This window comes from Lissotriton vulgaris, chromosome 3_1 (assembly GCF_964263255.1).
Source record: "Lissotriton vulgaris chromosome 3_1, aLisVul1.2, whole genome shotgun sequence".
NCBI lineage: Eukaryota > Metazoa > Chordata > Amphibia > Caudata > Salamandridae > Lissotriton > Lissotriton vulgaris.
Genome location: NC_141689.1, coordinates 1,457,081,198 through 1,457,225,376, shown reverse-complemented (window position 1 = coordinate 1,457,225,376; position 144,179 = coordinate 1,457,081,198).

The window sequence follows — 144,179 nt, the reverse complement described above, 5'->3', positions numbered from 1 at the left end:
GACGAAAGAACTGAAAACTAAAGTGTTGTTGCAACAAGCGTATCCGCCGCGTTCTAATCAGAACGCGCCCCAACAGAATAGATCACAGCCACAATCGAACAGATCCCAAACCCGTAATGATTCCTCCTTCCAAAGATCCTCGTTAGGGTACAATCAATGTGCTTATTGTAGACAGGAAGGACACATTAAATTCAATTGTCCTGCTTTAAATGAACGTAATAGCGGTAACTCGTCTAAAGGAGGTCGTGGGGGTTCACAGCAGGCATCACGTGGTAGAGGTCGTGGTGCTCAGAACGATCGTTTAGACAACTCATCTAATCCTAATAACTGTTTCGATCAACGTGGATCATCGCAAGGACGATCTGCGCAGTATAATGTAGACGATTATTACGTCGATCAGGGAACTGACGACAGTAATTACTAGGACAGCCATAGACAAGGAGAGGGAGTGGTATCAGTTCCGGTTGATCAGAGAGGGCCTTACGTCGCAGTTGCTACATCGGGCGTCGTTGAGCCTTTTCTGTTGGACACTGGTGCAGCGAAAAGTTCTATCATGCATTCGAAACTCCCTGGCGCACCTTTGTCTGGCTTAACAAATGTTTCCGTTGGATTCTCTGGCGCCCCTGTTAGCAATCCAGTTTCTCGCCCTTTGCCCCTTCAAATTGGGCCACGTGAGCTCCAAGCTCCGTTGATCTTGACTACTGGTTGTGGTGAGAATCTTTTGGGCCTGGATTTGCTTAAACGCTTGTATGCAACTTTGTACTGTTCTCCTGCGGGTGTAAAGCTTACGTTTGGAGAGAGGGTAGTCTCTCCCATGTATTTGTCCCTCGATAAGCTCCCACCGGAATTGAATTCTCTTCCTGCGTCTTTGTGGGCAACAGGTCCAAATGATGTGGGCCTGCTTGATATCTCCCCTTATGTTGTTCAGTTGAAATTCAATGTGCGATTGCCACGTATTCCCCAATATCGTATCTCCCTTGATGGTGAACGAGCACTGTTAGCGATCATTTATGATCTGATCGAGAAAGATGTTATTGAAGAGACTCGGGGGAACGTGTGCAATAGCCCTGTACTGCCCATTCTTAAACGTACAGATCCTACTAAACCGCCTGTTTATCGTTTTGTTATCGATTTACGGGAGGTAAATAAAATTGTGGTTCCTCAATTTCCTGTTGTGCCTGACATCACGGCGCTACTGACTCTGATTCCAGCTACTGCATCATGGTTTTCGGTGATTGACTTGAAAAATGCGTTTTTCAGCATCCCGATTGCCAAAGAGAGTAGGGACCTTTTCGGTTTCTCTCTCGGTGGACGTAGCTTCCGGTTCAAACGCGCTCCTCAGGGCTACTGTGAAAGTCCATCGATTTACAGTCAAGCCTTGAAGGGTCAACTGGATGCGTTTCGGTTGCCGGTTGGTGCGGCTTTAATCCAATACGTCGACGACTTATTGGTGGCTGCTGATACTCAGGACATTTGTAAAATTGCTACGGTGTCATTGCTGCAACATCTCTGTGAGTTAAATCACAAGGTGTCACCTTCTAAACTCCAATATTGTTGTCAAGAAGTAACCTATCTAGGTCACTTATTGTCAAAGGAGGGAAGGAGATTGACCCCAGAGAGAATTGCAGTGATTGCGCGAATGGCTGTGCCAACAACCCAAAGAGATGTGCGTGCCTTTCTAGGTATCACGTCGTACTGCAGGCAATGGATTCCTAATTTTTCATTGCTAGCGAAACCATTGGTGGCTCTCACGTGCAAGGATGTTTCCACTCCTTTACCATGGACGGAAGAATGTCAGAAAAGTTTTTCTGAACTGCGTGATTCATTGTGCTCGGCTCCCGTGTTAGGTACCCCTGACTACGGTAAGCCGTTCACGTTATATGTTCACGAGAGGGAAGGTTGTGCTTTGAGTGTCTTAACGCAACCTTTTGGTGGTAAGCAACGTCCATGTGCATATTTTTCCTCGACCTTAGACCCAGTAGCTAGAGCATTGCCGAGTTGTTTAAGAGCAACTGCGGCAGCTGCGGTCTCCATCCGACAATCAGCAGGATTGGTCATGGATAATATGCTTACGGTGATGGTTCCGCATGCAGTCGATACTCTTCTGAATCGAACGAAAACTCAGCACTTGACGAGTGCGAGGTTGTCTGGGTACGAATTGACGCTCTTGGCAAGCCATATTCAGATAAAACGTTGTAATGTCCTAAATCCGGCAACTTTGTTACCAATTAGTGCAGAGTCAGATGAAGTAGCAGAACATGACTGCTACTTGAGGACTGAAGAGGAAACGAAAGGTCGAGTGGACCTTAAAAACACCCCATTGGAAGATCCGGATGGCACTCTGTATGTGGATGGGTCATGTTTTAGGTTGCCGAATGGCGATGTGACTACTGCTTATGCTGTTGTAACGTTGAATACTGTTGTTGAAACTGCAAGATTGAATCAGAATTCTGCCCAAGCTGCGGAATTGATTGCTCTCACTAGAGCATGTGTGTTAGCAAAAGGGAAACGTGTGAATGTGTACACCGATAGCCAATACGCTTTTGGTGTAGCGCATAGTTTTGGACGATTGTGGCGAGAGCGTGGTTTCTTGACATCGCACGGTACGAAGATACAGCATGGCCAGCTTGTGAACGACCTTTTGGATGCATTGACCTTGCCTACACAAGTTGCGATTGTTAAGTGTAGTGCGCATCGTAAAGTGACGGATGATGTTGGTCGTGGTAATGCGTTTGCGGATGAGACTGCTAAGGAGACTGCCCGGAACCTTAGCACTCGAATGTATGTGACGAGTTCGGTTAGGTGGCCTACAGAATCGAGTATGTGTGAAGACACTATTGAGAGCGTGAAAACAATTCAGAATGAGGCCACTGAGACTGAAAAGACGAAGTGGAAAGAAAGTACGGGGAAGTTGGATGCGAATGGTTGTTGGATTGATTTGTCGGATCAGAAAAGATGGATGTTGCCTGATGCGTATGTGCTGGCCGTTGTGACAATGGCACATGGGTTAGCACATATTAGCGCGAAAGGTATTTGCAAGTTGTTGGCTGTTGTGTGGAAGAATGATGGCATTACGAAATGTGCTGAACGTCTGGTGAAGAATTGTATGGTGTGTATAATGTACAATCCTGGCAAAGGAACCCCAACTCCCCCTGGCAGTTTTGCTCCTCCTTCGTATCCCTTTGAGGTGATTCAATTGGACTTCATCCATATGGAGCGATGCAATAACCTGAAATACGTTTTAGTAGTGGTTTGCGCATTCTCCCGATGGATTGAGGCCTATCCCCTCAAAGACAATACTGCTTTGTCTACTGCGAAAATCCTACTGAAGGAATATTTTCCTCGGTATGGAATGCCTAGAGTCGTGTGGTCAGATAACGGAAGTGAGTTTGTTGGAAGTGTGATGAAGAGTGTGTGTAAGGGCCTTGGAATAAATCAAAAATTCCACAGCGCCAATCATCCCCAGTCAGCTGGATTAGTTGAGGGGTATAACGGCACCCTTAAACTAAAGTTAGCAAAGATTCAGGCTACGACTGGTCTTTCGTGGCCTGACGCTTTACCCTTAGCATTACTGTCAACTAGGGCGACTGTACACTCCCGAGTAGGGCTTAGTCCCTATGAGATAGTGTTCGGCCGTCCTGCGAATGTGTGGGGGGTTCCTAGGCCAGGAATGTTTTCTGATCTTGAGTATCCAATGTTGATTGACTATTTGCATGACTTGACTGCTAAACTGAGGTTAATTCACCAACAGGTTTACGACGCATTGCCGACGCAGACGGAGGGTCCAGGCCACCAGCTCCAGCCCGGAGACTGGGTGGTAACTCGCAACTTTTCACGCAAGAATAATCTGGACCCAAGATTTACCGGACCTTATCAGGTACTCCTGGCCACGAGGACTGCCGTTCGTCTCGAGGGGCGTAAAAATTGGGTGCATGCTACGCACACCAAGCGAGTCCCTATCCCTTTGCCGGCAGACCCGTGGGTAAGGAAAGGCGTTGCGTCAACAGAAACAGAAACATTGCCGGCGTTTGTGCCTTTCAGTGACGCACAGCCTGTTGGAGAATCCTCAGCGCAGCAGAAAGCCACTGTTGAAAAATTGTCAGCAAAAGACTCAAGACCATCAACTGATCAGCAGGACGCTGTCTCTTCAACGGATCCTTTGTTCGACGAGCAGACACGTCCCGGGAAACACAGATATTCTCTGCGATCTCGCACTAAGGACAAATAAAATTTTTTTCTTGCTTTGCTGAAACTGACAACTGCATTATCCTCGTTTCCCGTGATCAGTTTTGAACATTCGTATCACTGTGAATTGTGTACATATATATACATTGAGTTCCCTTCCTTGCATCTTTTTACTTCCACAGCCGAGAGACTTTGTGCTTGTATATACATATTGTGTATTGAAGGCCGTAGGGCCGCGCGCGTACTTCCTTCTGGACAGTAGGTCTTGACGCTAGGTTAAAGGCCGTCGGTTCCTAGGAACTCCTAGGGATTGACCATTGCTGCACAGAACGAAGTGCGTCAAGAAACGTTGCGGACGGTCGTAGGGAATGGCATTTTCGAAGCTGAATGATTTGGAAGGGGCTCAAGTCTATAGATTCAAGCTGCAGCAACTCAGTCGCACCAGATGCTTCATATTCCAATTGCTTGTGTTGTTTTTGACTGCTTCTGCATTATTGGCGGGTGGGGTGTATTACACGATGTCTTATTTCTTACCTGCTACACCTACCCCCACTCCTTACCCTAATCTTACCTCGACTGTTTCTCCCCATTCCTTTCACATGTTACCGGAACACGAACAGGCTAGACGTGTAGAATTCCGCAACAATTCCTTTATTCAGCTCCTCCATCAGCATCAGTTAGTGGTTAACACCACTAATTGTTGGGTGTGTGGGTTGATGCCACACACTACGGACAAGGGAATTCCATATCTGGTGTTACCGTATAGTTCCCAAGGGTCAGCTCGAGCATTTCAAACAATGTTTCGAAGCGCACTGGGTTTCCACCCCATTCGAGAACCACGTTCCCCCTACTCTGGTCCTACCTCGTATCAGAAGCCTTTGTCGATAGCCATAGAGGACTTAGATAGTGAGATCTATGATCCTTCGCTTATTCCCGAAGAAGAGGTACAGGCCTATAAGGTCCTAAGTAGAGGTGAATATAGTGTGTTCACTAGTGAAAAGCAGCTTAAAAGCTCGCCTCCAGTATGGGTCGTACCCCACACTGGTAATTTCTGTCTTATGGGTCGTGGCCGAAGATCGCAAGCCCGACTTGGAGCAAGTGCTTGCACTGAAAATTACATTCTGCCGATGTTCTCGTCCCCTGTGTTTCTGGCTGCCAAGGGTACATACTTTATCTGTTATGATCGTGCATACACATGGTTGCCCGCTGACTTCATGGGCTCCTGTTTCATTGCAAATCTGTTGCCTCCGACGTTCACTGTAGATGCCGATTATCATAAGATTAGAGTTGTGCGAGGCGTAATTAGTGAAGAGGATACTGCCGGTCAAGAGGCAGGAGACTTTTTCAAGGGTTTCCTCCCGTTTTGGGGACCTATGGTAAATAGTAGGAACCTGAGACAGTTGACTCGAGTGGTAGAATCGACAGCTAATATTACTGCCAGTGCCCTTGGTAATATCACCACAGAACTTCAGGCGGAGAGACTTATGACGTTACAAAACCGTATGGTTTTAGATGTCATTTTAGCAGATCGCGGTGGGGTATGTAAGGTGATCCATTCGAGCTGCTGCATTTTCATTCCAGATAATGCTCCTACTGTCTATCAAGCCATCTCGAGGTTGCATAAGATCTCCGAATCCATACACGTGGATGTAGGGGATTGGACGCTACTTGGATGGTTTTGGGGCCTGATGTCGACTTGGGGTTGGAAAATTCTGATGATCATCGGAGTTGTGGTAGTGTTCCTGTTCACGTGTTGCCTTTGTGTGCAGTGTGGTCCTGCCTTATGTGGCCTCTGTGCTACAACGTGTATGAGACAACCATCTGTTACCAAGGGAACTCGGTTGGACAGAGCTATGCTACAGCAACATCTCGATGGTCTGATGAATATCGAATATGATTCCGACTAGTGCTTGCCTACATGAGGGCAAAAGGAGCGTCTGAGGTTCCGTGACGATTGTAAGTGGTGTTTTCGACTCGCACGAATATGGTCGAGTCTGGTATCTATGAACCGCAAATGACGAGTTTAGTAAGTGTGCGCAGTTTCGCTGTGCTAACTTAAACCGTTCGTTTGTTATGTGGGTTTTTCATCTATACCCACGGGTTCCATCTTAGATACGGCATCCATTTTGTCTCTTGCCCTCAAGTAGCCAGCGAACGGACGCTGTCCGCTTCGCGACCCTGGGACTCCAAAGATATTTGCGGAAGACATATGTTCTTTGTAAGTGTCTTTATGACGAGGGGGATGCTACTGTGAGGCAGATGGCGCCGCTCTAGGCTCATCTTGCCGCACGGACTTATTGTCTCAGCCGTGCATCTCATTAGGCACGTCCCTTTGATGCCTGTATCTCGTGTTTTTCGATACCTCCCCTTTTACACCCTTTCCGATCTCTCCACTGTCTCCGTCTTCCTCTGCACCTGTCTTTGTTCCTATTTCGATCTATTTTACTGCTGATTGGAATTTGCTAATGGTGGGAAGATGGGTTTTTACAGTTGGGAACCGCCAAATGTTTCCGCACTTATGTTCCGGACCTAATGTGTTTCAAAGTGACCAAAGCGACCCCTCTGGGGGATAATTGTGGGAACCGGGTTGTAAACTTTTGTATATCATGTTATCCTATGGGTAAAAACTGTATAAAAGGAGCGATCCACAGAACCAATTTGAAGCAGTCTCCCCAAGTTGCACGCTGTGTACTTGTCGTGATCTCTGTGTTCCCTGCAGCAAATAAACCTTGAATCTTTGACGTCAAAGGAAGTGTCCCGTGTCTCTGTGACTTGTACGCCGGAGCAGGTTACCCACGAAGGTTTCAGGTGTTGTGCCCTGGCACCGCTGGGTCCAAAAGAACCCAGTCCTTCAGTATCTCAAGGCCAGGTGAGAGATTGCATTGTCCAAAGAATTCAACAAGGCACTGGCTGGGCCCAGTGGTCTATATTCCTCCCCTCCTCCCTTTCTGGTCCAACCAGATTATCTTGAAGCCCTTGGAGATGGCCATCGCAATGACCAGATTTGAGGTTTCCGTCAGCCAAGTTTCAGTAATGGAGACCAAGTCGAGAGCCTCTTCATCTAACAAGTCAATGATTTTCTGTGTGTGTTTCCGCATAGACTGTGCATTAATTAAGGCTGCCCTAACCAGGAGATTGCCCTGCTTGCCCCCAGTTGTGTCTGTATGCCTTGAGTGAGCTTAAAGTTACACTCAACACAGCATGAGGACTGTTTCTCAGCAGTATCCCAGTGCTCTTTTACACAGTTGCTAGAAGGGGCAAGCTGCAAGAGCTCCATTCTGCTGTAGTTAAACGTAGCCATTTCCTCTTTAGTAGCTGAACGTGCAGCAAGGCTGGTGCTGGCCGCTTCCGGGACACTGACAGGCACAGACAGGCTTGCCTTAGGCGCGCCACATGTACGTCTGCGCAGCATATATTTTTTTATACATCAGCGCTTCAGATGACTAGAGCACGAACCAGCTGAAAACGACATCTCTAGTCGTCAATCAGGAAGACTTTCCCCACCCCCTACTGCAACTATGCCCACTTCCCTGAACACGGGCCGAATGCAGATCATATTCAAATAACAACAGTTGAGAATCGGGTCAAATAACAGGTAAAGCAGAACTACAACTAACACAGCAGTGGATTGATTACTTGATGACAGATAACTGTCATTATACTCCTTATTGCCCCCCTTCCATCCATATCACATTTGGTTGCACAAAAAGGGCAGGAGTAGTCAAACTCAACTTTTACAAACTTTTTTAAGGTTTACAGATCTGTATCTCCAGAACCCTTCAGTGGATATTGCTAATTTTGGACTGTAAAATTTCATTAAAATATAATCTATTTTTATAAATTGGTGTTGGATTTCTCACATGTAGGGTTGCTTTCTTATTTCAGTGTTTGGTAATGTTAAATGCGGTACGCTACTTCCTTTGTTTAATCCTTGCTACTCGCAGCCAAAGCTAACCAGGATTGAGCTTAAGGTTTTACTAACTAGCCTAACTGGACCCAAGGTAGCTTCTGTGAGTGTATTAGATGGTAAGTCTGCAGACACATACAATATAATACACACAAATCCTCGCAGTTCATGTTGCAACACACCCAATATGGCAAAAACACTTTTTTCAAATTTGTCCCGATGCCAGGAGAGACTATTTTGTTAAAGGTGCTCCTTGAAAAAGAGCAGAATGTGGGTGACTCATAATGATGTTGGCCATTTGCACCATATGCTCCTCTTCTTCAACCCACCACAGCCAAGGGCAATGCTTCACTCCATGTCAGTCACTGTTGGTTTATTGTGTTATTCACAATTTACTTACTCCCAGCACAGACTATATCATTGTTGAAATTGTTGAGCACACCTTAGTCATTGATCTGTTATTGTGCCCTTCAAATGGTAATTGTATTGTTTATAATATAACATACATCAAGGGGCAATGGCTAAATCCACTTCAGCCATGGATCAGTTGTCAAGTCATACACATTTTGCTGCTGCCCCTCACAGGATATCGCAATATGTTGGCCCACCCACCACAGTCTCATAAAAACTGTGGGGCATATGTACAAGCCCATTTGGCACTTTTATGCTACAGTACTTTTTTGCTGCCAGAACATCACTTTTGTGATGCTCCGGAGGTGCAGTGTGCTAGCTCATATTTACAACCCTATGGAAAGCCACCCTGCGTGAAAATATGGAGTACGGCAATGCCTTACTCTGTGAGAAGGGGAGGTCCATTGATGTTGTTCTGGGTGTTCCCATGCAACAACAATGGTTTTTACACTTCCCAAGATTGACACTATAGTGTAAATCTGGGACAGCGCCAAAATTAACACCTTTCCAAAGCAGGCATAATGAGAAGAAATGTTTACTCTTTACATGTGTGTTGCATTCTGCAGCACACTGGAAAGGGGAAAGTGCCTCCTTTGATTGTTTTTGTGCAGGAAGGTGTCCCATCCTGCACAAAAAACAATCATGCCACTAAAAAAGACAACCTTGCACCATGGTGAAGAGTGCCTGCATTGGCACTCTGCTGCAGTTTGTGTGATGGCAGAAAGGACAGGAATTTGCCATATCTTGTAGATATGGTGTATTCCTGCCCATTTCTTTTGATGTAGGGCCATGCAGCTAGAGGAATTGCGGCATTGCCCTATGCCAAAATATTGTAAATATGCCTCTGTGGCCATAGCAAAATGTAAGTGGCTGAATAACTGATCAGTAGCTGAAGTGGGCTCACCCAGTGCCCCGTGATGTATGATGTACTGGGTGAAAATAAAATGTGAATGGCACAATAACTAAACAGTGGCTGAAGTGGACTGACAGTATTGCTCATGAGGGGGCATATAGAAGCCCTGGGCAGCACCAGGTACAATACAAATGGCCAATATATTTTCATTGCCTTATGAGGGGAAATATATCAAACCCCACCAGGAAAGGGATAGATCTCCAAATAATGTTTGTGTGACCTCATGGAGGGGTATAACTGATGCAAAGGTAGGCTAAACCCCCCCCCCCCTCAAATTATGTGCCTAGGAGCACCAAGATCCCAGGCACAAGGACGTTAAAAAGAACATATTTTCCCTTCACAGGGTGGCAATCATGCCAGGCAATCATGCCACCCTGTCGCGCCTAGCCAGCCCTCCACAGACGGTAAAACAGTGAACTGTAATGTATTGATTCCTGGTGGGTCGACTTGTTTACTGGGTGGCCGACCCATCCCAATTCTTGATGTACAGAAGCACCAGAAAACATTTAGGCACATATCAAAAAAATAAATTCTGGCCACGTTTTCCATTACCTTTAAGGGCAAATCCTGCCCTACCTCAGAGAACCAACCAGTCCCCCAGGGAAGGTAAAACATCCAAATATTATTTATTTATGAGGCGTCGACCATGCCAGGGGGGCTGACCCCCTCCACATAAATCAAGACATCCCTGGTGTCTAGTGATATCACTGCTCATGAATCACAGTCCACCCGAGATCCAAAAACTGGGAATTTGTTTCAAAGAGACTTTGTTTCTAAAAATGCCTTTTCAAATGTTATTCTGCTCAGAGATGTATGAAAGGACCCGGCTGCACGAATAAAAGCACAAAAGGGTTACCAAATGTTCCCTTCCCTATGGGGTCCCCCCAGTAGAGGGAAAGTAAAATTAGAAAATATTTGCCCCCAGGCAGTTTGACCATACCAAGGGGCAAATCCCCAACTGCTAAATAAGGGATCACTGGAGTTTAGTGGATGCCTGCTTATGGACACACAGGTCAGGGATGTCTATGAAGACTGGTAGACTGGATAGGAGAGGCTCTCCCATTTCTAAACATGACTCCCTCAAACACTGAAGTGGCATCTGGTGGGCACAATCTCCCCAGACAAGGAGCTTACATTACTTGCTCTTTCTCATGCTGTCTGATGGGATCAATGACATAAGTACAGTGTGAGGTGCTCTGAGAGATGTGGGGGTTAGCGTCTAACAGAGAAGCGATTTATCGTCAGCCCCCATAGATAGTAACATGCGGAGACGCGGAGACGCCTCCAGTGAGAGGACCAGAGTTTACCCCGCAGTCCCCCAGTTACCCCCAAGTTACAACACGTAATGAAACGCGTTGGCTGTGTATGTCCTTTTGGTATAATTACCCAAATAAAGAAAAGAAAATCCAAGACTACAAGTACCTGCGTAATTCCTTTGAGTGCGCCTTCCAATCTGTTTCCACACCCCGCAGTCCCCCATGTTGACATCTTCCACACTGTGGAAGTAGTGCAGAGGACGTTGTAATGCAGTATTATGTGTTGGGCAGTAAGACCAGTGCGGTGGAAGGGACGGAACGAGGGCGGGATAAGGGAAGAGGAGGAGCCACGCCCGGGATAGGCAGTTGTAACCAGGAGGCGAGTAAGAGCAGAGGTGTAATAAAGAGAAGTGAACCTCACTCCTGAGTCCGTGTCCTCTGTGGCCCTCAGGACACTAGAGCTGGCGTCAAGGGTGGCCACGACTCATGCGATGCGTGTGCAACCTGTAAAAACTGACTGGAGCTGCCTCGTTTGCTGTCTGGCGGTTCTGGGAGCTGCCGTGTAAGCCCGTGGAGTGCCGGCGGTGCATTTGCATATAGCAGTTCGGGAGCCTACCCCGGCCACGTTCATATCAGCATATCGTGGTCCAGGTGCCTACCCCAGCCGCGTTCATCTTGCTGATGAGTTCGGGGATTCTGAGAGCCCCCGATGTTGGAGTTCGTGGAGGACCCGCGTTTTGCTGCATGTCTACGCGATCTGGGAGCCCACCCCAGTCGCGTGTTACTGAGACCACTTTACCTGCGGGTGAGTGCTCCGTTCATATTCCCGGCTGCTGGGGAGGTCCCGGTGCTTGAAGAGCTTCGGCAATTGTGAGGAGGGCCAAGTCTTGTGAGGCGCGAGGGTTCGTGGTGGCCATCTTAAAGTCAGGCACCTTCACCAATCTCCTACGTGAAAGTCCCGGCGGCCATTTTATAGTCAGGCGAAGTGCCTGAAATCCATCAGACCTTGGCAAACTCAATTGGAAAAGTATCCAAAGGCGATTTGGAGTCTGTTTCTTGTGCGTTGGATCAATCAAACCTTGGCAAATTCAATTTATTTATGTCCAAAGATGATTTGGAGTGCGCTTCGTCCAGAACAACAGGGTGGTTGCCAACTACTTCATTCATGTCTGGAACAAGTGCATATGTCACTGAGAAGCATGAGCACATCGAGTGGCATCTGGGAGTTGTTCTGTGCTTGGTCCAGCGCCTGTTGCTCTGGAGTGTTACAGTGTGTCGGCTAGTTGTGGGCTGTCGTCTCGGTCAATGGTCTTACTTGGAAGAAGTCTGCTTCGCCACCATGTCTACTACACCACCACCTCAAGCGGGCCCGGCGCAAGCCAATGCCGGTCACATGGGGGTGCTTGGAGTATCGTTCCTGCGTCCACCCAAACCTTTGGTCCTCGAAACTGGAGGAGGTATGGGTCTTCGATGGAAGGAGTGGCTTGAATACTTTGAAGACTTCATGAAGGGTTCGCACGTAACTGGAGCAGGACAACAGCTGATAGCGTTACGTAATTTGATAGGAAAAGACGTTGGCCAAATCATAAACGAATTACCTGCAACAGATGTGTAATCCTACGCTGATGTTTTTGAAGCACTGAATCGGAAATTTCTGTACAAAAGGAACATTGATTATGAGCGATACACGTTTAACCTAGCAGCTCAAGAAAAACAAGAGCCTATGTGCGTTTTCATCACACGCCTTAGACGGTTGGCTCGTTACTGCGAGTTTGACTCTTTCTCGACAGAAGATGCTCTTCGTCTGAGAGTTATTGAAGGTTGTCAGTCCGAATCACTGCGGCGGAAGCTGTTACAGAAAAGCTACTCACTGGACGAAATTGAAGAAATGACACAGGTGCATGATCAGGCTGAAGAACATGCCAAAAAGATGGAAGCAGGGAGAAGTGAAAAGCGTGAACAGGCCTTCAGGCTTCAATCTCGTAACACACACAGATATTCTCCGGTGAAGCCGAGCTCATCCCGGTTCAAAATGCAAAAGCAACATGCAAGCCGACGACATCACAGTTCCAGTCGAAACAACAGACAGCGTGAACGTCATCTTAAATGTTATCGTTGTGGCTATGATTTTCCCCAGACGGATGGGTGCCCCGCTCTGGGTCAAAAATGCAGGAAGTGTTGGGGGGAGAATCACTTCGAGAATGTATGTGGAACTTCCAGGAAAGACAAACAGGGAGATCAGGAAAGACAATCTCGACCGTCGAGCACGCGTCATCACGCCAAAGCGGTACAAGATCACAGAGACTCATCGACGAGATTGTCCCTCTCCAGCTGCCAGTCTCACCAAAGCTACCGATCCCGACGCTCGTCTTCACAAGAATCAAGGTCACTTTCACCCATCTCGCAGGACGGTGATGAATATGTATGTATGGTTGCTGACCCCGACAGACTAAAGAAATATCCTCGGCTCAGCATCCGAATTGGCATGCACTGGCTAAATTTGTGATGGATAGTGGAGCCTCTCTCAACTATATACCAGTGGCGGAATATCAAAGGATGAAGTTGCCACCTCAACTAAGTCCCGCTCATGTGAGAGTCTACACCTGCATGTCCAAAAAGCCACTCCCTTGTCTGGGAAAATTCCCAACTTACCTCACGTACCAAGATCGCACAATACCTGCCTACATCCATGTCATTGAAGGGCCAGACGCTGACTGCCTTCTGAGTCTTCCTACTGCTGAGCAGCTGAGACTAGTGGACCCTTGTACAAGGTTGATGACAAACTTCATGTGGTCCAAAATTTCCGAAGTTATTCGCTGGCCTGGGAAAGATGGCTCATTGTCAGATTCGGCTACACATCAACTAACAAATAACTCCAGTAGCTCAACACCACAGACAAATCCCCTTTCACCTGCAACAGGCAGTAGAACAAGAATTGCATGATCTGCTCAAAGCTGAAAGTCCGTCTGTGTGTTGACATGAGGGCGCCCAACACCGCCATTGAAAGAGAAAGACACCCCGGACCACATATCAGCACATGAATGCATCACTCAACGGAGCAAAGATATTCTCCAAACTGGATCTCAATAAAGGCTACCACCAACTAGAACTACACGAGCAGTCGCGTTACATTACAACTTTCTCAACCCACATCGGTCTCTTTAGGTATAAGAGACTCAGTTTTGGAGTGTCGTCTGCTGCTGAAATCTTTCAAGAAGCCATTAGGAAAACTATTCACCACATCCCTAATGCCCTAAACTACAGTGACGACATCCTGGTCTATGGATCTACGACACAAGAACACGACACCGCCTTAGAACGAGTCTGCAATGCACTAATGAAAGCCAACCTCACGTTAAATAAAGCAAAGTGTGAGTTCCACAAGTCCACATTGAAGTTCTTTGGCCATATGTTCTCCCATGCGGGAATGAGACCAGATCCAGACAAAGTGTCAGCCCTGAATGACACTCCCAGCCCTCGTGACGCTGGAGACGTCCGCTCCTTTTTAGGGATGGCCAGCTATTGTGCCCGGTATATCCAGGACTATGCAACCATCAGTTACCCTCTGAGAAAACTCACAAAACAAGGTCACCCTTTCCAGTGGTCTGTGAGGTGCGAATAAGCATTCAAAGAAATTAAAGCGGCTGTGGAATCAGCAGACAACATGGCTTATTTTGTTCCGAAGAAAAAGACAGAAATCACCGTTGACGCCAGTCCTGTGGGGTTGGGAGCCATTGTAGCTCAATATTACACCAAAAGTGACCAACGATGCATAATTGCATATTCCAGCAGGAGCCTGACTGATACTGAGAAAGCATACCCACAGCCTGAGATAAAAAGCATGGCCGTCGTCTGGGCCTGTGAACATTTCCACAACTTCCTAAACGGAAAACATTTCACACTAATCACCGATCATCAGGCCCGTATCACCATCTTTGGCAATCCTCGAGCTAAAATGCCACAGAGAATAGAACGCTGGGGTCTTCGCCTCCAAGAATACACCTATACAATTGTGCACAAGCCAGGAAAAGCAGCAAACCCTGCTGATTACATGTCAAGGCACCCCAAAGAGACAACCAAGTGCAAATCGTCAGTGGCCTAGGAATACTTTTGCTTTGTGGTAGATCAGGCCAGACCACCGGCAGACCCGCTAGAAGCCATCTGGGATGCCACTCATGAAGATGTTACTCTGCAAGACGTAAAGCGTCACATACAAAGCAATGACTGGAGGCACCTAGATGACAACAATCCAAATAGCCTGACTGACATACCTGAACTTGCCGCTTTCAAGCACATGAAGGAGGAACTGTCAATAGCCACCAATGGCCTACTCTTACGAGAGAATCGAATAGTCATCCCGAAACATTTACGGCAAGGCGTCATCAATCTGGCACATGAAGGCCATCGAGGCATTGTGGCCACCAAAAGAGCACTGAGGGAACAGGTTTGGTTCCCATTGTTGGACCATTGGTAGAGCTAACGCTGAAGGACTGTCCCCAATGTCAACTGGTCAGTCGACCTGATCCTCCTGCACCACTGCAAATGTCCCAGCTGCCGGAGGGTGTCTGACAGCATGTTGCGGTAGACTTCTTTGGGCCATTTAAATCTGACAACATATCCTGGTCATCATGGGCGAGTACTCACGTTTTCCTATCGCACAACTCATTACATTGACGAAAGCGTCCAGCACAATACCTATTTTGGATGAAGTGTTTGCTGCTTGGGGCATTCCTAAAATAGTGAAAACCGATAATGGGCCTCGGTTCAACAGTCAAGACTTCACGGAATTCGCCAAGCATCTCAACTTCAAGCATTGCAAAATTACACTATTATGGCCACAGGCCAACAGAATGGTGCAAAGATTTATGTCTATGTTAAAGAAAGCCATTCAACAAGCTGAACTGTCTCGGATAGACACTCAAATGGCTCTAAATGAAGTCTTGCGAGCTTATATAAACCCGCCCCACTCTACCACTGGCAAGTGCCCCGCGACTCTAATGTTGGGCCGGCCGGTGCGCACCAGAATACCTATGATTGACTGGAATGATGGAGCAGTATCTCAAGATTCTGAACATGATGACATCGCTGCCACTGACCAACTCAAAAAGGAGAAAATAAAGACGTATGCAGATCACCGTCGGAAAGCTGCACCCTCTTTGATTTAGGAAGGCGATTGGGTGCTAGTTAAACAAGAACAGCAAAAGAAAACAGACTGTCGCTATCATGAAACTCCGCTGGTAGTCACCAGACAAAAGGAAACCATGATCACTGCTGAATCGGAAGATAAGAGAATCACCAGGAATGTGGCGCACTTTCAAAAGTGCAGCCCTAAAGTCAAAGAACTGCTAACTGGTCCTGTCAATGGAGAAACGGGACCTGTTGGGACGGAAACCAGTGACCAGCCATCAAGGGTGATCCCCGATGGAAGAGAACCTGACTGCCAAGACGTCCATCTACGTCCCCGCCGAACCATTAAAAGACTGAGTCGTCTGTTTCAAGAACTGTAACTATGTGACACATTTTTTTGTGGTTATATGTTGAAGCTCGTTTTGTTAAGAAAGGGTGAGATGTAATGCAGTATTAAGTGTGGGCAGTAGGACCAGCGCGGTGGAAGGGACAGGACGAGGGCGGGATAAGGGAAGAGGAGGTACCACGCCCTGGGATAGGCAGTTGTAACCAGGAGGCGAGTAAGAGCAGAGGTGTAATAAGGAGAAGTAAACCTCACTCCTGAGTCCGTGTCCTGTGTGGCCCTCAGGACACTACAGACGTCACCGGGTGGACCTCTCCAGGGAAGGGTTCAACACAAGACTTGCTACATGGACTATTTAAGCTGTTGACGTCCAAAGTGTGCACATCTATATGTTTTGGGATATTTACTCAGAAGTGCATTTGTGATATTTATTTAGAAGTATGTCTTTCCTCATTAAACTTTACTCTCAATTTCCCCTCTATTGGTAAAAGAAACTTTATTTATGGTTGCTTTTACAACTTTTTTGCTGTTTCCTTGTCAGTTTCCATGGTGATTACAAAACATCCGTAGTTCAAACACTTGCTCATGCCTCTAATTATTTAGTATTTTGTGCAACATTTGAGTTGAGAAAATGATATGTCAAATGTGTAAAAAATGTGCTAAAGTGTTCCAATGTTTCATGGCAGCAGACAACAAATTACTTAATCGTGTGTATAAATGGGGTGAACGATTCAGAATAAAAAACAACAAGAAAACGTAAAAAAGGAGCTGTTAAAGCATTTTACTGTAAGAGAAATAGAGGACTGCAAGCAGTTGCAGCATCCAGGGAGGCTGGTCCACTAGTTCCGCATAAGAGAAAGCATCTCTTAAAAAGCTGACTGAATTTTATGAACATTAGCTGTGAGCAGGTGATCAGGATGTATTGTTTGGATCAGCAGCACATCTTAGACTTCCTAAAAAATATCACTAGAAAATTCTAACCATACAATCATTGTCACTACAGTTTTGCCATGGGTGAATTTATTTCTGTCCTCCATTTTTGTGCAAGTGAGTCTTTTCATTGATAGTGGCGGTTGCTGCAGGTGTAACTCATCATCATCATCAGCATAATCACTTTATTTCGCCAATACAAAGAAGAATGACGTGAAAATATAATATGAATAATGAGGTAACAAATACCAATCGTAAAATTACATAGACAAATAGCTAAGGATAAAATGGTGGCACTTAAACTTCATAGTAAAGAGACACGTAGAAAAGGTTGAAATAGTGCTCGTAATATCATACATTACGGGTTCTGTTTTCTCCTTTTTAAAGCACACTAAAGAAAAGAAGCCAGATGATAACAAGTAAAGGGATCAGCTATTAGCTTTAAGAAATGTAAGGCTGGGCGACATTGTCTAAATATTGAGACTACGAATTAGCGGGGGAAATAAACATCTTCAGTTACTCCCTGTACAATCTGTAGAAGAATAGAAGATGTACATTGGTAAGAACGGGAGTCACATGGACAAACAGCAAGGGCATCCATGGAATATGTGTTAGAGGGATAACCCAACATAAGGGGAATGTAGTTCAACCAAAACTTTGTTAAAAGTAATCAATGCTGAGCAATCATCACAAAAGTTAAATATGTAGAGTCGGCTGATTTTTTTCTTGGTGCTAAGTGGTATAGTTTAACCATGGGCTTGGCATGATTTGACTCCGATCTTACTCTCCTCTGCTTTGCCAGCAGTAGTTCTTTTAATTCGGTCCTTGAGATGGCCCTACATGTGGTCCGATATCGAATAAATTGGCCTGACCGATAGTATACAGACTATTAAAAAAAAATTAGAGCCACTTTACCTTGGATGAGCGTCAAACTTTAAGGAATCACAAAAAATTTCTTGTGTAAGCTTCAGCTCTTACCTTCTCCACACTGAGGGGCATATTCACAAGAACATGTGATAACTACCGCAAGAGTAGCGTAATGCAACTTTCAACATCGCAGCCTATCGCAGGAAAATAACCCTGTGTCAATGTGGAAATCGCAACAATGTGGAAGCATACAATAGTCATCAGATAACACATCAAAAATCAGCAAGAAAATCAACACCATGCTGCAAAAATGCGAACCACAAACGGAAAAAAAAGGCAATAAGGTCAATCGTGGTACAAAAATCAGAAAAAAACAGTCACAGACCTGCAAATCCCATGCATCTTGCAGGAAAATGAGCTATAAAAGGAAAAAAAAACATTTCAAACTGCGTCGCACCATGAATGCACCCAGGCCAGGTGCAGAGGACAAGCCGAACACCACTAACCCCATGGAGGACCAGCATGGAAATCTGTGTTTGAGGAAGGGCAAGGACAAGAGAAAGAGGAAGACTGGGTTCAGTCCACAGGAAGACTGGATCATCGTCACGGAGGTCATTCGACACTACCAACAACTGTCGGCCACCTCCACTGCAGCACTGGAAACCCAAAGGGAAATATGGCAGGCCATCGTTAACAACGTAAATGCAGTCTCAGTGGCGAGGTCACTGGAGGAGGTCAAAACGTGCTGGCATGAAGTGCACAGCCAAACTAAGGAGAAGCTCTCCGACAATAGGAAGGCAGCGAGGACGACTGGAGTGGGAGTCCTGCGACACAGGAGGTGATTGAAGAGCTGGATAAAATGGTGGCCAGTCAGCAGTGTGGAGACGGTGGCAGGAATTGGGGGCCTGAACACAGCATGATACGACCTGACCCAACAGCAAAAGGGTGAGTATTGACCAGGGACGGGGGGATGGGGGAGATGGGCACAATGGCACACATGCACAATTATGTCTAGCCTCCTGAACACCTACAATGACCCTGGATCATGTCACTAAGAGCCTTGGCACACTGCAGCACACCTGGAAACGCCAAGTAGGCCGCCGTCCACAATGTGCACAAAGGGGCCCCCTTCAGATCACCAATAACACAACCGACCCATGCACATGTGCTGAATCCAGCAAAGCAGTAGCTCTGTGACCCACACTGACTATGCAAGTAACACAACATGCCTGATAGCATGGCAGCAGCCCAAAAACTTGAGATGGCCCACGAATCGACATGGAGGTAGCCCAGTGTGCATCACATCCTTAAAGGAGCATGTCACACACCGACATGTCCACGTGCACACACAACCCATGCCATACAATACACGCAGCAGACAAACAATGCACCAGGCCACCAAATCTGTCAGAGAGCATGTATGACCCAAGTCAAAAATAAATCAGAACCCAAAAGGCACTCAATTCGAAGGCACTCCCCCTCAAAGGGAGAAGGCTACATGACATCAGAGCTGCAGGGGCAACTCTCCCACAATGCAGCACACACAATTACAGAACATCAGCAATGACGGCAATGTGGTACAATGTGCAACACCAGAACCATAGGACACGACTGACAACAGGTCTTTTACATGCGTAGTAACTGTCCACTCAGATCAGGCATTGCCTGACACTGTGTGATGAAAATGCATAGGTACTACCACACATCCGTCATGTAGTCGAAAAACACCCTGACTGCCATCAAATAGTCAGCTACACCTAAACAGTCAAAATGTACATTGGAATGCAGTCTGAACGTAAACATCTGCAAATTTTCAACATACATGTACAACTCTGTTAGCCTGCATCTCCCCTTTCACATTGCAGAGGGACAAACAACACCTCCTGCATAGCAGACCTGACATATCTTCAGTGACAATGAAGAGGATCCCTTGGTTATCTGCACCGACACCCTCCAACGGATTGTTGATGGCCTCAACAGTGAGCCCACTCTTTGCACAGACCACACAGAATGAAACACACATCCCCACGGCTGTCTCCCAGCACGCCCGACCAATTCTTGGAGTTTCAAAAATGTATGTGGCATTGCCAGGTGGAGTTGGCTGACCAGCTGCGGGTGGGCTATGAACTTGTGGGAGCCAAACTCAATGCCATACGTGGGTGTCTGAGTCCCATCAGGGATCACGTTCGTCCCTATTGGACACCCCCTGTATGCACCATGCTCCACCACAGACCTTGGCTGACCTTGCTGGGGCAATGAATCAAATGCAAGAACTGTGTGTTCAGACAGGCACCAACAATCAGAGCACAGAGTTGGCACATATGCGGAGGTCAATGGAGACCATGGAGCAGATGCAGGCTGGAAGTCTGTCTGCCCCGGCTGGATACCAGCGAGTAGTAACTGGGAACCTCAATGCCCTGCAGTAGTTCATCTTGCCATTGCTGCCACTGAGCCGGTCTCAGATGACTGAAGCAAGAACATCGACACACACAGCTCTGAGCCCTGGTATGTCCATGGCACACAGTGATGCTGCACTATCATCTTCACAGTCTGTTGTGTCAATGGCACACAGTGATGCAGCCATCACCCCACCACACACATCGGACACACAGGACACAGAACCTGTATCAGGGGATTAAGAAGGGGATGGTAATTACTTTATGAGGAAGGAGGCAGTAGCATCCATCACCGCCATATGCCTGGTCCCTGCCTGGTTATGACCTATGCATCATGCCCTGGGAAACACCTCATAGTGACCCCCGGAACACTCTGCAACATGCACACGGACCCCAACACAGACTGCTGGCCAATTAATTACACAGCAATCCTGCTGCAGACTGCACTCTCCCACTTCCTAATCACTTCTCAATCCTCAATGGACTGTGTTTGTCTCACCACTGGCATTTCATGTGATGTGGGCTGGCTGGCCATGTACGAGCCCCGTCACTCACCTGAATGTGAATAAAACATTCTAAATCACACATATGTGTCATTACTATGTTTACTCTTGTATGGAAGTATGGCTGGATGTAGGGACAATGATTGTACATGAAGGTACACCAGGGTAACTTACATCTATGCGTATGTGTATCCCTGAGACACATGGCAAAGTGGTTGACTGTGAATCTGAGTACTAGCTGTGTCGCCATTGCACATCAACAATGATCTCATGACCCCCGGACTAGGCAGACATCCATGTGTTGAATAGGACTGTGGGTAGGATTGACCAAATCGGTAGCAGGCCAGGAGTGGTGGCCTACATCACATGTGACAACATAGCAGCACGTCGCATACCCACTTACACACATCTGTGTCCATACTCACATTGCTGAAGTCACGTAAGTTCATATGTCGGCAGGCACCTATGGCAAATCAATGTCTGTCTCACCGAGGTTCAACTTGCAAAAGGGACACACCACCATTGCACATACTTCAGTAAGTCCCTTCCTGTGTAGGGACGATGCTCATTGTGGCACACGAGTGGACAATCAAATCAACACACCACACAGTAAGACACCAGTGGAGTTACATGGACTTTATTGGCATTTGCATGTCAGTACAGCAATGGCCACAAACGGCAAGCAGCATGGGTACATGTTGAGGTTCATACATTGTTGTCACAAAAATGGACGAAAATCATCACGGATGGCAACACTCCCAGCCCACCTTGCCCTGCTGGATGAGTCAGGTGTTGTTTGGCGTCTGCCCATTGCGCTGTGTGAGGGGGCATGACTCACTGCCCATGGGATCTACATAGTGCTCTGCCACCAGAGTGCGCCTATTGCCTGCTTTGCTGGCAGTGCTCATGTGAAAGGGTCCGACAGGTTCACATGTCGTGCCACAGTTCTGTGTGTGTGCTGTACCCCGGCAGTGCTTCCAAATTGGCAACTTTGCCAAACGAAGCTGTGTTGCTACGACCATGGACCTGCCTCACCTTGCACAGTTGTTGTTTCACGCATATGCATCCAGAGTTCGGACGATGGCAGATGTGTCCTCTGTTGTGTTGGGATATGTGAGCAATCCCATGATGCAACATGTTGTTGGGACCTGTGTTGTGGGTAAGAATCGAATGTGGCTACAGGAACAAAGCTACTCGTCCATAAATGCCCGTGCAGCTTCATATGCAAAGTGTTCCAATAGTACGTCGTTGTCGTGTTCAAGAAACACCAGGGTGAGTCAATCCATTAACTGGTGGGAGCAGATGTGCTCAGCCCACGCCGTTTCACCAATCCACAAGACAGCCCAATAGGGTAGCGCCTCTATGTGGTCACTGCAGATGAGGAAGTGTGCAATCTCCCATGCACAACTGCCAATACATATGCAGTATGTCAAGGTATCCCATGCACGGCTGTCTCGTTACACTCCTGTTTGGCAGGAGGCCACAGACACAAGTCATAGTCCAATTCATCTACGGTTGTGTTGGATAAGCAGACATCCATTGGGCACTCGAATGTGCATGTTCGGCAGTGGAACCAGGGCTGGACGCAGGTGACGTAGGCAATGCGGAAGCTGAGCCGGTAACTGACCCGCAGCACTGCCAGTGGCACTGCGCCCATTAAATGCAGCATACATGCACGGTAGTGTTCCACGTGACAGGGGTTGTGCATGGCCCGGTATGGCCAGCCATTGCCTTGGTGCATCTTGTGGAACCGGCACTCTTCTATACTGTGGCAGTTATGTTGAGGATATGCCACAGCTCTGAGCAATGATTCAAATGTGTGTGCAATGTTGGGCTGAATGGGTTGCTGTTTCCGTGACAGTCAAGGCCATCCCATGCAGGGGTACCTCAGGCAAGGGCTTCTGTGTGTGGGGTGTGGAAGTCATCCACATCTGCCATGGCATCTCTCTCAGGGTGTTCCAGGTGCGTTTAGGATCAAGGTCAGAGGTGCAGGTGTCCTCCCGCCTTCTCATCCCTGAGGTTTGTGTGACTACTACTTGCGGCTTCGGAATGTGATGTGGCTTTGTGGCTGAGATTAGGATACTGCCTTGGGCTCATGGTGTACGGATGGCGATATACACACACACATGTTGGCATGTGGTACCAGGTGTCTTGCAAGGCCTTGCGCTGCTTGTGCAATCTCACTCCATCTCTCTCCTTTGCTCTCTCCCTCTCTTCCCTTTGTTGGGGACATGGCATACTTTTTTCTGTTGGATTTTGTCTTCCAGGCTATGTCCTACGGATTGTCCAGTGTGGACCTGCTAGGACTTATCCGAGTGGTTGTTTTGTCTTTTGTTTGTATGTTGTTTTGTGTTGGTGATTGCATTGCTGTATGACAAGTTCTCTATTTTCTGGTGATGCATGTATGTTGATTTTCCTGCCTGTGCGATGTCAGATAACATTTTTGTTTTGAGATTCATGGTGTTGGTGTGCAGTTTCTTGTTCCGGGTTTGGGGGTGGTCCAGGGGGAGGGGTGTTGCGGGCCCGGGTGTGCTGTCAGTGGGTGTTGTGGCCCTCCTGGGTATCCGTGCTGCATGTTCAGTTGCTCCATGGCATCTGTTTGTCTTCAGGTGTGGCTGTGGTCTGTGCTCACTTTTGTGGTGCAGACTGTGGTCAGACTTTACACCAGGGCAGAGCAGGAGTAAATTTCCTGCTGCTAACGTGGCTTATCGCTTGTTTTGTGGTTTTTTTGCGTTTCTGTCTGGTCATTGTGAATGTTGTGGTGAGGTTGGTTGCGGCTTTTGGCACGGGAACCCCTACTCTGCATCTCATTAGCGATATTTGCGGGGGTCCTCTGTTGCGATGTTTTTTGCGGCTGCTATCATGGGTAAACGGGTGCTGGGGTCTGTTAGCACAAGCTTGTGAAAGGGGTGGTAAATTTATCACGACTTTGGCTGCGCAAAAGTGCCTTTAATTTGGCAATAGCTCTTTGTGGATATGCCCCTGAGTGCCACAAAAGGTGAGGAGAGGAATGGATCTGATCCGTTATAAATGGAACATCCAGTTCAAGGTGACAAATATAGGAGGAACAGGTTTTAGGGACACCTACCAAACTCTTCCAAAAGCGATCCTCAATTTGTTATAAAACAGATATACTAGTGGTTCCCCTCACAGCAGCCCCATAAGTAGCAACAGATGTCGTTTTAGCTTCATATGTCTTTTTAACTGTTTCAACTGATTTGGACCCAAGCCTTTTTATGAACCTAAAAAAAGCCCCTATGCTTCTTTCCATCAGTATCCCTCTATTAGCCACGATATTTTGCCATGTGTTTTTGGAAACAAACAAGCATTAGTCTGGAATCTGTATAAGAAAGCATATATAACGGATATTTTTGCCACTAACTCTGAAGCTTTTTCCACAAAAATGAATAGTTTGTGAAAAATGTTAAAATGCAGTCAAAATAATTTTGTTCAAGCCGTTATGTTTGGGTTTCTTTGAAATGACTTCAGTGATTTCATTCTACTTTTGGATTGGAGTAGTGGAAGTAGTGCAGGCAAGACATGGTGGCCTGTCTGTAACTGATGAACTAATATTATTGGCCAACAAAAATATATGGCTAAGGAGTGTGTTTAAACCATAGTATAGTTATGTCACATTTTTTCAGTGAGTCACCATTTTATTAGAAATGGATGCAGTTTCCAATGTCTAGTTTTTTGTGCTCCTTCTTTCCCCCCCCTAATCAGAGACTTTCTCTCCTCACAGTTTCTGCGTACTGCTGCATGTGTGACATCGGATATGCTCTTACATAGAAAGCATGTATTCTGATGTAGACCAGCATAAGACATTATTTTGTTTAGATTGATTCATATTGTATTTCACTTTTCTAGAATAGAGTTGCTGAGGAAGTGAATGAAAGTTTTTCCTATACCTTAAGAAATTGGTTAGTTGTTTCCTCTGATTTGTCCAAAGTGAACTAACAATAGATCATGCCATGCTAAAAGTGCTATTTATTTATGGAATTGTGCAAACAACTGGATTTAAGGAGTATGGGCAACTTTACATTTTCCTTCTGAAACTCTGCCCAATTTGATTTAAATATACCTTACTTAGAATGGGTTAGGACTCTTTATGAGTCTAACACTTAATTTTTAGGTAGATGCTAATGTCTGTATATGGGTTACTATTCTGATAATGATTTTGTATTCTGTATTTTATTCTTTATTATGTTAATCCATTTTATCCTGACTTTTTAAGAACAGTTTCTCATGGTACTCACCTCTCAGATCACTGCGTTCCGCTTCTGCTAAATTGGGTTCAGTACCTAGGTTCAAGCTCTCTACTGGGGGCAGTAGAGGCTTTGTGCTGGGAGCCGCAAAAGCCTGGAATAATCTATCCCTGTATAATAAATTCATGCCAAATTTGCTGGTGTTTAGGAAAGCTTTAAAAACTTCACTCTTTTCGACCTACTAAATAGCTTTTTCTGGATCCCTTTTCTACAGTTTCAGCTTGAGTCAAGATGCCTGATGGCATTCGAGCACCTAATAAGACCAAATAACATAACCTGTATGCGGTGTATATAAAGAAAGATAATAATATATGGGCTAAAATGCCACTGTCATATATAACAAGAATTCTGTAAGTCACCAAGTAGTTTTGTGACTATATCAAAAAATGAGGCTGAAGGTGAACATAATAGTGTAGTTCTTGGTAAGTGGATAAGTGGAATACTTCATATATGTACCCAGAATATAATTGCTGGAAATGGCCCCTTTCTATGCAGGTTTCCACGAATATTTACTTTTGTGCCTCTTGGTTTTCCACTGATCTTTGTGCTAGCCTTAGAACGTTGAGTGATTTTGATACTGTAATTCAGTGCCAAAGGGTTGTGATTGTCATATACATACTGATGAATGCTGTATACATGATTGGTTGATTTGAGCTAGCTTTAAGTCCCTTGTCTAGGGGTAAGAAATATACCTAAGGTGCTGTATAGGGAAGAGGCAGGGCATGTGCGTGGGTGCTCTACAAGCATTGGTAGTGAATGGCACTGGATGGTATATTTGTTAGCGTGGGGCCTGTTTCTCACATAGTGTAGCCAGGGGGGACAAGTGGAAAGGCTATTGAGCAGTATTTCCTCTGTGCAAAAGAGTAGCAGTTTCGTCTTTGATATTGATGAGTTAGTAATGAAAAAACCTCCCTGGTCATGCAAGTGGATTTGAAGTTACTAATGTGGAAATGCCACTTTGTCAAAGTGGGCATTTCTGTGCTCTTGGCTCTGTGTGCCTGTCAACCTGTCTCCAATCAACATATGTGTGGTGGGGGACATCTTCACATGTGCATTTATGATAGAAGGTCTTAAACTAGGAGCTCAAGGGAAACTGCAGACCTGACCTCTGACTCTGAGGGGGCCTTCTTGGGATGGATAGAAGGGGGTGGAATTGGCACATGCATTCCAAGGGGAAGAGTCTTGGCCCCACTAAAGATATTGATCAAGCCTCCCAAGATAGGATGGCAGACAGGATAAAATTTAGAGAGGGCATGTGCATTTCAAAGGTGGCCTTTTGAACTGATCTCAATTTCAAAGGCCATTGTGAGTATACCTTCTGGGGCTCTGCCCTCAGGAGTTAGACTTTGGAGATTGGAACAATACTATGCTGGTTCGACATTGGGACATTGACAAGCGGACCCACTGGGGCAGGAAAGACTGCAACTGGATTATCAACAGACTATCACTTCGTGGATTTGCCTGGATGTTGCTTGCCTGGTTATTGCTGGCCTGCAGGTAATTGCCAACTTTCGTCACTCATCTTCCTAAGAATTCTCCAAGGGAAAGTTAATTGGCAAATACATCCACTCTAAAAGGGAGAGAGGACAACTTCCTACATCAGCCTCTCCAATCTATCACTATCCACACAAAAGAGAGTTAGTATTGGAGGATGTGGTCTAATAATGTAGTGTAAGTGGCATGTGCTCAGTGTAAAAAAACTGCCTTCACTCACAAATTGTGACATGCTTCAGCATAGGGCTTGCTAACTAACACATCGCTGCGGTCTCACCTTGATGAATAAGTGACTCCAGGGAGGCGATTCTACTCCCACGCCACTTCAAGCATACTTTCTGATGAAACTCGATAGAACAGCAATGTATGTTATTACATATCCCCTAAATGGAAGAGGGAAATACTCTTGATTAAAACCTACAAAATTAAGGTAGGACAGGAGGGGTCTGAAGGGGATCTAAAGTGCCTAATGAAAGAGATGCAGACCTTCTATTGAAGGCTAAGGTAACTCAGCAAAAACATGTTGGCACACATGCAGTAAGGATGGGTGAATGGGTACTGATAATCTTCTTTCACCACCATCCTACTTGTTTTTAAACCAACCTGGCTGGGTAATCCAGGAATAAAGCAGAACCACAGATATACAGAGCTAGTTTTAAAAACCACTAACTGCAAATGTAATATTTTATTGATCCCGTTATTATTTCTATGTTTGTATTGTCTTTCCCTCCCCATTGCTCCACGCCAGGGGTTGGTATGCGCTGTCGTGTTAGTTAGCAAGCCCTAGAATGAAGCATGTCACAAATTATTTTTTCACACTAAGCACATGCCACTTGCACTAGATTATTAAGATACATCCTCCATTGCTACCTCTCTTTTGTGTGGAAAGTTGGCAGGCACCCTGTCCATGAGATCCCAGGGACAGAAAGGATTTCCCCATTCCCACAAGATCATAAAGACAATCTCAATCCTGTCTAGTCAGGTTCATTGTTAAGACCTTAGCTCAGTGCCGGTTAGCTGTGGCAGAGGGTAATTAGGCTTTATGAAATGACCAGTGCATTAAGAAGTACCGAAACAGAAAATAAAAAGTAAACACGATGTGATATAAATTCCAACCCAATATATAATAATAGAGTATATCATTACCTTTAAAGAGACACCTAAATGGCTACTCTTGACGTTTATAGTTGTGGTGCGGATGCAAGACATACAGGATGTTAAAGGAGGCTAAAGATGCATGGGATACTGCACTGGTGTATGGTAGATTCCTGCAGCCATTCCTTGTCTTTGGCATGAGGTTTCAATCTGTAATGCTGTACAGGTGAGGTCTAGCATAGGTCCAGTTGCCACTGGCCAACTGGCCTCTGACTACTGAAAATCCACTGGTGTCCTTTAACTGACAATAACTTTCTTGCAGGGTGGCAAGAGGACACTCCGATGGCCTTCACAGGTCCAGCAAATGCAGAGGCACAAAAAAAAAAAGAAAAATGACTCTAAAAAATCAAGATCCTAAAAAAAACTGTTTTACAAAAAGAGCAAATCCAGAAAACCCAAATAAAGGTAATCAAAGGAAAAAACACTGGTTAATAATAAATCAAACTGATCCTTGAGAAAAAAAAGACAACTCCAAAAGCCAATACAATGCATTCATTGACAAAAACCTGTGAAAGAAATTGACAAAACCCACCCACAAAACACATCATTCCCAAACATACACATACATAACAGATAATATAACACACAGTACTTTACATACCATAGTAGTACATTATTAAAACACTGTAAAAAACACAAATGACATACTAGAACCAATTAGTAACAATAGATCTAAATATAACAAAAACCAACAAAAAACATTATTACTAACTTTAAAACTTCCCTCCTAAATCACCGCTACCCTCAAAACCCTTAAAAATAATTACAAATGACTTGCCTGTTCCAATAAACAGCAGCACCTTTCTTTAACCTGGTTCCAGGACAGAAGAATAAAAATAACAAACAAAAGACCACAAAATAGAGGGTATTGGTAATACATTTTGGGCTGCCAATTAGACTATCTTCCCATAAAAATGATTGGAAAATATTGTAAAACATTAGTTAAATATTTAAGAAATTATTAAAAAACTTACTACACATGTAAAACAGACCAAACACTCTTATTCAGAATTAGGAAAACAATTGTAAAGTATAAACTAAATTATAGTAGCAATTAAATACAATTATTACATTATACTAGTAAAACATATGTGACAATAATGTATAAAAAATATATAAGTGTTCAATGTTAAAAAAGTAAAAAAACATTAACCCTACAAACCAGATCAATCAATGAGAAAAAATGATTAAAATAATAGTAAATTAAAAATGTAATCATAGCACATAATATTTACAAATATTTAATATATGCTAATAAAAAGGTGAAACTAATGTTGAAAACAAAGTAGCAGTTGAAAATGTATAACATAAAATGTATATAAATGTGATTTATCTGATTCCTTGTTATTAATTCGGCCACAACACAAACTCCCATTCAGAAAAGGAAGTTTGTGTTCATCCCTGTACCATGTGGCAGGCACCTCCTGATGCTTGCCACGTGGTGCAGGTATGGACAGGGGGGCTTTGGTGCCCCCTTGGCCCCCTCTGGAGGCTGCTGGCTGAAGGAGCCCTGCTAGATGTCCCCAAAGTCACTTTCGGATTGGGTTTCCTCGTCGGAAAGCCGGGCATGAAAACCCTGCCAGATACCAACATCGTAATCCGGATGGCGTAAAGCGCTGTCAGTAAGGTTTATGTGCCAGTTACGACTATCAGGCGAGCTCCTTTGGCCCGTCGGGAGCCAAAGGAGCCCATTCAAAACTGACAGCCTCCATTGTAATGAGACTGTCAGTTTTGAAACGCCGATGAAGCCCGTTGGGTCTTATAATGAGTTTTGATGGTTTGATGGTGCGGGGGAGGGACCACCCTGCTGCCACACCGCCGATGCTGCGTGAGAACCGCACACTGTATAATTACTTTTTTAGTCATTGGCAGGCAATTCCTTTGGCATTCTCACGGTGGTGCCTATAAAACACCAAAAAAATGCTAGCACTGCGTCGATTGAAAAGTACATGCCTTGCTGGAACTTCTGTGCATGCCCAGAGAGGAGCCCATGTTGCACCTCCCTGTGTTTATCCACCAGGCGTAAGGCCTGTAGGGCCACCTTTGTTTCTTCTCCACCAGGCCTGTTTCAGCAAACTGTAGCGAACTGGTAGAAAACGTATTGATTAACGTCAGCCTATTCAGTGACCATCATCCCTTAACAGTCTCATTAAGATTAAAACTGACCCAAAAAGAACAGGGTTAGAGATTGGAAAATGATATTGATACGCAGGGGAATAATGGAGTGTCAATAAAATGGTCAGAAGTAAACCCGGATATATTCATGACAAAACTTAAAGACAAAACACAAGGGGATTTAGAAACCTGTATGGGTCGTTCTGCTTCGAGCCTGGCGAATATAACTGCTTTTAACAAAATTATCATTGAAATTGCCGGCGATCTAAGTAGCAAAAGACAGTACAAGGTGCGTGACTCTTATCCCAGATGGTTTAATCATGGATGCTCTAAGCTGAACGGGGAATTGAAATTGGCTCTAAAGCAAACACTTAGAGATAGCACAAAGATCTGCACTTTGAGGAAATCCTACAAAAATATCCTGAAAGAAAGAAAAAGGGAGATCTGTGAAGTGGCATGGGAGAAACTAATCTAGGCTGCAGAGATAAAAGACTCAGCTCTTTTTTGGAAAACAGTTAGCCACCCCTTTTTTAAAGATAATACAATAGTAAATATTGATACTGTGGTTCCCCCGGAAGACTGGGTTGCTCATTTTAAAGGCATTTTTTACCTGGATGGTGCAAAAATAAGTGAGAATACAAAAGGAAATTTTGTACGGGTTGAACCCGTCAATTCTTTACCAATATCACCAGAAGAGATTAAATTAGCTTTGCAAAAATGTGCAAATGGTAAAGCTGCAGGCCTGGACTGGGTAGCCATAGGTGGTTTTAAGTACATTGTGGATTCTGGATACCTATTTTAATGAATGTTTTTAATGCCACTATTGGGGGCTTTTTACCAGCTACCTGGGTTGAAAGTATCTTTGTACCGATTTTCAAAAAAGGGGATGGAGGAAAGGCCAATTGCTGCTGCCCAATATCTCTTCTCGACTCCACGTCAAAATTGATGGGCCGCATAATGCTGGAAAGACTTGAAAATTGGGCCAACGAGGAAAAATACTGACTGATGTACAGTTTGGTTTTTGAAGAGGTATTGGGATGGTAAGACAATGTTTAATTTAGAATTAATAATAGAGAAGTATACTTTAGCAAAGGAAGGGTCACTACATCTCTGTTTCGTTGACCTAACTAGTGCCTTCAATTTAGTCAACCACAGTAAACTATGGCAAACACTGAAAGGGTTGGGGGCCCCTGTGATATAATTACATACTTATCACAGATCTATACCCATGTAACATCTAGGGTACCCTTTGGAGCCAGGGGGGAATGTACACCTGATTTCAGGGTAAAAAGTGGCATCAGACAGGGTTGTGTATTAGTGCCCCTTCTGTTCTCCCTTTATCTTAACAACGTAGACTCCTTTTTACAAGATCTCAGTGTAGATGCCCCGAATGTTGGGACTTGCTCAACCCCCTGTACTGCCTTATATCAAGGATAGCGAATGGCTTACAAAACCTTGTAGAAAAATTTGCCCTGTACATGACAAATAAAGATTTGAAATTAAATTTAAAGAAAACTTTTGTAATGACATGCGGGGGCAAAAAGCCTAAAAACAAACAATACCCCGTAGGTGGAGTTTTATTCAACAGAGTCTTATCTTTCTCTTATCTGGGGTTGCTTTGTAATAAGAATAGTACATCGAATACACATATCGAAATATGTAATATGAACTTTTTAAGATCAATAGAGAGCATTTTTAGATTTTTGGCGAGAATAGATAATAAACCCATCCGTGAAATGTTTGCACTTTACCGGAGCAAATGTACCTCAGGGGTCTGTTATGGAGAAGCTATTTGGGGTAGGTCTAACATCGCCTCCCTACAGATCTAAGAAAATACATTTTTAAAAAGATTATTGGCAGTCCCCAGTATGACTGCAAGTTATATAATTCACAAAGAACTATCAGCTCTGTATATTAGTGATACAAGAAATGATGCCGATCTCACCTTTTGGAACGGTATTTGGTCGAAGGACAAAACAAAATGTACAAAAGAATTAATTATGGATTGTCTAGCGCTCGATCAGAGTAGGAAGATACTATGGCTAGAGTACATTCACAACATTTTAAAATACTGTGAAGTTGACATTGATTGGAGATACCCCCTTTTCTATACAGGAGCTTAGTAAACAGGAACTCAAGCTTAAATATTTTAAAATAATGAAAAATGAAAGAGAAAGGTCTGTTAGTCAAAAACATACCATCATGTCATACTGTGAACGATCGCTTGTGAGGGGCCTACAGCCGTACCTAACATTGGGGAAAAACGGACAACAGAGATTTTACCTTACAAGGCTAAGGATGGGTACTCTACACTATTTAGTTGCTTTCCCTAGGATGGAAAAATGGTGCCATAAATGTTCGAACTGCCCATGGGATGGAAAATCCATACAATCAACTATGCACTTTATTCTTTTTTGTAGTTTTTATAAGGAGATCCGGAAATCAGTTTTTAAACCCCTCTTTTTATCGAAAAGCTTTTTTAATTATAAATATGCTTTTAACTTTGTATGTAGTCTAGAAAATGTGAAAGTTAAAAGTTTTGTTACTCGTTTTATACAACTTGCTTTTAGGAAATGAAAAGATTACTCACATTTCAATGCATTGATACATGAAAACTTAGATGAATATCCTTAAGTACCGTTTTTTTTACAATGTATTCCTTACCAAGATGTTTTTTTAACAATGTATTCCTTACTAAGATGTTCACTTTGTACTTTAGGTTTTATTATGTACTGTCTGCACCAGCACTTTATACTCCATGAACGAATGTTATATCCCTTGATCAGCCTGTAATGCCCTAGTTCCTTTGGACCTCCAAGATTGATTAATGATGGCTTCATGGATTTTAAAATATTGTATACAATATTCTATAAATGTATTTCATAAATTCTTTTCTTTGTACCTGTATTTAAATGAACTAGAATGTCAATGTAAATATAGGATTGTTTTTTTATTTTCAGTATGCTTTTATGGTGAGATTTGTTGCAGCGAATAAAGCTGATTTTGATTTGAGTTGATTTTGAATACATTTCATATATTTTAACATTTATAAAAAAACTAACTGAAATTAAAAAAATATTTTAAAACAAGTAATTGCACATTTTTAATCAACTATTCTTTTCCCTGTGCAAACATTTCTAAATATTCAACTTATTAAAAAATACATGTATATGATTGTATTTTTAACAATATATATTTTAAATATAGCATACTATTAACATACATCTTAACTACCATCAATTTAAAATATATTAAAATATTACTATGATAAATTATATTTAAAAAGTCTAAATTATTAATTTTCATATCATTAAAATATCCTGCTACTAAGAGAGATTAAAACAACAATTATTTATATAAATTAATGTAACTAAAAATACAAACTTAAACATTTTCATAAAAAATAATACAAAACTAAATAATGAATTTTTAAAGTTAAAATCATACGAACACACTTCAATACATTAAGTACTAATTATCACTTACAAACGAAATTACCTGCAATATTTTCAAAATTGATATTTTTTCAACGATATTAAACACAACACTAAAAATTATATTTTTACGTTCAATATTCCTGTCAACGCTAGTTTTGTTGCCCTCATATTCTGGACACAATATATTTGATACTTTTTTCGATATTCTGCCCAAACACTAATAAGAGGGCAAAAACAAATTTTCCTCTTTATTGTTTGCACAGCAGTGGTAGTTCTGCCCCTTTACGCACACTTTCCATTGGGACTAATTCTAGTATTCAGGTCAGACAATGTTGTGGGATGCATGCAAGCCACACAAACTACTTAACCATGGCTTCATCTGGGTCTTTAGGTTTCAGAATTGTCCTGTCGTATTCCCCCGTGTGCTGGACACATCCAGGTGCTACTACTGTTGCTGTTCCACAAAGAACCTGATAGGGAATTATTTTTTACTTCAGACATATTTTTTATATTTGTAGAGCATGATGTTCATGAAAACATGCAGGGATACTGTTGTGCCCCAGTAGTGTAGGGTTGGAGTCTAGTACTAGTACTCCTCACGATTTTATCAAAAAGACGTGGCCCTAAAGCCTAGCAGTACTTTCCTCTGCCCTGGGGTGTGCAGACTGAAAGAAAATGCAATCTATCACAACTCCAAGGTGGCAGAAGGATAGTGTGAGCAACTGTGGTTGAGTGGAGCAGTCTCATACCAATAAAGGCCGCCACCCAATATCTAGCATAAAATTATTTCTCTGATGTCTAGTGATGCTTATGGGTTAATTCCCTTCTCTGCCTTCAGGGATCAGAAATACAGGACAGGCCACTTGGTTACAGTGATCAGCCCAATACCAATATCAAGCAGGCTATCCCCCCACCACTTTTATCACAAAAAATCTCCCTGGTGTCTGACAGTGCTAAATGCCACCATAGGATGGGTAGATGGGGAAAATTCCACTCTGATCCCTCACCAGTGTGGCAGTGTGACTGAGGCATTGGAGCAGGAAGACTGTGTGGGCGATTAGAATAAAGAGGAATTGTTTCATGCTAATACCAGCCACTCCCATCACATCATGCATGTATAGTAAGACAAAAAATCATGCCTAGTGTCTAGTGGTGATTTTTGCCCATCTCAAAGAAAGATTTGTGGTAAACTCCCCAATCTGCCTTCTGGGGCATGAAAGAATGGGTGGAACCAGGTGGTAGAGGGATGCAACCTAGAACCAATACAGACTGGTCTTCCATCCCATACATAGTTTTACAAATGAATTTGAGGTACCTACTGGTGTTGCTTGCCTTACTGGGTGGGCATATTGGGGCATGACTCCCAATCTGCCTGGCATTTCGTGGGTCCATGGAGTAGAGGGTTGTGAATCAATAGCAATATGTACCTGACCCCACCTCTTTTCAGGCGGAAAAGTCCCTTCTGCATTCTCTATAGTTGTGCTTTCTGCCTCTAAACCCAGTAGCGCATAGATTGGGTTTAAACGCAACCTGCCCCTGAATATCTGGGGAACCCTGAGAAGGATGCGTACAGCATAAGGTCATTACAAACCAGTCCCTCTTCTGTTTGTTTGAGAAAACAAAACATTTTGTGGTCTCACTGCAGCCATTATGATCAGTGGTTCGGGTCTGAGCTATAACCCCAAGCACCTCAATGAGTGAAAGCATAATTTTGCTTTCAATAGTGATGACATCATACACCTTCACACAAAAAAACAGTAGCCGGAACAGAGGGCCAGAAGAGGGAAATCCCTCTGGTGCCCGCAGAAGAGCTCTTTCCCTACATCATGCCCAAATTGAGGAGGCCTGGAGTCTAAAGATGGTGCAAGGTCAGTTTACAGACCTTGAGTCAAGAATGCTCATGCCTACTCCCAACCTGATATCAACCTCACCTCATAAATGGAATTTACTGTGGCATTGATATTGGAATATAACACATTATCTCCATCTCTGCACATTTATGAATCTGTGCATTCAACTTTTTACTGAATTAAAAAAATACATTTAATGTTACCAACATTCCTCACAGTCACAGCCGTAATGGCTCGCGGGTAGCGGGGCAGGGGGTGCGGGATGAATGTTACGTGGAGGGACGGGGGATCAGAAATAAAAAAAATGTAAAACTTTCCACAAGGCTGGGTCTTGTGTCTTCTCAGCTCCTGCTCTCCCGCTTCCAAAAGGAACAGGAAGCAGGCAGCCTGGCACCCTCCCCTAAGCCAATCAGAAAGCTGCAATGCAGCTTTGTGATTTGGTCTGAGAGCCGTGACACAGCGCTCAGCCTGGGGCCGGAGGGGTTGGAATGTTCTCCATGCAGGCTATAATGCAGCCTACATGGAGAACAGGGAAGTGCGCATGAGTGGTTTGTGCAGCCCAACAGGGCCGACCAAACAGTCATTGCGCACTTAGGAGATGACTAACCACTTCTCTCCTGCCCGGAGAGCAGAGCAGTCCACCCGCCCGCCCGCCACAAAGCAGCAGCATACGAAACATAAAATGACAATGACTCTAAGTTATTGCCATTTTATGTTTTCCACTGCTTAAAAGCAGTGGGGTGACACTCCTCTACCATAGCGGAGGAGCCGCCCCTGATTCCTCACATTGATTTGTCCCCACTGGACTTTGATACACTCTGAAAAATTATAGCTCCATTAAAATGTGTGCATATTTCATCTACTATTTTTTTCTGCTTTACCAAAGCAATTACTGAACTGATCATCCTCTCCATAGTAGCGTGCCATCCTATTTTGCCGATGTGTTATTGATTCGTTTTGTTGCATTAAATATTAAATTCATATATTTGTTTGTCTTTGTGCGATGTCAGATAACATTTTTGTTTTGAGATTCATGGTGTTGGTGTGCAGTTTCTTGTTCCGGGTTTGGGGGTGGTCCAGGGGGGAGGGGTGTTGCGGGCCCGGGTGTGCTGTCGGTGGGTGTTGTGGCCCTCCTGGGTATCCGTGCTGCATGTTCAGTTGCTCCATGGCATCTATTTGTCTTCAGGTGTGGCTGTGGTCTGTGCTCACTTTTGTGGTGCAGACTGTGGTCAGACTTTACACCAGGGCAGAGCAGGTGTAAATTTCCTGCTGCTAACGTGGCTTATCGCTTGTTTTGTGTTTTTTTTGCGTTTCTGTCTGGTCATTGTGAATGTTGTGGTGAGGTTGGTTGCGGCTTTTGGCACGGGAACCCCTACTCTGCATCTCATTAGCGATATTTGCGGGGGTCCTCTGTTGCGATGTTTTTTGCGGCTGCTATCATGGGTAAACGGGTGCTGGGGTCTGTTAGCACAAGCTTGTGAAAGGGGTGGTAAATTTATCACGACTTTGGCTGCGCAAAAGTGCCTTTAATTTGGCAATAGCTCTTTGTGGATATGCCCCTGAGTGCCACAAAAGGAGAGGAGAGGAATGGATCTGATCCGTTATAAATGGAACATCCAGTTCAAGGAGACAAATATAGGAGGAACAGGTTTTAGGGACACCTACCAAACTCTTCCAAAAGCGATCCTCAATTTGTTATAAAACAGATATACTAGTGGTTCCCCTCACAGCAGCCCCATAAGTAGCAACAGATGTCGTTTTAGCTTCATATGTCTTTTTAACTGTTTCAACTGATTTAGACCCAAGCCTTTTTATGAACCTAAAAAAAGCCCCTATGCTTCTTTCCATCAGTATCCCTCTATTAGCCACGATATTTTGCCATGTGTTTTTGGAAACAAACAAGCATTAGTCTGGAATCTGTATAAGAAAGCATATATAACGGATATTTTTGCCACTAACTCTGAAGCTTTTTCCACAAAAATGAATAGTTTGTGAAAAATGTTAAAATGCAGTCAAAATAATTTTGTTCAAGCCGTTATGTTTGGGTTTCTTTGAAATGACTTCAGTGATTTCATTCTACTTTTGGATTGGAGTAGTGGAAGTAGTGCAGGCAAGACATGGTGGCCTGTCTGTAACTGATGAACTAATATTATTGGCCAACAAAAATATATGGCTAAGGAGTGTGTTTAAACCATAGTATAGTTATGTCACATTTTTTCAGTGAGTCACCATTTTATTACAAATGGATGCAGTTTCCAATGTCTAGTTTTTTGTGCTCCTTCTTTCCCCCCCCTAATCAGAGACTTTCTCTCCTCACAGTTTCTGCGTACTGCTGCATGTGTGACATCGGATATGCTCTTACATAGAAAGCATGTATTCTGATGTAGACCAGCATAAGACATTATTTTGTTTAGATTGATTCATATTGTATTTCACTTTTCTAGAATAGAGTTGCTGAGGAAGTGAATGAAAGTTTTTCCTATACCTTAAGAAATTGGTTAGTTGTTTCCTCTGATTTGTCCAAAGTGAACTAACAATAGATCATGCCATGCTAAAAGTGCTATTTATTTATGGAATTGTGCAAACAACTGGATTTAAGGAGTATGGGCAACTTTACATTTTCCTTCTGAAACTCTGCCCAATTTGATTTAAATATACCTTACTTAGAATGGGTTAGGACTCTTTATGAGTCTAACACTTAATTTTTAGGTAGATGCTAATGTCTGTATATGGGTTACTATTCTGATAATGATTTTGTATTCAGTATTTTATTCTTTATTATGTTAATCCATTTTATCCTGACTTTTTAAGAACAGTTTCTCATGGTACTCACCTCTCAGATCACTGCGTTCCGCTTCTGCTAAATTGGGTTCAGTACCTAGGTTCAAGCTCTCTACTGGGGGCAGTAGAGGCTTTGTGCTGGGAGCCGCAAAAGCCTGGAATAATCTATCCCTGTATAATAAATTCATGCCAAATTTGCTGGTGTTTAGGAAAGCTTTAAAAACTTCACTCTTTTCGACCTACTAAATAGCTTTTTCTGGATCCCTTTTCTACAGTTTCAGCTTGAGTCAAGATGCCTGATGGCATTCGAGCACCTAATAAGACCAAATAACATAACCTGTATGCGGTGTATATAAAGAAAGATAATAATATATGGGCTAAAATGCCACTGTCATATATAACAAGAATTCTGTAAGTCACCAAGTCGTTTTGTGACTATATCAAAAAATGAGGCTGAAGGTGAACATAATAGTTTAGTTCTTGGTAAGTGGATAAGTGGAATACTTCATATATGTACCCAGAATATAATTGCTGGAAATGGCCCCTTTCTAAGCAGGTTTCCACGAATATTTACTTTTGTGCCTCTTGGTTTTCCACTGATCTTTGTGCTAGCCTTAGAACGTTGAGTGATTTTGATACTGTAATTCAGTGCCAAAGGGTTGTGATTGTCATATACATACTGATGAATGCTGTATACATGATTGGTTGATTTGAGCTAGCTTTAAGTCCCTTGTCTAGGGGTAGGAAATATACCTAAGGTGCTGTATAGGGAAGAGGCAGGGCATGTGCGTGGGTGTTCTACAAGCATTGGTAGTGAATGGCACTGGATGGTATATTTGTTAGCGTGGGGCCTGTTTCTCACATAGAGTAGCCAGGGGGGACAAGTGGAAAGGCTATTGAGCAGTATTTCCTCTGTGCAAAAGAGTAGCAGTTTCGTCTTTGATATCGATGAGTTAGTAATGAAAAAACCTCCCTGGTCATGCAAGTGGATTTGAAGTTACTAATGTGGAAAAGCCACTTTGTCAAAGTGGGCATTTCTGTGCTCTTGGCTCTGTGTGCCTGTCAACCTGTCTCCAATCAACATATGTGTGGTGGGGGACATCTTCACATGTGCATTTATGATAGAAGGTCTTAAACTAGGAGCTCAAGGGAAACTGCAGACCTGACCTCTGACTCTGAGGGGGCCTTCTTGGGATGGATAGAAGGGGGTGGAATTGGCACATGCATTCCAAGGGGAAGAGTCTTGGCCCCACTAAAGATATTGATCAAGCCTCCCAAGATAGGATGGCAGACAGGATAAAATTTAGAGAGGGCATGTGCATTTCAAAGGTGGCCTTTTGAACTGATCTCAATTTCAAAGGCCATTGTGAGTATACCTTCTGGGGCTCTGCCCTCAGGAGTTAGACTTTGGAGATTGGAACAATACTATGCTGGTTCGACATTGGGACATTGACAAGCGGACCCACTGGGGCAGGAAAGACTGCAACTGGATTATCAACAGACTATCACTTCGTGGATTTGCCTGGATGTTGCTTGCCTGGTTATTGCTGGCCTGCAGGTAATTGCCAACTTTCGTCACTCATCTTCCTAAGAATTCTCCAAGGGAAAGTTAATTGGCAAATACATCCAATCTAAAAGGGAGAGAGGACAACTTCCTACATCAGCCTCTCCAATCTATCACTATCCACAAAAAAGAGAGTTAGGATTGGAGGATGTGGTCTAATAATCTAGTGTAAGTGGCATGTGCTTAGTGTAAAAAAACTGCCTTCACTAACAAATTGTGACATGCTTCAGCATAGGGCTTGCTAACTAACACACCGCTGCGGTCTCACCTTGATGAATAAGTGACTCCAGGGAGGCGATTCTACTCCCACGCCACTTCAAGCATACTTTCTGATGAAACTCGATAGAACAGAAATGTATGTTATTACATATCCCCTAAATGGAAGAGGGAAATACTCTTGATTAAAACCTACAAAATTAAGGTAGGACAGGAGGGGTCTGAAGGGGATCTAAAGTGCCTAATGAAAGAGGTGCAGACCTTCTATTGAAGGCTAAGGTAACTCAGCAAAAACATGTTGGCACACATGCAGTAAGGATGGGTGAATGGGTACTGATAATCTTCTTTCACCACCATCCTACTTGTTTTTAAACCTGGCTGGGTAATCCAGGAATAAAGCAGAACCACAGATATACAGAGCTAGTTTTAAAAACCACTAACTGCAAATGTAATATTTTATTGATCCCGTTATTATTTCTATGTTTGTATTGTCTTTCCCTCCCCATTGCTCCACGCCAGGGGTTGGTATGCGCTGTCGTGTTAGTTAGCAAGCCCTAGAATGAAGCATGTCACAAATTATTTTTTCACACTAAGCACATGCCACTTGCACTAGATTATTAAGATACATCCTCCATTGCTACCTCTCTTTTGTGTGGAAAGTTGGCAGGCACCCTGTCCATGAGATCCCAGGGACAGAAAGGATTTCCCCATTCCCACAAGATCATAAAGACAATCTCACATCCTGTCTAGTCAGGTTCATTGTTAAGACCTTAGCTCAGTGCCGGTTAGCTGTGGCAGAGGGTAATTAGGCTTTATGAAATGACCAGTGCATTAAGAAGTACCAAAACAGAAAATAAAAAGTAAACACGATGTGATATAAATTCCAACCCAATATATAATAATAGAGTATATCATTACCTTTAAAGAGACACCTAAATGGCTACTCTTGACGTTTATAGTTGTGGTGTGGATGCAAGACATACAGGATGTTAAAGGAGGCTAAAGATGCATGGGATACTGCACTGGTGTATGGTAGATTTCTGCAGCCATTCCTTTTCTTTGGCATGAGGTTTCAATCTGTAATGCTGTACAGGTGAGGTCTAGCATAGGTCCAGTTGCCACTGGCCAACTGGCCTCTGACTACTGAAAATCCACTGGTGTCCTTTAACTGACAATAACTTTCTTGCAGGGTGGCAAGAGGACACTCTGACGGCCTTCACAGGTCCAGCAAATGCAGAGGCACAAAAAAAAAAAAAAACGACTCTAAAAAATCAAGATCCTAAAAAAAACTGTTTTACAAAAAGAGCAAATCCAGAAAACCCAAATAAAGGTAATCAAAGGAAAAAACACTGGTTAATAATAAATCAAACTGATCCTTGAGAAAAAAAAGACAACTCCAAAAGCCAATACAATGCATTCATTGACAAAAACCTGTGAAACAAATTGACAAAACCCACCCACAAAACACATCATTCCCAAACATACACATACATAACAGGTAATATAACACACAGTACTTTACATACCATAGTAGTACATTATTAAAACACTGTAAAAAACACAAATGACATACTAGAACCAATTAGTAACAATAGATCTAAATATAACAAAAAAACAACAAACAACATTATTACTAACTTTAAAACTTCCCTCCTAAATCACCGCTACCCTCAAAACCCTTAAAAATAATTAAAAATGACTTGCCTGTTCCAATAAACAGCAGCACCTTTCTTTAACCTGGTTCCAGGACAGTAGAATAAAAATAACAAACAAAAGACCACAAAATAGAGGGTATTGGTAATACATTTTGGGCTGCCAATTAGACTATCTTCCCATAAAAATGATTGGGAAATATTGTAAAACATTAGTTAAATATTTAAGAAATTATTAAAAAACTTACTACACATGTAAAACAGACCAAACAATCTTATTCAGAATTAGGAAAACAATTGTAAAGTATAAACTAAATTATAGTAGAAATTAAATACAATTATTACATTATACTAGTAAAACATATGTGACAATAATGTATAAAAAATATATAAGTGTTCAATGTTAAAAAAAGTAAAAAAAACATTAACCCTACAAACCAGATCAATCAATGTTAAAAAAAATTATTAAAATAATAGTAAATTAAAAATTTAATCATAGCACATAATATTTACAATTATTTAATATATGCTAATAAAAAGGTGAAACTAATGTTGAAAACAAAGTAGCAGTTGAAAATGTATAACATAAAATGTATATAAATGTGATTTATCTGATTCCTTGTTATTAATTCGGCCACAACACAAACTCCCATTCAGAAAAGGAAGTTTGTGTTCATCCCTGTACCATGTGGCAGGCACCTCCTGATGCTTGCCACGTGGTGCAGGTATGGACGGGGGGGCTTTGGTGCCCCCTTGGCCCCCTCTGGAGGCTGCTGGCTGAAGGAGCCCTGCTAGATGTCCCCAAAGTCACTTTCGGATTGGGTTTCCTCGTCAGAAAGCCGGGCATGAAAACCCTGCCAGATACCAACATCGTAATCCGGATGGCGTAAAGCGCTGTCAGTAATTTTATGTGCCAGTTACGACTATCAGGCGGGCTCCTTTGGCCCGTCGGGAGCCAAAGGAACCCATTCAAAACTGACAGCCTCCATTGTAATGAGACTGTCAGTTTTGAAACGCTGATGAAGCCCGTTGGGTCTTATAATGAGTTTTGATGGTTTGATGGTGCGGGGGAGGGACCACCCTGCTGCCACACCGCCGATGCTGCGTGAGAACCGCCCACTGTATAATTACTTTTTTAGTCATTGGCAGGCAATTCCTTTGGCATTCTCACGGTGGTGCCTATAAAACACCAAAAGAAATGCTAGCACTGCGTCGATTGAAAAGTACATGCCTTGCTGGAACTTCTGTGCATGCCCAGAGAGGAGCACATGTTGCACCTCCCTGTGTTCATCCACCAGGCGTAAGGCCTGTAGGGCCACCTTTGTTGCTTCTCCACCAGGCCTGTTTCAGCAAACTGTAGCGAACTGGTAGAAAACGTATTGATTAGCGTCAGCCTATTCAGTGACCATCATCCCTAAACAGTCTCATTAAGATTAAAACTGACCCAAAAAGAACAGGGTTAGAGATTGGAAAATGATATTGATACACAGGGGAATAATGGAGTGTCAATAAAATGGTCAGGAGTAAACCCGGATATATTCATGACAAAACTTAAAGACAAAACACAAGGGGATTTAGAAACCTGTATGGGTCGTTCTGCTTCGAGCCTGGCGAATATAACTGCTTTTAACAAAATTATCATTGAAATTGCCGGCGATCTAAGTAGCAAAAGACAGTACAAGGTGCGTGACTCTTATCCCAGATGGTTTAATCATGGATGCTCTAAGCTGAACGGGGAATTGAAATTGGCTCTAAAGCAAACACTTAGAGATAGCACAAAGATCTGCACTTTGAGGAAATCCTACAAAAATATCCTGAAAGAAAGAAAAAGGGAGATCTGTGAAGTGGCATGGGAGAAACTAATCTAGGCTGCAGAGATAAAAGACTCAGCTCTTTTTTGGAAAACAGTTAGCCACCCCTTTTTTAAAGATAATACAATAGTAAATATTGATATTGTGGTTCCCCCGGAAGACTGGGTTGCTCATTTTAAAGGCATTTTTTACCTGGATGGTGCAAAAATAAGTGAGAATACAAAAGGAAATGTTGTACGGGTTGAACCCGTCAATTCTTTACCAATATCACCAGAAGAGATTAAATTAGCTTTGCAAAAATGTGCAAATGGTAAAGCTGCAGGCCTGGACTGGGTAGCCATAGGTGGTTTTAAGTATATTGTGGATTCTGGATACCTATTTTAATGAATGTTTTTAATGCCACTATTGGGGGCTTTTTACCAGCTACCTGGGTTGAAAGTATCTTTGTACCGATTTTCAAAAAAGGGGATGGAGGAAAGGCCAATTGCTGCTGCCCAATATCTCTTCTCGACTCCACGTCAAAATTGATGGGCCGCATAATGCTGGAAAGACTTGAAAATTGGGCCAACGAGGAAAAATACTGACTGATGTACAGTTTGGTTTTTGAAGAGGTATTGGGACGGTAAGACAATGTTTAATTTAGAATTAATAATAGAGAAGTATACTTTAGCAAAGGAAGGGTCACTACATCTCTGTTTCGTTGACCTAACTAGTGCCTTCAATTTAGTCAACCACAGTAAACTATGGCAAACACTGAAAGGGTTGGGGGCCCCTGTGATATAATTACATACTTATCACAGATCTATACCCATGTAACATCTAGGGTACCCTTTGGAGCCAGGGGGGAATGTACACCTGATTTCAGGGTAAAAAGTGGCATCAGACAGGGTTGTGTATTAGTGCCCCTTCTGTTCTCCCTTTATCTTAACAACGTAGACCCCTTTTTACAAGATCTCAGTGTAGATGCCCCGAATGTTGGGACTTGCTCAACCCCCTGTACTGCCTTATATCAAGGACAGCGAATGGCTTACAAAACCTTGTAGAAAAATTTGCCCTGTACATGACAAATAAAGATTTGAAATTAAATTTAAAGAAAACTTTTGTAATGACATGCGGGGGCAAAAAGCCTAAAAACAAACAATACCCCGTAGGTGGAGTTTTATTTAACAGAGTCTTATCTTTCTCTTATCTGGGGTTGCTTGGTAATAAGAATAGTACATCGAATACACATATCGAAATATGTAATATGAACTTTTTAAGATCAATAGAGAGCATTTTTAGATTTTTGGCGAGAATAGATAATAAACCCATCCGTGAAATGTTTGCACTTTACCGGAGCAAATGTACCTCAGGGGTCTGTTATGGAGAAGCTATTTGGTGTAGGTCTAACATCGCCTCCCTACAGATCTAAGAAAATACATTTTTAAAAAGATTATTGGCAGTCCCCAGTATGACTGCAAATTATATAATTCACAAAGAACTATCAGCTCTGTATATTAGTGATACAAGAAATGATGCCGATCTCACCTTTTGGAACGGTATTTGGTCGAAGGACAAAACAAAATGTACAAAAGAATTAATTATGGATTGTCTAGCGCTCGATCAGAGTAGGAAGATACTATGGCCAGAGTACATTCACAACATTTTAAAATACTGTGAAGTTGACATTGATTGGAGATACCCCCTTTCTATACAGGAGCTTAGTAAACAGGAACTCAAGCTTAAATATTTTAAAATAATGAAAAATGAAAGAGAAAGGTCTGTTAGTCAAAAACATACCATCATGTCATACTGTGAACGATCGCTTGTGAGGGGCCTACAGCCGTACCTAACATTGGGGAAAAACGGACAACAGAGATTTTACCTTACAAGGCTAAGGATGGGTACTCTACACTATTTAGTTGCTTTCCCTAGGATGGAAAAATGGTGCCATAAATGTTTGAACTGCCCATGGGATGGAAAATCGATGCAATCAACTATGCACTTTATTCTTTTTTGTAGTTTTTATAAGGAGATCCGGAAATCAGTTTTTAAACCCCTCTTTTTATCGAAAAGCTTTTTTAATTATAAATATGCTTTTAACTTTGTATGTAGTCTAGAAAATGTGAAAGTTAAAAGTTTTGTTACTCGTTTTATACAACTTGCTTTTAGGAAATGAAAAGATTACTCACATTTCAATGCATTGATACATGAAAACTTAGATGAATATCCTTAAGTACCGTTTTTTTAACAATGTATTCCTTACCAAGATGTTTTTTTAACAATGTATTCCTTACTAAGATGTTCACTTTGTACTTTAGGTTTTATTATGTACTGTCTGCACCAGCACTTTATACTCCATGAACGAATGTTATATCCCTTGATCAGCCTGTAATGCCCTAGTTCCTTTGGACCTCCAAGATTGATTAATGATGGCTTCATGGATTTTAAAATATTGTATACAATATTCTATAAATGTATTTCATAAATTCTTTTCTTTGTACCTGTATTTAAATGAACTAGAATGTCAATGTAAATATAGGATTGTTTTTTTATTTTCAGTATGCTTTTATGGTGAGATTTGTTGCAGCGAATAAAGCTGATTTTGATTTGAGTTGATTTTGAATACATTTCATATATTTTAACATTTATAAAAAAACTAACTGAAATTAAAAAAATATTTTAAAACAAGTAATTGCACATTTTTAATCAACTATTCTTTTCCCTGTGCAAACATTTCTAAATATTCAACTTATTAAAAAATACATGTATATGATTGTATTTTTAACAATATATATTTTAAATATAGCATACTATTAACATACATCTTAACTACCATCAATTTAAAATATATTAAAATATTACTATGATAAATTATATTTAAAAAGTCTAAATTATTAATTTTCATATCATTAAAATATCCTGCTACTAAGAGAGATTAAAACAACAATTATTTATATACATTAATATAACTAAAAATACAAACTTAAACATTTTCATAAAAAGTAATACAAAACTAAATAATGAATTTTTAAAGTTAAAATCATACGAACACACTTCAATACATTAAGTACTAATTATCACTTACAAACGAAATTACCTGCAATATTTTCAAAATTGATATTTTTTCAACGATATTAAACACAACACAAAAAATTATATTTTTACGTTCAATATTCCTGTCAACGCTAGTTTTGTTGCCCTCATATTCTGGACAGAATATATTTGATACTTTTTTCGATATTCTGCCCAAACACTAATAAGAGGGCAAAAACTAATTTTCCTCTTTATTGTTTGCACAGCAGTGGTAGTTCTGCCCCTTTACGCACACTTTCCATTGGGACTAATTCTAGTATTCAGGTCAGACAATGTTGTGGGATGCATGCAAGCCACACAAACTACTTAACCTTGGCTTCATCTGGGTCTTTAGGTTTCAGAATTGTCCTGTCGTATTCCCCTGTGTGCTGGACACATCCAGGTGCTACTACTGTTGCTGTTCCACATAGAACCTGATAGGGATTTATTTTTTACTTCAGACATATCTTTTATATTTGTAGAGCATGATGTTCATGAAAACATGCAGGGATACTGTTGTGCCCCAGTAGTGTAGGGTTGGAGTCTAGTACTAGTACTCCTCACGATTTTATCAAAAAGACGTGGCCCTAAAGCCTAGCAGTACTTTCCTCTGCCCTGGAGTGTGCAGACTGAAAGTAAATGCAATCTATCACAACTCCAAGGTGGCAGAAGGATAGTGTGAGCAACTGTGGTTGCGTGGAGCAGTCTCATACCAATAAAGGCCGCCACCCAATATCTAGCATAAAATTACATCTCTGATGTCTAGTGATGCTTATGGGTTAATTCCCCTCTCTGCCTTCAGGGATCAGAAATACAGGACAGGCCACTTGGTTACAGTGATCAGCCCAATACCAATATCAAGCAGGCTATCCCCCCACCACTTTTCTCACAAAAAATCTCCCTGGTGTCTGACAGTGCTAAATGCCACCATAGGATGGGTAGATGGGGGAAATTCCACTCTGATCCCTCACCAGTGTGGCAGTGTGACTGAGGCATTGGAGCAGGAAGACTGTGTGGGCGATTAGAATAAAGAGGAATTGTTTCATGCTAATACCAGCCACTCCCATCACATCATGCATGTATAGTAAGACAAAAATTCATGCCTAGTGTCTAGTGGTGATTTCTGCCCATCTCAAAGAAAGATTTGTGGTAAACTCCCCAATCTGCCTTCTGGGGCATGAAAGAATGGGTGAAACCAGGTGGTAGAGGGATGCAACCTAGAACCAATACAGACTGGTCTTCCATCCCATACATAGTTCTAAAAATGAATTTGAGGTACTTATGGTGTTGCTTGCCTTACTGGGTGGGCATATTGGGGCATGACTCCCAATCTGCCTGCCATTTCGTGGGTCCATGGAGTAGAGGGTTGTGAATCAATAGCAATATGTACCTGACCCCACCTCTTTTCAGGCGGAAAAGTCCCTTCTGCATTCTCTATAGTTGTGCTTTCTGCCTCTAAACCCAGTAGCGCATAGATTGGGTTTAAACGCAACCTGCCCCTGAATATCTGGGGAACCCTGAGAAGGATGCGTACAGCATAAGGTCATTACAAACCAGTCCCTCTTCTGTTTGTTTGAGAAAACAAAACATTTTGTGGTCTCACTGCAGCCATTATGATCAGTGGTTCGCGTCCGAGCTATAACCCCAAGCACCTCAATGAGTGAAAGCATAATTTTGCTTTCAATAGTGATGACATCATACACATTCACACAAAAAAACAGTAGCCGGAACAGAGGGCCAGAAGAGGGAAATCCCTCTGGTGCCCGCAGAAGAGCTCTTTCCCTACCTCATGCCCAAATTGAGGAGGCCTGGAGTCTAAAGATGGTGCAAGGTCAGTTCACAGATCTTGAGTCAAGAATGCTCATGCCTACTCCCAACCTGATATCAACCTCACCTCATAAATGGAATTTACTGTGGCATTGATATTGGAATATAACACATTATCTCCATCTCTGCACATTTATGAATCTGTGCATTCAACTTTTTACTGAATTAAAAAAATGCATTTAATGTTACCAACATTCCTCACAGTCACAGCCGTAATGGCTCGCGGGTAGCGGGGCAGGGGGTGCGGGATGAATGTTACGTGGAGGGACGGGGGATCAGAAATAAAAAAAATGTAAAACTTTCCACAAGGCTGGGTCTTGTGTCTTCTCAGCTCCTGCTCTCCCGCTTCCAAAAGGAACAGGAAGCAGGCAGCCTGGCACCCTCCCCTAAGCCAATCAGAAAGCTGCAATGCAGCTTTGTGATTTGGTCTGAGAGCCGTGACACAGCGCTCAGCCTGGGGCCGGATGGGTTGGAATGTTCTCCATGCAGGCTATAATGCAGCCTACATGGAGAACAGGGAAGTGCGCATGAGTGGTTTGTGCAGCCCAACAGGGCCGACCAAACAGTCATTGCGCACTTAGGAGATGACTAACCACTTCTCTCCTGCCCGGAGAGCAGAGCAGTCCACCCGCCCGCCCGCCACAAAGCAGCAGCATACGAAACATAAAATGACAATGACTCTAAGTTATTGCCATTTTATGTTTTCCACTGCTTAAAAGCAGTGGGGTGACACTCCTCTACCATAGCGGAGGAGCCGCCCCTGATTCCTCACATTGATTTGTCCCCACTGGACTTTGATACACTCTGAAAAATTATAGCTCCATTAAAATGTGTGCATATTTCATCTACTATTTTTTTCTGCTTTACCAAAGCAATTACTGAACTGATCATCCTCTCCATAGTAGCGTGCCATCCTATTTTGCCGATGTTTTATTGATTCGTTTTGTTGCATTAAATATTAAATTAATATATTTGTTTGTCTTTAACCCCTTGGGCGCGGCCATGATTCTGCGCCTGTGCTGCATTTTTTTAAGTGGGCGGGTTCATGACGGCCCCCAGCCGTCATCAGCACATGCCCACTGCGTTGCATGATGGCCGGGGGCCGTCATCAGCATAGAAGGGGTTAAAATCAATTGCCATGACTTGATTCCATTTCAGACTGTTTTCATTACAATTCTTCTAATTTGGCAATGTTTATTCATGTCTTTTCTCTAGAATTACACATCACGGCCAGCATGTTGGAGGGGCAGGGATGAGGGGGGTGCAGGTGTCACGCAGGGGTATGGAGGATTGGAAACAAAAAAAAGGAAAAACTTGTCTCGAGGCCGGGTCTTGCATCTTCTCTTCTCCTGCTCTCCTGCTTCTGACAGGAACAGGAAGGAGGCAGCCAGGCTCCCTCCCCTAAGCCAATCACAACGCTGCAATTCATAGTTTGGCTATCAAGTGACCATCCAAAAGAGCAGTGTAGGGAATGTACCCATAGGTCTGATTCTTTTTTCAATTGTTATTAAATTATGCCCTGGCAGTTGGCAGGGGCAGGGCCTCTATACCAAGCAATGCCTGTACCATTGCTGCATTACCAACATCACAAAAGTGAACAAATATCAGAACATTAATGGCCAGCATTACCTTCCATTATGTACAGGTAGAAGTCAGAACCACCCTTTAGAATACAGTCCTGAAAAATAGCACCTGTTTGTTAAATACTCGTGAACTAATACTGACGGGTCGATATATCTCCGTGTCATGCAGTGAGCCTGAGGAAGTTAAACTGAAACACAAGCATATCAGAAGGTTTAGTGTAAGTTGTGCTCATAGACTGTATAGGAACCAGGGATCAAATTAAAATGTCTCCCATGTATTGCTCACAAGCTTCCCTAGGTAATTTGAATATCCTGCAATCGCTAGTGAAACCACTTTCAGGCAGCAGATGTCTCCAACCAGAACCATCAACAGCCATTTTTGCATTTTCTCTTGTCATTAACTTTAACAAAATTACTTCTTTTGAGCATTATATGAATTAGCAATATTAGTATAATCAACATAATCCATTAGCCTCCAATTTAGAAAAAATCTTAATCAAAAGCACAGCATCACGCCATGGATCAGACTCCCATTAATCGCATCCTTATGTGTATGCAGCTCATTTACTGATACAATTATAGATTCTTTCTATTATCTCATTATGCTTTAGTCATCCCTTCTGTGAATTGTATTTGAACTGTGCATGGATAAAAAAAGTTGAGAAAATTCACAATCGGTCCAAAATATACCGATTTGTATTTCGTTATTAACATTACGTCTTATTTCTATTTGTAATACTTGCAAATATCATCTTATTTAGGGCCAGATGGACAACCATTTGGTTTTGAGACTTTCAAATTGCGAAAAATTCTGAGTCGCAAAAGCAAATGTACAACAGTGTCAGAGTCACTGTTAGCGATTCCCAATGGGGTCGCAAAATGCGAGGCTCATGAATATTAATGAGCCTCTTGCAATTTTCGACCCCAATGGGAATGGCTGGCCCTCCCAGGGATGGTGGCCTGCTGGGCTCAGCAGACCTCCATGTCTGGGACTGCTTTTAAATAAAGCAGGTACTTTTTTAAAAATGCTGCCCATTTTCCTTAAAGGAAAACAGGATGCATTTAAAAAGATAAAACCTTTCTGTGCCATTTTTTAAGGGCAGGCAGTGGTCCCTGGGACCACTGTCTGCCCTTAAAAAATATTTTCTCACGATTCCGACCCCTTTCCATTTGCGAATGCTTTACCACCTACTTTAAGTAGGTTGTAAATTGCGACTGCAATTTCCAGTGGATGACGCAGATAGGTGACTCAATACACGGGAGACTGATGGTGCAGTTAAAAGATCTCTACTAATTCACTATTCCGGAGACAAAATATGCAAATTATTTGAACGCCTGCCCAATATTGGCCCCGGTACAGATTATGACACAGCTGTCAGAGCGCTCAACGCTCACTTCAATCCAAAATTTAACCCTAACTTTAAACGGTTCAAACTCCACCAAGCCTGCCAACAAGAAGGGGAATCAATTGACGCATTTTACGCAAGATTGCGTGAGCTGGTAAGAACCTGCCGGGCAGACCAGCTGAAAGTAATCTGAGCTCAAATAATTCAGGGTTGTCACAATAAAACTATGCGTAGCCTCGTCCTAAGAAAACCGGACATCAGCCTGGATGCCATCTTGATTAAAGCAAGGTCCCATGACCCGTCCACTGCAAGGGCCAGAGTAATGGACTTAGCTATCACCCACGCCTGAGAAGACCACGATCGTCAAGGCAGCGTGGACCGATGCCGTCCACACAAAGAGTAAAACTGAAACAGGTAAAATGCGAGGATTCCCACTAATGAAACCTAGGTGGGAATACTGTGGTCATGAAGAACACTCTGTAGGGGCATGCTCTGCCCAAGCCACATGTGAGGGCGGTACGTCAACTGTCCTTGGCAAACGTGGTTCAGACAGGCACCACCAAAATTCCACCACAACAAAAACACTGGGTGGAAGACTCATCTCTTGAAGAAGAGGAGGAAGAGACTTTCCTTATTTTGTTCGCAGGAGAGCTAAAACGTCACAGGAGGCCACAGCCCATGTGCGTCGTCCGCATTGCTGGAAAAGAGGTCAAAGCCACCCTTGACACGAGCCACAATCAATGTAATGGGGATCCAACAGAACAACTGCCTTCAACCAAAACCCACCACTGGCCACCTCACACATCAAGATCTTTGCATATGGGAGTCAGCCTGTCTGTCTGCCCCCATACTTTGGATAAGACCAAAGGTTTCAGATACAACACACAAACAAAGCATAAGATTAACTTATTCATGAATTGCAACACCAAAATCATGGTCTACTGTATTATCTGTGTGTTCAAGAACATCTTTGTTGGCAGCACAATCCGACTGGTGAAAGAGAAGATACAGGAGCACATAAGGGATATTAGAAATGGAAACACAAGTAACCCCTAGCAGTAAAATTCAATGCAATGCATGGCCCGGCTTAACTGTTCTGTTCCGAGTGAAATTCCATGGGCTTGAGACTAATATGAATAGTCGAAGAGGAGGCGATAAAGTTCACTGCCTACGTAAACTAGAGGCCTCTTTGATCTGTAAATTGAGAACAGTAGACTATGGGCTCAACATCGATAAGGAAATATATATATTTCTGAGGGATTGAGTATTCCTTTGGGACTAACTGCTTTTTTTCTTCTATTCACAAGAATGAATTAGAATAATCAGAAATGAATTGGATTCATGATTGCATATGTCTTTCAACATGTATACAGATATTAGATTTCTGTGATAGAAACGCTGAATTAAACGGTGCATATGTGAGACCAGATGCCTTTTATCCAATCTGGCCTTATGAGACTGTACATTTCCTTGCAGTTTATATTGATTTGGGAACACCTGTACCCTACGAGAATAGTACCGTGTTGTGTGGTGCTGCCTTACTGTAAACAATTGTTTTATTGTAATATAACTGGTTTATATGCTGCAATTGGGTCTGGAACTTATAATGTACAGCAGTGTTTTGTAAAGAACCTCTAACTCGTACTTCTTATTCGGGGCTGACTCTCTAAATCTGCTTTCTTGCACGTTCTATTTTAATTGCTATGTTTTTCAATGGGTTCTGCTGTAGGATCACACTTTGCTTCTTCATATCACATTGGTTCCAAAAATGACTTTCTGTATTCATTACTGTAGTTGAATTGCACATCTGTCCTTTCTCGCGTCCAAACACTTCTATTCTGGATGCTCTTCGTGTAGTTGAGTCAACTGTGTTGCCTCTCATTAATTTAACACATACTACCTTGGTTGTGCCAAGAACCACTTATGTTTATATTGCACATGCAAATGTTGGAGTAATTTTAAGGTTTGGAACGCGCACGGGCTCGTGTATGTTCATTGCCATTAACTCATTTCTACACGTTAGACCGATAGTGCCCTTTATCAATGTTATTTATTTATTTATATTCTTGTATAGCGCTGGAAGTCAACCCTCAAAAGGGTATCTCCGTGCTTACGTATTACCAAAGAGCCAGAAACTAGGAATTAGACAGTGAGATGAGGGGGAACAAACCTAACAGGCGACAAATAAAAAAGTTTTCAGGGACTTCTTGAAGGATTGAAAGTTGGTTGTATTTTTGAGAGCAGGGGGCAATAAGTTCCAAAGGATGGGGCCTTTGTAGGACAGGACTCGCCCTCCCTGTCTGGCTTTTTTTATCCTAGGAACCTGGAGTTGTTGCTGACTACTGGAGCGCAGAGTTCGACTGGGTATGTAGGGTTTGAATATTTATTTTAGATATTTATGTCCATTGCCAATCTAACATCTATGAATTGTGCAGCAGATTTTAAATTTTACACGCTGTCTAATTGGCAACCAGTGGAGTTTTGTCAACAGGGGGAGTGAGGCAGACCTTGGCTGGGCGTTGAGAACTAGTCTTGCGGCAGTGTTCTGGACCACCTGTGGTCTCTGTAGTTGTTCCTCATTTGCCGAGACCAACAGGCCATTACAGTAGTCCATCCTACTTATATGGTATCTCTTACATTGGGAAACTACAATGATGGCTACTGCGACTCCGTAATGAGCGCACTACGTAAACGGGCTCTGTTACGGCTCTCACGCTTTAGAGACACGTCCTGCTACTTATGTGGAGTTTCTCCACAGCGGCTGCTTCAACTTTTCAGAATGGGAGCTGGAAACTAAGGGGTCCATTAGGATAGCGGGCGGATTGCCACGCCATCCTTCCCTGTATTCCCCCCCGCCAAATTAGAATGGTGGGGGAGACCACGGCGGAGCAAAACACCTCCCGCCACTTTTCCGCCCCGGTCGCCTTGCGGCCGGGGCGGAAAAGGAACAATATAGTGGCGGTGTCTATCAGACACCGCCAGCCATATTATAATTGCCATTTTACAATGCCTCTGAACGGCAGGCGGACTTCACTCTGGGGGCCCCCTGCGGGCCCCCAGAGTGAAGCAGAGTAGGGGGGTGCACACAGGGGGTACCTATGGTACCCCCCTGCATTTGCATAATGAAAGCGGCAGGCACCGCGCGGTGCCTGCCGCTTTTATTATGCAAATGCTGCAATGCATTTTTAGCATTGTGGGGGCGGTGCAGAGAGCACCGCCCGCCACAATGCTAAAAGTACAGGATGTGCCCGCCACTGTGGCGGGCACATCCTAATGCCACCCCCGGGACCCCCGCCCTTAAGGCGGACGGTCCCGTTTACCGCTAGGGTGCCCGCCCGCCATCCTAATGAGGCCCTAGGTCGCATTGGGTAAGTCGCTATACAAATGATTTATTCTATATTTGCAGTGGGCTGCTAACATATTCTTACAGCTGATTGCCGTTATGTTACAGATCTCGATTGATGTCCAGTACCATTTAGAGGTCTGACACTTTGGCTTCTGCCTCATTTATCATGACGATTTTTCTAGTTGACCGGTTTTACTCTTAAGTAGGTTTTTTAATTTGAATACATTTAACAGTATTAGTTACTTAGAGCTAGTCTTGATTTTTATTTGTTGGATTACGGCAATATTTCGCTACTTTTGACAATATTGATTGTTTGTGGAGTATTAGGGATACTTAACAACTGTCTTCTAATTCTTGGCACAGGTTGCTTACTGTTGGTTTACCTTTCCTTCTTCTTGGACTCCAGCTAGCTACTGAGGCCTTTTAAGTAAATTCAATTTTAGTACTGGGCCCGATGTGCTGGTTGACTTACTTTGTGGTTATCGTTTTTGAAAGTTGAGGATCCCCTATTATTATGTGACTACATTTTGAAACATATCAACAATTAGTTTTGCGAGGGGCATATAGAAGACACATTTTTCACTGCTTATATTTGTCTTCCCTTTAGTGACTACTTGGATATATTGCAACATTCAGATTCATATCGAAATTGCTACACACCTTTCTTTGATCGTTTGCATTGGAGAAGACTTGATTGTTCATTACTGATTTTTCTGCATACAAATGTCAATCTAAGGTAATTGCAGAATACATTATTTATCTTTCCTTTTTCCCTTCTTTTTTCTTTGTTTCTCTGTGTCTAACTCACATAAATTAGGTCTTCAAAAGAAAGAACTCATCTGGGTGTTTGTTTGGATTATGGTTCACTCTTTTTATTCTAGTTAACATGCTGAAGATTTTATGATCAAGTGATGCAGGTTTACTTTGATGACACCTACGGATTTTCTCTCTTAACCATGGATTCCTGCACTTCTACTTGGATCCAACGACTTTCTGGAACTTTTTCCAGTGTGCAGCTTTCCACTTTTCCATTAATGGAATGTTTGTCCTTGGTAGATTTCAGAAATAATTCCCTCTTGTAATGACATCAAACAACTTGTCATGCTATTTTGTAACAGCCGTGAGAAAGTCGTCTAACGACAAAACACCTGTCGGCTGTGTATTTGCTAAATCTACGTGTCAACATTTTGGAAACTATTCCACTATTGATCAAGACTATTCAAAACTTACTATTTATCTATTTCTGAGTTTGGAATTAAAGACATTACTGGCTTGTTGCTTGTCAGTAGGAACTTTTATGTGCTGTGCTCTGTTGTTCAGTTTATAATATGTATGGAGGAATTGTCTATTTCTCCTTGTACTGAGTAGCACTGTGGATGGCACGGTGTTTTGTGATATACATCTGAAAACTAAACAGAGGTGCTGGCTGTCTTTCTTTGAAACCACTGCCATAATTTCTATACATTACGTGGTGCAGACAGACACCACCAAAATTCCACCACGACAAAAACACTGGGTGGAAGACTCATCTCCAGATGAAGAGGAGGAAGAGACTTTCCTAATTTCGTTCGCGATAGAGAGCTAAAACATCACAGGAGGGCCCATCCCATGTGCGTCGTCCGCATCGCTGGATCCGAGGTCAAAGCTACCCTTGACACTGGAGCCACAGTCAATGTAATGGGGATCCAGCAGAACAACTGCCTTCAACCGAAACCCACCAATGGCACCTCACACATCAAGATCTTTTCATATGGGAATCAGTCACCCTTGCCTCTCCGAGGCTGCATGACCATACAAGTGCAATGCAACAACAAGGAGGTCACAGCAACCTTTCACATCATAGACAAGGAGTCGGACACTCTGGTGGGGAGCTATGCCACGGAAGACCTGGGCCTAGTGTTGTTTGCCTGAAGCGTGAAGCCACATCAGATCGACGACATACTAGACCAATTTCATGAACTGTTTAGTGGACTAGGATGCCTCAAGTCTCTACCAGTCAAACTGCATATAGACCCCACCATCGCACCAGTGGCGTTACGTCACCCTCTTCCACCTCCGACCTCTAGTATAACAAGAGCTTGAGAAGCTCGAAAAGTAAGGAGTGATTGAGAAAATAACTGGACCAATGCAGTCGGTCTGCCCAATCGTCATAGCAGAAAAACAGAAACAACCGGGAAAGATGCACTTGTGCATCAACATGCAGCTCCCAAAGCACACCATCAAGCACAAGCCTCACAAAACACCCACCATGGATTACAACATAACAGATATGAACGTTTCACAGTGGTTCTCCAAACCCAAACTGGATCTCAACGCTGTGTATCACCAACTACTCCTGGCTGAAGAGTGCACATCACCACCTTCAGCTCTCATGTTGAACTGCACCGATATAGGCGCTGAACTTCAGCACACCCATGTCCTCCAGAAATACTATTCCAACCACCTGGCATAATAAATGTCAGGGATGACATGCTTATTCATTTCATAATGGCGGCTGAACCCCACAAACACCTCCGAGCCACACTACAGCATCTCTGGGAACAAGGAGGCACATTGCATAAGGAAAAATTTTAATCCTTTCAGTCATCCATTGAATTCTTTCACTAAGTAATCAAGACAGGATTCAAGTCGACCCCCGGTAGTCACAGGCCATCAAACAAGCACATGTACCGACATCAGTATCAGAATGGTGCAGCTTTCTGAGCATGGCCACCTACAGGGGGAGATTCATTCTGCCCTTGCTACCCTGGCAGAACCTCTGAGAGCCCTAACGAAGGCAGATGCCAAGTGGGTGTAGCGCCAAAGACAAGACACATTTCAGAAAATCAAAGACAGACTCCTTAATGACATCACCATGGTGTACTTCAATCCGAACAGGTTCAATGAGCTACTAGTTGATGCCAGCCTCTTCGGGCTCGGGGCAATACTCACTCGAGAAAGTGAACCTGGACGTGGGCGACACTGGGATTTGCCAGCAAGGCGTTCATACAGATCGAAGCACGCAATGTCCAGATCGATAGAAAGGCCCTGGTGATCAAGTGGGCATGCAGACATTTTCATGTATAGCTGAGCGACCAGCTATTCAAAGTTGTCACAGACCACTAGTCTTTCGTGTATCTGCACCACATGAGCCACCAAGAATCAAGAGTTGGGCTATCCAGCTACAGCACTACCAGATGGAGGTAATATACTGGCCTGGATCTAGGAATTCTGTTGATTTTCTCTCTCATTACCCAGTACCATTGAATGGCCTTGCTGCTGAGAGCATCGATGTACTTGAAGAATATGTCAACCTAGTCTCGCAAGCAGCCTTCCCCACAGCTCTAAGTCTGAAAACATTGAAGAAGCTGCAAAAACAGGCCCAGTCCTGGTATGGGTGAAGACTACTGTCCACAAGGGTACATGGCAGGACTTCCTACAAGGTGGCAATGACTGGCCCAGCCAAGACAGAGAGAGGCTGGCAAAAATGTGGATGGTCTGAGATGAGTTCAGTACCACATAAGATAAAACCCTTTTAGTTTCCCAAGCATTGTACTTCCAGCAGCCCTCCAATGACATGTGCATGGAGGACATCAAGGTACCATGAGAATGAGGTCCCACATGATGTAAAAGGTGTGTTTTCCTGGACTCGAAGCCATGGTCGAAGAAGTTCTTTGACAGTGCCAGGGCTGCTAGCTGACAAGTTCGCCCGAGAGGCCAGCACTGATAATCACAGAGGATCCCAACACCACGACCTGGTCCAAGCTGAGTTTTAATTTCCGAAGTTTCCCGGACAGTAGAGCCACAATCATATTGATAGACAGCTATTCCAAATATCCCATTGTACCCCACTGTGAAGGTTGTCGAGTCAACTGCATTCACGTATTTGGCACCCATCTTTGAAAAGATATTTGCCACTCCTGAATTACTCACCGAGATTAATACTGAGAAAGGTCCAGCATTCCACGGTGCAGAATTCAGTGACCTCCTCGAACAACTAGGGATACCTCCGCATTACCCCACAGTGGCCGCGGGCCAATGGCAAGGCTGAAAGATTTATGCGAATATTGAACAAGCCTCTCTGAATCGCAGTGGCCGAACAAGTCAAACCTGAACATCACTTCCAGCTTTTCCACCTGGAGAACCGGGGAACACCTCACTGCATCTCCCAACTTGCACAGTTGATTCCAATCTTCAATGTACCCCGCTGAGGCACCATTCTGGTATATCCAGCGTAGGTGCCACCCCATGACATACAAGGAACCCAAGCTCAGTGCTCATAGCACAACATATGCAAGAGCCAAAGATGAGAGCAAAAACACGGCCAGTTTCACCAGGAGACCCAGTGATCATTAGAGACCACCGGCCTGTGTGGAAATTTAGATCACCATATGAACCAGGAGTCTGAATGTTGCTGAGAGTCGATGGAATGGAGGTGATGACTTGGAAGAGCCAGGAAATGGGTTCCAGGAACATCCCAAAAGGGTTGATGCCACATATCAATGAAAATGGTGGGGAGACTGCAGGGCCAGTGGCTGAGGAGTATGATGAGACCCTAGTCAGTGGTGGGGACCGGAGCCAAGTGGTCGCTAGTAGTACACCGGCTGATGCCACAAGAACCACCCCAGCCAGTGAGGATTTATCAAGCCTTACTCCACCGGAGTAGTAAAACTTCTGGCATAATTTCCAACTAAGCCAGCAGCTTGAAGACTTTATATGTCATCTTATATTAACATTATTTTAAGAGTTGGGAAGGGATATAGCAGGTTAATGGTCTTGCTTAGCCTGCCCTGACTCAGAAATGCACACATGACATCCTTTGACCAGGCATGGCCAGAGGGGATAACATAAACAGGTGCAGACGCACATGGTCATACTGCAATACTTCCACCCTCTGTGTGTGTCAGTCTGTGGGCTAAGAGGAGCGGGGCTGCTATACTGTGAAGGCCCCCAATGGGGGACACCCTCAGAAAAATAAGCATCCTACTCACATTTACCACATGATGAGAGCAGGAGATCAATGGGAGTAAAATGATGCCATGAATTGGGATACTGCATACAGAAAATTACACTGTATTTCTGGAGCTGCATGCATATAACCAGCTTCAGGGACAATAACCCATGATAGCAAGTATTCAAATGTGTAATAACCTCAGGGACTGGGGATTCTGGAGCCAGTAATGTTGTCACCCTTGCACCTTGCAAGCCATAGTTGGGGGCCTATGTGTAGGTCAGATGTTGGTAAGATTATGGAACGAAGATGATTAGAGTATATGTAATCAGATTGCAAGAATTGTATAAAAGGATCTAGTGCATTGAGAGGGTTCACTGACACAACATTGATGTAATAAATATTGATGTAAAAAATATTGAGCAAAAATTATATACATAAATATTGACCTCTATAACCGGTAAGAACAAAAATATTGACTAAAAATATTGATGTAAAAAATTGTAGATTTATAAAATATCGACTTTTATATAAATATAAAATAAAATCAGATATATTAAATATATTGAATATTTAATATAATTTAAACAAAATAAAATAAATGTAATATAAATTGTGATAAAATATAACAAATAAATGTAATAAAAAAGTAAACACACATACATATATTTATTTATACATATACATTTACTTCATAACAATTAATAAACTATTATTTTTAATTTAAAATAAGTTTAAAGTTACATACAAAATAAAAATATTCATCAATGATTTGAAATATAAAAAAATTAAAATCTATAATAAATTAAACATTAAACTATTAAAAAATGTTTAAACTGAAATTTCACAATACAGTCAGTGCAAAAATAGGGAAAGTGTTGGATAGAGGAGGGGTAACAATTACTAGACCCACTACAGTGAGAGTAACAGTAGAGAAAGTGTTGGATAGCGGAGGGGTAAAAATTCCTATTCCCACTCCAGTGGGAGCAACAATAGGGAAAGGGTTGGAAAGCAAAGAGGCACAATTTACTATTCGCACTCCAGTGAGTGCAACAGTAGGGAAAACGTTGGATAGCGGAGGTGTAAAATTTACTAATATCACTCCAGTAAATGCAACAGTAGGGAGAGTGTTGTATGGCTGAGTGGTATAACATGTTATTCCCACTCTGGTGACTGCAAAAGTAGGGAAAGTATTGGATAGTGGAGGGGTAAAAATTACTATTCCCACTCCAGTGGACGCAACAGTTGGGAAAGTGTTGAATATTAGAGGGATAACATTACTATTCCAAATCCAGTGAATGCAACAGTAGGGAAAGTGTTGGGTAGTGGAGGGGTAAAATGTACTATTCCCACTCAAGTGAGTGCAACAGTAGGGAAAGTGTTGGATAGCGGAGTGGTAAAAATTGCTATTCTCACTCCAGTGGGTGCAACAGTAGAGGAAAGTGCTGGATAGCGGAGAGGTATAATTTAATATTCCCACTGCAGAGAATGCAACAGTACGGAAAGTGTTGGATTGCAAAGGGGTAAAAATTGCTATTCGCACTCCAGTGAGTGCAACAGTAGGGAAAGTTTTGGATTGCGGAGGGGTACAATTTACTATTCCCACTTCAGAGAGAGCAACTGTAGGGAAAGTGTTTTATGCAGAGGCAAAAATTATTATTCACACTCCGACAGTTAAAAAACAATATATATATATATATATAAAAAATTAAGAAAATTCTAAAAAATATATAAATAATATTTGAAAAATTTAAAAATATATATTAAATATACAAAAAGAAATCATATTATAATATTAAATACATATAACAAATACCTACAAATATTATATAAAATTAAATATTAAATACATTAAAAACATCTTTTATACTAGAAAATATTAACAAACACATTCATTATTATATGAATGTATTTATTTTGTTTCCTAGCCTATACCACCACACCAATAACACACTTCAACATTTTAAATAACATTTTCCATAATTAACATAATTAATAATCAATTAAAAAAATATTATTAAAAACACTATAATGTCCACAACACACACCATAATCAAACTATAAAATATTAAAACACTACTAAAACGTATTTTTATATTAAAAACAATTACTATTAACAACTGATTATAAAGTAATTAAAATGTAATTAATATCCTCCCTTTACCTCTATTAAAGTAAACGCACAAAAAAACGAAATATCCAATAATTAGCTTTAATTAACAACTATATATTAATTAATTAAACACAAATTACTTCCCAGGCTTTACCCCAATAAACACCACAACACACACCTAAAATTACTTCCAGAATTGCCCCCGATTTTTTTTATTAATTTAATCACTATTAAAAACAAATAATTATTAATAAAACATACAGAAACTACTTAACAACTTTTATCCCTATAAACCACAAAACACAAACCTAAAACTAAATACACAATCACCATAATTATTTCACAATTAATTATTTTAATTATTATAATTAATTAACTTTTATGACTTAAATGGGTCGAATAAAGCTGTTGAAATGGAAAAAAATTAACAGCCAATAATTAATTCATCATGAAAAATAAATTACTTCCCACCCTTTACACCTGTAATAACCAAAATACACACCTACAATTAATTAAATAATTTCCATAATAAATTCCAATTACATCCTTATTATTAATTAACAACAAATATTAATTCTTAAATTACTTCAAACATCTAACACTATAATCTCAACTAAACAAATGTTAAGAAATAAAATATAATCAATTAACTTAATATAATTAAATTACTTCCCACCCTATTCCCCTATAAACCCACAACCCACTTTAGAACTTAAAACGCAAAATAAAATATTTAATAACTACTAAAAATGTAACACAAAAATTGAAAGTATAAACAATTCTTGTACAAAAATATATACATTTAAAACATATACAAAAATACATAAAAATCAATATTTTTAACAACTATGGGGCCGATTCCGATGTCGGACGGAAGGGATCCGAACGACGGTTGGAGCCCTTTCGCCCGCATCGGAATGTGCCAGCCAGATTTCTTTCCACCTGAGCCATTCCGATGGGCTCGGTCGGAAAGAAATCTGACCCAGATTTCCGGATGGCTTACGAAGGCTCGGAGAGCCCATCTGCCATCCGGAAAGCTTTAAGTAGCCCCCCCACTGCCTCTTTACATAGAGGGAGTACAATGGCAGATTTACACTGCCTTTACTTGACGGTGTTTCCAGCACGAAAAGGCAGTTGGAAACTGTCTTTGAGGGCCCCAAGTAGGGCCCCCATGGGTGCGAGGCCACTGAATGGTGGCCTGGGGCACCTATGGTGCCACTCTGTTGATCCCTGCACCCGGTGGCAGGCACCTTGGGGTGCCGATCACAGGATGTAGGGATGAACTGCACCCCTCCATTTCACAATGCGGGAAATGTATTTTGCTCGCAATGCATGCTCCCATTGTGAAACATACTAGTGTGACCGAACAGGGTTTGGTCGCATCATACTTGCAGGGCCGCAACTCACGATAGCAGGTCGGTTTGTCATGGCTTCTGACCGATGTCGGATGAGTCAGTCCGACATCGGAATAGGCCCCTATGTTTTTCCCACCGATATTAAACACTTCGATATTTTTAAAATCGATATTACTTACGTTAAGTTGATATTCTTGACCACGATATTCTTGCTGTCGATATTTCTATACCACAATATTTCTGACTCAATATTTGTGCAACTTGATATTTTAAACTCAATATTCTGTCTGCACACCCATTGAAAGGACTACTTTCACTTAGAATCCTGAAACTTGATATGTGATAAAGAAACAGCACTTTCCCAAAAATGGGAAAGGTCATTGGTATGTTGGTTAGTGTGCCCTAAAAAACAGAAAGGATATATGATGTTACAACGCGGACTGTAACAACGCATACCGTTACAACGCATCTTTTACAACGCGGATACTGTTACAACTCAGGTATTTACAACGCATTTTTTTACAACGCAGGTACTTTTACAACGCATACCATTACAACGTAAGTATTGGTAAGTATATATTAATATTAATATTATAATCGTAAATTAATTTTAAAAAATATAATTTAATGTAATTTTATGTAATTTAATTTCAATTAATTGATTTAAGTTAAAATTAATTTTACTTTATTTTTACCCTGTACCCCTGTACCCCAGAAACTCAAAACTGACCCTCAACCCCCAAAAAAAATTAAGGTAATTTAATTTAATTTATTTTCAAGTAATTAATTTAATTTAAAATAAATTGTACTTTATTTTTACCCTGTACCCCAAAAACTCAAAACTGACCCTCAACCCCAAAAATAATGTAATGTAATTTAATTTAATATATTTTCAATTAAATAATTTAATTTAAAATTAATTTTAATATATTTTTACCCTGTACCCCAAAAACTAAAAACTGACCCTGAACCCTAAAAATACCCCTTTACCCAAAAACTAAAAACTGACCCTGAACCCTAAAAATACCCCTTTACCCAAAAACTGAAAACTGACCCTGAACCCTAAAAATACCCCTTTACCCAAAAACTGAAAACTGACCCTGAACCCTAAAAATATCCCTTTACCCAAAAACTGAAAACTGACCCTGAACCCTAAAAATACCCCTTTACCCAAAAACTGAAAACTGACCCTGAACCCTAAAAATACCCCTTTACCCAAAAACTAAAAACTGACCCTGAACCCTAAAAATACCCCTTTACCCAAAAACTGAAAACTGACCCTGAACCCTAAAAATACCCCTTTACCCAAAAACTAAAAACTGACCCTGAACCCTAAAAATACCCCTTTACCCAAAAACTAAAAACTGACCCTGAACCCTAAAAATACCCCTTTACCCAAAAACTAAAAACTGACCCTGAACCCTAAAAATACCCCTTTACCCAAAAACTAAAAACTGACCCTGACCCCTAAAAATACCCCATTACCCAAAAACTAAAAACTGACCCTGAACCCTAAAAATACCCCTTTACCCAAAAACTAAAAACTGACCCTGAACCCTAAAAATACCCCTTTACCCAAAAACTAAAAACTGACCCTGAACCCTAAAAATACCCCTTTACCCAAAAACTGAAAACTGACCCTGAACCCTAAAAATACCCCTTTACCCTAAAACCCAAAACTGACCCTAAACCCTAAAAATACCCCTTTACCCCAAACATATAACATTTCAAATATAACTATATACTTACCAATACTTACGTTGTAATGGTATGCGTTGTAAAGGTACCTGCGTTGTAAAAAAAAGCGTTGTAAAAACATGAGTTGTAACAGTATCTGCGTTGTAATAGATGCGTTGTAACAGTAGTGCGTTGTAAAAAATGCGTTGTAACAGGTGCATACCAAACAGAAATAGTAAAATGGTACAGAGCAGATTTTCCTGAGATATAGAGCAGCAATTCAGCATGGCAGAAATCAGTGAATTATATTATCTTTCAGAGAGACAGATAAAAAAAAATATATATATATATCAATGACTCTGTCTCAAAGCATCCACTCTCAAACGGACAGATGAACGCAGACCCAAGGTTCCTTGTACAGTCAAAATAGTATTTAATTGCCCTGCATCTCCACCATATATATATAATTTGGATATATCAGTGGCTGTATTGGTGAGTAATTGGGTGTATGAGTGGCTGTATAGGTGAGTGAGTGGATGTGTGTGTAGACCTATGAATCAGTGAATGGGTATGTACTAACTGGTATTGGTGTGTCTATGGTTTTGATAATTGTAGTCTGAAATTTGGAGTGGGTGTATGAAAGTTTATACTGGGGTGTGAGTAGGTACATCAGAGATTATGTGGATGATGTCATCAGTGATGGCAGTTGAGATATAATCAGTGATGTCATGAGTGATGTCAGTTGAAATGTCATCAGTGATGTCATCAGTGAGGTCATATACCATGGCATGAGTGATGTAATATGTGACCTCATCAGCAGTGGATTTCAGGGCTCCAGTTATAGTTAGCTCAGCTAACTATAATGACTGGTTGTCGCAGGTTTTGTACAGATGAAATGTCAGCCTAACTAACGTTCCTGTAACCAGTGTTTTTTTCTGTGAATTTCTAAGGTATTTTTAATGCCAATTCTTAACTGTAACGTCACTGAAACCTGTGTTTTTTTTCAGTGAGTTTCTAAGGTTTTTAAAAGGTTAATTCCTAACTATAACATCCCTGTAACATTTGGTGTAAGTGGATTTCTAGGTTTTTTAACTAGCACTACCATTTGCAGAGTGGTGGCCTGTAACCAGCGCTCAAGAATTCCGCTGTAGAGGACTTACAGGAGCTACCAGGAGGGCTTCTTGACCTCCCCAAGATCCCTCTGGAGTAAAGTGTACTTTATCCCACAACCAGTAGTGCACCCGGAGGCAAGTTTGCAGAGTATAGGAGAAAGGTGGGGTGTGACCTCTGAAGACCTCTTTGCAGACTTACTCAATCAATCAATCAATCAATTAATACACTTATAAAGCGCACTACATACCTGTTAGGGTCTCAAGGCACTGGGGGGGGAGGAGTGCTGCCACTGACAAAGAGCAAGGTCTTGAGGAGTCTGTTGAAGGCCAGTAGGTCTTGGGACTGCCGTAGTTTTGTAGAGAGGGTGTTCCAGGTCTTGGCGGCGAGGTGGGAGAAGGATCTGCCACTGGCGGTCGTTCTTCAGATGTGAGGGACTGTGGTGATGGCGAGGCCTGCAGTGCAGAGCTGGCCGGTGGGGGTGTAGAAGCTGAGCCGTCTGTTGAGGTATGCTGGGCCGGGGTTGTGGAGAGCTTTGTGTGCGTGGAATAGGAGCTTGAAGGTGACCCTCTTGTTGACGAGGGAGCCAGTGCAAGTCTCCCAGGTGGGGGGTGATGTGGCTGTAGCGGGGGATGTCGAGGATCAGGTGTGCCGAGGTGTTGTGGATGCGTTGCAGCCGTCTCAAGAGCTTGGCCAACGTTCCTGAGTAGAGGGCATTTCCAAAGTCCAGCCTGCTGGTGACGAGGGCCTGGGTGACTGTTTTTCTTGTTTCAGTGGGGATCCATTTGAAGATCCTGCAGAGCATTCGGAGGGTGTTGAAGCAGGATGAGGAGACAGCGTTGACCTGCTTAGTCATGGAGAGGGTGGCATCGAGGATGACCCCTAGGTTGCGTGCGTCGGTGGGTGTCGGTGCTGTTTCCAGTGTTGTCGGCCACCGGGAGTCTTCCTAGGCTGAGGGGGTGGGGCCGAGGATGAAGGACCTCTGTCTTGTCTGAGTTCAGCTTCAGTCAGCTGTTCTTCATCCATTCAGCGACGCCCTTCATTCCTTTGTGGAGGTTGGTTTTGGCGGTGTGAGGGTCTTTAGTGAGGGAGATGATTAACTGTTTGTCGTCGGTGTAGGAGATGATGTTGAGGTGTAGCGTTCTAATCTAGGACCCTGATCGATACTGTGACCTTATGCCCCTATATGGCTATAAATCCATTTATTCCCTATATTGGCATAACCGATCCAATGCAATATTCAGAAACTCGTCTCTGGCCTCACAGGAACAGAGCCACATTTCAGAATCGCTTTCTCTGCCACTTCCTTTGCAGCCAATTAGTGCAATGACATAGCAGAAGTTACTATCTAAGATTCCTAGATTAACACTCCGAGTTCTTCAACAAGATAAAAACTCAGCAACCTGGGAAAGCCCCGCTTGCTATGTTTTGATTAGTATTAGAACTCTAATGAGCACTGATAGACAATCACTTCCTAGTGACATCTTTATTGACGTCTTATGTCCAAAAACTTACGTCAAACAAGGCACCTTTCAGGTATAAATATTACCAACGTTGCCTTAAGCAAACGCTAGCTGCCTCAATGCCATCGCTGCTGACGAAGCTGCTGTTATGCTGATGATACCATAGCTGCTATCGCTACTGCTATCGCTGCTAACGAGCGAACAATGGTGTGGTGAACTTAGGAGCTGAACAGCCGTCCCCCTGCAAAGAGCCCAGCAGATGCAAGCTGCCCGTGGACGCTGCCCCTCCTCGTCTTCCTCGACGCGCTGAGAGAGACGCTATCTTTTCTCCTGCAGAGAAATCCAGCTCCGGTGTTTCCAGGCTACCCCTGCGGGTGACTGGGATATCGACCCCCTGAAGGAGATACCAGACCTCCATCATTCTATTCCAGAGGCATGGTATTGACTAAACCCTTAGAGAGAATTCTTGAAGCAAACCTTGGCAAAACCAACTTAACTTAAAGCTACTTACTTACTCCCCTCCCAAGTATTAGGTTTAGGTCAGGTACACTGGGGTAGGCATAGTTAGAAGCACCAGTTGAGTATTTTAGCCTAATGTATATATGAATGTATATATGTTTTATTCATTTTAAACCATTGTATGGCTAAGAAACCATATCAATGCTTTTACAGTATTATTTCGCAATACTCATCTTACTGTACGTACTTTTTATAATAACAAGTCTTGCAATTGTGGCAATTCATTTCTCTTGTACGAGAAGAAAGACTGTTCAATAAATGTTACCCTTTATTGACAACGCCCGTCTCTCTATTCTCTACATATTGTGAAAGTAAACTGCACAACCACTGACTGAGTAAAATAACTGTCTATTGTTTCACACGACCCTAGAGATTGACTCTTATCTGAGGAGCAAAGTTGTCATGTTACACGGTTGTTGGAAAACTGAATCCCTTCTTGTCTGTACCAAGGAAGCTGATCACTTCCTATTCAGAGAAGAAAGTTTCCAGTGACCTCTGAGCTAGTTGGTAACAAACCCAATTAAGTTTAGCATAGTCAGTGGAGGCCTGGAAGATCCGCACTTCTACGTCGATACTACTGTTTATATTATTCCAATGCACAGGGCCTATTGGGAAAATAGGAACTACAATACATGGCGCCCAACGTTTGGTAAGGCGATAAACTAACGCAAGACGTTAGAGTAACTCAGTCGTGCATTTTTCACACAGACCCCTTTCTCCTATAAATACTCCAATAGACGTCTGGAGTGGGTGAAAGGTTAAAATCCGCCCAAACTCAGTAGGAAGAGATTCCTATGTAAAGCTCTGGTTTATTCAACGTTGAAGGATACAGTGTTCCAAAATATTGTGCACCTAATCTTTGTCTCCTTGGAGACCTGCTCTGTAAACCTTGCATTTATACAATGCCAGGAGAAAACGGAACTACTGGGGCCGCAGCAGATGCGACTCAGCAGGGTCCCGACACTACTACTGAACCGGGTGCAATAATCATCCCGGCACATTTAAGAAAATCTGTAACGTTAAAACTTATAGAAAATGGACTGACCACACAAGGTGGCACAGTCGTCTTCATGATAGAGGTACACGAATATCGGCAGACAGAGGTATTCTATTCATGGATAAAATTTCCAGCGGCAAACGCCGCAACACACGAGTTCCACTACTATACAGTAGAGGATCCACCGGAAGAGTACGCTCCTTTCGAGGAGACTGAAATCCCACTAAAATACCAAGAACATTTACTTTGGTTTAAAGGCGCCCTAAAACATAATGATCATATTACCAGGCTCGGTCCACTAGGTAGACCAGGAGCAACGTGGCCGGTTCTAGCCAGCTACACACCACATCCGGACATTGCAAAAATGTCAAAGGAAGAGCTGTTAGTACAGCTAAAAACATTAATTAAAATACATAGGCAATTAGTCCAATATGTAATGCGGACTGCAACAGTCCAACCAGCTGTTAATATACCACAGCTGACCCCTCATCAGGGAAACACTAATAAAATTACACCACAGAACATACAATCATGTCTTGGTAAAACACCCGTAAAACGGGAACAAATTCCTTTCTGGTTAGTGCAGAAAATCACTCAAATAGAGGCAGTATTTCCGGATACTACCCCTATTGAGAAACACAGAATCTTGACCATCTGCCTTCCTATGGGAATCGCACCACACGTGGAGGACTGTGACACTTGGGGTACAGTCTTTGCTTCCATTTACACAAAAAAACATCGTGTTCCGTCTATGGCGGTAATACCAGATGTACTAAAACAGATTCAAAATGAATACGGTCCAGAACCTGCTTTAACTCTTGGTATGAAATTACTGAAAGACTTCAAGCAGGTCTCAGCTATATTATTAGCCAATATAAAGGGAGAAGCAGCATCTGTGGCAATCCTCCAGAAGTTGAAGGAAACAGATATAACATATCAACCAATTGAGCTTGCCAGAATCATAGAAAAATGCTATGAAAAATTAGGTAGAGACAGCTTAAGTGGAAAACCAGTAAAGCCCCAACTGCTCGAAAATCCTGAAAAATTATTTATTAAAAATAATTCAAACCCTCCTAAAAAGAGCTGGGATGGAAATAAACAATCCACTCCCAAGGAAAAAGTTTTCCAGTCCAGAGGAAGGTCTCCTCGACGGAGGGAAAGAACTCCGACTCGAGAACACCAGTCTCCCCAGAGGGAGCCCTCTGAAAAAAGATACAACCTTAGAAATAGGGATAATTAGAAAAAACCTGATAGATATCAAAGTATTGATACATGTCCCTCTCGATCTTTTTCGCAGAAATCGGAAAGAAGAGGACGGTCAGACCCAGGAGAGCACGCCAAGTCCAAAGACAAGGAACCTGCTCAGAGTAAAAAATCTCAATTTCCAAAAAAGAAGGTAGCCAGTATTAGAGTAATCAACCATGACGAGAATACTGAGGACACAGTTGAAAAACGGGGAGTGGGCACAGACAATGTTAGACAGTGCAGCAGAAATCAGTATAGCCCGCAAGATCTTGATGATTCATCTGGAGACAGTGGACACAAATGAATACATTCAGGTTGAAACTGCCGACACCAGACTTAGCGAGCCCCATAAGATATACAAAATAACATTGCGTATAGAAGGTGATAAGACTAGGAAAATAAAGGGTCTATTTTGGGATAAACTCTCAAAAGGCTATGATATTTTGTTAGCCTCAAAAGATTGGCCCCCAGAGTTTGTCAGGGAGTGCCCTCGTGGCGAAGAAATGATTATGCCTGCCTTCTCGAATCACATTCTGATTCACAAAAAATATACTTATGCAAGGAAATGGGCAGTAGCCCAGGCACCGGCATTATATAAAAATCATGTAGGATGGGATGAGGACTCACCTCCTCACAAAATCCATTTAAAAAGTGAAGCAACTGCCCAACGGCAGTATCCCATTAAGCAAGAAGCTAAAAAACAAGTCAGGGAGATCTTAGATCAACTTGAATACCAGGGGGTGATTGAAACATGCACCTCTCAAATGAACAATCCTTTGTTTCCTGTCTCCAAGCCAGACAATTCATATCGTCTAGTTTTGGACTACAGACACCTTAATGCATGTTGCAAAACATTTGCAGTACAAAATTCGCATAGTGCTGCACTAATGAACAACATAGTTAGGAAAAAATATAAAACGACATTAGACATATCGAATGGTTTCTTTTGTCAAAACATTGCACCAGAAAGCAGGTATTTGACCGCTTTCTCCGTAATGGGGTCTCAGAAAAATTTCTGTAGGCTCCCACAGGGGTTCAAGAACAGCCCAGGACTATTCTCAGCTAGAGTAACAGAGTTACTACAAATATATGATGATGAGGCATTATCTTACGTAGATGATATCTATCTCACAGATGACGACTTGGATACTCACCTGAAAAGAGTGAACACCATTATACTCGGGTTCGCAACAGAGGGTTACAAATTCAACTTTAAAAAGTCTTGAATTGCCCATCTGACAGTATTATTCTTAGGATACGAATTATCAAGTGAAGGGAAAAGCCTAGCGGACAACTTCTTAGAAAAGTGCGCTGTACTCCAAGCTCCAAAAACGCTGAAGAATTTACAATCCATACTAGGTTTTCTGAATTTCGGAAGAACATACATTCTAAATCACGCAGAGAGGGTTAAACCTCTCTACGAACTAATAAAACCTGATTTTAAACAAATCAATTGGACTCAAAAACACACATACATTTTGAGATCACTGCAAACAGACATGTTAGCAAAAACAAAATTAGATACACGTGACAACACACGCGATCTTGTAATCCGAGTCATCCCAGGAAGATGCAGATTCACGTACCTGACCTCTAATGAGGAAGAAAAGGTACCAATTTCAATTAAATCTCACTTGTACACACAAGTAGAAAAGATATTCAGTCACACAGAAAGAACTGTGAAAGCAGTGCAAATTGCATTAGCAAATGAACGAGAATTGGCACACGGCAAAAGGATTAATATCCTCACAGCAGAATCCGCCTTCGAGGCGCTATTCAGCCCAGTAAACCTGCCTACAGTGTCACTGGATCCGAAATGGATACAGTGTGTAGATTCTCTAGGAGCTGAAGACGTAAAATACTATTTCGCCCCGCAATTCGAAGAACTGAATGATTTAGAATATGAAGAAGAATATCCTCTGCCAATCGAACTTCTGCCTCTCCCACAGTACGCCTGTATAATCTATACAGATAGATTTGTGCAGCATTTCAACGTAGAGAGCAAATCCTACGGTGCAGCCTGTGTGATTGTTAAAGGTCGCTGGCTGTGCGGTAAGTTCAGACCGAAAATAACAAAAACTGAATCAGTGAAGTACTGTTCGGCGCAGAGAGCTGAAATCAGATCTTTAAAGATGGCGCTTGAAAATGCAGAACGTGAATTCCCGACACTAATCGTGTGCGATTCTCATTTTTGCGTCAACTCTTACAATAATAAACTGCAGAGCTGGATTAAAAACGATTACAAAGATGACACAGGTGCCACAATAAAGCATAAATTGCTCTGGAAACAGGTAGCTCTTTTACAGAAAGAACTACAAAAGACTCACGTGATACACGCACAGAGTCTTCAGCGTGATGGCGTTCACGTTGCAGGGAATTCATTGGCTAATACAGCCACAGCGGAAGCAACTAAACCGGCTTCCGTAGCCACAAAAAAGCGTGCAGAAAAATACATAGACGGGGAAACCATGCTGGCAGTAAAAACGACCGTAAAAGGCGACTGTGCAGCACTACCCGTGAACTATCCACTCAATTATGCATACGTAATTGATGCAAACTCCGTTCCTTTTGCTCGAATCCCTGGAGTGGGGGATACGGTAATTCCAAACAGGGACCGGAGGGGCTTCCTATTACAGGAAGCACACATGGGATTGGGTCTGAGACACCAAACAATCAGGGACTCTCTGAGAGAATTAGAATCAGAGTACTGGTGGCCGGAAATGAGTGAAGGCATTCATGAGTTTGCAAAAAACTGTGAAGACTGCAACAGAGATCGCAGTGAAGAACCGGGCAGTGTAGTGTCAGAAGCCCTAATAGAAACCATAAGGCAATCTATCCGCGCTATCAAAAAAGAGAAACGCGTCCCATTGTACATCATTAAGTCTAAACACACTTAAAAAATGTGGCCCCCAGCGCTCGGCTGACGCCAGAACGGTTATAAAAGATCTGCGAGTCTTTATCGGCACATACGCAATTGCCATGTTCCATTCTGACCAGGGTCCTGCTTTAGGCTCTCGAGCTTATAAGGAGGCCATGGCCAGCATGGGAGTTGGGTTGCGGTATTCTTGTCCGTCACACCCCGAAGGGAATAGTGTGGTAGAAAGAAAAAACCGAGACATAAAGCGATCTATAACAGCGAAGGTATTAGGTTCAGGCGCTGGGTGGGTCAAACATCTAATAAGTGTCCAAATCAGTCTTAATAATTTGCCAAGAAATTCTCTAAAAGGTTTCAGCCCATACGAACTATTGTTCGGCACTAGAATGAAAGTTCAGGACTTAGATAGTCATGTATCAGTGGTACAAGATAAGAAAACAGACTTTGACATTAAAGATTGTTTGGCTGTTTTACAGGACTTGAATGAAACAAGAAAATCCTTAAGCAACATAAAGTTAAAGCAACAGCCAGCTACCACTGACGAGGCACCACAAGCAACAGCCCCAGCAAGGCCTGCCTGGATTCCAAAGATTGGGAATCTAGTCAGAGAAAAAATAGCTGTGAAGAAGGAATTTGGGCCTTCTTACAGAAAAGCAGTACCTGTCTTGGCAGTCACCGGAACAAGATCAGTAATACTACCGCCCCTTGCTGGTAAAAAGGAGAACAGAGTTGTATCTATCGGCCTGGTAAAACCACAAGCATGTGGCCTATAATCAACAGTAGGCCCAGTGGACTCCCAAGAAACAACAGAATACCCAAACTTGCAACAATCCAAGAGGTTCAAACTGAAAGACTAATCACATTCGATCAGCCTGCAGTGCACAGAGAAGGACTATGCAATAATGCCATGGAACTCGTGCCTCTTGAGACACAGATTGAAACAGTTCGTCAAGAAACACCAGTCTACAATAATGTGGCATCAGAAAGTGCTACCGAAAGACAGATTGAAAGAACAATCCCAACAATTGACAGAACTGCCTCTGGTTATTTCATCGACTTCGACAACTTTTCTGAGGATCAAAGTAACCCGGAAGTGATGCCAGAAATAAAAAAGACTTTTAAAGAAAAAGCAACAGAACTCTTTCATCAACTGAAGGAAATCTACCTTATTTCTCCATGGTTAGAGTTCTGGTTTGGTCTAGGTGTATTTTTCCTCCTGCTTTGGCTCATCATGGTACTCTGTTTGGGAAAATTCATTGAGGGAAAATATAATACAATGGACACAGCAAGTCAGAACATCAACTTAGTCCTCAAACCACACAGATCATCCCACGTGAAGAAAAGAGAACTGTCAACAGTAAATGTCACAGCCATTCCAATACCCGGTGGGGTAGTATGGGAGAAAACTGACTATGAGATCTATGGTCAGGTCAAGATCCTGAAGTATCCTCATCAACTGAAGGTTTCCTTAAGTGACTTTGTAAAACCTAGTACATTCTCTGATTATTGGGACTTTAACAGTATTAATGACATGATGTCTGATTTAGTAATGTCAGCTAGATTCACAGAACATGATTATTTACAAGGTTCGTCTAGTTATGAACAGATGTTCTGTTTTACACATTATGGCGATCATTATTTGCATAAATCTGCACAACCTAGAAATGTTTTTAAGTATAATCAATGGGAACATTGTGCTACACCACCTAAAAGCAGTTCTAAAACATTCTTTGAGAAATTCAAATACTTTTCAGGGTTTAACACCAGTGATGCAGAAACGTTTTATTACAAACTGTTAGATAAAACAGGATTGAAAACAATGCTGACAAACACTAAATTAATATATTCAGAAGCATTTTATGAAAAAATGATGACATTTGGCTTTGATTATTGGAAAAATAACATTGAAACAAAAAACCATTTGGGGTACGAAAGATTGGCAGGTACAAGGCCTAGAAGCACTATTCAGAACCTGCATGATACCAGAACAAATGATGTTTTTAAATGACACAATTCACCAAACATCCTGTCTTGGCCTAGCTAAGATCAAATACCTAAACAAACCGTCTATTCCGAAGCCAATACCTGAAAATGCAACAACAGATATTGAGATAGACGTATCTAAAATTTTACATTTTAACAGAACACATCCTGATTGGAAAAGGTGGTTAATCTGGCCTACTGACACAAACAACTGTCAAGATAGATTCCTGAACAAAACACAGGGGTTAAAAATGACCAGACAAGACCCTAGATACTCCCAGAGACAACATCCAGGGATAGTAACAACATACAGTGTAGGGAAACTCTGCCTCGAATGGCTAGGATCATCCACACTGGCTGAAATTAAGCAAAACGTGTCTTTACTTAAAGAGGGTGCTGATTTGCGTGATTTTATTATGGGACCACGCAAACAGCGTCAAAAGCGTTTCATAGCGACCAGTATCTATGCTGCATACAACGAGGCTTGGAAAGTCACACAAATTGAAACAGCAGAAAAAATACGAGAAATTGATCGTATTAATTTGGAAAAATCACTTTCTGTAGTGGACAATGGGTTAATGACTCTGTCCTCCAGAATATTTTCGTTGGACAATATTGTATCCTCTGCCTTTGATATAATAGACAGAGACTTGCTAATGTTACAGCATGGCCAGTCACAATTACGTTCTATTGTACAATTAGGCTGGACGCTGCAAAATCTTCGTTCAGGCTATGTGCCTTGGCGTTTAATCAACACAACGTCATTGTTTTCCATTTTTAACCTTACTGATAAACAAATCAGCTTGGCACAGAAAGGAGCAGACTATACAATCCTGAGCATCGAAAAACTTGAGAGATTACCATTGACAATGTCAGAAAGTCCTGTCATTGAATGGATAATACACGGAATTATCACTATTCCGATAACAACTTTCCGATTTAAGAAGTGCCTTGAATACATACCTACTGGCAGTATGAACAATTAGGTAAAGGATATGTTAAGTCAGCATGGAAATTACCATACACACATTCATGCTATAGTGACAGCGACAAAAATGTATTTCTTAGTGGTGAAAACTGTAAACGTTCACTAAGCGGTATACTTTTGTGCCAGGGTATTAATTTACACGGAGCCTGTGAAGGTAATTCTAACAACCTTTCATGCCACCAGCTTGTCACACTTGCAACGCAGATAGAGCCCTTCTTTATGCAACTCTCGAATGGGAGTTACATTCTAAGAACGGATCACAGATGTTGTGGCCTTTTGCCAGGAAAAGCGTATCTCGTAAGCGTAACTTCCATGGTCAAATGCTGTATGCAAGCATTGTTCCCGAGCGGGCCTGGAGACATAGAGACTCCCATCTGGCCTTGTCTGCATTTCTCTTCTATACGAATTGATACTTTAAGCAAAATGAAGTCTGTGCTTTTGCAGACAAAAGTGCCCATCACGTCATCAAAAGAGACGTATGATCTCCTAGTTGCAAGGACAGCTACGGAGGTTCATGACCTTTTATCAACAAATTGCCCCGTGCATTTCGTAGAAATGTTGAGCCAACTCCTTAACATGTCTAGTGCCACAGGCATCCCAGGCATATTTAAGCCGATTTTTACGGGACTGCTAACACCATTTCAAGCAATTCTGGGAATCGTTCCAAATTTTGTCCACTCTGTTTTTGGCGGCATACCCCTATTTTTGGGACTTGTAGCAGGCATTTTATTTTTGACCCTCCTGCTTCGATATGGCAAGCCACAGCTCAGACATGTCTCCTATGGGAATGGAAGAAACAATCCTAGCAATCCGCTACCGGGACAGACTAACTAGAGTCCTTGGATTGGCCAGGCTGAGAGATCTAAACATGACCTGGTTCTTTTCATTCAGACCGATATGGCAAAACTGCTTCTTACCTGTACTTCGATGTATGCTATGCGGAGATGAGTGCGTGTTGGACACCTGTCTTTCACTACCATCAGCAGTACCAATGGATATCGATACTTTGCTCAGTCCGATAACGGCTCACGCATTGTGTTGTCCCCAGCGGCTACCAATCCTGATGACGGCATTCGTTGAGACTCCTGTGCTACGACTAGGTGGTAACAGTGGAGCGAGTGACAAAAGCAACATCACCCAGGTACGACCTTCTGTGAGCATTCCTGATCCAGCCTTTGATGACAGCAATCATTCTCACACCTGCCAAGTTACAGCACTATCGAATTTGGTCGAACTGTCACCTGATTTTGTAGACCAATTCTTTGAGAGCCTGTCTGATATGATGTTCTCACCCGAAAAGAAACAATAACTTTAGAGAAACATTCCGACACACAGCGTTCCCATGAACTCTGAATTCGGCCTTCAGTTTTGAACAACAAAAACTGCTAAAAGAGTTGGAACTCTGTTTTCCCCGTTCAAGCAATAATTCTTTTGAATTGAACACTTTTTAATATTCAACTTTTTGGCACGAAACATTATTTGCTTAAAGCAGAACTATTCATAGAGGACAGAAGCTTCTACTTCTATTTCTAAATACATCTAGAGACATAATAACTTTACATCAGCCTCTAGCACATGTTACTGCAATGCATTTATATGTGATGAAATTATCTCGCCCTTCCTTTCTGTCTTCAGAGATATTTTCATGTGTAATTCTTTTTGCAGAATCGTTCATTGATTTCATATGCTATAATTTTTGAATGATTTCTATGCTTCAAAAACGTACAGTACCTACATTTTCACGTATTACAAATACGCCTATTTCAAATGCATATATGTATTTTGGGGTGGGCAATGTTACACCTGCATCTTATTGCTCTAGTTTTAGTAATTTGATGGACATGAATTCGTGGAGTGGGTGTAGCGTTCTAATCTAGGACCCTGATCGATACTGTGACCTTATGCCCCTATACGGCTATAAATCCATTTATTCCCTATATTGGCATAACCGATCAAATGCAATATTCAGAAACTCGTCTCTGGCCTCACACGAACAGAGCCACATTTCAGAATCGCTTTCTCTGCCACTTCCTTTGCAGCCAATTAGTGCAATGACATAGCAGAAGTTACTATCTAAGATTCCTAGATTAACACTCCGAGTTCTTCAACAAGATAAAAACTCAGCAACCTGGGAAAGCCCCGCTTGCTATGTTTTGATTAGTAATAGAACTCTAATGAGCACTGATAGACGATCACTTCCTAGTGACATCTTTATTGACGTCTTATGTCCAAAAACTTAGGTCAAACAAGGCTCCTTTCAGGTATAAATATTACCAACGTTGCCTTAAGCAAACGCTAGCTGCCTCAATACCATCGCTGCTGACGAAGCTGCTGTTATGCTGATGATACCACAGCTGCTATCGCTACTGCTATCGCTGCTAACGAGCAAACGATGGTGTGGTGAACTTAGGAGCTGAACAGCCGTCCCTCTGCTAAGAGCCCAGCAGATGCAAGCTGCCCACGGACGCTGCCCCTCCTCCTCTTCCTCGACGCGCTGAGAGAGACGCTGTCTTTTCTCCTGCAGAGAAATCCAGCTCCGGCGTTTCCAGGCTACCCTTGCGGGTGACTGGGATATTGACCCCCTTAAGGAGATACCAGACCTCCATCATTCTATTCCAGAGGTATGGTGTTGACTAAACCCTTAGAGAGAATTCTTGAAGCAAACCTTGGCAAAACCAACTTAACTTAAAGCTACTTTCTTACTCCCCTCCCAAGTATTAGGCTTAGGTCGGGTACACTGGGGTAGGCGTAGTTAGAAGCACCAGTTGAGTATTTTAGCCTAATGTATATATGAATGTATATATGTTTTATTCATTTTAAACCATTGTATGACTAAGAAACCATATCAATGCTTTTACAGTATTATTTCGCAATACTCATCTTACTGTACGTACTTTTTATCTTTCAATTGTGGCAATTCATTTCTCTTGTACGAGAAGAAAGACTGTTCAATAAATGTTACTCTTTATTGACAACGCCCGTCTCTCTATTCTCTACATATTGTGAAAGTAAACTGCACAACCACTGACTGAGTAAAATAACTGTCTATTGTTTCACACGACCCTAGAGATTGACTCTTATCTGAGGAGCAAAGTTGTCAGTTTGCACGGTTGTTGGAAAACTGAATCCCTTCTTGTCTGTACCAAGGAATCTGATCACTTCCTATTCAGAGAAGAAAGTTTCCAGTGACCTCTGAGCTAGTTGGTAACAAACCCAATTAAGTTTAGCATAGTCAGTGGAGGCCTGGAAGATCCGCACTTCTACGTCAATACTACTGTTTATGTTATTCCAATGCGCAGGGCCTATTGGGAAAATAGGAACTACACTACAGAGGTTGTGCTGCCGGGCAACTTGGGCGAGGGGTGCCATGTAAATGTTGAACAGCGTCGGGCTGAGGGAAGAGCCCTGGGGTATGACACAGATAATCTTGGAGGCTTTGGAGCGGTAGGGGGGAGGCGGACGCTCTGAGTTCTGCCGGAGAGGAACGATGTGGTCAATTCCAGGGCCTTCTCTTTGATTCCGGCGTCGTGTAGGCGTGTTCAGAGTGTGTTGTGGCAGACCATGTCAAAGGCGGCTGACAGGTCAAGAAGGATGAGGGCCGCTGTTTCTCCGTTGTCAAGCAGGGTCCTGATGTCATCGGTGGCGGCGATGAGGGCGGTTTCGGTGCTGTGGTTGCTGCGGAAACTCGACTGGGATGGGTCCAAGATGTTGTTCTCCTCGAAGTAGCAGGTTAGTTGTTTGTTGACGATTTTCTCCGCGACCTTTGCCGGGAATGGAAGCAGGGAGATGGGTCGGAATTTCTTGAGGTCCTCCTTGGGTTTCTTGAGTAAGGAGTTGATCTTGGCGTGCTTCCAGCTCTCCGGGAAGGTTGCGGTCTCGAAGGAGATGTTGATTACTCTCCAGAGATGAGGTGCGATGGCTGTGCTTGCTTTGTTGAATATGTGGTGAGGGCATGGGCCTAATGGTGATCCGGAGTGAATGGTGTTCATGATTTTGCTGGTGTCCTCGTCGTTGACGCTGGCCCAGGATATCAGGCGGTTGGTGTGGGTGGTGGGGGTTGTTTCGGGGTGGTTGTGGCACTAAAGCTGTCGTAGATGTCGGCAATCTTGCGGTGGAAGAAGGTGGGTAGTGAGTCGCACAGGTCTTGCGCAGGCGGGATGTTGTTGGTGTTGGAGCTGGGGTTGGAGAGTTCCTTCACGATGTTGAAGAGCTCTTGGCTGTTGTGCGCATTGTTATCTAGGATCTAGGCAGTCCTTGAAGGAGGCCCTCTTGGCGGCTCTGATGAGTTGTTGTTGTCTGCGGGTGGCGTTCTTGAGGACTGTGTAGCTGTCTGATGATCGTTTGTGAAGCAAGTTCTTCTCCAATTTTTGGCATGTTCGGTTGGGGGCCTTGAGGTCTTCGGTGAACCAGGTGGCTTTCTTGCTGGTGCGGATGCTGGAGGGTGACTTGAGCGGGGCGAGGGTGTTGGCGCAGTCATTGATCCATTGTCTGAGGTTGCGGGCGGCGGTGTCGGGATCGGTGGAGTCGGCGGGCGAGTTCTGGGTGAGGGTGGCGGTTAGTTGGTCTTCTGTAACATTTCTTCAGCAGCCTCGAGGCCTCTGAGTGTGGTGGTGCGTGGTGGGCATCCTGTAAGTGAATTGGATGCAGTGGTGGTCTGTCCAGTGGGGTTTGGTGGTGTGGTTGAAGGAGACGTGGGGGCTTGTGGTGAAGATGGGGTCAAGCGTGTGGCCGGTGGCGTGGGTGGGTGTTGTCATGAGCTTTCTGAGTTTGAGGCTGGTGAGGTTCTCGATCAGGGTGGTGAAGTTGGTGTCGTTGTTGTTCTCTAGGTGGAAGTTCAGGTCTCCTAGGAGGATGTAGTCTGTGGAGGCGAGGGCGTGCCTGCTGAGGAAGTCGGCAATGGAATCGCTGAACTGGGGTCGGGTCCAGGGGGTCTTTAGATGAGGGTTCCTCAGAGGGTGGTGTTGGGGTCGGTGTGGATCTGGAAGTGCATGTGTTCGGCAGTGCTGAGGGTGTCGTCGGTGCTGGTCGAGGCTCTTAGGGTGTTCCGGTGGATGATGGTGATTCCTCCTCCTACTCCATTGGAACAGTCTCTGCGGGTGATCTTGTAGCCTTCCGGGATGGCTATGGAGATGTTGGTTGCGGAGGCGGGGTTAAACCAGGTCTCTGTCAGGAAGGCAACGTCCGAGGTGGTGGAGTCGAGAAGGTCCCAGAGTTTGATGGCATTTTTGCGGGCGGAGCAGCTGTTGAGGAGGATGCAGTTGAGGTAGTTGGGTATCCTGGTTGGTGGTTTGGCTGGCCGGATGCTGGTGAATCTGCAGCTCCGGCAGGTGACGAGTCCTTGGGTGCACTTTGGGATGGCCTGGTAGCAGGTGTGTTCTCAGCCAGTGTTGAGTGCGTGGACGGTGCTGGCATCGTAGCTCAGTCGGGCGTTGTTGTGTCCGCGGGGGGCAGGGGTTCTGGCACTGGGCGCGGTCCAGGCATTGACGGGCACCGACGGGCTTGCCTTAGGCGTGCCTTCGGCAGCCAGCGGAGCGGCCGCACAGCGGCCGCCATACATAGGGATGTGGGAGGGAGTTGCAGCTGGGAGGCAGGAGCGGGGAGGCCAATGGGGAGGAGGGGGGCGGGGCTGTAGGGGACGCAGCAGCGGGAACTGGCGATTGGAGAGCGGAAGGCAAGTGAACGGGGACAGTGAGGGTAACAGAAAGGAAAGCTACAAGAGAGAGCAGGTTGAGAAAAAAAGAACCAAGCCAGTTCAAGAATGGGACCTAGCAGGGAGGAGGCTCGAACCCTGAGTGCTGTCAGGCGGAGATGCGGGAGGAGAGATGATCTCTGACTGAGGGTCGGGGGTCTAGCTCCTGGAGGTAACAAGAGTGGTAGTTGATCCCAAGGATGACCTTGTGGGCCAAATACCCATCCTGTTACCTCCATTAAGTCCCACGCAGCAGGATTGCAGGCCATGCCCCCTTTCTCCACCAGTCTGCAAACGTGCCTCCTAGCCAGCTCTTGGTGAGAGATGAAGTCCCCTTTGCTACTAGGAGCCTTAGGGGCCAACTAGCCTACCTGTTACCTCCAGTAAGCCCCACACAGTGGGATTGCTGACAGGTGGTCGCAACCCACGCCCCCTTTCTCCACCACTCTGCAAACTTGCCTCCTGACACGCTCTTGGTTGGGGATAAAGTCCTCTTCGCAGTTGTGGGTCCTTAGGGGCAAACTAGCGTACCTGCTACTTCCAGTAAGCTACAAACATTGCGATTGCTGAGGGGTGGTTGCAGGGCACGCCTCTTTTCTCCAAAAGCAAAGTGTACTCACTTTGTACAAGTAAGAGCAAAGTGCTCTCGCTTTTTCAAAGTGGGCACACTGTTTGTTATAGGATGGTGGGCAGTGGGTACCCCAGGACATTGCTGGTGCCAGCCTGCCCCCCTCCAATTTGCAGTGTCCCCAGGGAGGTGATGGCCCTGTGTTGGGAGTTTAATTATTTTAAACATAGCCCCAGGGAGGAGGCGTTCCCTGTGTGAGGTGTATGAGCCCCCCACCTAATTATCTACTTAGTCCCGGAGAGGTGCTGGTCCCTGGAGCTACAGGGGCCCACGTGGGCCCTGCATCTATTTTCATCATTGCTCCTGGGAACTAGCCCACCTGGGAGCTTAAAAGGAAACAAAGAGTAGGAGCCCACAATGAGTTTTTTAAAAACATTTTCAGACTGATTAATCCTGCCCAAAATAAAAAAGATAAAAATGCTTTTTTTTGCTCTGGGGGTCCCTGTGGTACCCCCTGAGCAGACCTTGGGGATCAGGGTATTTCTACCCTGACCCCTTATCTTGTTTTTTCACTCTTTTTACCTTTTTGTCTTGTGACTTGGTTGGCACGAGATCGGGAGGGTTCACGGATCCTTCACATACCCAGTTCTATATCTGAGAAAGGTTTATATTTCTCAGGAACTACTTAACTGATTTATACCATTTCACAAAAAGAGTGTTATCTAAACCAAGAGCTACCTTTTTGCCAAATTTGGTGTAATTCAGTTCAGCAGTTCGGGATGTAGCTGTGTCTAAATTTTCCTATGAAAGGTAACATAGAGAAAACGTGCTTTGGGACCCCCGTCAAATGACACAAAAGATATTGGCAAATCCAAAAATGTTTTTCCTATGGAAACTAGGTCCTAACTACAACTACCTACTGTCGACTGCCGATAGGAAATATATATATTCGATATATATATATTGCATTGTTGTTGCATTGAGGAGAGAGGAGCAGTATTTACTGCATAAGAAGACACTACCAGTGCGAGGGATCACGAGATGGAAATTCAGTAGCGAATACAAACTTGCAGCACCGAAGTCAACATGAGTTTGGGCGTTATTATGTGCACGACTGTCAGTTACTGAATGGACGCTCGCAGATGCGACTGTCAAGAGGTCCTGGGCAGCTGAACTTGAGAAGATGTGTGGCGCCAGAAAGAAGGGACACTGTGCCTTTTAGAAACAAGGGTGATGTCACACACGCACCAATAGGAGCCAACTCTTGCATTCTTAATAGCCTCCAGCTGATGAACCCTTCACATGTAATTTTTTATTTATTAATATTTATTTAATTTATATTTTATAGTGTTAATTGTGGGAATTAATTTATTATGAATTATTTATTAATTGGTTGTTAATTATTATTAATTAATTTGTCATCAATTATGTTTAATGTGTCATTTGTTAGGAGCAGGTGGTGGGGTTTATAGAGGAGTAGGGTAGAAAGTAATGTATTTATAATTAATTCATAATTGTTTGATAATTAATGCAGATTAAATTATTACAATTTGAATATGGTGATTGTGTAATTTATTTTAGATGTTAGTTGTCGTGTTTATAGTAGTAATGGGTGGGAAGTACATTCTTTTAAAATAATAAAAAATGTGTTAATTGATGTTAATGTATTATATAAAATTAGTTATGGAAATTGTGTAATCATTTTTAGGTGTGGGTTGTGTTGGGGAAGAGGGTGGAAAGTAAGTTATGTTTAATTAATTATTAATTAGTTGATTATTAATATTAATTCATCAATTGATAAATATGTATGCTTATTGTTTATTTTTATTTTGCATGTGGGTTTTGGTTTTATAGGTTAACCTTTGGGGAGTAAATTAATTTGTATCTGTTTTCATTTGTTTTTTCAATAATAATATTTCTTTAATTGGTAATTATTTATGTTAATTATGGAGGTACATTTTGTTATTTAGATGTGTGTTGTGAATTGTGTGGTGTTATACAGAAGGAAAAAAAAGATGACATTTATGTAATAATTAATGTTTTTGTTTATAAATAATTTCTATTAATAGTTTTTTGTTTGTAAATTTTCTTTTTTAAATTAAATAATCTTTCTAGGTATTTGTCCGACCTGTTTTATAATCTGTTGCTATCTTTTGTAATATATAATATATATATATATATATATATATATATATATATATATATATTTCTCCAAAATGTGATCCTGCAGTTATCGAGTGCGCTCCACAGTGCGTGCTCAGCCCAGGAGTCGGATCCTGACCCAGTATTATTTTAAAACACAAAAGAGGCGGCACAACTGGCTACTTTGCTGAAGCCTTTTTAATTAACGCTTCACCCCACCGACGTTGTTTGGCTGAAACGCGTCGGTGGGGTGAAGCGCTAATTAAAAAGGCTTCAGAAAAGTATCCGGTTGTGTCGCCTCTTTTGTGTTTTAATATATATATATATATATATATATATATATATATATATATATATATATATATATATATATATATATATATATCTTTTGTGTTGTTGCTGATATTTTGTTTGTTTTTAATTTTGAACTGACTCCAGTGGAAATATTAATTTTCAAGCTTCTGCTATCCAACACTTTACCTATTATTGAAATAACTGGAGTGGGAATATTAATTTTTACCCCTCTGCTCCTCTGCTATCCAACACTTTCCCTACTGTTGTACTCAACGGTGTGCAACATTTAAGTTGACTACTAAATATTTTAATGTTTTAATTTATAGTAGATTTTTTAAATTAGATTTTGCTATAAGTGTATATTAAAAAATATATATAAATATATTTCTTTGTTCATTTTTATATATTCATAAAATTATAAAGTACATTAAAATTAATAGTTTAATAATTGTTTTAAAATAAATAGACATATATACATATATATATATATATGTATCTATATATATATATATATATAAATATACATTTTATATATGTATGGTTAATAATTTTTTTATTACCTTTATTTCTTATATTTGTTCAAATGTATATTAAGGGGTCGATTCGGAATCGGGAAACAAATCCGAACGACGATTCGAATTCCTAGCCTTTCCGTACGAATCGGGAAACAAATCCGCCCAAATCGCGTAATACGATCCACAGGAAAAAAATGCGTCCGAATCTTTGTGAACCGTACGAAAAGCAAGGGAAAATCTGTACGATACGGACCCTGAAAGTGAACCGTATGAATCATAAACATGCAGTACGACCCAATAAGTACGATCCAGACCGGGGAACTGAAATGCGATTTGTATGGAAAACGTTGTCTATGAACTGCAATTTGTGCGGAAAACTTCGCGTATGAGCGAGCCACAAAATCAAATTCAAGACGAACCCACACTGAATGAAGCACACGCGAACCCCTAAAAACAGCACAAGGAGGTAGAAAACGTCTCGTACCGTGATAACGTCGCGTTGGACACACGAATAAGCAGAAGCAAATACAAGTAAACGAGGGTGAAAACAACTCGCACAACACCACAAAACATGTCTCCAGTGTACTAACCATGGAAATGAATGTCCTGGGCAGATCCAAACAGGGAAAACAAAGGGGGTAAGTCAGAACCACCCCTTATAACACACCCACCAAAAATTCAAACTAAGCCCCACTCACAAGTGAACCAAAAAAAAGGGCCCACACACACAAACCATGATACTTTGCAACATACCAAACTAGCAAGAGACACTGACAACACACCACCAACTGCACACATCCACCTTCACACATACCCCCATTCACATTCAGACCCACACACTCACATCCATACATACCGTCACCCCACACCATGTCCGCACAGAAGAATCCAAAGTTCACAAAGGAGTTGATGGAGATCCATGTAGATTAAGTCATCAGAGTCGAGGCACAGCTGTTTTGCGCATTGGTCAGATGGACCAGCATAGCTGAGAAAACATGCCTGTGGGAGAGGATAGTCAATAGGGTGAATGCTGTTGCACCCATCAGACACACAAGGAAGGAGTGCATAGCCAGGTGGTACGATCTGCGGAGGATGAGCAAGCGGAAAATGGACGAATAGTACGCACAGAGCCAGCACACTAGAGGTGGTGGTCCCCGCAGACCAGTACAGTACCAGCCCTGGGAGAAGAAGGTGATGGCCCTGCTACCACCGGTGGGAGTACATGGAATTTAAGGAATCGTAGAGCCTTGTGAGTACACAAACAACTCATGTAACATGGGGTATGCATCCACACCCCAAGAACAAAAATTGCCTGCACCAACCCCGAGCGCCCACCGCCCACCACTACATCCAAAAACAACGCTAATGCCACTAACATGTGTATGCCCATTGAGAAAGCAAGGCTATGCTATGTCCATGCTACAGGAAGCACAGACCCAAAAATGGACTTCCGGTATGCTGGGAGGGTGGGTGACACAAAATGCATTGTGGAACTTCAAATCAGATGCAATTGCATGGGCGTCCGCAGGGGGGGGCAAAAAGACTCTTGTCCTCCGCCGGATCGCCAATGAGTCTGGTGTGAGCCCAGTCAGGGCCGGCCCTAGTCCATCATGCTCTTGAAATGGTACCATTGTTCCAGGTGGCAGAACCCTCCATTGGGTGTAAAGGGTGCAAGGGGGTGGGCGAGGAGGATGCAAAGCAGAGGGCTAGTAGGGTGCAAGGTAGAGAAGGATGCAAAGCAGAGGGGAGAAGGGTGCCAGGCAGAGGGGAGAATGATGCAAGGCGGAGGGGAGAAGGGTGCAAGGTAGAGAAGGGTGCAAGGCAGAGGTGAGAAGGGTGCAAGACGGAGGTGGAGCAGGGTACAAGGTGGAGGGGAGAAGGGTGCAAGGCAGAGGGGAGAAGGATGCAAGGCGGAGGAGAGAAGGGTACAAGGTGGAGAAGGGTGCAAGGTGGAGGTGGAGCAGGGTACAAGGGGGAGGTGGAGAAGGGTGCAAGGGGGAGGGCGAGAAGGGTGTAAGGGGAGGGCGAGAAGGGTGCAAGGCAGTGGGGAAAAGTGTGCAAGGCTGCAAGGGGGATGGTGATGAAGTAACAAATGTGCCCACCCCTATAAACATTTCTGTGGACGCCCATGCCCAATCACCCTCATCCCATATGTCCCAGGTACACACCCATGCCTCATGCTCAATGCACAGGGAGTGGGAAAGTACTGACAAGATAGCTGGCATTGGGCCCTGGTGTAGGCAGCCAAAGGCCCTCCTGTGACCAGTATGAACACAAACACCAGGACAACAAGGTCAGATATCTTGGACAGGAACTCACAACCACTGTCATGGCAGCATGCTCCATGGGGGGACAGCCACACCACGAGGGAGGCCCAGTCCCAGCTCAGACTCCAACTACCTGCACGGCCTTTCACACACACCCCTTACACAAGCATACCCTCCATGGACAGGCAATGGAGTGGCCCACTGTCACAATGGTCATGTAAAACAATGAAACCAATACAGATCTGCTGAAGCATCCAAGCAAAAAATGCACGGTGTAGATTCACAAGCCCCTTGTGCTTCTTTCACACCGCCTAAAGTGGCGCCATGGTGCTGGGTATTTACAAGGTGATGCATCTGGGAGATGTGTCACGTTCTAAAGCCCTGTACCAGAAGTAGGTGTTCTGGCCCAGGGGGGGGGAGGTGTTACGGCGCAGCAACGCCTCCCAAAAGTGGCTATGTGAAATCAGCAAGATTTCACTCAGTCACTTTTAAGCACATGCTGCATCAAAACCCTGCGCATGCTTGAAACAGGCGTAAGGATTGACACAGCATTGTGCATATAGGGCCCCACAGTGTATTGCTGGAGCTGCAATGTGCTGATGACGCAACTCCAGACAATGCGCCACTTCTATGGCACAGATGCATGACGCAGCTCTGCCGTTTTTCCCCCATGGTGCTCCGAATTATAAATGTGTCGCATCCATGCTGGCATAGCTGTGGTGCACAATGACTGGCGAATCACTGCTGATATGCAGGGCTGTGCCACTTATTGTAAATATGCCCCCACATGTTAATGACTCCGGAGTACAGATCAATCTGACCCCACAACATACCCATCCACAAGTGAACATTGAGGACAATCCAAGCATAGACAACTACCAGGTGGAACAGTGCCAACTACAATGTGTACGAAAAATGGATGTTGCATTAAATGACATTAACATTGTCTGTCTCTCACACCCACAGGGCAACATGCAGAATCTACCCCTAACAATGGGGGAGATGAATCACAGTCCCAGGCTACGCAGGACCCTGATCCCACCGCCCACTGACTGCGACGCCTCTCACTACTCCGTGGCTGACCCCGACCAACCTGGCACCTCTGGTGACCAAACACGTGAAGCACCTGGAACAGGAACATCTGCACCAACCACCACCACCATTCCTGCCACATCCCAGCAGATATCTCGGAGACCTGCCCACAGTGAACAACTGAGCCAGTCTGACAATGAGGGATAAGGTTCGCCGGCACCCAGGAGGTGGCAGACAACACTACCACTGCCATTCCTCAGGGGTCCCGTCGACCCGATGTGCCAAAAATGGCAGGCCAGGCTCATGTGGATAGGGGTGGTGGGAGTGGCAGCAGGCGGAGGCGAGAACCTGACCAGCCAGCTGTATGACCCAGGAATGTCTGAACTACGCAACACCATGGAGGCATACCAGCGGGACACCAGGGAGATCAGCCAGGTACTGGGGGCCCTCACAGAGATCAAAACCTGCAGGCCGAGCAACAAGCCAGTCAACAAGAACACCAAGGACGGATGGAGGCAAGACTGGCTGAGCTCCTGGATGTGCAAAGGGACATAAGCCATTCACTCCATCGGATCGCAGACAACATGGAACACCCTCCCTGTGTCACCAGGCAAGACACTTCTAGGCGAAGACCGCCACCAGGCACAGGGAGGGAGGAGGAGGACGAATCGTGTGACGGAGCATCCCATGCATCGTTAAGGCCTGCATATTAGGGTCCCCCAAGGAAGGTGGATCGCCCACGGAAAAGACAGTGAGAGGCAGCGGACCATGCGCATCTCCCAAGTCACCTGGTCTGGCACCTGGACTTTGTGCGAAACAGCATCACCTCATTGACTGTCCTACTCTGCCACATGGACTTGCTGGTTACAGTCTGAACAATGATGCCAAGCACTGTGGTCTAGACTCTGTTGACTCGAACTGCAAGGCATCACATCTCCCTCTGTGAACTTTTGATTCCCAGCATTTTTGTACAGCACCTATAACTTACTCATGATTCACGCACAAGACAGATAAATAAACAAAACAATCACAAGGAAAATTGATGTTGCAGTCATTTAGCATGAGTCAACAACATACGTGTGGGGATATGTCAAAGTATGCCTGAGGGTGGAACAAACTCAAGCCATCCATACACTGGGATCTGTGTCCGATCGAGGACACACATAGGTCACAATGTATCATCAAATACATACATGGAGCACAATACTCACCCGTGATGGTTTCAAGCTGCTGAGGGGGGAGGCTTGCCATACTGCTCGGACAGCCAGGTTTAGAAGAGTTTCATGAAGGCGTAGAGGTCATGGGTCATGTTGAGATGCCCAGGGAGGGAGTATCAGGTCTGTTTGGTGAGGTGGGAGAACTATATCCCCCATGCAGTTGTACTGTGGATGTGATGAATGGTGCCCAGGGCAAGGTTGGCTGGATGGAGTAGGGGCAATGGGGTGTTGGATAGGAGACGTCCATGTTCGTCTTTGGGGCTGGGGTTGTGGAGTGCCTCCTGATTGTGCGGAGGAGTCTGAAGGTGATCCTGCAGTTTACATTGAGCCTATTGTAGGTATCTCAGGTGGACGGTCATGTGGCTATGGCAGGGGATGTTGAGGATGAGGTATGCAGATGTACCCTGTATGTGTACAAGTCCTCCTGGAGTCTGGCTGTTGTTCCTGCGTAGAGGGCGTTGCAGTAGTTGACCCGGCTGGTGTTGTGGACCTGGGTGACTGTCTGTCTTGCCTAGGAGTGGATCTATCTGAGGATCATTTGCAGCATGTGGAGGGAGTTGCAGCATGAGGTAGAGATGTTGTTGATTTGCATGGTTATTGTGAGCAAGAAGTGTATGATGAACACCTGCTTGCGTGCGTGGCCACTGTGTGCTGGTGCACTGCCCAGGCTGGTGTGACACAAGGACTTGTCCCAGCAGTAAGGGGAAAATCCACAGATGATGACCTCAGTCTTGTCCAAGTCCAGCTTCAGGTGGCTGATGTTCATCCATTTGTCAACGGACCTCATTCCTTCTTGATGGTTGGATCTGGGAGTGGCTGGGTTTTTGGTGAGGGTGAGGAGCAGCTGGGTGTCAATGTAAATGTAAATGTATTGCGACTTATATAGCGCACGTATCACCCGAAGGCATCAAGGCGCTTGCCTTGGGAACCCGTCCTGGCTTTTTCCCTGTGAGATAACCCCTACTGGGCATCCCCAAGGTGAGAGCCAGGCATCCCGCAGCGGGTGGGCCACCGTAGTGGAGATTAAGCAAGCTATTGCCCAGAGTTGCAGCGTGGGACCCCATGATTAGAGTAGGCACCGAGGCAAGAATTATCGAGTCCGTGGACATTTTTGGGCTCAGGACCCTGCCGGGAATTGAACCCTGGTCCCGGGCCAGACCTCTGCATCAGGGTCTGCCGCTCTAATCAGTGAGCCACACTCCTCCACTGGCATAGGGCATGATGATGAGGTTGTGTGCGCATGTGATGGTGGAGAGGGGGGTCATGGAGACATTGAAGATTGTCACGCTGAGAGATGAGCCCTGGGGCATGGGCCCGATGACCCCAGTGTACTACGTGCTGAAGGGGGAGGCGGACTCACTGGGCCTTGCTGGTGAAGTACTTGGTGATTTAATCCTGGGTCCTCCTCTGGATCCCAGTGTTGGAGATGTGTGATCTGACAGTGTGGTACCACGTGGTGTAGAATGCCGTTGAGAGGTCGAGGGGGTGAGGGTGGTGGTCTCACCATTGTGAGCAGGGTCCAAGATGTTGTTGGTGGCAATGAGGGTGGTTGCAGTGGTATGATTACTGTGGAAGAAGGACTGGGGCGGGTTGCCTGGAAGTGTTTGCTTGGAGGGAGTTGGTCAGTTGCTCGTTGACTGTCTTCTTGATAACATTTGCCGGGTAGGGAAGCAGGGTGATGTTCCAGGTGATCCTGCAGTACTGCCGTCTGTTGTTAAAGAAGCGCCTGGGTCTCTGAATGCCTCCAGCTCCCATGGAATGTGGCGTACTCAAAGGAGACATTCATGACGTGCCAGAGGTGCTGTGCCGTGTGTTGCTTGTCAGAAAGCTGGATGCAAATGTTGATGTACCAATGAATGATGGTGGTGTGGTTGTCCTCCAGCCAGACGTTGCTGTCCCCCAGCCACATGTAGGGTGTGGAGTTGAGGGCCTGCGTGCTGATGTAGTTGTTGATGGCTTAGCGGAATTGTGGTTGTAGGCCTGGAGATCTGTAGATGATAGTTAGACTGAGGGTGGTCAGGGGTTTGGTGTGAAACCTGAAGTCCAGGTGCTTGACAACGCTTAGTGTGTCCTTGGTGTTGTATGTGCCTTTGAGGGTGCACTTCAGAATGAATTGCAATTCATCCTCCTCGATTGATGGTGGGGTCCCTGCGGGTGATCTTGTATCCGTCTGTGATGGCAATGTTGAAGTTGTGTGCTGAGGATGCTTTAAACCAGGTTACTGTAATGAAGGCGATGTGTGGGGTTGTTGTGTTGAGAAGGTAACAGAATCCAATGGTGTACTGGTGGACGGAGCAGGTGTGCAGTAGGAGGCACATGACCTGGTTGTACGGACATGGTCTGTTAATCGGGCAGAACAGTGTAGGCAGTAGGAGTTGCACACACAGCATGCAAAGCTGGCATATGTGCGCTTAGGGGTTGCCAGTTAGCAGGTGGTTGATTGTCTGGTGTTCATTGCTTGTAGGGGGCTGGAGCATGAGTCTGTTGTGTTACGTGGGTCATGCAAGGACCTGAGGGTCTTGCACTGTGCACGTTGCGGGCACTGACGGTCCTGCCTTAGGCACGGATGTGGTGCCACAGTGGCACAGACTAGCTGCTGCCTGCATTAAGAATGGTTGGAGGAAGGGTAGAGCATCTGGGAGGTGTGTATGTGTTTCAGAATCATGGCACTCGGTGGGGTGGTGCCACAGGGGGAGGCAGCAGCAGGAATGAGTGAACACCTGAAGGCGGAAGTGGTGTGAAACTAGGCAAAAAGTAGCACACAAAGATAAGGACGTTAGAAAGGCACAGTGTAACAGGTGTATGGAAAGCAAGGAGTGTCTGGTTACTCATGGGTCACTCAAAGAAAAGGGATGAACAATCACCAAAAATTACAGGCACAGGATCAGGTTCCAAAAGGCCAAGCTGCGTCCAGGACACACAGCGTCAGCAGGTGTTGCCTGCCTGTTGTGGGGTTGTGGGTAGCAACCTGCACAAAGACATACACAACCAAGTACTTCATGCACAATAGGGATCATTAGCCACGAAGAACTGCATGCATGTTGCCAAAGTACACATACTCCCATATGCACAATCTTTGACAATTTTGCCATAGATGACGCATGCAAAGTGGCAAGAGATCTGCTGTGACAGAGATGAGGCCCATTGTACTGTGGTGAACACATTTACTATACAAGTGGATCAAGTATGTGTTGAGTCCATGCTGCAGGAGCCAATGTCCATGGCCAGTGCCATTGCTCTGCAGAAAATAACAGGCATGTAATGAGTATACCTGTACTGCTGGTGAAACAATGTGCACAGGACTGCTTGTGACTGTCAGGGCCTTGAATCCTCAGAAAATTGTGATGCTCAAAGTGGTCCAACTCCCGATAGCCCCTTGGTCTGAGTAGAAATGACAGACTCTAAAGGGCGATAAGGCGAGGGAAGGAAAGGAAGGGAACAGCAGGGAGATCTTAAACAAAGGTAAACAAGCATAAGGATTCAACACTTCTTGTCACTGAATCACAGAATACCTCAGGAACTATACTGTAACAGTAACAACTGTAAAGGAAAACAACAGCCACTGTATCCTAGTTAGTATCACAGTAATGAAAGTGCTACTAGATCTGAGGATCGAACAAGGACATTACTACACACTTACAAAGAAGGCGTTGCCATACGTTTCCATATATTTATCCAGCAGTTATCAATATACCCAAAAAGTCTTAACAGCCATGTAATTGGGGAATTTGAGCTTACTTCAGGACGAGCTCTACAAGCCCCTGCTGTGAAAACGGAGATGAACAATCTACATGAATTCATAGCACATGTAAAGGTAATGAAACACCATAACACACCAAAGATTATGTTGTACGAGTTGCAAAAGAAATGGCCAATATTATGATCCTGTACCAAGGATTGTGCAACTAGCACAGGGGTCACAGAAAACACATAAGAGGTAGCAGAGTATTGCGGCAATATGAAGGGGGTATAATGCGGTGCAGGCTGCTTCAAGGCAATTAAAGCCATGCGGTAATCCAGAAAATAACAGTGTATGGATAAAGTCCAATAATACGAAATTCAAATGCGCTGCTGCACGTCTCACACAAAGCCAACAATCCGTAGTTAGCCCAGGGAATCAGTGAGGATCAAAAAGGGAAATTACACAGCCCCCGCAAGAGCCTTAAGAAGCTCATCGAATGAGGGAGGGAATTAGGTAAACAAAAGGAAGCCCCGCAAGAGCCAGTCATCGGCTCGTCGGTAAACTGGACTTTGAAATGCCAAACAGAACAAGCTGCTGGGCCGGAACTCAACAGAGAGTAATGAGGAGCGATGGCGCAAAAGCACCCCTACTGTGACCAGGATATGCAGCACACCACAAGAGGATCCTGGATTTACCGGCACCCGGCTGGTGCCACAGAAGCGTTTACATTTGCTTCAGCGCAACGTTGTGACGTCATCAGCGCCACGTTCTTGGCTTCATGGCAAATGAAATTTCTCATCGACTTACCCACAAGGCTTGCAAAGCAGTGTTCGCCACCGGCCCTGAGGAAGCGACGTGACAGTGACATGAAATACTGGCACAAACGGCGATGCATCCATACGAACAGACTCACAGGACAGTTGACGGAACATGTGGGACATACGCTGGCCCCCACCTTCAAAACATGGTTGTTGGAAATCCAAATGTTCTGGCACACAAGATTAAGTGGATGAGCCAAACACATCCTGCTGCACACAGAGAGGCAGCAATTCTCCATAGTGCCTGTTGTTATGATGTCACACACAATGTCAACCCGTGGCATCCGCAATGTGTCAGGTGCAAGGTTTACACACATTGATGCCTTCACCAGAGTCCACACTCCACTACAGATGACTATCAAGAAGGGTAACTGTCATGTCATGGGAGTGGTGCAACATGTAATTTGATCCATGGTGATGAGATGTATGCATGGTACTACAACATACACAGAAACAGTTCCCACACATTCCCATACCATGCCAACACCAAAAAGCCTGTTTGGATCTCTTACCCGAGCTGACATTTACACATATACGTGCATGGAACGCTGATTCAGCCCACGTTGCAATCATTAGGAATAGCATGAGGACAAAGATGACATGAACAGACAACAGGCACAGCAACCTAGGTATGAAAGACACACAAGAGGTCACTGTTAGACTGGCTATTTCTGGTAGGCTAAGGCTGACGCCAAAGCCAGGCAGAAACCACCATTCTAGTCAGGGCAAGGGAGTCACACGTCAAGATAACCCCTGCTCACCCCCTTGGTAGCTTGGCACGAGCAGTAAGGCTAAACTCGGAGACAATGTGTAAAGCATTTGCGCCAGCACACAACAGCAACAACATACTAAGCACACCACAAAAGGAACTCCACACAAGATTATTATAAAATAACTTTTGTATTGTAAAAACACATCAGATAGTATCACACAAAATACATGGTGCCAACTGGCACGGGCAATATTCACAAGGGATTATTTACAGGAGACAGGGCCACTTGGGCCACTGTCAGAATCAGAAATAGCACTTCTAGAATAAAGAATAATAAAGAATAAAAATCATAGTAGCACAAATTAGCAACTATGGCACACAACCAGTAACCACTGGTAACAGGAACCAGGACCTCACTAGGACCACTTGTACTAAAAAGAACAACCACCTAAGTATTACACAGCGTTTAGGGGTCTAGGAGAGAACACATTACCCATGATGCATAAATATACATTCAGAGGAGTAGTAAAGGGAAAGAAAGACACATGATGCATAAAAACATTCAGAGGTGCCCCAACACAACTCAATAGCGCAAAAATACACAGTAGGCAATTACCCTCCTAAACATAGCAGGTAACCACATTGCGCAAAACTTACATAAGCCACCACCTGTGGCAGTCCCGAGGCTACCTGGCCTTGTTGGGGCCAAGACGCCCTGTGTCCAAATGTCAGGGCGCGCTGCCAAGCAGCACCAGTCACAAAACCTAAACATTGCAGGTGCCCACTACTTGCTGGGCACCTGAGGACAATCCCAAGACCTAAACGGTGCAGCTGCCCACTAATTTCTGGGCAGCTGGGACGCAAAACTGCAGCAGGGCCTTCACTGGCCCTCAAGACAAACTGTGCCGCAGGGGTTGGAGCCACACAGGCTCTGACATCAACAGAGGGATGTTGGAGCCATCGGGCTCTGTAGACACTTGTGTCCCCCAAGAGCCTCTCAGGGCTCTAAACATGAGAATGCAGCCTCGAGCTTCGCAGGCTCGTCAATACACAGGGGCGCGCTGAGCCTCTCGGGGCTCATAAGACAAGGTAATGCCCCCGGAGCCTCTCAGGGCTCGTAATGCCAAATGCCCATGAGCCTCTCTCAGGCTCTAAATACACAAACTGGCCAAAATAAATGCCCCCTGAAGCCCTTGTGGCTTCATCCTAACAACGAGCACGAGATCGCGCTACTGGGGGGGCGGACACCGACAATGTGTCCCGGTGTCCCTCCCTTTTCCTCTGCCCTACTCACCGGGTCTGGCAGCGGCTCAGCTTCCTCTCGAGCAGCGCGGGCTGAAGCTTCTTCTCCATCGGAGCCCCGCCTGCACTCCCGCCGCTCTTCTCTCGCTTCTGGGCCCCCGGCAGTCAGGGGCTCTCCCGCGCTTCTCCCGGGGCTCCCTCAGCACACGGGAGCCCCGCAGCAGCCCACGCTTCCGCTTCTCTTCCCGGGGCTCCCTCTGCACACGAGAGCCCTGCAAGCACCAGCAACCTTCCTCCCTCGTGCCGCGGCGGGGGCTGCCAGCATCTCCGGTCTCCCTCTTCACACGGGAGACCAGCAAAACAGGCAAAGGCTTCCCCCAGGCAAGGGGGGAGCGGAAATCACGCTCGCCAGGCCCCGCCCACGTCACCAAACAATCTGCCTGGCTTCCTGTCTGAGGGCCGCCAAAGGCAGCGCGGCCCCGGGCAGGGAGGCGGGCGCAGCGCCTCCATCTCGATCTCCGGGCCAGAGGCGTTGAAACACGGGTGCAACACGAGGGGTGGGCACCCTCGCCATAAATATAAAAATAAAAGCGCTTTTAAGCTCTAGGGGCTGATTACAGCGCTCCCAAGTGCCTCACAAGCAAAATAAAGCGCTCCTTAGCGCTAAAGGGCAAGAACACGCGCCCTCAAGCCCAGGAGTAAAAGTAAAGCGCTATCAGCGCTAAGAATCAAACTACAGCACCCCAGGTGCTATAAGAACATCCAAAGTCCAGCAAAGTCCTTCAGGGGATGCAGCAAAGTCTTGCGGGGATAGAAAGAATGTCCCAAAGGATCCCAGGGCAAAGCAAAGTCCCCCCATCAGCCCAGGCAAGGCAGAGGGGTCCCCCAGAAGTCCTCCAGGCATCCAGGGGCTGGGCAGGACCCAGGGATTCTCCTGGGCCCAGGCAGCAGCATGCCCCTGGCAGATTCAAGTCCAAAAACAAGAACATTTTGGAAGGGGACATAGCCCCTTTTTATACTATAAAATCCTTCTTCTAAAGGGTGCAGGCAGTGTGAGAACCAGCTAGAACTGGTTATAGGGAACTCCTTTCAGTGTGAGGGGCAGAGGCGACAGTCGCCCAGCAGGAGGTGAAGCCAGTATTGTGGCAGGCAGGCACAGCCCTCTTCACTCCCAGGTGCTATCTCCTCCCACTTCCCTGGCAGCAGATGCAGCCTTTCATCCACAGTCATGCCGCATATATCATTACGCAGCATTCAATCTCACGAGTTCACACATACCAAACTCGACCCTGCACTCCCCACACATCAGGAACTACCATGGGCATACATATTCCCCATTCATTCCTATGGGAGGGCAGGTCACTCACCACACATACACAGAGAGCCCACGCACTTTACACTGTACCACAGTGAAAAGTGCACAAAGGCCTAAAATCACCAACACCAGGTCACAGAAACAGGCTAGGAAAAAGCAAAAAGTCTTGGGGTGAACGTGCCAAAAGGGCCGGGTCTAACACAACCCCCTTCCAGCCAAAACGCAGGGTAGACCAATCACTCCACCGATGGGCTTCCCTTCTTTTGGCAACAAAACATGGACACGGACCTGCACGGCAGGGACACCTTCCAGTTCTGCGCCACTCTGAACCCAACTGGTTACCTCCAAACCAGAACTCTCTGACCCAACTAGGTTACCCCACTGGTACTCTCTAGCAGTCCACGGCCAGGACCAGGCCCTAGGCCATCCAATTATCACAGGTCCTAACCAATCCACAGAGTGGGGGGCAGTAACCCCTGGCACACAATAGCCATTCACCCCTCTCCCTCTCAGTGTAGCTACATCTACCACTGATCCAACAACCTAGGGTCCATACCCTCAGGCTGACCAGAGGTCACGGGCAAGAATGCCCCACCCTACCTCTACTTCTGGGTTTCCACACCTTCACAGGGAACCACTCACCAGGACACAATTCTCCTACCAGATCAGGACCTCACTCCATCACTGATCTACCACCTGGAAACTATTTCACTTCTGAGGTACAAGGCACACAGCACAGTTCCTCTTCAAGCAGGTGTGGGGGACACAGCACACAGCAAAGTCCCCTTTCCTCTACCTTAGTGGAAACAACAAACTGCAGGTAAGCCCCATATCACACAGCAAGGGCAGCCCCCTCAGTCTCTTCAGCTGATCCACTTTGGTAGAGATTCCTCTTGACCTGGAAGCTTCCTAATCTCCCAACCTAGGATCTAAACCCACAGGTTGCACCGGGGTCAGAAGTACACCGTCCCTCTGCACCCCCTTCCAGAGTCCTGCACCCTCCCACCTTGGAGCGGTACCCCTAGAAGCCCAAACCGATCAGGACACTGAGTACAGATGCCCTTCCCTTCAGGTCAGGCTGAACCTGAACCTGGCCTCCCCCCTCCTCGGGGAACAACCTCCAAAGGCCCCACAAATGGTCAAGCACTCTATACGGTCAAATGCTCAGTGAGCCATGACTTCTGCACCCTCCACTAGGAGTGGTGCTGCCCAACACCAGGACCGCCGGAGTTCTGGTTACAGACACTCCCCGTCCTCTAGACACAGGAAGATCCTCCTCAAATGACCTGTATGTACAACCTAGGCCCCTGACCTGGCGCTCCCTTAGGGAACCCTCCAGGCCCTGAGATAGGGTTTCGGGCCAACGTGGGACATACCATCCCACACTCACTCCGCCTCCACTGAGACAGGGCATGAGCCCCTACACCCCTACCATCCTACTGGGACCTAGCTGGGTTACACATGAACCTCTTCCCCTTCACAGGATCATCAGATACACAAGCCACTACTTTTAGGTTCACTTCCTAATGCCTCTGCAAGACATCTAGCACACCACCAGACATCCACTTTCTTGTCCAGTGCCTCTGCAGGACCTCCTGCACACCACCAGAGGTACACCTCACGTGCAAGCTCCTTAAAAAAAAGAACTCACACCAACTCCTCCAGTTCAAGACACCACTCATCCACACACTCCCCCTCCAGACTGGTGAGACAGTTCCTGACTGCCTCTGACTCTCAACCTGTACCCCTCTTACTGAGCACCAGGCACCATACTCTGGGAACTGGGAATGGGTCTTCACGCACTGGACACATTTAAGCTGCCACCACTGGATCCTACCATACTGGGGAATCCAGACACACACACACTTTACTCAGGGGATAACCACTCTCCTGAGCTAGTTATTTCTCCTCCACACTCCCTCTCTTCCATCTACCCACACAGGGACAGGAACAGGATTGGGCACTGGACGCAGCAAGGGATTCCTGATCTATGGGAACCTCCCCTCTCTACTGGCGTCTCGCCCTGTCATTTTCTCTCATCTGCCACTAAACATAAAGTGCAGAAACAGATTTGAAAATGACACTCTTGAGGAAAAACAAAAATCCAAAACAATAATCCCAAACATGTGACTATCTATAAACTGCAGAGTTTTGTAATGTAGCCAGCTGTCACTGTGGCACTGCGCAAACACAATCTCACGAGTTCGCACATACCAAACTCGACCCTGCACTCCTCACACATCAGGAACTACCATGGGCATACCTATTCCCCATTCATTCCTATGGGAGGGCAGGTCACTCACCACACATACACAGAGAGCTCACACACTTCACACTGTACCACAGTGAAAAAGTGCGCAGAGGCCTAAAATCACCAACACCAGGTCACAGAAACAGGCTAGGAAAAAGCAAAAATGCTTGGGGTGAACCTACCAAAAGGGCCGGGTCCAACAGTCACCATTAAAAATCTTTGCAAAAGACATGGGCAGTTACAAAACAGGAACAATGTAGGACACATGCAATTTTCAAGTAAAGTCATTGCGCATTACTGTGTGGCATGACATCAGCACTCGTGTGACATATCAAAACACACATTAAAGTGACTTTGCATACAGTCTGTTGGACACACACATTGCAACACATGTCACTCAATGCTACAAGCTTGCTTACTCATTCCCAGTGACTCACAATTATGAGAAGAAATTGCATATGAGCTGATTCCGGATATCATCCTCCTCTTCCTCATTACTTGCATCGTGACCAAGCCCTTGATCCTCAACGGGTGGATGTTCCTGCTCCTCAGGATCCAAGATGAGTGGCACGGCCTTGCCCAACTGCCATGTTGTGCAGCATGCAGCACACAATGAAGATCTTACAGTCCTTGTCCGGTGCATATGGGAGGGATCCGCGGGTTTTATCGAGGCACCGGAATCGGCTCTTCAGGAGGCCAAACGTCCTCTCAATCACTCGCCTGGTCTGCCCATGTGCATTATTGTACCGCTGATCTGCAGCTGTTCTTGTGTTGCGGAGAGGTGTCATTAGCCATGGCATGTTGGGATATCACAAGGCACCTACATAGATACATCATGTAAATAAGTGGGTCAGGAGATGCCGTAAGAGCAAAAGATACTGAAACACATAGCAGGACAAATAGAATTTACCCACTGACAAGACATGCCCGCTCGTTGCGCAGCCGCAGCTACATTTGTGGAACCCTGCTACGCCTCATGAGGAATGCATCGTTTGCCGATCCTGGAAAACGTGCACAAACACGAAATCAGCATGTTAGCAAGACACACCACAAGGGCATTTATTGAATGGTAATGTTTACAGTTGCGGTAAGCCTGGCCTTGTGCCTGTGGTGGCACCAAAGCAACATGTGTCCCATCAATGGACCCAGTGGCATATGGCATTCCTCCCAGGGCATAGAAATAACCTTTGACATCTCTCAACTCTTTCGGAGTAGGAAATTTGATGAATTCGTGAATTTGCTCCAACATGGCTCCAAAACATCACGCAGGAAACGGCTGAACATCGTCTGTGACATTCCACCAACATCAGCTATGGTTAATTGAAATGTTCCTGTTGCAAAAAAATGTAGGGCTGCCATCACCTTTATCTTGGGTAGGATACCTGTGTTGCGGATGGAGATGTGGTGCCAGCTTGTTCGTCAACTCCTGAATCAACTTTGAGTGAATCTGTAACAGATGCAGGCACGTTCCCTCATCGTAGCCAAGTCTTGGGATGGCCTTGGTAGAGGCGGTGCCCTGCAGGACATATTTGGGAATAATGGAGATTGACAGTTAGCCAACATCAATGGCAATGTACATAGCAAATGCAAAATTGCTACTAGACATCAGGTCACTATGGAGTCTGGCATGTGCAATACATCCAGGACACATATGCCAGCTTGCTGACACTCTGGCGAAAAGTCAAATACACCTGTTGATTGACAAATCGACATGACATGCCCTAAAATGAGCTGCTGGGCCGGTCTGAGTGAACAGCCCGAGATATCACTGGAGTTACACACGTCACCATACCTGCAGTGGAAGGTTGTCATCCCATCCAGACAGCTGACTGTAAGGCACACACAAAGGTCACATGGAATGTCAAATGTACATATCAAACACATTGCGATTAAGGTGTACACGTGACAACAAAAAAACATAGCCATTGTCACGATGCAGACATGTATGCCTGGGGAAATATTATGTCTGATGCACATAGACCCAACAGCCGTGGGAATCCACATGTGGCATGGGGTGCGTAGATTTGAAACTATTCCCATCTCAACACAGACCCATGTTAGATGTACCAACAGCAGATGCAGTTTACAGAACACAAACAGGAAGCTCAATTTAACACATGACACACACCTGACATAGTCACATAGGGTCATGCTGAGCATGATATGTCAGTTGACAAAGTGCCCCAGTCCCTGGCATCAGGAGACAGGTGCCGGAAGTGATGACTGTGCCATCCCAGTGTTGCTGTGCATGACAAAATCTGCCTAATGATACACATGGGACAAGTGTCAAAGTGATGTGTGCCACATAGTGCCCCATCACACATGACATGCGTCCACAGGTCATCACACATCAATTGTTTAACAAGATTAGATGCCCTGTGCTATATCACTGGCTGTCACACCTAGGGCCTGCACATGAAAGTATGCAATCAAAAGTACCTGATAGACATCCTTGTGCGAACTGTACCCCTACATCCCTGCCATGTGAACGTCTCGTATCACTATTGAAATGGTGCCATACATGAGTGTTTAAAACGCACCATACCCCTGCATTCACATCAGCGTGTGAAACACACCGTACCCCTGAATTCACATCAATGTGTGAAACGCAGCATACCCCTGCATTCACATCAGTGTGTGAAACGCACCATGTGAAACGCACCGTACCCCTGCATTCGCATCACGGTGTGAAACGCACCGTACCCCTGCATTCACATCAGAGTGTGAAATGCACCGTACCCCTGTATTCGCATCAGCATGTAAAATGCACCGTACCCCTGCATTCACATCCACATGTGAAATGAATTGTACCCCTGCATTCACATCAGCGTGTGAAAACGCACTGTACCCCTTCATTCATATCAGCGTGTGAAATGCTCAGTACCTCTGCATTCGCATCAGCGTGTGAAACGCACCGTGTGAAACGCACTTTACCCCTGCATTCATATCAGCATGTGAAACGCACCAAACCCCTGCAATCGCATCAGCGTGTGAAACGCACTGTACCCCTGCATTCATATAAGCGTCTGAAATGCACCATACCCCTGCATTCACATCAGCGTGTGAAATGCACCCAACTCCTGCATTCACATCAGCGTGTGAAACGCACCGTACCCCTGCATTCGCATCCACATGTGAAACGCACTGTACCCCTGCATTCACATCAGCGTGTGAAACACACAGTACCCCTGCAATTGCATCAGCGTGTGAAACGCACCGTACCCCTGCATTCGCATCAGCGTGTGAAATGCACAGTACCCCTGCAATTGCATCAGCATGTGAAATGCACCGTACCCCTGCATTCACATCAGCGTTTGAAACCCACAGTACCCCTGCAATTGCATCAGCGTGTGAAACGCACCGTACCCCTGCATTCACATCAGCATGTGAAATGCACCTTACCCCTGCATTCCCATCAGCGTGTGAAAGACACCGTACTCCTGCATTCGCATCAGCGTGTGAAACACACCGTACCCCTGCATTCACATCAGCATGTAAATTGCACCATACCCCTGCATTCACATCAGCGGGTGAAACGCACTGTGTGAAAAGCACCGTACCCCTGCAATTGCATCAGCGTGTGAAACGCACCGTACCCCTGCATTCACATCAGCGTTTGAAACCCACAGTACCCCTGCAATTGCATCAGCGTGTGAAACGCACCGTACCCCTGCATTCACATCAGCATGTGAAATGCACCTTACCCCTGCATTCACATCAGCGTGTGAAACACACCGTACTCCTGCATTCGCATCAGCGTGTGAAACACACCATACCCCTGCATTCACATCAGCATGTGAAATGCACCATACCCCTGCATTCACATCAGCGGGTGAAACGCACTGTGTGAAAAGCACCGTACCCCTGCATTCGCATCAGCGTGTGAAATGCACCGTACCCCTGTATTCACATCCGCATGTAAAACGCACCGTACCCCTGCAATCGCATCAGCGTGTGAAACGCACCGTACCCTTGCATTCGCATCAGCATGTGAAATATACCGTACCCCTGCATTCTCATCAGCGTGTGACATGCACCGTACCCCTGCATTCATATCAGCATGTGGAACACAGCATACCCCTGCATTCGCATCAGCGTGTGAAATGCACTGTACCCCTGCATTCGCATCAGTGTGTAAAATGCACCCTAGCCCTGCATTCACATCAGCCTGTGAAACACACAATACCCCTGCAATCGCATCAGCATGTGAAACGCACCGTACCCCTGCATTCGCATCAGCGTGTGAAATGCACTGTACGCCTGCATTAGCATCAGCGTGTGAAACGTACCGTACCCCTGCATTCACATCAGCGTGTGAAACGCACCGTACCCCTGCAATCGCATCAGCGTGTGAAACGCACCATACCCCTGCATTCACATCAGCGTGTGAAACGCACCGTGCCCCTGCATTCGCATCAGCGTGTGAAATGCACCAAACCCCAGCATTCACATCTGCGTGTCAAACACACCATGTGAAACGCACCGTACCCCTGCATTCACATCAGCGTGTGAAACGCACCGTTCCCCTGCATTCGCATCAGCATGTGAAATGCACCGTACCCCAGCATTCACATCCGCGTGTCAAACGCACCATGTGAAACGCACCGTACCCCTGCATTCACATCAGCATGTCAAAGGCACCATGTGAAACGCACCGTACCCCTGCATTCACATCAGCGTGTGAAACGCACCGTACCCCTGCATTCGCATCAGCATGTGAAATGCACCGTACCCCAGCATTCACATCCGCGTGTCAAACGCACCATGTGAAATGCACCGTACCCCTCCATTCACTTCAACATGTCAAAGGCACCGTGTGTGGATCTCAAAATTAATAAGGGGACGAGTAGTAGGTCCCGCACCCCTGCAATCGCATCAGTGTGTGAAAAGCACCATACCCCTTTATTCGCATCAGCGTGTAAAACGCATTGTACCTCTGCATTCACATCAGCGCGTGAAACGCACTGTACCCCTGCATTCATATCAGCGTGTGAAACACACCGTACCCCTGTATTCGCATCAGCGTGTGAAATGCACCGTGTGAAACGCACCATACCCCTGCATTCACATCAGCATGTGAAATGCACCGTACCCCTGCATTCACATCAGCGTGTGAAACGCACCGTACCCCTGCATTTGCATCAGCGTGTGAAACGCACCCTACCCCTACTTTCCGGGTGAGTGTGTATGTGATGTGTGGCACCATTGCTGTATGGCATATGCAGCAGCTCTCCCCATCTGATGTGACAAGTAAGCAGTGCTGTGTGGGTGACTTGTAAACCTAGCACGACACCTGTGACATCCCACAAGAAAGTGGCATATGTGCAGAGTGAGGGTTGTATGCGCTGTTGCCAGAGAAAGGCGAGTGATCTGTGCCAGGGTGTGCCTGTATGGTCTGCTGAGAGTTCTTCAGTGGATTGGGATATGTGACTGCTTGGTACGTGCTGTCCCACACCCTGCAGTTGCATGTGTTGCATGTGTTGTCTAGTGTGTGCCATGATCAGTGAGTGTGTTGCACCCCTTACGCCATCTGTTGGCCTTCAATGCCATGTAGTGCACTGGGGCTTGCACACCGGCCAAATTCACATGGACAATGATGCAAGTCCTGTCAGCATCCTATGCCCTGTTCACATTATCAAAGATGTGCTAGTGTGTGTCTCTGGGGCATGGAGCAGGTGTAGTGATGTTATCTTACTGTGTCTTCCTGACAGGTAACACCATACGAGAAGGGGGAAATCTGGCGGGACATCGTCAGGGCCATCAGGTCTGCGGGGGACCCTCGCCGATGCCTACATAACGTGCGGAAGAGGTGTCAGGACATCCGGTGCTGGACCCGACGTATCACCTGGGTCCAGCTGAAGTTGTCACCTCCACGCCAGCATGGTGGACGCTATCGCCTGCCCCCCACATGCTCTGTGTCCTGGCAGTGGTGTTCCCAGACCTCGATGGGCAGTTGCAAGAGAGACAGCAGCAATGAGGGGGTATGTTCATGGCTGTTTGTTGTGTTGTGTGTCAACATCTTTTTGAAATGCTCTGAAGCCTGGCTACACTCCCACATTTGGGTTGTCAGCTCAGACAGGTTATATGTGCGAGCCTTTTCGGCTCCCCAAAGTCACCTGGTGCTCAATTTCATCCCTTCCCCTCCTTAACATGTATCCCCTGGTCTATGTGTAATCACATTTGCACATGTTCATCTAGGGTGTAAGAAATTCACACTGCACATTGATTTACGCATCATGTGGGAGGGTGGTCTGTGACATGTGTTGGGACCTTGCCTGTGCCATGACCTGTGCACTGTGTTTGGGCTTCACATTTGTTGGCAATTATAATGAGTCTCAAAATAGGAGTGTGAGGTTTCAACTGCACACCCTTGCAGCATGCATGACCTATGTTGTGTCCTCAGACATGATGTACATCAGTGGGAAATATGCATAGTGCCATGACGGTTGCTCATGGTACAGCCAGCTCATTCCAGACCCACGGATCAGTGTGCCCACTACAGTCCCCTGAGACACCCTGGCCTCCTAATCATGTGCGTCATCCAACACTGTGCCCATTTTATGTGGGTTCAGAATGGGTCTGCCTTTGTGGCATTGGTTCCTGGCATAGTTTGTTTTTTTCCTCTGTCTGCTACATGTGTCCACTGGACAGGGATACAACATTTGGCTTGTGTGTACTCACACTGGGCAGTGCCTGTGCGCCTATTCACAACAATCTGTTGATGGGTGTTTGTCACACATATGTATTGCCAGACCCACGATTTGAGGTTGGCTTACTTTTCGAATTGTTGCTGCACATTTTTTGTTACCCCACTTCAGAGGTCTCACTTCTTGAGCTGTATCAATCATATTGACTGCGGTATAGGGGTTTTGTGCGGGAGAAGTCTACATCGGCCTGCCAGATTTACCCTTGCCAGGTCTGACCTGTGGGTGAGAATTGGCTGAACAATGATTCACTATGCACTGCCCCTGTGATGGTGGCCAGTGATTTCAGTTGAGGCTTTTGCCACATATATGTAGTTCAGATGCAACACTGTTTTGTCTTAGTGTGCACACTTCTGTATAGACAGTTTGCTTGGGGATAACGATGTGTCCACAATGCAGCAATGATTTTGTTCATCACAATTGCTGGCCCATTAGCTTAAGCATTGTCCAGATTTGGGACATGTGTGCCACTCCACATGACAGCCAGTAGGTTTTATGTGCAAGCAACTGTGTCATCAGGGAATGGATGCCCCTTTGAGGACTGACATATTTCAAGTTGTGTCATATAAATGATTGTACCTTGGCACTCACAACACTTGTTAAAAGTTGTTCATGTTTAGAATGTGTTATTATGTTATACGAATTGTGTAAATGACACTTATTTGCCTGCATGATTGATGTCTCACAAGGTAGTGCACACAAAATGACATTTCCACTTTCATGTAAGACGCAGGCACCTTTTCAAAGAGGCCAGTGTTAGCGATTAATGGTGCGCCTTGATCTCCATATACATGTCCCCACAGTGGTCTTGAAACTCCTTTGTTGTCGATTATACAAACTAATGAGTGTCAAGACATCAGGACCTCCGTTGCACCATGTATATGGACAATCTGCAACACCATTTGTTTCTAATAGTGTTTTATTTTGAATGGTGCCAGCTTTTTCAATCAATGTGTAAATGTGTTTTTAGTGTGCAGTTCCTTGTGAGACATCTTTCATGCATGCACATAAGTGTTCTTTTCACAGAATGGCTATTTAGCACATTCAATACATGTCGATTGTGTAAAGTATCGTGATTTACAAAGTACCAACATTTATTTAAAATTATTTTTTGCCCAATGTACTTACAGGGCTCTGAGTGTGGTGACAACTTGGGGAGTGAGGTGGTTAGTTAGCCCTGAGGGGAACCAATACTGTTTCTTTCTTTGTGAAATTGATGTGGTATCACTTCATTGTATTCATCTGCTCTCCTGTAAACAAACATTAGCTTCTCTGCGTATTTCTCATTCAAGTTCTGGCCTGGTGTGTTTTTTGGATCCTTGTGTCCAAGTAGCATTGTGTCTATACCAACTGGCCAGTACAAGGCTCAAATATGTGCAGAGTTATCTGGCTTTTACTCATGATGCATGGCATGATTTGCAGTGTGACCTACTGATTTTGTGCTCATGTGTCAGATGTGTAATGGTTACTAATGCATTTCTGTTTCTTCTCCTTGCCCACAGCATCATCACCCGAAACTGGAGGAGACAGCTGCACTGACCAGGAGGAGGGACCCAGCCACAGTGCCACCTGTGTGGAGGAGTCCAAGGGAGCCAGTGGCACGGAGGGTGAGGGGAGTCAGTCTGCGGACCTGTTGGAAGGCGACACATCTTACCACGCCGATGGATCCGATTCTGACTCCCATGAGGAGGGGGAATTTGCAGCAACACTGGTCAGCAGCACCGAGTCTATACCCTCCACCTCCAGCACCATCTCCACCCTCCAAGTTGCTCCCATCCCTTCTTTCCGTGCAGCCCCCCATGTCTCCTTCAGCCCCGGCAGCGCAGCCCCTACCCCTGTCACCCCTGCTGCCCTTAGTCTGTGGACTTACTCCACCAGTTACAGGTTGGTCAGACATCGATGCTGAATGTCCTCCATTCCCACACTGAACTCCTGGCACAGTTGTTGTCTTTCATGGAGGGCATGTCAGCAACGATGTCTGACCAACGTCTGTCTCATCACTGACGGCAGCAGTTTCCCTCCTGCCGTGGTCCGCCCCCCCTCCTCCCGGCCCACACTCCCTCTCCCATACCTGTGCAACGCACACGCAGGAGGACACAATCACGCACCCCAACAGACACAGGCAGCACACCCCCACATATGGGGAAGTGCACACCTCCTGGCACGCACACAGGGGCTTGGGTTAGACCGCATACGCGCATCCAGAGTCGCAGTCCGTACTCCTCACAGCCCTCTCCCTCCACTCCAATAGTGTCCTCGGGTGCTGGGGTTGAGCTGGACGAACTGGCAGCAGTGTGCAGCGCATCTCTAGAGTATCTGTCCACCTTTGGAGCTGCACAAGCCACTGAGGAGGATACATCCACCCCTGCACCCACCACACCTACACTTCACACTCCCGTCCCTGCGGTGCCTGGTCCTGCCCCCGATGATGCCCCCCAAGGGTCAACATCCCATTAGCTACTCCATGTGCAGGCAGGTTAGGGGTAGACAGCCTACCCAACATCCCCCTCCAAGGATATTTGTGTGGACTGGCCATTGGTCTTATTTAAGCACAGACTCATTTTTGCACATCTTTTTTTTCCAGCTGAATAAAGCCTTTTATTTTACGTTCAACAATATTGCATTTCAGGTACTTGATGCTGGTGATGAGGGGCCTGGAGTTGGTGTCCTGGTAATGTTTTCGGGTTCTGAAAGATGTTTTTTTTATGGTCATGAGGTGGACCATGGTATCTGTGTGCCATCACAATGTCGCTGCAATTTATCATTGGTTGTGTGTGTTCAGTTTGGCAAAAGAAATTGTCCCAAGGAGTGTTCCTTCCTCTGTGGCACCTGACATCTTCACTGCAGACAGTTGCACAATTGTTATGCTGACATGTGTGCACATTTCCTTTTTTGGTGACGGTTCCCCTCAACAATGGCCATGCCTGATCACAGATGTCTACTGCTCAATCGTCATCCTTGCAACTCACTGTACTTGTGTTTGAGTATGTACAAATGCCTTCAGGGACATATTCACCCTTTTCACCACTATGCATGTGTTTAATCACAGCCTACCCCTATGTTGGGAAATGTTATGCAGGGTATTTGGGCACATGACTCACAATTTTGTGCATTGTATCTAAGGGGTGTGAACCCTATTTCTTCCATGAGAGACTACATCTTGGTGGTCTGACCACCACCTGGACATTCATACCAGTCCTGGGATGTGTGTGACAGTGTGTGTTCCCTTTCGCTCTCTTTGTTTTGTAGGCTGTACCATCACTATACACTATTGTGTCATGATGGTAGGGTGTGTATTTCGCCTGCAGCCTCCGTGGGTGGGTGTGCATGTGGAATTTGACATTACACCCACATGTGGTGTGTCACGCAGTGTGTGAAAGTAATCCATCCTCCAGGGAGTGGGGCACTGCTGTAAGTGATGTGTTGTTATGGCACTCTCATTATAGTCACAAGTTAGGGATGTGCACATACCCCCATGTAGTTGTGGTATGCTGATGATGATGTACCCCCCTATATCTGAGTACTGCTGGTAGTCATATCCACCCACCCCTCATATGTCTGGCCACTGCTAGGAGTCCTATGCACCCACCCCTCATATGTCTGGCCACTGCTGGGAGTCCTGTGCACCCACCACCATACTGTTGGCCACTGCTGGGAGTCATATCCACCCACCCCCATACTGTTGGCCACTGCTGGGAGTCCTATGCACCACCCCTCATATGTCTGGCTACTGCTGGGAGTCCTGTATACCCACCACCATACTGTTGGCCACTGCTGGGAGTTAAATCCACCAACCCCCATACTATAGGCAACTGCCGGGAGTCCTATGCACCTACCCCTCATATGTCTGGCCTCTGCTGGGAGTCCTGTGCACCCACCCCCATACTGTTGGCCACTGCTGGGAGTCATATCCACCTACCCCTCATATGTCTGGCCACTGCTGGGAGGCATATCCACCCACCCCCATACTTTTGGCCACTTGTGGGAGTCCTATGCACCCACCCCTCATATGTCTGGCCACTGCTGGGAGTCCTGTGCACCCACCCCCATACTGTTGGCCACTGCTGGGAGTCATATCCACCCACCCCTCATATGTCTGACCACTGCTGGGAGTCCTGTGCACCCACCCCCATACTGTTGGCCACTGCTGGGAGTCCTATGCACCCACCCCTCAAATGTCTGACCACTGCTGGGAGTCTTATTCACCCACACCCATATGACTGGCCACTCGTGGTAGTGATGTACACCCACTCGCCTTGGAGCTGGACACTGCTGGCCCAGACCTGCACATACCAATGTGAAGGTAATATGCAGGGCCAGATCGCCGCGTACCCTTCCGTTTGTGCTGTACGCAGGGGTTGCTGGACACGCCTCCCAGGTAACCGAACATTGGTGGTGATGTATGGCATACAGATTATGGGGTGGGACTTTGGTATGGGTGATGTTTCCCGCCCCTCACCCCCCTAGCCCCTGGTTGTTGTTTTCGCACCAGGTCCTAGGCCTACAGGACTGGGCTGACACAGACGATGGGGTTGATGACGTGTGTGTGCCTCGTATCACTATTTTAATGGTGCCGTACTGGAGCGTTCCTGGCATGTGTGCACATCGTATCACTATTGCAACGGTGCCATATGTGAGCTTGTAAGATGCACCGTACAAGTACACTTCCGTTGTTGTGGTACGTTGTTCTCACCGTATGCGCCGTCATTGGTTTCTGTGCACCAGGTCGTAGGCGTACAGGACTGGGATGACACGGACGATGGGGTTCATGTCATGTATGTCGCGTACCGGGGATACGGTTTGGGTTGGACTCTGCTTTTACAGACGTTTTGAGCTCCCGTAGAAAAAGGGTCGTACAGAGTGTTGCAGAGACGAATCGTACTTGCTGGGCCGGAAACTGCTGCTTATTTACATGCGGTCGGTGTTTAGTACTATTCGTACAGAATTCTGCTTTGGATACGAATTGTACTTCAGCGTACATACGAGAACGTTTAGGGGTACAATTGTACAGGAAATATGCTCCGTACTGCTATTTGTAAGGGATTTTACCGAATCGAAATCGCCCCTAATGTGTATTAAATCTGAAACAAATTAAGTTCATTGTATTATTTAATATATTTTACATATATTTTTATATAAATGAAAAAAATCGATATTTTGTGCATCTATATTTTTTGCATCAATATTTTTATCGATATCTTTATACTATCTGCATGGCTGTATTTGCATCATCTTCCAATGATGCGACACAATTTGCATTGACCCTACTTTATTGAGCCTCCTCCCCTAAAGCCGTCGCCTTGGACATCAGAAGTTGAAATTGAGCAAAGTCAATTTACTGCGAACTGGGGCAGCTGGAGTAGCAAGAGACAAAACATGACAGCTCTAAGAGCAGTAACAATAATTAAATGTAATTACCTCCCATCAGACCTCCACATTACAGTCCTTAACGCATGAGCAAAAGCTCCTCCCCACAAAACTTCCAAGCAAAAACTTCCTTAGCCCCATTCCTACCCTCCAGGCCACTCCCACATCCTGTGGCTCATAACCCCTGAACCACTGCAGCACATCCTATACCTCCAAGCACAAGAAACCAAACAGGGAGGGAGAGAAGGATGGAAACCAGGACTGTGACAGGGAGGTTTATGACTCGGAGTAATGAATATTATCAGTAAGTAACCGGTCATTAATGGAAGACACATTTGTGGATCTTGTGGCCCCACTGCGTATGGTGGGGGAGCGGCAGAAGTTGGTTAAGCCACACAGCCTCTAAAAGTACATATAAGTAAACATCCATGACTTTGGAAGCAGTTGTTTTCTTTTAAGCTTGCATTATTCATTTGTCTAACACCAGCAGAATCTTCCCTGCGATTGCTCTCTTATGAGGCCCTAATGAATTTTACCACTTAAATAGATGCCTGTTTTTCACCAGTTTACAGAAGTGGTAACAGCACATTTTTAATGTTGAAATAACACATTACAGCATGAGAAGGGCTTACTTGTAAATACAAGAAATAAGATGTGCCAATATCAGGCTTTCATTTGCGAAAACCTCACAGAAAAACTATTTCTTAATGTCTTTCTCCATTTGAGGCAAATTTGATGTAACATCGCTCTTAACATTAACACAATCCAAATCTACAGTATTGCAACACATTTTCCCCAAGAACTCTGCTTCCCTGCTCCCACACCACCAAGCCTGTGTGTGCAACGCCCGCCAGATCACAACTTTTGCAGTCACTGGCGGATGGTTAATTGACGGTCCCACGGCAGTGTGTATATGAAATAGGTACCACAATGGGAGCGTCAAAGCCAGTACCGGCATGGACTGCTGCAGTCCATGCCGTGAAGGTACTGTGGTGCATGCACACGCACACGGGGGCACAATATGTGGCCCCCTGCATGCACCCCATGGCCCCGAGGCATCAGGGGGGCCTGTGGCACCCCCTTTGTTTCCTCCCTGCCATAGTTTTCATGGAGTAGGAACCACCATGAAAACTGAGGTGGAGAGGAAACTTGTAAAATGCTTGGTTGGACTGTCCGGTCAAGTATATTGCGGCTTCAGGACCTCCACGTCACCGCTAAGGATCTCAGATCCCTGGCGGTTGCAGCTGTGCCCTCAACACCAGCGTGGTTACGGTGGTCCATTGGATCACTGTAGTCCTAATCAGGTCCTAAATGTAGGTGTCAATGCTAATGCAATCACCATTAGACCCCATACTGTATATTTTTATGTCATTTATTCATCTTTGTTACTTTCGCCATACCTGCTACCTGTTGATGTTAGCTGCTACTGGGGGTGTCCTAACTCCGCCACAGGATCGTGGAGTTCCGCTGAATCGCCGCCACCTCTGCTACCGCTGCCACCTGTGGGGACCGGGAACTATATTCCCCAGCGTGCCCAGGGGTCGCACACAGCAACCTGTCACAGCAAGCGACCGGAGGCGCTTAAATCATCGCAACGCCTCCCCACAATCTTTTTTACTGCCGTCATACCTGCTACCTGTTGCTGTTAGCTGCTACTGGGGTTGTCCTAACTCCGCCACAGGATCGTGGAGTTCCGCAGAAACGCTGCCACCTCTGCTACCTCTGCCGCCTGTGGGGACCAGGAACTACATTCCCCAGCGGGTCTAGGGGTCGCGCACAGTAACCTGTCACAGCAAGCGCCTGGAGGCACTTAAATCATCGCAGCGCCTCCCGCGGCGCGGTACGAGGGCGGGCCCGTCCGCGCCCGTCGGAGCCTGATGGAGCCTGGGCTGAGCCCATCTCTTAACATCTTACCCCAGAACTGGTATTGTACTGTTTACACATTCTTGTAATTTTGTGGAGTTTGGTTTAACTAGGCGATTACTGGTTACATTGGGAAGCTATTGCACAGGACATAACTGTGAGCAAAAGAAAGAAGACCCATGCTGATATGAAGGGTCAACAAGACTTACAAACTGGTGGACAGTCTTCATTGCTCTCATATTTGGTAGGAGCTATGGGTGTGTTAGAAAAACAGATCACCAATGTGGAAGAGACCCTGGGGAAAGAGTCAGATAACCTTGATGTAGAATCCACAGCACCCATACAATCCCAGGATGTACCCCCGAGAGAAAATCACACGCAGGATATGCAAAAAATGGTTGTGTACAACAACTACTAGTGGATATTGGAGCACGCTCTTCAGTTGAAGAAGCAGAGGCCCAACCCCCAAACAAACGCTCTAAGAATCCCATAAGCATGGTGGGGGCAATAATAATCCAATCACTGATACTAGCATTATCCACATAAGCACTCCCAAGGAGCCTACCAACAGAAAAAGGCCCAAGGCGAAACAATCTGCTGCACAAATGGCTTCCCTTAGGATTAATAAAAACCCTGTTAAAATTAATCCTTTTACCTAAACAGAGCGCAACATCACTGCGATTGAAAACCTCACGAAGGGTATAGATAGTCTCCGTAGTACCCTGGTCGAGGCCCCACAGTCCCTGGCCAATAGAATGACCAACTTGGAGGCAATGGTCAGAGAGAAACAACATATAACTAGAATAGACAATGAAAGTCGGCCACGGCCAGGCACTCAAGGGAAAGTTACACATGACTTACACCCCATTGCTGATCTACTCACAGTAAACCTAACATCTCCTACCGGGGACCACACGCAAATTAATTCTCGATCCAAGACCTATAGAAATACATCTTCACTACATTCTGACCCAATAAACCCATTAATTATGGCACCCGTCTCCAATGCAATCGAAAGACTTGCCCTCATTCCTAATGGCCAAATTAATCCGAATAATCTGGCCACGAGGGATCGTTTGGATTTACCCCCCGCCGCCACTCCATATGTGGTGGTACTGGCAAATGACCCATATTAGCACAAGCAAAGCACGAAACCTGGAGGGAACTTAGGAACAAATCCCTACATTGGCTGGGAAATCAAACCGGGCTAAATAATTATTTGTTCAATGTTTTAAAATGGCAAGAAGGGTAGCGTGGGTGGGAAGGGAAAACAAGACCTCTCCCGGAGACTGCATTGTCCTGACCTTCAGCGATCCCAGACTCATCCATGACATCCTATTGAGCACCAGACATACTTCCAGACACTATAACTCTATTAGTATCAATCCACAGTTTTTTTTTTAATCCCCCACATCCACTCATAGGCAGGACTTCTACATACCATCAGAGCAGAATACCACAAGCCACAAATACACCAAGGTGGAGCATTCCTTTACAAAATCATTATGAGGTTCTATCAGGCATGGATGACCAAGAATGACAGGTGAAGAATAAAAGGGGGAGAAATTTGATCCTGAGGTGATCAATCCGCCACCGATAGAACAAAACAGGCATCAGGTGCAGGGATATGTAGTAACTTTAGAGACTAACACCAAGGATGATGTTTCAATAGACATAACTGAAAATACTAACCGAAATAGGACACTCTTACATAATAAATCGAAACTTAAAGCACAAAGGCACCAAGCAGAACCCCCAGTGATAACAGGACCAGTACTCACCGAGGGCATAAAAGATGGCGCTATTACAGTGAATGGTGAAAGGGTCCCCGAAAAAGAGAGAAAGTCCAAAAACAATATTCTATGCTGGAATGTTGCGGGGCTGTCAGACAAAATAACCTACCCCCCATGGTTGGATATAGTTACTAAGTATAGCATACTCTGCCTTCAGGAAACGTGGTCTATAAACGATCTACATATCATGGGGTACAAAACTTTGAACACACCGGCAATTCCTAGCACACAAGGCAGAAATAAGGGGGGGTTGTGCACATATATTTCAATCTTGGGGGGGATTAAAGGAGCCAAATTTATGGCAACAGAGTATTACCAAATCCTAGTAACCACCTGGGGAGACCCAACAAATATGACAATAGTAAATTTCTATAATAACATCCTAACATCATTATTGGAAAATGTTATTAATAAACGTATGAGCAATCTACTAAATTTGGAGGAACAGGTGGTTGGAGACATGGTTCTGCTATGGGTGGGCAATTTCAACTGTACCCTATGTCCCCTTGGTGCCGCTGGTATTTGCTGACTAGGTGACAATAGGGAGGATGCCCCCACCTATTTCACCCACTCCAAATTTGGGGATTTGCCAAACAACCTGATTTTCCATTCCAATCTGTCATATGTTAATGAACTATATTCACCAACCATACCTTTTCGGCCCACCTTAAATGGGAGAGGGTGCAATTCGATCACCGATTTCGCCCTCTTCCCTCGAGGTAATCAGGACTAGTATCAGCTTGGGGAACACTCGATACCATGCTCAGTGATCATTATCCTATCTTGATTGGTATAAAGCATAAGAGTGCTTCGCAAAAACCGATGGAAAACCCCCCATATAACCCACCTATAAGTCTGGCTAGCAGAAACGGATATTCCACCAAATGGGACAAAGTGGAGCCTGTGGCTTTGCTTCAAAACCTAGTTAAAAATACCTACGAATACATGCTAATCTGCCTCTCGCAAAAAGAGAAACCTCACATAGTCATTGATTCCTTTATTAAAATCATAGCGGAATCAAAAAAATTATTAACTAGGGAATACCGCCAAGGCGCAAACAAAGTCCATGGCTGGTTCGCTGAAGGCTGCACTTGCTATCTTGAAAAATGCCCTACACGATTCCCCGAGATCCACCAAATTAATTCGGAAAGCCAGAAAATCTTACCATACCGCCACAACTACTAGGAAAAAACAACTAAAGAAGGAGGCATGGCTGGCACTCCACGAAGCATTTCAAAGAAAAGATAACACAGCTTTCTGGAAAGCGGTTAACGCCCCGTTCCTACAAAGTAAGGAGAATGATGTAATTGATCTTGCTATTACAGGTGAAACCTGGGTGACACATTTTAAAGGCCTTCACGAAGGTCAATTCAGTGGAACCTGGAATTGTAAATGAAAATGAATTGGGAGTAATTGATGAGTATAATCCATCTATCAATCAATCAATCATTACATTTATAAAGCGCGCTACATACCCGTGAGGGTCTCAAAGCGCTGGGGGGGTGCTACTGATCGAAGAGCCAGGTCTTGAGGAGTCTTCTGAAGGCCACCAGGTCCTGAGTCTGTCGTAGGTTGGTTGGGAGAGTGTTCCAGGTCTTGGTGGCGAGGTAGGAGAAGGATCTTCCGCCGGCTGTGGTTTTCCGGATCCGGGGAACTGTGGCGAGGGCGAGGTTGGCTGAGCGGAGGCTTCGGGTGGGGATGTGGAAGCTGAGTCGGTTGTTGAGGTAGGTGGGTCCAGTGTTCCAAAGGGAAACTAGTGCGTTCCCTTTGGGTATTGTATTTGAATGTGAGGAGGTTATAAAGGCAATAAAGGAAAGCTCTTCAGGAAAAGCACCGGGCCCGGACTGTGTCCCTATAGACGTTTATAAATCTGAGATCGACTAGTGGGCACCTTTGCTTACCAACGTGCTAAATTGCTCATATAGCACTGGATTTATTCCAACTTGGCCAGATGCAATCGTGGTCCCGATTCTTAAAAAGAGGGGACAGGAACGACCCCACCTGTTACCGCCCGATATCGCTACTTGAGGCACTGATGAAGGTGGCCAGGCGGATAATTTTAAACAGGATTCAGGAGTGGGCGGAGGAGAACGATGTCATCTCTCATCTACAATACGGTTTCCAGGCGGGTAAAGGCACAATAGAACAGAGCCTTAACCTGGCATTAGTAATACCAAAATACACGCAGGCTAAGAAGGGAAACCTCTTTGTCACCTTTGTGGACCTAAGCTCCGCTTTCGACTGCGTGGACCACGAAAAGTTATGGTTGATACTTAGTGATATTGGTATAGACAGACAAATTCTTTCATTTATCAAAGAATTGTACAGGGGGGCAGGTCCAGGGTACGATATGGCAGGAAGGGTGAGTGCTCAGAGAATTTTGAGATACGGAGAGGCGTGAGACAGGGGTGCATTCTAGCACCCCTGCTTTTTACTCTGTATATTAACTCTATTGGCCAACACCTCAGTGAATTTCAGCATGATTATCCAATTATAAGGAGAATTCCGGTACCAATTTTCTCTATGCGGATGATGCCGCTATAATGTCTAGGACCAGGGTTGGTCTGCAAGGGCAGTAGCTAAATTTACTGACTATATGGGGGGCAGAGGCCTAAAAGTAAATGCTTCCAAACCCTACACTATGTCTTGCGGAACTGGGACTAGAAGGACATCATGCCAAATTTTCCTGGATGGGAGAAAAATCGAGAGTATTGATAGATTTTCCTATCTAGGAATAAACTTCGATAGAAAGGGTACTTGGCAGGCAGCTGTGACTTCAAAGTACTTGGCTTTCTCCAGGGCCACAGGAGCATTGACCAACTTTGCTGAAAAATTGGGAGGAAGACCAGTTGGAGAACTTCTACAGATTTATAAATCAAAATGTGTATCCACCGGTACTTACGGAGCAGGCCTCTGGGGGATAGAACACCCAGAACAGATCCAAGTCCGCGAGAACCATTACATTCGCTATCTACTAGCAGCCCCAAAATCCATAGCTACTTATATTTCTCATAACGAACTGGGTCTACCATACATCTCTGACACTATTAAAATCTCCCCTCGATTACTGTGGCATAAAGTATGGGTAACACCTGAGACAAGCCTAAATAGAAAAGTTGATTTACAAAAGGGGGTGGTGATGAACAGAGTGTCTGAATTGAGCAGACCACTCTTACCCAGTCCAAAGATCAGGGCCTGATCCATCACCGTTATTTATCTCACTGCCCCATCCCAGCTCAGAATCTGGCTATATGCAAATCAGTCTGTCCCTGGCCCAGTGCATCATGGGAACAGGGCAGACTAAACTACCAAGCCAATTCTTTACCAGAAAGGAGACAAGCTACCGGGGACCGGTTTCTGGCATTTCAGCCTCTTCGGCCCGGCTTGCTTGAATCCTGATGGAGCAGTGAGAAAGGGACTCATGTCTGAGTATACCCTGCCACACCTATAGTGGCCAAAATCGATTTACAAAAGGGGGTGGTGATGAACAGAGTGTCTGAATTGAGCAGACCACTCTTACCCAGTCCAAAGATCAGGGCTTGATCCATCACCGTTATTTATCTCACTGCCCCATCCCAGCTCAGAATCTGGCTATATGCAAATCAGTCTGTCCCTGGCCCAGTGCATCATGGGAACAGGGCAGACTAAACTACCAAGCCAATTCTTTACCAGAAAGGAGACAAGCTACCGGGGACCGGTTTCTGGCATTTCAGCCTCTTCGGCCCGGCTTGCTTGAATCCTGATGGAGCAGTGAGAAAGGGACTCATGTCTGAGTATACCCTGCCACACCTATAGTGGCCAAAATCGATTTACAAAAGGGGGTGGTGATGAACAGAGTGTCTGAATTGAGCAGACCACTCTTACCCAGTCCAAAGATCAGGGCTTGATCCATCACCGTTATTTATCTCACTGCCCCATCCCAGCTCAGAATCTGGCTATATGCAAATCAGTCTGTCCCTGGCCCAGTGCATCATGGGAACAGGGCAGACTAAACTACCAAGCCAATTCTTTACCAGAAAGGAGACAAGCTACCGGGGACCGGTTTCTGGCATTTCAGCCTCTTCGGCCCGGCTTGCTTGAATCCTGATGGAGCAGTGAGAAAGGGACTCATGTCTGAGTATACCCTGCCACACCTATAGTGGCCAAAATCGATTTACAAAAGGGGGTGGTGATGAACAGAGTGTCTGAATTGAGCAGACCACTCTTACCCAGTCCAAAGATCAGGGCTTGATCCATCACCGTTATTTATCTCACTGCCCCATCCCAGCTCAGAATCTGGCTATATGCAAATCAGTCTGTCCCTGGCCCAGTGCATCATGGGAACAGGGCAGACTAAACTACCAAGCCAATTCTTTACCAGAAAGGAGACAAGCTACCGGGGACCGGTTTCTGGCATTTCAGCCTCTTCGGCCCGGCTTGCTTGAATCCTGATGGAGCAGTGAGAAAGGGACTCATGTCTGAGTATACCCTGCCACACCTATAGTGGCCAAAATCGATTTACAAAAGGGGGTGGTGATGAACAGAGTGTCTGAATTGAGCAGACCACTCTTACCCAGTCCAAAGATCAGGGCTTGATCCATCACCGTTATTTATCTCACTGCCCCATCCCAGCTCAGAATCTGGCTATATGCAAATCAGTCTGTCCCTGGCCCAGTGCATCATGGGAACAGGGCAGACTAAACTACCAAGCCAATTCTTTACCAGAAAGGAGACAAGCTACCGGGGACCGGTTTCTGGCATTTCAGCCTCTTCGGCCCGGCTTGCTTGAATCCTGATGGAGCAGTGAGAAAGGGACTCATGTCTGAGTATACCCTGCCACACCTATAGTGGCCAAAATCGATTTACAAAAGGGGGTGGTGATGAACAGAGTGTCTGAATTGAGCAGACCACTCTTACCCAGTCCAAAGATCAGGGCTTGATCCATCACCGTTATTTATCTCACTGCCCCATCCCAGCTCAGAATCTGGTCCCCGGTAGCTTGTTTCCTTCCCAGTGTAAGAATTGGCTTTTGTAGTTTGGTTTGCCGTGTTCCCATCATGCACTGGGACAGGAACAGACTAATTTGCATACAGCCAGGTTCTGAAACTGGGATGGTGCAGTGAGCTAAAAAACGGTGTTGGATCTAGCCCTGATCTCTTGACTGGGTGAGAGTATTCTGTTTAATTCAGAGACTCTGTCCCTCACCACCCCTTGTTGTAAATATTTTTGTCCACCCTAAGCGTGGAAGGGTATACTCAGATGTGAGTCCCTTGCTCATTGCACCATCAGGATTCAAGCAAGCCGGGCCGAAGAGGCTGAAATGCCAGAAACCGGTCCCCGGTAGCTTGTTTCCTTCCCAGTGTAAGAATTGGCTTTTGTAGTTTGGTTTGCCCTGTTCCCATCATGCACTGGGACAGGAACAGACTAATTTGCATACAGCCAGGTTCTGAAACTGGGATGGTGCAGTGAGCTAAAAAACGGTGTTGGATCTAGCCCTGATCTCTTGACTGGGTGAGAGTATTCTGTTTAATTCAGAGACTCTGTCCCTCACCACCCCTTGTTGTAAATATTTTTGTCCACCCTAAGCGTGGAAGGGTATACTCAGATGTGAGTCCCTTGCTCATTGCACCATCAGGATTCAAGCAAGCCGGGCCGAAGAGGCTGAAATGCCAGAAACCGGTCCCCGGTAGCTTGTTTCCTTCCCAGTGTAAGAATTGGCTTTTGTAGTTTGGTTTGCCCTGTTCCCATCATGCACTGGGACAGGAACAGACTAATTTGCATACAGCCAGGTTCTGAAACTGGGATGGTGCAGTGAGCTAAAAAACGGTGTTGGATCTAGCCCTGATCTCTTGACTGGGTGAGAGTATTCTGTTTAATTCAGAGACTCTGTCCCTCACCACCCCTTGTTGTAAATAAATAGAAAAGTTATCACAGACTGCCTCAAGCTAGACGGACTGGCCAATATAACATGGTTTAACTATTTAAAACAAATGTTTAACGAGATCGAACACCCAGAATGTTTTGCAAATCCTGCAAGTATGGAAGCTGTGCCTAGAAACTCACTGAAAAAGATGGTCTTCGAGCATCTAGATAATAAGAGGTGGCTTCTGGAAAAGGCCAAATGCACAGTTATAGAGAATCAGCTAATTACCATCAGCGGTGGGGTTCAGCAGTATTTATTATTAGAACCAAGCTGTTTTGCTCATATGCTGTTGACCCGTTTCCGCACGGACACTTTCTACAGACTGATTACTTTTCCAGAACGCAATGATTGGACAAGGGAAAGGGTAATTTGCCTGTGCGATGACACCTCATACCAATCTAATATTCACTGTGTATTGTTTTGCAAGTTTTAACTGATACAAAGGCCTGGGGGTTACGCTCTTGTAGAGGGGCATTCCTTAAGCTAAAACAGCTAGAAAACGAATATGCCATCAAAGCAGTATCCTCTTTTTTAAAACTTGTCATAAGGTTTGGGAATTCGATGGAATGTAAATGGTCACTGACTTCCTTTTACAATAGAATACTCGTGGAAAGTTTGTATATAGTGTATAAAAAAATCGTAAACATTTTAGATCCAATATACATACACATATGATGAACTCATTTTATCTTTGATATTGGTCACACGATTTGCACTGTGTGGAGCGATTCCTTGATAACTACCGGCCCTGTATGAATTGTATTATAGTACTTTTTTCTTCATTTTATACTGTCAAATATTATATGTACAGATCTCTTTGAACGTGTTTTTAAATGAATGCTTTTATGATTTTGCATTTTAAAATCGAATAAAGCTAAATTGAATTGAATTGAATGTCATTTATAATTTTTCATTGAACAAAGGCAGTAGTCAAGAACATTCCAGACACTCGAACCCTCATTACGAATGGCCTATACATTTCTGTGGACCCAGTATCAGGAATCACCAGGCTCATCAGAATTACAAGTATTGGTGGGCACAGATCGCATAATTTTGCCTTTTTATAATTACCTGATATTACAGTAAAATTGCACAAAACTATGCTGAATTATGCAAGGTGTGCAGCACAGCATTTAGTGATATTTTCTTACCACAAAATGGTCCCTTGCACCCAAAATGTTCCAAAGGTTACATTGTGCATTAACAAAGTAGTGCTAAATGCAAAAAAACGAGCAATAGCAGCTTCTCACGCTCATTAATTTCATTGTTCCTGTGCTCCTGAGGTAGAATTTTTCCAAATTGCTCATACTTATATGAACTAGGGCAATCACATAATTTTTTGCAATTTTATGTCAACAGAGTAACACAAAATTACTAAAATTACTCCAGTTAATCTGTATAAATTATACATTTCCCAGTCCAAATTATAAGTTTTGCTTTTTTGTCCAAAACTAAAAGACGCTAGTATAGAATCCTGGGTGAAATGTTATTCATCGCTCACTATTTTTTTTAACTCCCATAATTACTTGGACCCCTGCTAGGGTAATCCCGGATTGGGGAACATAATAAATATTTTGACTGACCACTTGTTATGGGGGTGTGCATGGGGGCCAGCTCACTCACACTTCAGATTTCATTCAGATGTAATTGGGACTACCTCTGCTCCAACCCGTAAATTCTCCAATAGTCTCTTTCATGCCCTTCCATCATTGCACCCCATACCATGTGTATTTGCAAAGGGCACCTTCACCCAAAAGGGTATCTTGTCGCTGAATAACAGATGTTTATTGTTACACAACTCAATGGTACTCATTTGGTGGACCTCAGAAGGTTGAAAGGCTGAGTAGACCTGCCAGGATTTGAACCTGTGACCATGAGATCAACCACAGCCACCTACAGTGGATTTATTAGTCCACTAAACCACCAGATCCAGAAACTAATTCAGTGATGCCTACCCCATAAATACTTTTCCTTGTCCTCCCACGATAAAAACTAACATGTTGGCTCCCATCTTCCTTTTTCTTCTTTAAAGCAAATAAGACAGAAATAATTTTATTTACTGAATAACCATCTCATCTAGCGAAAGTAATGTGTTAACAGTAGTGTTTTCATCAACACAGACAAAAGCCAAGAGAAAAAAAGTGCTGCAGCCTCTGTGATATTGCCTCCATTTTTCATCCACGTACACAGTTCAAGAAGCGCAATGAGCAAGCGGAAAAGAAGGTATCAAGGCATGAAGCATAGCTTACTGGAGAGCGTTCATTATCTTCAAATGCTGTTTTGCTGTGTTACTTTTCAGAATAATAATAATGCACATTAGAAGTGAATTATTAATGCTCGGCTTGGAACATTACAATTCTATTCTAGATGCAAAACGTCTCAATGCCGTCTCATTCACTGAAAGATTTGAGATGAGAATGTTGGAGTGTGTCAGTTTTAAAGTAGCTTTGGGGCAAATTATCAAGGGGGTTTATCTCCGATTTTTTGGCTTTAAAAGCCAAGAAAGTGGAGTTAAAATTATCTCCCTATTACCTAGCTGTCGCTAACACCAGTTAGCGACAGCTAGTAGGAGATAGCGACCATTTTGGGCCCTGCTTTGCATGTCAGTGATATTTATCACTAATGACATGCAAAGTGGGCGTGCCAAGATGTTAGCGACTGGAAACAGTCGCTAACATCTCTATCTCCTATTACCAACTTTTGGAGATATTCGCGCTAGTGCGAATATCTCCAAAAGCTAACACCTGCCCCTGAGCAGTTCTTAGACATGTTATCCAATAGTAGGTGGATAACATGGCTAAGAGCATTAGCTCGGTAATGCATGAATATCGCTGACTTTTCAGCGATATTCATGCATTTCTGCCGATTTTTATCGCTTAGGAGATAAACCTTGATAATAGCAAGGTTCCTAAGCAATAAAAATCGCCGCAGCTCGGCAATAAAAATATTGCACTAAGCCAACATAGCGATAATTATCGCTAGTTTTGGTAATATGCCCCTTTGTTTTTTCTGGGTAAGGTAGATACTTGTAAATTCCTTTAATTGGGGATGCTACACAAATTTAAATACATTGTGAAGTCCGTGGACCCCAGTCTCTACTTGAATTTTGCTGAACAACATTAACTGCCCACACAAAAATTGTAATCTTCAATCACACTAACAGGACTGGTGGAATTTCGAATTCAGAAAGCGGTCTTATTTAGTGAGTATTTCAACAACAAGGTGGAATTTCTTCATCTGTGGGCGAAGGGCTCAAGTGGGGTAACAGGCGTTTGAGAGTGGGGCAATGAGAAAATATAGGAAAGAACCCAAATACAATATTTTCTCTTGACAAAGGAAGTAGCCACTGCTTTTTTAGTCCAGGAACAGGGAGGGACCATACCCCTAATTGTGGTTTTTATAACATGTGATTGTGAGCCTTTGCCACTTGGTTTTTACACACTTTGACTTCCTATGCATTCACATTTTGTATCTCTTTGGGTGGCATATTAATTAATTTCTGAGTACCATCATGATTGTTTATAGCATGCCTACGGGCATATGTCTGAAGAAACATGGGTTACAAGAGGTGTGGTGTAAGAAGTATAAACCAGCGTAAATGTCACTGAGGGGTCGATTATGATACGTCCCCGAAAGGCTCCGACCTTTGGCCAGAGCCTTTAGGGCCATATCGTAAGGACTGGCTGGTCCTTTCTGATGGTCTCATTATATTGGAGGTGGTCTGAAAGGAAACTGGCTAGTCAACATGGCTGGCTTTCGATGGGCTTGGAGAGCCTGACCACCAGTCGAAATCCGACCTAGTATCTCAAGGGCTGCTTTTTCTGCCCTTGAGATTATGTGGAGAAGTGTGGCTCACCGGTTAGAGGAGGCAGTCCCTGATGCAGAGGTCAGACCCAGGACCAGGGTTCAATCCCCGACGCGGCAGGGCCTTGAGCTCAAAATGTCCACGGACTCGATATTTCTCGCCTCGGTGCCTACTCGAATCGTGGTTTCACACTCTGCAACTCAGGACAATAGCTTGCTTAATCTCCACTACGGCCCCACTGTGATAGAATGCCTGGTCTTCACCTTGGGGATGCCCAGTAGGGGTAATCTCGCAGGGAAAGAACAGGACGGGTTCCCAAAGCAAGCGCCTTGAGACCTTACGGTGAAAGGCACTATATAAGAACGTATGATTTACGATTTATGATTATGATCACGGTTTCCGACATGGTTTCCAAGCCAGCCTTTCCGACAAGGAAACCTTGTCGGAAAGCGTGTTGGGGGCAACCAGCAGGGGCCCTTTTGGTGCACAGCCTCCGGTTGTAGGCCAAGGTGGCACCTATAGTAAGTCCCTAACCAGAAGGTAAAAAAAGCAGCAGCAGACAAGTCCTGGGGCAATATTCCAGAGCTGACCAAGTACATACAACAGATCATCCTGCAGCGCAAGTGTTGTAGGCTTGACCTAGAAATAAATGTTACATTGAAGGTATGGTTCACTTTAATTATAAACCTTAACAAACTTTAAAAATCAGAAATGAGCTGAAAAAACGGTGTAATTATTGGAATGAAACAAACACCAAAAACCACTGAAGTTGCACAATTATCGTTAAGTAAATTTAACATCACTTGAAATCATGTCACGCAGTGCTTATGACATCAATCATGACGTATTCGATTGCAACATTAATTGCATCAATGATTACACTTCAAATCTCATCACTGATTAAATCACTTAAACCATCTCCAATGAGATCAGCTGTGTTCCTGTTGACAGTGCATCATTCAAAGGTAAAAAACAAATTGGAAAAAACAACCAGGCCCTTTAATCTTTTTTTTGTATTCATTTATGTAAGCCCAGTATCAGGTTAGAAACACAGGAGGTCCATGCTGGGTACCAACCACTGGAAGCATAGTTCACTCAACAAATAATATATATTTTTAAATTATAACATAATTTCAGTTTTTTTCAGGACTTGGGGACCTAATCTCATAGTCCTGTAATAGTGGCTGCAAGATTTTTCTCTGACTAATCGGCCACTTTGCATACCGCAGAACCCACATGGGAACCTGGGTATTAATTTTTGGTACCAAAGTGGTAAAAAGGAGTGAGAGCTTCTGCAGCCTTGTTTTTAATATGGGGTATTGCATTAGTCCAGCTGTACCAAACGGTCCTAATATTTACAACTTATTATTAAAAGTATGAACCCATTTATTCCCAACCCAACACCATTTTTAAAGAATAATTTCTCAAAGTGTTGCTCTCTGATACAGAAAAAATAGCTCAAGATAATGATACCAAATTTGGCAAAAAGTTAAAACTTTGCACAGATAGCAAACGTTTTCTTATTTAGTAGATATCCTATCAGTCACTTTCATGAAAGGTATGTTTAAAAGAGGCTTCATGGTGGGCATGAAAGTGATGAAAAATTAGGTATAACTTGATGGTTGGTCCCGCAGGACAACCTCAGTAAAATAAGGACCCTCTGATTGGCTGAGGAAGTTTTTTTTCCCATCAGCCATTTCAGTACCACAGGACCAGTCCCAGTCCCACTGTACTGAGTGATCTGATTGGGTGACCATAACTCACAAACAAATGTTCTGGCCATCATTACAGGATCACTGTGAACTAAAAAAAGTTTGTAAAACAGGGCCTAAGAGTGTAGGGTAAAGACACTCTGAACCATAGGTACTTGAGGGGGAGGGAGGGACCCAAAGGGACCTAACCAAAGGCCAAATGATCACACAAGCCACTGCCGTATGGTACTTTACCACGTTACCATGGGGTGGAAGCTTGTGTACTGTGTACCACAGTAGTATCATGGTACCAGAAAAGCAAAAAAAGAAAGAAGGAAAGATAATGTGGCTGCCCATGGGGTTGGGCCAAAGGCTGCCCAAAGAGAGACCCGCGAAACAAAAGCATATTCTTTTGTCTAATTTGGATGTGAATTTACTGTGAATCTGGGAATCTCTTACAAAATAAACAACAACAATAACCACTCAGGGGTGGCCAAGGGCCCTGAGGGCAACAAATGATTTTAAATGGGAAGGGGGCATGGGGCCCCCTCTCCATGCCTTCTTCAGGCCCGAGAACCCTATCCCCAGGCCTAATCAACTAAATAGGGGAGGAGGCAATCACCCCACTTACCAAGCTTTAATAAGGTGCCAGAGACCCCACCCCCATAGGAGGTATTCAATTACTGGTGAGGGGGCCAATGACTCCATGGGACCACTGCCTGCTCTTCAAAAACACTTTTTCAACATTCTTAGAGGGGTCCAAAGGGACCCCTTCCTATTTACGAATGGGTTACCACCACTTTTTAAATGGTGGTAAAGTATTACTATTTTGCAACTGGAATTTGGTCACAAAATAGTAATACAAAGTATACCGTATTAATATGTGGGAGGGATGCCAAAAATACCTCCCCTCCCAAATGTCACGCATGTCCCGACGCACACCAGGGTACAAGACTCCTTTCCCGTACAGGTGGTTACAGGCTCAAGGGCGCACACTTAAATACAGCATGTAAGCAACATTTAAATACTAGCAAAGTTGTAGCGGTTGATAATATAGGTATTACAGCGATATGGTTCTCTTAACATCATAAGAGACAATACTATTGCAATGTTTACGGGCAAGAGAAAATGATGATGCACTACAGTATTAACGATACTCCTTGGTAACTGTTAGAATGTGACTACAGGGACATGCCTCACCAGCCATATATGGTGTGATTGCACACCTGTGAGGGTAAGGAACAGAGCTGAATATACACATGTCTGTGTAAAGCCCGTCCACACCTTTCACATTTGCAGTGGAGTGAATATATATATATATATATATATATATATATATATATATGCACAAACCTCCGTTCTCCTGCCACAATCACCCTTGACTTGATCGCGCTGGAAACAGACACGGACCACAAATTGGATGCTGGTTAATTTAATTTAATTTAAAGGAGTTTGTAGAGCGCCTGGTGACGCCTCCCGGCGTGTCCCCGCGCTGTGGAGAGAGTGTGAGATAGTGTAGAGGAACGAATCACAAGGTAAAGAGGCAGGTTTTCAACTTCTTCCTAAACATAGTTTCATTATTCTCCATCCTAATATCCAAAGGAAGAAGGTTCCACTTCCTAGCAGCTAAAGTACGGAATGATCTGCCTCCCATTCTAGCTTTTTTGGGGCATGTAGTTCTGAGCAGACCCATTCCTTTAGATCTAAGCGACCTGCTAGGTTCATAAACAGATGCCAAGTCCGACATATAAGCCGGTGCTCTGTGATGAATTATTTTATGGCACCATAGCATAGCTTTGAAATCAATCCTCTTCCTGATTGGTAGCCAGTGGAGGGCTTCCAGAGAGGGGCGTGATGGAGCTCTGCGGGGAAGCCTTAAGACCAGGCGAGCTGCCGAATTTTGTAAAACCTGTAGCTTTTTGATGTTTTTCTCAGTTGACCCCATGAGCAGCACGTTTCCGTAATCAATACGGGACGTTATCAGTGCTTGCGTCATGGTACGCCTAGAATTGATGGGTAACAGGTCAAGGGTGCGGTTCAGAGTTTTCATCACCCCAAAGCATTTGCCTACAGTTTTTCTTATGTGGCTATCAAAGGACAGTTTATTGTCCACCCACACACCCAAATTCTTCGCCTCTCGAGAGGGGGAGGGCAAAGGACCAAGGCAGACCAAGGTTATTCTCGTTTATTCAGCTGTCGCCATAACGTTTCGGCACAAAGCCTTGATCACATGACAGCGTAACCATATTTTTTTAGCGTATTTAAAGTGCACAGTGCTCATTAGTGATTGGTTCATTTGAATTTTTTCAACCATTGGGTAAACACAGTTGATGGACTCGCATATCACAATAATACAATATTTACACGTATTTACAATGAATGTTCACAGTCATTTGCTTACTGACCACTTTCTCTTAATACCGGGATAAATCCCTAAATATTCATAAATAATTCTGCGTTGAATCCCCTTATGTGTTCAAAGAGTTTTTGCCACATTAATAAGATGTTGCCACAAATTTACAATCCTGGGTTAAATCCCCATGTTGGCCATCATTACATTTTGTCTGTTTATCCACATGACTATGTTCAAAATTAATTTTAACATTTCATTTAATACTTCATCTTTCCTTGCGTTATTTGTGTTATTTCCCATACCCATATAAAGTGCTCCTGTGCAAAAAAGTGTTTAAAAACAGTGTGAAAAGAGGGCTAAACATTTTCAATTTAGATAATTGCTATTGATTCGTCGTTATTACTGTTTGTAGATCCAAACTTTTCTCCCTCTATTTGACATCTTACTACGATTATGCTTATGCTTTTCATTTCAACATTGATTTTCCCAGTTACTTCACTCATGGTGATCATTTACTTCAGGTTGCCTTCTTCCGTACTAAGTATCAGTAAATATGGCCCTTCTACTTTTAACTCAATTGTCACTTGTGATTGATCATGTCAGCGGATAGGATAGCTGCCCAACTAGTTCTGCATAAAATTAACTATTTACAGTTGATATTGTATTCACCTATATACATTTATATATATACAAGTATACATAGTTGTTCTAAAGTATACATATATGTACAACACATTTTTCTTTAAAATTCCGTTTCATCAACAATTCATTCCCCTTATTTCATATATGTACATCCTATTTACATAGTTTATAGTATTGACACTTTTTATCGTATTTGGGCATTTTTACTATTCATAGTCTTTAGTTGTGCAGACATGTGTACAGATCCTCAGTCACATTCAGACCTATAGGCTGTTTGCTATTAAGCTTGAGTATGTAGTTGGTTTCCATTTTACGCAATTTATTTTCCCTGTTGCCTCCCCTCCTACTTGCAGTTACAGCATCCACCACCCAATATTTTAGCTCCTTGTTGTTACTTTGGTGTTGACTTTTAAAGTGCCTCACCACGGGATAGGTGTTATCCTGCGTGGTTATCGCCCTTAGATGCTGCAATATCCTTTTATGCACGGGAAGCTTCGTGCTTCCCACATATTGCAGTTTGCAGGGGCACTCAAGGACGTAAACGGCGTAGTCCGTTTTACATGTCAGGACCTTTGTGATGCGATGCTCTTGGTCACTGAATCCGTCCTTGTACGTTTTCTTGTTCACACCATGAACACATGCTTTTCAGGTTTTACACCTGAAAAAGCCTTGATTGTTCTGGTACCAAGAGCTACTGTCAATGATTTCTGGGCAGGTTACCACCAATCTTTGTCTCATGTTGGGTGCTTTGCTGCAGGTTATGGAGGCTTTCTTAGGGAGATCCTGACCTATTAAGGGATCACTGCTGACTATTGGCCAATTTTTGTTGATGATTTTTGATTTTTGGTTTTGTTTTGATATATATATATATCAAAACAAAACCCTTTCAGACATAGAGTGATGCATTAATTATGCAAAAAAGAAGGAGAGAACTCTGGGTAGTTCTCACGTTTAGGTGGAAAGCAGCTCCTGTTAGAGCACTCTCAACACCAGCGACACTCTAGATCTGCTCACCTCAAATGTCTGTTTTTCTATCCAAGTTTTTAAGCATAGGATTAGCACAGTTCTATCCATGCCGAGATAGAAAAGGACAAAGTCTTTTGCCATTTATACAGCAAAGTCTTTAAGCATAGCAATAGTACAGTGCTGTCCTGGCCAAGCTGTAAATGACAAAAGCCATTTATCACTCCAGGCACAATATTACAGCTTTGAATTGGTAAAATACCAAATCAAGCCAACCTGAAATGAGTAAAAGCAACCCCTGACACAGTGTTTCGCTCTAATTAGAGCTCTTCAGAGAGGTATAGCTTTGTCCAGACACAAGGGAGCACCCAGTATTAAGTCAAAACAAAACCCTTTCATGCATAGAGTGACGCATAAATTATGCAAAAAACAAGGAGAGAACTCTGGGTAGTTCTCAAGTTTAGGTTGAAATCAGCTCCTGTTAGAGCACTCTCAACACCAGCGACACTCTAGATCTGCTCAGCTCAAATGTCTGTTTTTCTATCAAAGTTTTTAAGCATAGGATTAGCACAGTGCTATCCACGCCGAGATAGAAAAGGACAAAGGGGCATATTATCAAGGGGGTTTATCTCCGCTTTTTTGGCTTTAAAAGCCAAGAAAGCGGAGATAAAATTATCTCCCTATTACCAAGCTGTCGCTAACACCAGTTAGCGACAGCTAGTAGGAGATAGCGACCATCTTGGGCCCCACTTTGCATGTCAGTGATATTTATCACTAATGAGATGCAAAGTGGGCGTGCCAAGATGTTAGAGACTGAAAACAGTCGCTAGCATCGCTATCTCCTATTATCAACTTTTGGAGATATTCGCGCTAAGCGGGAATATCTCCAAAAGCTAACACCTGCCCTGAGCAGTTCTTAGCCATGTTATCCAATGGGAGGTGGATAACATGGCTAAGAGCATTTGCTCGATAATGCATGAATATCGCTGACTTTTCAGCGATATTCATGCATTTCGGCCGTTTTTTATCGCATTTGCGATAAACCTTGTTAATAGCAAGGTTTATCTGCGATAAAAATCGCCGATGTGCGGCGATAATTTTTGTCTCTAAACAAGTTAGAGACAAAAAGTATCGCTAGTTGTTGGTAATATGCCCCCAAGTCTTTTACCATTTATAGAGCAAAGTCTTTAAGCATAGCACTAGTACAGTGCTGTCCTTGCCGAGCTGTAAATGACAAAAGCCATTTATCACTCCAGGCATACTATTACAGCTGTGAACTGGTAAAATACCAAATCAAGCCAACATGAAATGAGTAAAAGCAACCCCTGACACAGTGTTTCACTCTAATTAGAGCTCTTCAGAGAGGTATAGCTTTGCCCAGACACAAGGGAGCACCCAGTATTAAGTCAAAACAAAATCCTTTCAGGCGTAGAGTGACGCATAAATTATGCAAAAAAGAAGGAGAGAACTCTGGGTAGTTCTCAAGTTCAGGTGGAAAGCAGCTCCTGTTAGAGCACTCTCAACACCAGCGACACTCCAGATCTGCTCACTGCATGCAGAGTATTGTCCAATGTAGGACATAGACATTAAAGTATACGCACAAGACAATCCAGACAGTAGTAATACCTAACAACACATACAGGGCATTGAGAGTTCAGTCCTGAGGACACCTTTAGAGGCCATAAGAAAGTGCTGAAACATGTTGACAAAGAACTAGGGGGCAAGGGAAACTGTGGTATCATTTAGGAACTTTCATCTTTAAGACCATATGAGGTTTATAGAGACCAACGAGACACCTGATGAAGCAGCATGACTGCATTAGGGTGTGTGAGAGTCCTTAAAAATTTAATTTCGATTTCTCGATCTAGAAGGACTTGGGTTATACCCTTCAAGGCTCAGCATTAAGGGTGATAGATATATTGTTAGCCTCCCAGAGGGAAAAGTTTATGGGGCAGATTTATGTCGGACATGCGCCACGTTTAAGCCGCCGTTGCGTCACGCAACGGCGGCATAAACGTAGCGCATCCCTTCGACCCATTTACAACGTGACACATCTAGGCAGATGCGTCACGTTGTAAAGCCCTGCGCCACATGTGGACGTTCCGGCGCAGGGGGAGCGTTCCGGGGCTGGTGCGCCTCGCAAAAGTGCCTGCGTGAAATATACAAGATTTCACGCAGGTACTTTTAGGCCAGTGCTGCGTCAAAACCCTGCGCCTGCTTGAAGCAGGCGTAAGGCTTGATGCAGCATTGGACAGATAGGGCCCCCAGAGCATTGCTGGAGCTGCATCGCGCTTGCGACGCAACTCCAGCAGTGCGCCGGCTTTACGGCACAGATGCATCACCATCTGTGCCGTTTTTGCCCCATGGTGTGCCGCATTGTAAATGCGGCGCACCATTGGTGGCGGAGCTGTGGCGCACAATAACTGGCGGATCCCTGGGGATGCGCCAGTTATTGTAAATCTGCCCCTATTGAGGTTCCGTGACAATTGTAAGTGGTGTTTTCGACTCGCACGAATATGGTCGAGTCTAGTATCTATGAACCACAAATGACGAGTTTAGTAAGTGTGCGCAGTTTCGCTGTGCTGACTTAAACCGTTCGTTTGTTATGTGGGCTTTTCATCTGTACCCACGGGTTCCATCTTAGATACGGCATCCATTTTGTCTCTTGCCCTCAAGTAGTCAGCGAACGGACGCTGTCCGCTTCGCGACCCTGGGACTCCCAAGATATTTGCGGAAGACACATGTTCTTTGTAAGTGTCTTTATGACGAGGGGGTTGCTGCTGTAAGGCAGATGGCGCCGCTCGAGGCTCATCTTGCCGCACGGACTTATTGTCTCAGCCGTGCATCTCATTAGGCACGTCCCTTTGATGCCTGTATCTCGTGCTTCTCGTTACCTCCCTTTTTACACCCTTTCCGATCTCCCCACTGTCTCCGTCTTCCTCTGCACCTGTCTTCGTTCCTATTTCGATCTACTTTACTGCTGATTGGAATTTGCTAATGGTGGGAAGATGGGTTTTTACAGTTGGGAACCGCCAAATGTTTCCGCACTTATGTTCCGGACCTTATGTGTTTCAAAGTGACCAAAGCGACCCCTCTGAGAGCTAAATGTGGGAACCGGGTTGTAAACTATTGTGTCTCATGTTATCTTATGGGTAAAAACTGTATAAAAGGAGCGATCCACAAAACCAATTTGAAGCAGTCTCCCCGAACTACAATCGATGTACTTCCTGTGACTTCTGTGTTCCCTGCAGTAAATAAACCTTGACTCTTTGACGCCGAAGGAAGTGTCCCGTGTCTCTGTGACTTGTACGCCGGAGCAGGTTACCCACGAAGGTTTCAGGTGTTGTGCCCTGGCACCGCTGGGTCCAAAAGAGCCCAGTCCTTCAGTTGGCGCCCATCTCGTGGGGCTGCATCAGTGGTACCGGTCCAAGCCCGACGATCGTGAGGAACTTCGTGTGAAATCTCCGAGGGAAGGTGCACCCCGCTTCATCGATCCTGTTGTCGAAATAAGTGGCCCGAAGACTTTTCCCGCGAAGATTCCCGCCTCCTAACGGCTGCGACGGACTGCTGCCCTGACTGTAGACCTGTTTTGGCGCCTGGCGTAGACCTTGGTATAGCGAGACGATAGACGGGCCTTCCTGAGGACGCCATTGATCTTTGAGTTAAGTATTTGTGGGTCGCTCCCAGAGTCCTTGGTTGTAGACACTTTAGCGGGTGTCTTTGTTGTAAACACTTTAGCGAGTGTTTTTGTTGTAGACACTTTAGCGAGTGTTTTTGTTGTACACGCTGTGTGAGTGTTTTTGTCGGTGACACTTTGCTAGCGTACTTTGTTGTTGTATTTGTTTGACGACTGCAGCCGCCAAAGACCGAGGGTTTTGTTCTTGCTGGGACTTGGTAAATCCCGTAACCCTTGAAGTTTGTGAAACTCGGCTAGTGTGCAAGATGCCTGGTCGCAGTACTTTGTTCAGTTGCTTTAGACCTTGTGGTGCGGATTCCCTGCTGGAGGACTCGTGTCCGATACCTCCGGTTGGAACTCCTACTTATGACTTATATAGCAAACATGGGCTAGGCCCGATTGCTTTTAACGATTATTGGATTAAATATACAAAGAAAGACGGCGATCTTCGTTGGCCACCTCACGGTAGCTTCGAAGCGTCGATCTTAGATAATTTGGAAATAAAGTTGTTCGAACGCAAATCTAGGCCGGCCATGTTTGATGCCTTTCGGTTCTGGCGCAAAGAAGCCCGACAGAAAGAGATCAGACAGAATAAACGTAGTGAGCGAGATAATGTTGCTACCATAGTGAAGAAAGCTGAGCAGTTTCAGCGTGATAAGGAGGATAAGGATAAGGAAGTGTTTGAGAGGCTACAGCGTATGTCCATAGATAAATGCTATCCTGCTTTGCCTACGGAGTCGGATAAGAAGGAAGAGGCAGTTGAGGATTCTTTAATGTCCTATCTTATGAAGTCGCCACCTCCGTACGTACAGGGTATCGCAGCTCCTGTGGTCCCTGCCGTACCTGTTCTTCCACCTGTTATTCCTCCACCAGTTCCTCAACCTGCACCCGCTCTTCCGACTGTTCCTGCTCCTTTGCCTGTTTCTATTCCTACTGCTCCTCCGCTTCCACATACTCCTGCTCACACTACTGCTCCTGTGTTGTTAACCCCTGTTGTTGCTAATGTTTCTACTCCTTCTCTTGTTAGTCCTGTATCTTACTCTTGTCCCTCTACTCGTAATCGTAATTCTCCCAGTGTGACTAACTTCTTTCAGTCGCTCGGACCTGTTTTTGGGTCTGCTGGTTCTGATGGTCCTCAGAGACGTAGCCAGCTTCCTGCTAATAGAGAACGTGTTGCGCTATGCAATATGGCGATGGGTTGGATAGTAAACCCTGTTAGAAATCCACCTCGTGTTGTCCTCGAAACGTTTGATCAATTCAACATACCAACTCAGAGATATGTGTTTGATGAAATGTGCAAGTTCTTACATGATCAGATAGTGGCCTTTGCGCCTGACGAGGTGCTGAGCGCCCTGTCTGAACTTCGGCTTCAGTTCGCAACTGGACTGATAGTCGACACTAATGTCCGACGTGCTATTGAGCGGTTGCTATCTCTTCGTCCCGCTCCTATTCCTCATGCATTGTTCGTTGAGGACATTGAGAAAGGTGACGGGTCTGGCCAATACCCTATGCGTGAAGTTCCGCCAGTTTGGATGCCAGGTAATCCTGGGGCGAATCCCCCGGTTCCGCCATTCTTCCAGAGAGTGTGGATACACCTCCCATGGAAACGATCGGAAGTGCTTCAGGTGAAACAAACTTTGCCCGACCCTCGCAAAAATCCTGCGGGGTATTACAAAGAATTATCGCAGCTCGTGGATGCTACGGTAATGAATCTTGCCGATATCGACATGTTGTTCGGTAATGTCGTACCGCAACCGGTATGGGCGAAGATTCGTCAGGAAAATCACGCAAACGAACTAGGTGGTACTTGGGCGGCCATTGTAGCGGCAGATGGGTTGCAAGTTGGTGGCGCTAAGCCTGAGCAGATGATTGAACTTCTTCCCCAGCGAATCATTACATTAATGAAAACGCTTATGCCAGCTATGAGGGTAAATTGGGACAAGTTGTCAGCCTGTAAGCAGAAGAAAGATGAGAGTGTATCAGACTTCTTTACGAGGTTCGAGGAAACATTCGTTGATCATAGTGGACAGGATATGGGTACTGAGGGTGGGCAACGGTTGTTTGTGGATAAATTTGTATCGAACTTATTGCCCGACTTGAGCCATAAATTGAAGAATTCAGAAAGTGCGTGGGCCGTTTCTACCTCAGCTCAGATATTGGCTACGGCACAATATTACGAAAATAGAGAAAAAGAGGAAACTGACCGTGCTGATAAAAAAACGAAAGAGCTGAAAACTAAAGTGTTGTTGCAGCAAGCATATCCGCCGCGTTCTAATCAGAATGCGTCTCAACAGAATAGATCACAGTCGCAATCGAATCGATCGCAGTCGCGTAATGATTCCTCTTTTCAAAGATCTTCGTTAGGGTACAATCAATGTGCTTATTGTAGACAGGAGGGACACATTAAATTTGATTGTCCTGCTTTAAATGACCGTAATAGTGGTAATTCGTCTAGAGGAGGCCGTGGTGGTTCACAGAATGCATCACGTGGTAGAGGTCGTGGTGCTCAGAACGACCGTTCCGACCATTCATCTAATTCTAATAACTGTTTCGATCAACGTGGATCATCACAAGGACGATCTGCGCAGTACACTGTAGACGATTATTACGTCGATCAGGGAACTGACGATAGTAATTACTAGGACAGCCAAAGACAAGGAGAGGGAGTGGTATCAGTTCCGGTTGATCAGAGAGGGCCTTACGTCGCAGTTGCTACATCGGGCGTCGTTGAGCCTTTTCTGTTGGACACTGGTGCAGCGAAAAGTTCTATCATGCATTCGAAACTCCCTGGCGCACCTTTGTCTGGCTTAACAAATGTTTCCGTTGGATTCTCTGGCGCCCCCGTTAGCAATCCAGTTTCACGCCCTTTGCCCCTTAAAATTGGGCCTCGTGAGCTCGAAGCTCCGTTGATTTTAACCACTGGTTGTGGTGAAAATCTTTTGGGTCTGGATTTGCTTAAACGTTTGTATGCAACTTTGTATTGTTCTCCTGCGGGTGTAAAGCTTACGTTCGGAGAGAGAGTAGTCTCTCCCATGTATTTGTCTCTCGATAAGCTTCCACCGGAATTGGATTCTCTTCCTGCGTCTTTGTGGGCGACGGGTCCAAATGATGTGGGCCTACTTGATATCTCCCCTTATGTTGTTCAGCTGAAATCGAATGTGCGATTGCCACGTATTCCCCAATACCGTATCTCCCTTGATGGTGAACGAGCTTTGTTAGCGATCATCTATGATTTGATCGAGAAAGATGTGATTGAGGAGACTCGGGGAAACGTGTGCAACAGCCCTGTACTGCCCATTCTTAAACGTACTGATCCTACCAAACCGCCTGTTTATCGTTTTGTTATCGATTTACGGGAGGTAAATAAAATTGTGGTTCCTCAATTCCCTGTTGTGCCTGACATCACGGCGCTACTGACTCTGATTCCAGCTACTGCTTCGTGGTTTTCGGTGATTGATTTGAAAAATGCGTTTTTCAGCATCCCGATTGCCGAAGAGAGCAGGGACCTTTTCGGTTTCTCTCTTGGTGGACGTAGCTTCCGGTTCAAACGCGCTCCTCAGGGCTACTGTGAAAGTCCATCGATTTACAGTCAAGCTTTGAAGGGTCAACTAGATGCGTTTAGGTTGCCGGTTGGTGCGGCATTGATCCAATACGTCGACGACTTATTGGTGGCTGCTGATACTCAGGACATTTGCAAAATTGCTACGGTATCGTTGCTGCAACATCTCTGTGCGTTGAATCACAAGGTGTCACCTTCTAAACTCCAATATTGTTGTCAAGAAGTAACCTATCTAGGTCACTTATTGTCAAAGGAGGGAAGGAGATTGACCCCAGAGAGAATTGCAGCGATTGCGCGAATGGCTGTGCCACAAACCCAAAGAGATGTGCGTGCCTTTCTAGGTATCACGTCGTACTGCAGGCAGTGGATTCCTAATTTTTCATTGCTAGCGAAACCATTGGTGGCTCTTACGTGCAAGGATGTTTCAACTCCTTTACCATGGACGGAAGAATGTCAGAAAAGTTTTTCTGAATTACGTGATTCATTGTGTTCGGCTCCTGTGTTAGGTACCCCTGATTACAGCAAGCCGTTCACGTTATATGTTCACGAGAGGGAAGGTTGTGCTTTGAGTGTCTTAACGCAACCTTTTGGTGGTAAGCAACGTCCATGTGCATATTTTTCCTCGACCTTAGACCCAGTAGCTAGAGCATTGCCGAGTTGTTGGAGAGCAACTGCGGCAGCTGCGGTCTCCATCCGACAATCAGCAGGATTGGTCATGGATAATATGCTTACGGTGATGGTTCCGCATGCAGTCGATACTCTTTTGAATCGAACGAAAACTCAGCACTTGACGAGTGCGAGGTTATCTGGGTACGAATTGACGCTCTTGGCAAGCCATATTCAGATAAAACGTTGTAATGTCCTAAATCCGGCAACTTTGCTACCAATTAGTGCAGAGTCAGATGCAGTAACAGAACATGACTGTTACTTGCGGACAGAGGAGGAAACAAAAGGTCGAGTGGACCTTAAAAACACCCCATTGGAAGACCCGGACGGCACTCTGTATGTGGATGGGTCATGTTTTAAATTGCCGAATGGTGATGTGACTACCGCTTATGCTGTTGTGACGTTGAATACTGTTGTTGAGACTGCGAGATTGAATCAGAATTCTGCCCAAGCTGCAGAGCTGATTGCTCTTACTAGAGCATGTGTATTAGCAAAAGGGAAACGTGTGAATGTGTACACCGATAGCCAGTACGCTTTCGGTGTAGCGCATAGCTTTGGACGGTTGTGGCGAGAGCGTGGTTTCTTCACGTCACATGGCACGAAAATACAGCATGGCCAGCTTGTGAACGATCTTTTGGATGCATTGACTTTGCCTGCTCAAGTTGCAATTGTTAAGTGTAGTGCGCATCGTAAAGTGACGGATGATGTTGGTCGTGGTAATGCGTTTGCAGATGAGATTGCTAAGGAGACTGCCCGGAACCTTAGCACTCGAATGTATGTGACGAGTTCGGTTAGGTGGCCTACAGAATCGAGCATGTGTGAGGATACTATAGAGAGTGTGAAAGCGATTCAGAATGAGGCCACCGATACTGAAAAGATGAAGTGGAATGAAAGTACGGGAAGGTTGGATGTGAATGGTTGCTGGATTGATTTGTCGGATCAGAAAAGATGGATGTTGCCTGATGCGTATGTACTGGCCGTTGTGACAATGGCACACGGGTTAGCACATATTAGCGCGAAAGGTATTTGCAAGTTGTTGGCTGATGTGTGGAAGAATGATGGAATTACGAAATGTGCTGAACGTTTGGTGAAGAATTGTATGGTGTGTATAATGTACAATCCTGGCAAAGGAACCCCAACTCCCCCTGGCAGTTTTGCTCCTCCTTCGTATCCCTTTGAGGTGATCCAATTGGACTTCATCCATATGGAGCGATGCAATAACCTGAAATACGTTTTGGTTGTGGTTTGCGCATTCTCCCGATGGATCGAGGCCTATCCCCTCAAAGATAATACTGCTTTGTCTACTGCGAAAATCCTACTGAAGGAATACTTTCCTCGGTATGGAATGCCTAGAGTCGTGTGGTCTGATAACGGAAGTGAGTTTGTTGGAAGTGTGATGAAGAGTGTGTGTAAGGGCCTTGGAATTAATCAGAAATTCCATAGCGCCAATCATCCCCAGTCAGCTGGATTGGTTGAAGGGTACAATGGCACCCTTAAACTAAAGCTAGCGAAGATTCAGGCTACGACTGGACTTTCGTGGCCTGACGCTTTGCCTCTAGCATTACTGTCAACTAGGGCGACTGTACACTCCCGAATAGGGCTTAGTCCCTATGAAATAGTGTTCGGCCGTCCTGCGAATGTGTGGGGGGTTCCTAGGCCAGGTATATTCGTTGATCTTGAGTATCCGATGTTGATTGATTACTTACATGACTTGACTGCTAAACTGAGGTTAATTCATCAACAGGTTTACGACGCCTTGCCGACGCAGACGGAGGGTCCAGGCCACCAGCTCCAGCCCGGGGATTGGGTGGTTACCCGTAATTTTTCACGCAAGAAGAATCTGGACCCCCGTTTCACCGGACCTTACCAGGTGCTCCTGGCCACGAGGACTGCCGTTCGTCTTGAGGGGCGGAAGAATTGGGTACATGCTACCCATTGTAAGCGAGTCCCTATTCCTTTGCCGGCAGACCCGTGGGTGAGGAAAGGCATTGCGTCAACAGAAACAGAGACATTGCCGGCGTTTGTACCTTTTAGCGACGCACAGCTTGTTGGAGAATCCTCAGCGCAGCAGAAAGCCACTGTTGAACACTTGTCAGCAAAAGACTCAAGACCAAATCAACAAACTGATCAACAGGACGTTGTCTCTTCAACGGATCCTTTGTTCGACGAGCAGACACGTCCCGGGAAACATCGATATTCTTTGCGTTCTCACACTAAGGACAAATAAAATTTTTCTTGCTTTGCTGAAATTGATAACTGCAATATCCTCGTTTCCCCTGATCAACTTTTGAACATTCGTATCATTGAAAATTGTTTTGTACATATATCAAGCTTCTTTCTTGTATCTTTTTCCTTCCACAGCTGAGAAATATTGTGCTACATATATACATATTGTGTATTGAGGGCCGTAGGGCCGCGCGCGTACTTCCTTCTGGACAGTAGGTCTTGACGCTAGGTTAAAGGCCGTCGGTTCCTAGGAACTCCTGGGAATTGACTATTGCTGCACAGAACGAAGTGCGTCAAGAAACGTTGCGGACGGTCGTAGGGAAATGTCATTTTCGAAGCTGAATGATTTGGAGGGAGCTCAGGCGTATAGAGTCAAGCTGCAGAAACTTAGTCGTACTAAATGTTTTGTATTCCAATTGTTTGTATTGTTTCTGACTGCTTCTGCATTTTTGGCGGGTGGGGTGTATTACACTATGTCTTACTTTTTACTTCCTACCCCTACTCCTACTCCTTACCCTAACTCTACTTCTACTGCTTCTACTGCTTCTCCCCATTCCTTTCACATGTTACCGGAACACGAACAGGCTAGACGTGTAGAATTCCGCAACAATTCCTTTATTCAGCTCCTCCATCAGCATCAGTTAGTGGTTAACACTACTAATTGTTGGGTGTGTGGGTTGATGCCACATACTACGGGTAAGGGAATTCCATATCTGGTGTTACCGTATAGTTCCCAAGGGTCAGCTCGAGCATTCCAAACAATGCTTCGAAGCGCACTGGGTTTCCACCCCACTCCAGAACAACGTTCCCCCAACTCTGGTCCTACCTCGTATCAGTGGGTGCTATCGATGGCAATAGAGGATATGGAAGATGAGATCCATGATGCTTTTCTCATCCCTAAAGAAGAGGTACAAGCCTATAGGGTCCTAAGTAGAGGGGAATATAGTATGTTCACTAATGAAAAGCAGCTTAAAAGCTCGCCACCAATATGGGTCGTACTCCACACTGGTAATCTTCGTCTTGTGGGTCGTGGTTCGCAAGCCTCACTTGGAGCAAGTGCTTGCACTGAAAGTTACGTTCTGCCAATGTCCCCGACCCCTGTGTTTCTGGCTGCCAAGGGTACATACTTTATCTGTCATGATCGTGCATACACATGGTTGCCCGTAGACTTCATGGGCTCATGTTTTGTTGCAAATCTGTTGCCTCCGACGTTCACTGTAGATGCCGATTATCATAAGACTAGAGTTGTACGAGGCGTAATTAGCGAAGAGGATACTGCCGGTCAAGAGGCAGGAGACTTTTTCAAGGGTTTCCTCCCGTTTTGGGGACCTATGGTTAATAGTAGGAACCTGAGACATTTGACTCGAGTGGTAGAATCGACAGCTAATATTACTGCCAGTGCCCTTGGTAATATCACCACAGAACTTCAGGCGGAGAGACTTATGACGTTACAAAACCGTATGGTTTTAGATGTCGTCTTGGCAGATCGCGGTGGGGTATGTAAGGTGATCCATTCGAGCTGTTGCATTTTCATTCCAGATAATGCTCCTACTGTCTATCAAGCCATCTCGAAGTTGCATAAGATCTCCGAATCCATACACGTGGATGTAGGGGATTGGACACTACTTGGATGGTTTTGGGGCCTGGTATCGACTTGGGGTTGGAAGATTCTGATGATCATCGGGGTTGTGGTAGCGTTCCTGTTCACGTGTTGCCTTTGTGTGCAGTGTGGTCCTGCCTTATGTGGCCTCTGTGCTACAACGTGTATGAGACAACCATCTGTTACCAAGGGGACTCGGTTGGACAGAGCTATGCTACAACGACATCTTGATGGTCTGATGAATATCGAGTATGATTCCGACTAGTGCTTGCCTACATGAGGGCAAAAGGAGCGTCTGAGGTTCCGTGACAATTGTAAGTGGTGTTTTCGACTCGCACGAATATGGTCGAGTCTAGTATCTATGAACCGCAAATGACGAGTTTAGTAAGTGTGCGCAGTTTCGCTGTGCTGACTTAAACCGTTCGTTTGTTATGTGGGCTTTTCATCTGTACCCACGGGTTCCATCTTAGATACGGCATCCATTTTGTCTCTTGCCCTCAAGTAGTCAGCGAACGGACGCTGTCCGCTTCGCGACCCTGGGACTCCCAAGATATTTGCGGAAGACACATGTTCTTTGTAAGTGTCTTTATGACGAGGGGGTTGCTGCTGTAAGGCAGATGGCGCCGCTCGAGGCTCATCTTGCCGCACGGACTTATTGTCTCAGCCGTGCATCTCATTAGGCACGTCCCTTTGATGCCTGTATCTCGTGCTTCTCGTTACCTCCCTTTTTACACCCTTTCCGATCTCCCCACTGTCTCCGTCTTCCTCTGCACCTGTCTTCGTTCCTATTTCGATCTACTTTACTGCTGATTGGAATTTGCTAATGGTGGGAAGATGGGTTTTTACAGTTGGGAACCGCCAAATGTTTCCGCACTTATGTTCCGGACCTTATGTGTTTCAAAGTGACCAAAGCGACCCCTCTGAGAGCTAAATGTGGGAACCGGGTTGTAAACTATTGTGTCTCATGTTATCTTATGGGTAAAAACTGTATAAAAGGAGCGATCCACAAAACCAATTTGAAGCAGTCTCCCCGAACTACAATCGATGTACTTCCTGTGACTTCTGTGTTCCCTGCAGTAAATAAACCTTGACTCTTTGACGCCGAAGGAAGTGTCCCGTGTCTCTGTGACTTGTACGCCGGAGCAGGTTACCCACGAAGGTTTCAGGTGTTGTGCCCTGGCACCGCTGGGTCCAAAAGAGCCCAGTCCTTCACTATGTTTTTTGCAGTCAGTTTAAATGGAAATACAGTATTATAGTAAGCTTGCATCTTTTTATGTCTGGCTCCAGACAGCTTTAGCTGTTGCCACTCTCATGGTTTCAACATCAAAAACATATACTGGTGTTTAGAAAGCTGTTGAAAGCTACACTGTTCTGCTTTGTCTCTCCTTGGTTGATTATGGCAGTCCTAGCACGGAGATACCCTGATGGGGTGATTCATGCGCTTCATAAATTATTAACAATAATAATAATAAAGAGCAGGGAAAGACTGGCCGTACCGGGCATCGGGCACTTCCCAGGAAGGCTGGAAGGGTGGGGGCTGGTTTTGTAGAGGTGGGAGCCAGTTTTGATATTGGGGCCAGTTTTGATATTGAGGATCGGTTTTGCAGTGGTTCTGCAGTATCAGCTCCCAGTAACAAAAGCAGCAGGCAAGTATGTCCAGCCTCCCAAGGGGCAGGTTCAAAAATATTGCCAGAGATGATTTCGGTTTCCAGTCTGGCCCAGATACAGAGAGAGAATTCTGGAATTCCCTCTTCCGCCACTGATTAGTTTGGGTCAATTGCCTCAGCACTGCTTGAACAAAGTGTTGGTCTCAGTGTTGATTAGGTCTGAGGAGTATTTCTATAATTTGGTTAGCTAAAGGATATTAAACTTTTAAGTCAGCTTGGTTAAATATGCTTAGCACTGGAGTGCATGGACAGTGAAGAGAAGTATCCATGCACTGCAAGACATGTGCATTTATGCACCTAACTGTATTTCTGAACTCCTTTTGATGCAGCACCATGTTAGTTTTTGAACCTAAATGTGATTTGTTCTGT